We start from the raw sequence: 144,179 nt of genomic DNA on the forward strand, positions 1-144,179 counted from the left end.
AGAGCCACGCTGATCTCAACAGAGAACACTCACTTGAATTAGTTAATTCTAAATGTAAAGAGTGTGTAAAATGATTCTCTAACAAGCAATTAATCAATTTAAGATGATTTTGTACAAAAGATAAACCAAATGAAAACTCTGTTTTAATAAGGAAAGCCTGTTTTCCTCTATCAATTATTTTGAAATATCAGTTTCTACCCTATATTCCACAAAATTTCACTTAGATAAGAACTCTATCTTTTTATTTTTGTTTTCAAAATTCATGACAGCAACCCCTCTAACTTCGTTGTAATTTTCATTAAGTATGATTTTCTAAAATAATAGCTGTCTTCTCTCTAAAACCATAGGCAAGGAGATGAATAGGATATCCATTTCTAAACAAAGCTAGAGTAATTTCATTTTCCAAGCAGTTCTGTAGAAGCTAAAATAAATCATTCCTTCTAACACAAAAAGTTATCACAAATCACATTCTCTAATTACAAGAAAAAAATTAGTAAAAATAACCATAATTTGTTTTAATGTTTTGTTCCAGCTGGATGAAATAAACTTCCGTATGAAATCAGAAGGATCCCTAATATGGATATAAAGTATTATCACAAGAAAAGAAAAGTGCTAAAATATAAAGTAATCATTTCTATTTTGTGCCACACTATGGCATAAGAATATGCCACATATATGTAGTGTTGTATTTAGTTTTTATTCCAATGTGATGATCATCAAAAATGTTGGTTCTCTGCAGAGATCACTGAAGTATAGAAACTGTGGTAATAGGTTCCATAATGACATTAAAGTATCTCTTCTTTAACACAAATATTTATCTTGATTTTACCTTAAAACAGTCATTTCCCCTTAGTAACGATCATTGTAAACTCAACATTATCATATTGCAGATTAATGGACTTACAATGCACAAGTTACTTCATTAAATCCTTAGTTAAATACTTCAGACACTTTGCTAGTGCTAAAATATTTTGAACATATTTTATTTCATCCAAAGATAAGAAACTGAGTCAAACTCATCTTAAACTTCTCATTCTAGTGTTCTACAATTCTATTTCATTTACAATATCAATTTCATTTAAAATATGCCTCCTAAAAGCCAAGTCAGCTTTACTCCTCTCTTGCTATTTTCTTTTGTTGTTGTTTCAGTAGGTTAGTTACACAATCTCTCACAGCTTTATAAAACAATTTGCACTAAATAGAACAACTAACAGAAGTTGTGTAAGGTGAACCAAAAGAAATTAAAAATTATAAGAAAATATTAAGATAAAACAGACAAAGCAGAGTCAAAAATATTCTTTAAGTTCTTCAGAAATTAATTTTTCAAAATAATGAGTTAATAGCTTTCTTACTCATATCTCACTTGTTCATCCAAATAAAAATAATGCTAAGATCTGGAGAGTTCTGCTCCTCTACTGGAAAGAAATTTTGTTACTCAACTGCTCTGCTCAGTGTCAAGTTAAAAATAGATACTGTGCTGAAGACTTTCCATAAGTCTGTACTTGCAAGGCATTGTTCACATGCTTCTCATATCCTCTTCCTATTTTATGATCTTGCAGACACTTTCAGTGTCCTCATAACTTATTTTCCTGCACTGGGACTGATAAAGCCGATTCTGCTTCTGTTCCTAAGTGTACTTGTATCATTAGAGTAACAGAAATGAGGAGTTCATGGGGACTCTTTCAATATTTCACCAAAGGGTCCTTTTTTCAGAAACAGTCTAAGGAACACTATATTTCAGATGAACTCTTACTTGCTTACAGTAAGTAGATTAAAAATATGAATCAAATTAGCAAGTATTAAAAGAATGTACAAATATAAAAAATATGAGCAATATGAACCTTACATGAGAGGGGACACTCAATTTTCAGTGACAGGACTGCTTCTGAGGAAAGACTTTGACCTTCTAAGTTCTTAGTGGTTTTGAATACACCTAACTAAAGAAGTGTTGTCTCTGAAAAACAAATCTTATTATGCTGTTTCAAAGACAGAACCTTTAAGCCATTTATTATTTTCCAAAACTCTGATTTTTCAGTTAACTTTTCATTTAGTGACAGTAGGTTAGGAAATAGCAATGAAATTAGGCGAAAATTCTCAGGTGGCAGAAATGACATATCTGCAGTGATACAGCACAGTGCAAACATTCCCATCTTTGTCTACAATTGTAGCAATGTACCTGCCTAAGAGACACACTAAATGGTGTCACTGTACCTTTTCTTGAGGCTGCCCAGACACAGCACATAACCCAGGTGTAGATTTACTAGGAAGTTTAGATGTGACTTTTATTTCTGAGACTTCAGAGCTACAAGCTAGATATAAAAAAATAAAGCCGTGCTGCTGTGCAGAGACTGAAAATTGTTACTCTCCTACCAAAATTCATCCTGCAAGTCCAACCCCTCATTTGACTCAAAACAGGGACATGACCCTATTTTCACTTGTGTCACAGCTGAAGTCTCCTGCGATGCAGCTGTACCAGCCTGATACAAGCTGCTGCAAGAATTTCTGACATGGAAATACACTGTCAAAAATATATGCCATGAATTTCAATTTCCAGTTTATTCTGGACTATATGAAACTTCAAAAATGACTTTAAGCACATAGCAAAGGATAAAAACTGGAAGAACTGCAAATGCAGTCACTGTATTAAACCTTCAGTTATCTATCACACAAGCAAATCTACAATTCTACACTGGTATAAAGTTCTCTTTACTGCTATAGCTAACCATCCTAATTATAGTGACAGCTCTGCTGGTGTTCGATTCACATTAAAATTAATAGTGAGAGAATAAAGCACACCAAATAAAAGGTAGTGAATAAATAACACCAAACAAAAGTGCACACCCATATTAGTGGAACTACAATTAAGATCAAACTGGATTAAAAAATTTTGTTCTGTAGACTAAGTCCCTGAAAGGAACCTGTGATTAAAGGCTTACAGCAACTGCCAGAACCATTTTGGAGCCTTTGTGTTTAGCACACTGAATTAATTTTTGTTTTGTTTTATTTTCTTTTCTTTCTATGCCTACATTTGAATCTCTGACAGCTAGGCTATTTTCTTTCCTCTTCCATTGGCTGCACTTGGTGCATGTCAAGTTCAGGCACAAATGGAGGTTTCCATTTACAAGACCCACATTAACATACTGATGTAAGGCCAGCAAAGGCTGACTAACATGTTTAGTGCACATGCATGAACCTATGACATGAGAGGAAAGGGCAAGAGGACTGGATTTGTCCAGATTCAATAGGAGAAGATTATGGAAGCATCTCTTGTTATCTACAGATACTGAAGACAGAGATGCACCTCCAGGAAGTGATGAAATTCTCTCACTATTAATTTTAATGTTATTTTAATTCCAGCAGGATAGCTTTTAGTTATAATAATGACTAAAAACTTTAGACCAATAACAACACTTCTAGATTTACTTGTATGATAGAGAACTGCAGATTTAATAGGGTAACTGTATTTTGCAATTCTTTCAGCTTGGCCCTCTGTGGCAGGGGAAAGCCAACAGACACCAACAGACAGTTGCAACAAGGAAAATTCTGTCTAGGTATTAGGAAAGAAATGCATGGAGTGAGGATGGTCAGACACTGAAACAGCTATCCAGAAAGAGGGTGGAAGAGCAAACATGAGTAGAATATGCTTGAAGAACTTCATTGATGGAAGCATCATGCTAAGTCAGGAATTGGTTTGCATGCCTTCTGTAAGTCTTTTCCAACTTTAATTGTCAAGAATTCTAAAAACTTACATTAATCTCCATGTAGTGTGATGCACTAGAAAAATAAAATTAAATGTTGTATTAAAAGTGGTTAGGAATTTCTGAATGTGAGATACAGATCAGTGGGAAAATAATTCTAGGACTAGTTGGAAACAAATCTCAGAAGCATCTACATGTATTGAAAAAGGAGTGAATTACTTTCTTAAAGACCTTAAATAAGGGCTTTAACTAAGATTTTATTTAATTTGTCCTGAAAAGTTTGCCATGATTTTGTCCAGAGAAGATTCACAAATGAACCTCTAGCACGTATACACTTGTAGTACAAATATCCTAATATGGGCTCCATATATTTTCTTTGGGCTGACTCTTTGTAGATGTGAAAAGACAAAATAGAAATATTTATTAACAGAAGTGCCGGAGAAATAAATATCTTTTTCATTGTTACTTTCTTTTCACACTATTTCTTGCAAACATGAAAAAAATCATCTCTTTTGATTATTTTATATATAATTCACTATCCTAACCTTCTGTCCTCTCACTTCCTAAAAGTAGAATTAAGTCATTCCATCTCACTGAATTCACCGATTGCATGTTGAAGAAGTTTAACAAAAACAAACTCTTCCTGCTTCAAAAATTCTTTTGTTTGAGGAGTTTCTTCTGTTTTATTTTTTTTCTACCAGACAAGTACTGAAAAAGCACTAGAAAGTTTTCCTACACATTTGAGGAACCGTGTACTTACAGTTTCATCTATCCTTGTAGTCACTAAGATGTTTTCTGTTTTTCATTGCCAATTGTTGGCCTTCTAAGAGTGTTACAGAGGAAAGAAGGGGGAAGCGCAGTCAGTAAAAAAAGTGTCCATTAAATTATTTGATTTCTTTGTTCATCAAATAATGTTACAGACATTTCTGAGAAGCATCTAGGTTTATTGGCTTACCTTTGAAAAAGAGCTCCTAACCGTCCTGTCTTTTTCTCTAGCTTCTGAATAAATTGGAAAATAATCTAGCTAACTATTATATACAAGATCCCAAAAGATTTCTTTTCCATGAGATCTCCTAGTCTCCTTTACAACGGGATTGCTTTTTTTGGCATCTAGAATGGGAATCTCTTACCCTAATGAATTTTTTTTTTTTTTTGGTACCTGTAGTCATCTCCTAGAACTTAAATTATCAACAAGGACATGTACAAATTCCATCAAGAAGTGTTAAGATATCATACAATTAGGACAGTACAATAAAATTAGACTAAGTCTAGTTTGGCAAGGACAAAAAAAAATTGCTGTGTGATGGCATTACACTGAAATATTTGACAACCTGTATCCAAATTTAACTTCAGATCTCTAGATATTGTTGGCCTAAACTTTTAATCCCTGATTTCATCCATCCTTTCTCCATAAAAAGGCTATTTATCTTGCATGCTTTGTCTGCAAACAGTTTAGGGAGGTATTTACTTTTAACTATCTACTTTATTACAATCTTTTGCAGTGTCTAGGGGTATGGAATTGTATTGGGAAGCTTCTGTGACACAATGCAAAGCCAAGAGTCTAGAAAGATTTCTTGTGAAGACGTAGAGGAGAAAGGAATATTTAGAATCAATGTAGTGTTAACCTTCTTTTACTGTTGTGAGAGTTACCAACTCCTGCTTTTCATAACAGCAATTTAGCTTTCCTTAAACAGAATCAGAGGTAATGATGAAATACAGTAGAAAGTACTCATTTCTTAACTCAGCAGAAATTAAATTTTGCTTGCATAGGACACAGAATTCTATTGTGATAAATTACAATGTTTTTACTAAGCCATTATGTGCTTTTATGGCTGTGGTTTGTGCATAGCAAATCCTGTTGAAAAACAAAATGAAACCAAGCACAGCTCACAATTTTTTATACTTTGAAGAAAAACACATTTTCTTGGATGGGAAGGTTTTCCTAAGTATAAAGCATCTTGACTTATTTTCCAATACAAATCTAAAGAAAGAAACCAGTGAGGAAAAAATACTAAACATTCTGATATAATTAACATGAAAAGATTAATGTGAAATATTATACTAAACAAAAAAGTTATGATATTCAATTAATGAAAAAAATCCTTTAGCTACAGGATAAAAAATTTATCCTAAAATCTAACCCAGATTAGTACACAAAGAAATACTTTAAAGTATACAAACAAATACTTAAAAAAGCTGCTGAATGTGTCTCAAGTATTTAACTTTTATAGTCATGATGACTATAAAATGCTATCACTAACTGCACAATTAACTTAAAACTTCTAAATATCATGGAATGAAGTTCTAATGCAGATTTTAAAATCTAACTTGTTTTTAGAATCTGACTAGTTTCAGCTAATGGTGGTTTTCTTAAAAGCACATGGTTCTGTCTGCATTAGGGTAGGTGAGAATATTTTTAACCGTAGAGTGGATATGACAGAAAATGCCACCTAGTTCTTCCCAAAGCTTAATGGAAGAACTCACAAATGATCCTTAGTGTGTTTTAGAGGTCCTTTTTACATATATCCTGCAGAAGAATGAAGTACACGTAAACAGAAAAATATAAAGTGCACACATAGAATCACTATGTTCATAAATTTCTATCTTGTGTGCAATGATTGAACAATACATAAAATGTTAAGTAATACTCTCTATTGATAACTAATTGTGTGAACCACATTCAATAAAGAATAAAATACCTCAGGGAAATATTTTAATGGCTGGTATCCCTGTAAACTTGATTTTTTTTTTTTCTCTCACTCTTAGAAGACCCCAGGTTCTTCATTTCCCTGTAAAGTATTAATATAGTGATTAAAAATTACACGTTTGAAAAAAGTTAAAAGTGATGAAAGTTTCCCCAGAATATTGATAGGCTTTTTCTCATTTTCTGTTGCTATTCTTTCCTACAGAATTATAATACTTTTCATTATGACTCTTAAAGAAAACTTCTAATCATGTGATTATGCCCTCCTACTCTGTGTTGTTCAGTGGCCAATTTCAAAACAAATTAGAAACAAGCATGAAGTTTCATAAATATTTTTTTTTCTATTAAAAGTCTTCTGTAGTCAAGAAATTACCTTGTGCGATTACTTAGTTCTGCTGTGCATAACAGGTAAAGAACAGGTTTACTACCTTGACTGTCCTACACAGTAACTTTTAGTATTTCATCAAAATGTTTAAATCCTATATAACTGGTATTGATGTCTAAAGAACTTTGCTGAGTCTCCTGAAGAGTTGTGTACCAGTCTCTTTTTAAATGTGGCTAAGACACTATTTTTTATAATGTCATTATGTAAGATTGGATGCTTTTCTTTGGGTGTATAGAAGTTCTCTACCCTTTAACCTCTCCTTCCTGATAATGCCTTATGCAGAGCTCCATTCCACTGGGCAAAGAGCTCCAGTTTGCCAGTCATTCACTCTGGAAGACATATACAAATACTAGCATGCTTAATGCATTCCATAATTAAAATTGAAAAAGATAATTTAATTTTCTAAGGTAAAAAAGTATATACAGAGAAAACAGGCACTATAAAGACAGACAGATATAGTTGCTCCTGTTCATGAGCCAGTCACAGTATTACTGTAGAGTAGTTGGGCATTTCTCCTTAAAAGAAACCCAAATTATGGTAGCAGTCAATGGCTCATGGTCACAATGTACATCAGTAACAAATGGTGGCCCTCAGGCATTCATATTGGTGTTATTTAATATCTGCATTAATGTGGAAGGAATAGAGTGCAACCTCAGCAAACTTGTAGATGATACCAAGCTGAGTGCTGGGGTTGACACACCTGAAGGTCTGAACGTCAGAGGGACCTGGACAATGTCAAGAAGTGGGAGCATGGGAATCTCATGAAGATTAATAAAACAAAGTGCCAGGTGCTGCACCTGAGTTGGGGCAGCCCCTGGTATCAACACAGGCTGGGGTTGAACAGATCAAGAGCAGCCCTGGGGAGAAGGACTTGGGGGTGGTGGTGGGTGAGAGGCTGCACATGACCCAGCAATGTGCACTTAACCCAGAAAGCCAGATGTGTCCTGGGCTGCATCCAAAGCAGCATGGTCAGGAGGGCGTGGGAGGGGATTCTGCCCCTCTACTCTGCTCTGTTGAAACCCCCACCTGCAGTGCTGCATCCAGCTCTGGGTGTGCATCCAGCACAGGAGGGACATCAACCTGTTGGAACAAGTCCAGAGGAGGCCACCAAGATGATTAGAGGGATGGAGCACCTCTTGTAGGAGGAAAGACTGAGAGAATTGGGATTGTTCAGCCTCGAAGAAAGAAGGCTTTGGGGTCACCTAACTGTGACCTTCCAGCACGTGAAGGGGACATACTTGAAAGATGGAGAGAGACTTATTACAGAGGCATTTAGTGACAGGAAAAAGGGGGATGGCTTCAAACTGAGAGTAGGTTTATTTTAGGTTAGGAAGAAATTCTTTACTGTGAGGGTGGTGATGCACTGGAACAGGTTGCTCAGACAAGGTGTGGGTGTCCCTACCCTGAAAGTGTTCAAGGTCAGGCTGGATGGAGCTCTGAGGAATCCAAACCAGGGAAAGGTGTCCCTGCCCATGGCAGGGGGGGTTTGAACTAGATAATCTTTATGGTTCCTTCCAAACCAGGCCATTCTATTATGTTCTGAATATCAGCATGGTGATCAAAGGCTGTTGTCTCAGGAATATTTGCTTGTGTGCCTGACCTATCACAGGTGAGACTTCACAATTGATACTTTTGTATGATGATGGAGTAGTTAAGCTTGCAAGAGAAGCCTGGAAGAGCTGTCTTGAAGCACAATACAGACCTGTCAGTTTAACTAACAAGCCATGTGTATACAAAAGCATGCACACTTCATATGTGTTCCTCATGACTAGAATAATATGCTAAGTATCTGTCAACAAACTTGGGAATATTGCTGCTGTGCATTCCATACTTATTTGTTAAGAATCTGCAAGACAAAGGACTAACTTTCAGTGAACTCTCAGAGGTTGCACAAAACACTCTGGGCCACAGTAAGCTACCAGTTTTGGCTTCCTAGATCAACTTTTTAAAATTCAATTTATTTCCTTTAGCATAAAACCTAAATAAGCCAGAACAGAATTAGGCCTTTCAAATCTAAAGAGGAAGTTGAGATATAGGAAAGGGAAATATCCCCTGAGGATAAATTACTGACTATCTATAATGAAAATCTTTGTCATTGAGTTCTGCAGAAGAAGATTCATTGTCTACAGAAATGCCATTCCTGTTCATTACTCTTGCAACAACATAATCACATTTATAAAATTTTGCTTACATGCTCACTAGTATAGTCCAACCCTCAGCAATTAATACCCTAATTGTTTGATGCAGATAGCTAAAAGTACTCTAATTATACAGATTGTTTGATGAGAAAAGAAAATTATTTCATTCTGCAGCACATGTGAGAAAGATGCTTAAAATTGATGGCTTTGCTTAGTACAGAACATAATAGGAAAATACTGTTCACATTTTGAAAAGCAGGGAAGTAGGAGAGCAATAAAAGCAGATGTTCATACAATTGCATGAGAGTGCTATAAAGTTCACACCACTGTAGCTGCTGTAACCAGTCGGTGTTATCTGTGTTGCAGCCTGCCTGATGCCACTGTTATAACTGATTTTGCAAGAGGTATGTTCAATTTTCACAGGTAAACTTACGAAGTTTCTCAGGTGTTCTTATAATTCAGGAACTCAGCAAAATATGTCTGTGATTTTGTGGGACAGAGTACATACATATAATGTGTCTTGTATAGTTCTTGATATACTGTCCTTCCTTAACCAAGCTGCAGTCAGAACCATTCAGGCTAGAAAAATGTTTCTGGAAATATGACATAAGGAATGTTTAAAAACTTGTCCATGTCTTACAGATGTATTAATTTCCTATAAAAACATATAAAACTCTGGAATTTTGTTGGGGAGGTTGGCTGGGTTTTGTTGTGTTTTGTATTTTTTCTTCTTTTTTCCTTTGAGATGTTGAATATTTTGAAGTCTAACCTTCAAATTAGAGAAGAATATGTAGATAGGTAGATATCATATGAAAACAAACAAAAAAAAATTGCTGGATCTGAAGCAGAATGAAAACTGTAAAGGTTAAGAGAGAATAATAAATTCCCTCTAATGCACACAAAAAAAAGTGCAAGTGAAATACAAGCTTTTGTAAAAATGGAATGTGAAAGCAGAATTTAAATTATATAATTTCTAGAATTTCAAAGACCTATGAGGGAGTCTATGAAAAATATTGTCTTCCAATCTGCCTTGAAATTTTAGCTGGTACCTTTGTTTAAATATTTTAATATACTTACTTAAATATTTGTTCTTATTTGCATATTTTAATAGACAATTGCATGAACGCTTTAGGACTTTTCATTTAATATTGCTTTCTCTATATTCTGTATTTTTAAAGCAAGATCCATAGATTACCAGTTGACATTTTAGAGAATTTTATCTACCACCTTTTCACTGCAGAGGCTGGCTACACTATAAAGGTCATAACCAAGGACATCATGGTCCTTAAAGAAGCTCTGCAACTCATGTGAGAAAATAGAGATGAAAGAGATATTCCTTAGTAAGGTTAGCCTAGGGTTTCTGTGGCTCTGCAGATATCTCTTGTTGAAGCCAAAGGATTGCAATTTGTGCTATCAACTATGGTCCTGAAGGGTTGTGTTAGTTATGCACACAGTCCATTAAATTTTTCTCTCTTATGTTCAATCTCCATAGTCAAAGATAGCACACAGCAAGGCACGATGGAAGTGCAAATTCAGGATGAAAGCTGAGAAGGCAGAAGTAAAAGTGAAAATTTTCATAGGCAAGCCATAAACAGTCTGATAAAGGTATGAGTCTTTTTTACTTCATATGTTGTCCTGGTTCTAGCCCAGATAGGGTTAATTTTTGCAGTAGTCAGGAGGGGCATGACCAGGACCTGGAGATTATTTATACTGATGCCTTATCTGGCCTCCTAGAAACAGAGACTAGACAGGAGTAAGGGAATAAAGGCAGGTATTTATTTGAAAGGCCTTCAAAGGTACCCCTGGGGGCAAGAGGCTATTGCCAAGATGGACCCCAAGATGGATGACAGGTCACGAGTTCTTCACACTTTTATAGGTTTAGTTCATTTGCATAGCAGGGTTAATTTTCCAATTAAAGCTTCCATTTAATGATGTAATTCCCCTCAGCTTCCCCCCCCTTAGAGGCTCTTTGGTTTATACTTTTGGGCCTAGGACAGTCTAGGTGTCCTTGAAGAGCAGGCCCAGAACCTAAGGCATCATTACCACCTCACACCTTACACAAGAGGTCTCGTCTGCTCAGGGGTAATGTCAGATTCCACAGGATGAACAATCATGTGTGAATCATTCTTCTCTTTTCTTGTACACCCCATTATTAATACTGTTGCTGTTTCCATTAATTTTCTTATTTCATTTGCTATTTCCAGTAAATTGTTCTTATCTCAACCTGTGATCTTTATCTTTCATGCCTCCAATTTTCCTCTCCATCTTACCGCAAGGGATGGGAAAGAGGAAGATGGGGCAGTTAACAGAGGGCCCATGGTTTGGAGTATTAAAGTGAGAACACTAAACTGGGAAATACAATTCCTAAACCACAGTGTATGTTTAATAAAACTCCCTGTTCTGAATTGTGTATGGGACTCAATTAATCCCAGTGTAATCCATATATTTTTAATTACATTATTTTTGATTTATTAGCATGTAAATTAAATGTGCTATATCTTAATTGCAATGTTTTCATTGAACATGCCATATGAACACATATTTTAGGTTTTGGACATGAATAATTTCATTACATGTCAACCAGAATAAATATAAAAGTGACCAAATACTTTAAGTGTGAATTTGATTGGCTTTGCAGCAGACAGCTAAACAATCAAGATTTTGTAAGGGGTTATACAGGAGTGTGTGCTTTTTTTCCTTTTGGCAGCCTAATGTGCTAGAAAATAAACCTGATTTACACACCACATTACATGTGAAATTTACAAGAACTAATAATAAAATAGATAGTGACCGTTTAATGCAAATTATCTGAGTGTCATGTTAAGAGGGTCAGATAGATAAGAAGATTAATAAATTGCCAGTTTTTGAAAAAAGGAGATGTATCATGTTCAATATAGCATTATTAGGCTAACTACTCATATGCTTTACCCCAATTCTTTGATTTAAATGTTGTCCACAAAAAGATGCAATCTAGAGCTAAGGTAAAATTTTTCCACTACTAGTGAATCATAGGGAAAAGGCACTTTTAAATCCTTTCAAAATTAATTCTTTTCTGTTTTTCCTGTCTTTCTCTTACTCAGAAATTAATATCCAGAGGGAAGCCAGGTCAAAAATTTGAAAATTAGATTGGATGAAAAATTTCATGTAATTTCCTTCCATTTTTTCTGACCTGAAAATGGCTGACTTCTATGCTCACATGTCCTGTATTTAATTGTAATTATGTACCTGGGGCCATAAAGTACTACAAATGTAAAAAAACCCCTGAAAAATAAAATAATAAAATAATAAATTATTTTACTGTTCACTAGCACCTTCAAAATTTTCTGCTGCCCTAAAATACATTAAAATGCTATGTAGTGCTGTAGCTACTTTAGCAGAAATTAGAAACATCTCCAAAGACTCATTGAAGTATAAAAACTTTTTTAAAGTCCTTTTCTGGCAGTAGTACTGTATAATTGCCTTGACGAACCTTGTTTAACATTGTTAATGTAGCTGGATTTAACCCAGTGGGCTGCAATGACAAAATTTGTAGGTAAGAACACATTGTGGATGGAAGTTACCTCATGACAAATAAAATGCAATTAAGAGAATCTTTCTGTTCTTTATGGCACCCTCAGGAAAATCATCAGCAATTCACAGCCAAAAACCACACAAGCAAGTAAACAAAAAACCCTACCAAACAAACCACCCACCTCATGCCACTCCCAGTTCAAACAGTATTATTACAGATTTTCACTTTGGTCTGTGACTGACAGCAATGAAAATATGCATCAGCATAATTAACACAATAATCTGAAGTAAGAGTCAAATTGTCCATCTCAGAATGCTAAATCATCCTGCACTGATCTTTTAACACCTTTTTGCTATGGAAAGCTTTGCGTTAATACCACTGCAAAATTCAAATTGTAGTAGAAATATTTTATTTTTCATTCATTTTTTGCAAGGTTACAGTGCATGAGACTTGTACAGTTTCTTGAGGATAGTTTGAAATTATTTTTTGGGCCTAGAGTTTGCCTGAATTGCTCACAAATTTTTGCATACTTTAGAGAGAGTAAAACTTAGAATCACAGAAATGGTTTATAGTTTTTTAAGGATAGACACATCAACTAAGTATATACAGCTTCAAAGGACAGAATTTCTTTCATTTATTTAAGGCAACCACTATTCAAACACTATTGAGATGAACATACCATCTTACTTAATTTTCTTATAAACATAAGAGAGTTTTGCTTATTCAAACATTTTTTATTGAAAAAAACCAAGAACTTTTAAAACACTGTTTTGAAACACTGTAGAAGTTAAGCTAATAATTTTGCATTTCACAAGACCCAAGAGTTCTCATAAATGCAAGATTCTTTTTGATGCAATTTAAAATTATCAGCTTCTGAAACATCTGCCAGAGATAGATGCTTTGGACACTGGTAATTACCAAATCATGTGCAGCTGTACACATTTTTGATAGCCCTTATATCTCACAAAACTGCTTCAACAGCAATAAATCTAAACAATTCCCTCTATTATAATCAGTGTTATCATGTTTTTTATACACAAAAACAATGCTTGAAGGTTCGTAAGCAAAAAATTAAAAAACCTTCTGTTTGGATTAGATAGATCATATTTATTTTAAGATACAGTGATTTTTCTTGAGATTATAATAATGAGGAAAATACTGGGAAAAAATAAATCAATCTTGTTTTTCTGTGGAAAATAGTGTCCTCTTTGCAATAATTTCTATAATATGCCAAGAAAGAAACTGTTTTCAAATGAGAAAGAACTTAAATTCTTCATATATTGAGATGAGCTAGTCATGAAATTCATACTGGTTTTGTACTTGGTTGGGACCTCAGCAGCAGAAAAATTATTCAAGTTACCATGAAAGAATAGATTAAACCAATGGGAAAAGAAACAAAGAGCTGTGACTGAAAGAAGAAGAACCCAAAGGTATGGGACCTCAGTTTGACTTACATATTCTACAGAAGCAGATGGACTTCCCTGAACACCAGTCTCAAGGTGTTATCAGGGAAGGTTAATGTGGTATAAAGTGAAATATTTTAGAATAACTGTGAAGACAAAGAAAACAGGAATGTTCAGCCAAGGGTCTACTTGGTCTATATTGACAATAGGCATCCTCTTCACAGTCTACAACTTCCTCAAGAAAGTCTGCAGAAGAGGAGCTGCTGATCTCCTCTCTCTTGTGACCAGTGACAGGACACAAGGAAATGGAATAAAGCTGGATGAGGGGAATTTCAGGTTGGACATTAGGAAAAGGTTCTTCAATGAGAACCTTTGTGGTCAGTCACTAGAACAGGCACCCCAGGGAAGTGGTCATTTCACCAAGCCTGTCAGGCTCCTATTCAAGGAGCATCTGGACAAAGCCATACAATTTAGTTTCAGGTTTTCCTGTGAGAAACAGTGAGTTAGGCTCAATGATTCTTAAAGATCATTCAATTTTTGATATTATTCTATGAAAATGCATGGAAAAATGAGCTGACAATCAAAACAGCTTGACTAGATGGCACATTATCTTCTATACCTTAATATCGTTTGTGCTGTTTCTGTGCACTACCAACAGTAGGAATTTTAAGAAATCAGGTTCCATATGGATACTTTATGCTAGGAAACCAAAACCAGTGACTTTGACACCAGTTTCCTGAATCTCCAGTTTTCTAGCAATGGGTTAGAAATTATATTAATAACAATCTCTATTACATGGAAATTGAAATAAAACAGTCATAAAAGTTTTAAGAACTAAAATTTAAAATTATACCACCAGAGAAAATCCTGGGATAAATTTTTTTTTTATTCAGTGTAAATATTCATTAGTTTGTATTAAATGAAGTTTGATGTGACATGTTGAAGGGAGAGTTAAAAAAATAAAAACATCAAAGCAACACTTATCTGCTGACTCAGGTAAGTGACTCTGCTGAGTCCCTGTTTCCTATGAATAGACTATCTAAAACCTGAGGTTTTTTTACTTTGATGGAAATGTCATTGTTTAGAGTGTGCTTTATTTTGTCCTAGCTTTTAATTTGGTTTCAGTTTTAACTGGACAGAAATAATTTCTCAGTGAACTAGAAACCCCTTGGATACTGTAAGAGCTTGGTGAAATTGAGGATCATGACAGTTCTGATAGCAATAACAGTCATTAAGCTGATGAATATGCACTTGGCCACCGCAGAACTTCAGAAATGTATGAGCAAACACACTCTGGGAAGATCTACCAGATGCACCCACTCTAGGGTCAAGCACCCTGCAGGATCCATTGAGGACGTTTGCCCCAGAGGGAGCAAAGACCTAACCTTATGGGTCCAGAATGCATGGTTCATAGCATTGTCCCTACCCTCAGGAGGGGTCAGTAGAAAGCTGGATAAGATCTGGTCAAAATCTTTCAAATGCATATTTGATAAAAAAGGATTCTTCAGTAAAACATTGCTCCATCCAAAGGAGATGCATTTCAAAGCTCTTTTACCTTATAAAATGTTGTTTTTGCAGACTTTATGGATTTTTAAAACTGCTTTACATGCAGGATGGTAGTTTCTTGGACAATATTTATGGAAAGTGGAAATTCATAAGCTTGTCCCTGAACAGATATAAGATGTGCATGCAAAAAAAAAAAAAAAATTCCTAAGCTTTTTATTACTAAACACACTATAACTGAATCAATCTATACATGTGCATAAATAGATCAAAATCCCATATCGAGTTCTTAAAAGATTAATCTTAACCTGACTGCCTCTATGAAGACTTCCACAATCCCATTTAAACATTAGGAATCTTTGATAGTGAGGAGGACACCACTCAGAGAAAAGAAAAGCAAGAGTTAACAACATTTAGTCATTTTCCAGCTATAGTTGTTTCTGTCATATTTTAAAGCAATATGTTAGGGAAGATAGTTTTTTTTATAATGGTATAACACTGAACTAATAGAAATTCTACCTTCTACCTATTGAAGAAGATCATGTGCTGTGCATATTACACACAGGCAAGGACAGATAGCTTTTCTGTAATGTAACAAAATATTTGCCTCTCCCATTTAGCTCAGAAAGGTATTTTTCAGAAATCAAACTTAGTTTTTTAGACATATATTTTAGCATCCAGATTTGATACCCTTGACCTGAATCTTTAATGTAAAAATCACATTTAAATAAGGTTCTGACATAAGGATACAGCTGGTGCTATTTTTTTTTTCTTTTTTTTTTTTTTTTTTACATTTCAATATAAAAATTGATTTCTTTAGATGCCATACATATGTGGCATAAAATGCCTTAATACAGAGCCATAGAGAGAATGCTGGCTAACTCTAAACAAGACAAATTGATGCTAGAAGGAGCACATCTACATTTCAGCAGTTTTCTACTTCTGCTAATTTAGCCTTGTTCAGCATTTCACAATTGGGTCTATGCACAATGGTAGAGGAAGAAGAACTCTTTAAAATACCTGTGATTAGGTTGCAGTTTACTTCCATTAAGAAAAAAATCAAAAGAGTTTGGTGTTTTGGGAACTCTTTTTGTCCTTTATTTTTCACTCAGTCCTCTGTATTTGCAAAGAATTTAAAGTTCTTTTTCCTTGAACATGTCACAAAGCAAACAGTAAGAAGCAGTTCCTTTGCTCAGAGTTTCAGGAACATTTTCCGTCAACGCATATACACAAAACATTTGCTCTCAAGCACAGCAGTGCTCAGAAAAAAAGAATTAAAGAAGTCATTCATTTTAAAGGAATGATAGGGTCAAGTCTCTGGCTAGATTACTGAAAAGAACAAAAACTCTTTAGCAGTATCAAAAGACACTATAAGACACACAAAAGCAGTATGTTCCCTGAGCTTTTTTGGAAATATTGATTGCTACCTACTATCCTATTCTGAAAAGGACAGCAGTTATCTCCTCTGAACACAAAATACAGAAAAAACTCATGTAAAAAGGGAAACGTTACAACTGAATTTCCTGACAGAAGTCAGATCTCTGCCTTTTCAATGAGAGAATTAGAGCTATGAAAAGAGCTTTCAAGGATAGAATGTAAAGAATTACTTCTGCTTTTATAGCGTATATAATGCTGATCTTTGTTGTGGCAGTACAATCACAATATTGTATCATTACCTCATTTTGTCAATATTTTAACAAAACCATCAATTTTCATTGTTTTCCATTTTAAGGTGTGGATGTATTTAGCAGAATAATAAACTTCCATGTGAAAAGGAAAAATGACTCAATTTCCATGATAAAGATGCAACAGATTTTATAAAAAATTTGCATTTTCTTCCTACAATATTATGATTTCTTCACTTTGCTTACTGGTTAATATATCAGTAAAAAGCACTACTGTTAAGAACAATAGTGGGTTGGTCTTTGGGTCCTTGATATGTTATGAGAAAGCTGAAGATAGAAAAATACTCTTTGACAGGATTTATTCTTCTCAATAGCTCATTACATAATCTTGTCTTAGGCCTTTGTTTAGAATGAAAATCTAAAAAGGTCTTGTACCTTTTAAAAAAGCTGTTAAATTCTGAGCCACTCTTCTGCTCCTGAATTAAACTACTTGCAATATATAATAGAGAAAAAAATTAATCAGGCAAAGAAAATAAATTAGGTAATTGATCATTGATCCTCTTTTTAGGTGTGCCCTTGGGTATAGTTAGCCTAAAACTGGACTTTTCACTTGTTTTTCAGATAAAATATTTTGAAGCAGCAATGCACTTTCAAGAATAAATGTGAGAAACACATCTTGAAGTGTAGAAAGTGATTAGCTTTATATGAATGTATATTGAATCTGTTCATATATCCTGTTTCAAGAATTTATAAAGCGTCTTTGACAATAAAGATGTTTACAGATATTAATGCCAGTTTAGTTTTCCATCTCGAAATGCAGCTTCAGGTTCTTGTGTTTACTCTGAATCATTGCCACACAAATATGTAGGCAAGAAGTAAATAATGGAAGAAATAACTAACAATCAAGAAAAGTTAAATCTGGAATTTTGGCTTATGCTGCTTCTACAAAAGTGGTTAAAACACCATGTCAATATGATTTTATAACAGAAAGTACTTCTTGTATTTCTCCAATACACTAATTTCTTTTATTTGTAACTATCATCATCCCACCATCTTCCTTAATTTCTGCTTTTCTGTAAGCTTGCTTGCTTACTGCCAGCTGAATAAGTACTTTCTTGTGTACAAACTAATCTGTGTGCTCTGATGAATACTGATTGTGCATTGTGTACTGATGAGACATGCCACCTTTTTTTTGTGAGAAAAATAAATAAACAAAGTTTTTACTTGTTACTGAGCTATGGTAGGCTAATGTAGCATTAAAAGAAGCAAAATATATTACACGTTTATCCATACACATTGAAAAATATAACAAATTACCTGAATGCAGTTTTATTTAATTTAAACCTTGATATATAGTCACACAAATATAGTTTGTGATGCTGGTAATGATTTTTACTGCACAGGTTGGAATATACATTCAGAAGAGCCTTTAACAGTGTTGTGAAAGCAGTTGCTTCTACTTTAGACTTCTTAAAAAACATAACCAACTTCTCTATGTTGATATCATAGGTGTTCTTCCAAGAATCTTAAGAGCTCCTATTTACTTACCTCTAAGTTCTCTGTGTTGACACTCTTATAGTCACCTGTGAACTCTATCACAGTACCTGCCCTCTTTCCTGACTTTTGACTCCACAGTGAACGGGGCACTGAGCAGGGGACCATGAGGAATTTCTGTGCCTGATTTAATGATGGCACCTTTGAAGAATTGTGCTTAAATGGAACACTTTTGAGAGATGACTACTATAACAAACTACTACTTTCAAACTAATTTCTTGAAGAGAAGTTTTAATGAGGTGGTGAGAGTGTTCAAAAGTCAGATGCCAGAAACATGAGATGCAATGGAAAGGGCTTCTCACTGATTATTTTGTGAGTATAGATTCTTCTTTCAGCAGAAAAGAAAGTACATATTGAGAAACATGACTGCCTGCTGTCTGACTTTAATTTTTCAAACTATAGGTCTAGTTAAGGAAAAAGTGAATTAGTTGTCCAGGCAAAGAATAAATAAAATAAAAAGATCCATGGTGGAATTCTGGATGATCTGAGAATTTTTTAACTGGACTGAGGAGTACTGTTGAACATGTTTCTAGTGGTAAAAGTAACAATTAAAAAGATCTTTTTTTAAAACAAAAGAACTCTGGCATGCATGTACATTTTCAGACATCCAATAAGTGATTTGTGTGCCAAAGCTCAGTTAGTTGTTGAGAGAAACTTTGACCTGGAGGCCTACAGAAAACCTGACTTGTAATTACCCTGCTTGATTCAAAGCTTAGCACAGTAATGTGAAAATGTTTATTTCTCTTTCATCACTCAAAGATGTTGTGCATGTGTGTGTCTAAAAACATTTCAGTTTATTTTTGGTTCAGTTTGGTTTTATACGTAAGCTCAGCTAAACAGTGCATTTGAATTAATTTGGTGACATCTGACTGTCCTCAATAGAAGTTGCTATTTTAACACTTGAAATCTCATATGTTGTACACCAGGGATCTGATTTCACAAGAAAAATAATTAGACTAGTCTTGCTCACTCACTTTCTCTTCCCCTTATTTGTGTGTGTGGTTAAGCATGAGGTTAGATCTTTGTCAGGCTTTCTTGCTAAGGGTGTCCACAGACACAATTTCTTTACCAGACTCAAATATACTGCAGAAACCAAACCACCGAGTTTGAGGCATTATCTTTAAATTTTGGCTTCAGAAATACTCTTGCTCCACTGACCTGAATGAGGATTTTGCCAGAAAAATATGGAAGTGGGCGAATATTTCAAGCAGAAAGTACACAAAGAGAAAGAAGATGAATTAATGTGAGAAAAAAATTCTATTTCCAAAAGTCTCAAAACAAGCTGCAAATGCATTATCATCTCTGCAAGATTCCTTGTGAAATCTATTTTTACTCTTTTTAAAGAGAGTGAAACAAAAGGACAAGGAAACAAAATGACTTGCAATTATCAGTGAAAAATCTGGAAGCAGAATATATTCAGAAAGCTCTTGTAAATGAGTGAGACACAAGCAAAGTGTCAAACCAAATATCAGCTAAAGGGCTTCTGAAGTGCATTGTGTTCCTTAAATAAAAGAACCTGATTCTCCACAGTGCTACTAGTTGTGTACTTGGTGCCAAGCACACAGTGATTTCCCTAGATCGGACTTTCTTTTTAACTTTCCTCTTTGACAGACTTTGTTGAAGGACAGAGAAAGAAAAGGAAAGACACTGCACTGCAATGGTAGAACAGAAAATACTGTCTCTGTATGAACATATTATTTTTAAAATGTCCATATTAAGTTATTTTCAAATTATAAACCCAACATAAGTCGTTTTCAGAACAAGAATTTGATATAGTTTGGTCATTACTGTGGTTGTATCTGAAACAAAATCTGTTTAGTTAAAAAATATAAGAAATTTCAATGGTGCATTGGCCAACAGGTCATTTTTCACATTTCATTTTTTGATGAATACATGAAACAACAATCAAGTACAATTCTCTCATTACCTATTCAACAGTAGCCAAGCTGTTGCTTACTGCTGGCTAATAAAATCTTACTAATCGTAGATAATCTAATCTCACACGCCTTTGGTGATCAGATACAGAAAAGCATGAGCATTACTGGAGGCTGGAAGTTAAGTCCTTAAGTACCTTTGAGTGCCTGGCCTTAAATGACTTCAGTTGCCTCTGACTTTGACATGAATCGAACCTTCACAGTCCCTCACAGAGTACTAAGGACTTGATTTATCCTGTGACCTCAGAAATTTATTCTATGACCTCAGCAATTCTGGTCATTATTTTCATCTCTCTGGGTCAGACAGGTTAAATTTTGTCATAAACCCAGCTGACACCGGTATCACATTAATTGCTTTCAGTGGGTCAAAGTTGATGACATTGCAGCCCATTTCACTGTACTCTTTGACCCCATACTTAAATCTCTGTCAGATACTGTATTTCAGTTCACTGTCAGAATGTATTTTATTTGTTGGATAAATTGTATTTTTTTGTTCCTTCTATAATGTTTGCAATCGTCGTCCTCATTTTTAAATTACATTCCAGCATATATTTTCTTTCTAAATGCATATCTTTATTTTTTGAAAGAAATACCCATGAATATTTTACTGCCTGTATAATTTGAATGTAGCTAAGCTATGGGCAGCAGAACCTTTCAGAAACAGAAGTGTCTTCTCCTTAGCAGAGGTGCTAGTTTCTGCTCATCACTATGGGAACTGCAGGAATGCACAGAGCTGGAGGTATGCACTGCTGGAAGTAAAGGACAGCGCTTGTTGCAGGTTGCCAAAAGAGGATGCTCAGCTGGCTCTTATGACGTATTCTTTGTATCCTCTTTGCTTAAGAGGGAAGCAGTTTGCTACTTCTGATGGCTGAAATAAAGAATCTTTACCTTTGGGTGATAACAGAGGACGTCACTATCAGTTCATTGCTCTTTTGGGGATCTACGTGTGTTAAGATTGACTGTTCACCTTTTGGGAAGTCTGAAGGGAGCTACATCATCAGCACTCTGCTTGCTGGTCTTTTTTACCAAAATATCCAGATATTGTGCACAAGCTAATAAAGGAATGGAACTCATACATACTGTACTTTTCTGACTAGGCTGAGCAAAACAGTAGGTTTGAGAGAAAAAAATTGCTTGGATTCTGTTTTTATCTCTCTGTGTGTGTGTGTGTGTGATATTTTATGCTGTAATTGTGGAAGCTCTGTAAAAATTGAGACAACACGGTTTCTGATCCTAATTAATTTCTTTTGCCAAGCAGGAGGACAATGCTAATTCTTCCTTTTGAGCTAATGGACAGATTCCAGAGAAAATTATGTTGACAGTGTGTAATTTGTCAATGAACGCAAATTCTAAATTTTTTTCTGAAGGGAAAACAATCCAGAGTCTGGATAAAATTTTTGCTTGAAATGTAAAGCAAATCCTAGATTTATAGAGGGAACAGCATGAAAGATATTGTGTTTGAAATAACTGGTAGACTTTTCATCTGACAGATTACTCAATTAACATTTATGAGTAAAATTAGACATTGTTTACAAATAAATAATTAAGGTTAATATTCCTGTGCTAGATTTCATGATAGAATCATAGAATAAAATTTGTGAGGGGAACTCAAGGATCATCTGATCCAACCTTTCTAGGCAAAATGACATCACTCAGAGTATATTTTTGAAGTGTTTTTCAAGATCCATATTCTACTTTTCTAAAAACAAAATTGAGACAGTCCAATTGTATGAACATAAAAATTTCACATATTCTACTACCTAATGGCTCAGTTTATTTAAAATAGCACAAATATTACAATGAGAGGGAAACAAAATTATCAATGGCCACTTGAGTCATCAGCAGATAATTCTCAGACCAGGTTAACATATCAAAAAAAAAAAAAAAAAACCTGCATAACACTGTCTACGTCATTAATTGTTGTCTTCCCTGATGGGGGAGATGTTCAGATTTTGCCAGGAGAAAAAAGGAGGCAAATGGGACTTCATGCTTCTCAGTCTCCAGACAGGTGTTTGTTAATTCTTATCTAAGGAGTACAAGCCACTGGCGTGGCCTAGACATAGCACAGAGCAGAGAATGCAACAAGAAGACAACTTATCAAGATCTCACAGCCTTTTTAAAGGCAAATTACCCAATGAAAGCTTAAAACACAAGATATTTTCACTTTTTTACCAATGTCCAACAAGTTCCTAAATCACGTAGACAGGAACTGTGGAATTCTGTATCCAATCATCCCAAACCACTCTTGCTGCAAAATATGGAGTTAGCGAAGAAGGAGAAAGAAGCTTTTAACTATAACTTATCCTCCATTTGAGGTTTTCTACTTCTACCTGTTTACTATGCAAATAGACCTAAAAATTCAAAATTTTTCATCCTGTGATAATCTCACATAGTATTCTACCACCTAATTCACACCATTGTAGATTCAAATTCTTCCCAGAGGCTAGGCAAATTTTCCCATGGACAAAGGTCAAAAACAGTACTGTCCAGGGGGGTAAAACCTTTCAAAACAGGCAGAGAAATATTCTCTGCATTCTAAGTTCCCACACTGCAGAGCAGCAAGAGCTAGACAATTGATTAGTATTAAAATAATGGGATTACCTATTATATATTACCTCATCTGTTGTGTGTATATACCTACTTGCATTGAGCTTTTTGAGCGGATTGATATTTATACTGATCATCTGGATAAGGGGATCGAGTCCACCTGTAGTAAATTCATGGATGGCACCAAGCTGGGTGTGGGTGTTGATCTGCTGGAGGGCAGGAAGGATCTGCAGAGGGATCTGGACAGGCTGGATAAATGGGCCAAAGCCAACTGTATGAGGTTCAGCAAGGCCAGGTGCTGGGTCCTGCATTTGGGTCACAGCAACTCCCTGCAGCATACCAGGCTGGGGGCAGAGTGGCTGGAAAGCTGCCCAGCAGAGCAGGACCTGGGGGTGTTGGTCAACAGTGGCTGAACATGACCAAGCTGTGCCCAGGTGGCCAAGAAGGCAAATGGCATCCTGGCCTGTGTCAGGAATTATGTGACTAGCAGGGTATCTGGATGTTCACCTATCCTTTGGCAAGTCTTTTCCCAAAAAGGTGCATGTATAACTGTGGATGCTGCTGTGTAAGAGACCCTTCCTAGTGCTTTATCTCTTCATTCACACACCGGATGACATTGCAGTGCAGGAAGTATTACAGCCTTTCTCTTTTCCTTTATTCTGACTATGTATTATTTGAGGCAGAATAAGTTCCTTTTCTGCCTTTTAGGAGGCAGGAAGTTTTCAAGAAGAAAGGACAAACCTGACACAGTTAGGGCTACTTAAGCTACCATTAAGGTAGTCTTGAAATCATATATGCCCCAGAATTAGACAGCAGCAACTAAGATGAAACTCTTTGGATTCCCTGTCCTTATTTCTCCTCCAGCACAGCCAGCATGAGAACAATAAAAAAAAAACCTCCTTCCTTCTTTAAAAGGATGGGGTCTTATCAGTGCTCACTTGTACTTATTAATGCTTTAGATCTCAGTGATGCTCTCATTTATTTTATCTGACATATTATTATCATATTTTCATGGTGGTTTTTGCTCTCATTTATTGTTTTCTTTTCCTTATGAACACTTCTATTCTCCTATGTCTGCAAGCAAAAAATAGTTACCTGGGCTAGCATTTAACAAAAGTGCCACAGACAGAAAGGTGCAGAGAGAATTTTGTTCCTCTTCTTGTTTGCTTATTAAATAACTTGAAGTAGTTATGGCCTTTCTGTTGACATTAATGAGTTCTGTATACCTGGAAAAAAACATTACAATTCAGGAGTGGTTTTAGTACACCCCAAGAAGAATTTTATGAATTTCAAACATATTCTAAGGGCTTAGAAATAAGTTAAAATATTTTTTTCTTGAAATTTTACTCATGTTTTTCTTTCTACTAATTTGTGTAAAAGAAACAATAGCGTAACAATATAGGGCAGGAAATCTTAAAAGGTGACCTCTTGTAATTTTTCTGAAATCTTGGCAACATTAATGAAGAGTAAAAGGCATTTCAATATGAGTTTCTGCTTAGAAGTATGTGAAAATATAATGATATTTCCACATGTCCTGGCTTGTGTAGGATATTTGTTTAAGAAATTGGCTATGGCCAATGCCAAAGTTATATTATTAGGAACAGACTGCAAACAACCCTCTACCTGTGCTAAGGACTATCCATGAAATATATCCTGGTTTTGGCCAAGGACAGGGTAATTCTCTTCTGTCATTGTGAGGGGGTGGAGCCTGTAGTTGTGTGGGCATTATTTTACTAATGTTAGGCAATACCATCTGACCTCATTGTCATGTGGGGGAAATGGACTCTCTCTCTCTTCTGAGAAAAAGGATGTTCCTTTCCAGTGGAACAAGTGTGGGGATGGAGTGATGGGGTATCGACAGTCCTGACCAGAGGGAGAGGATTGGGTGGTGTGGGGGCGGTCAGGTCAGCCTCTGCATTCCCTCTTTTGTGGACTTTTGTTATTAAAATTGTTGCTGTTACTGTTCATTTTCTTCTCTCATTGCTGTTTCAGGTAAATTGTTCTTACGTCATGGCATGATCTTTGCCTTTTTTGGCTGCAGCTTAAGGAGGAAAGGAAGTGAGTGGTGAAGTGCATTTTTGGTGGGACTGTTGAATTGGAGAATACCATTCCTAAAACATGACACTGTATTAAACCCTAAACAAATATGGCAAGGACAGGACAGAATACAAGCACACAGTACTTAACCCTCTATCATATACACAAATTCCAAACTATACACTGATTGTTATGCATTGGTGGAATTAGTGGGAAAGCTGTTTCAGGTTTCTTTTCTTCTGTCCTAAGACTAAGCTTCCAGATCGTGCCCACCATCTCTTCTCCCTCCAAGTCAATCCTACAGCAAGCACAGGAAGCTGCCACAGGATATATGAAACAAAGCATAAGGTTTCTTCCTAGCTGCCACTCAAACCATAGACTGCCCACTATTGTGGGTCCCACTGCAGAACCATGCTGTCTCTGTCTACTTGCAGGGAAAATGTCACTGTCCAGGGACAGTGTTTCTATATTATGTAATAAGATTTCAGCCAATATCTCTCTTCACAGTACATTCCCTCCCATTCACCCAGAGATAGAGACCTTTGCTTGCTGCTAGCTGTTTACCCTGAAGATAATGAGACAACATGGAATCTGCAAAGTGAAAACAATTTTTCCAAGGCTGCAGACTAAAAGTGAAAATGAGCCCTGAGTAAGAGTTATGTACCATGTAAATCTTGTCAGGATAACTGAGACTTAGGTGGCACATATGTAATGTTTGATTTTCTGGCTCAGGGATAAATTCCATTCTAACTGCAACTTTGTAAAGCAAGTTAAAAAGAAGTATTAGATTATTCTCTGTTCCCTAGTGTATTGTCTTACCTGCATTTCAAGAATTACCTTGTGTTCAAAGTAAAATTAAAAAGTCAGGAAAATAGAAATAAGTCTAAGTCATTGAATGAAAGAATTTTATCAAGAAAGTGCAGAAGTTAGGAAATTTTTTCAGTTGTTATTTTAGTGCTTATTAGACACTCTTGGGATGCTATTATTTATGATCTTAAAGTTTTGCACAGTAATGCCATGCTTAATTGGAATGCAAGCTGTGCACTGATTAAGCAGTCATAGCATTAATATTTTAGCTTTTACAGTCTGATTCTCAGGACTTTTCAGTTGTACATAATAGGAAATTACTTTGTTAGCTGTAAACTAAGTTTACTTTGTATGATTGTACTTAACAACTCTTTGGAAATCTTTTTCCTCCATGATGCTATTAGTGATGCTAATTTTTGCATGCTGTTTAGTAAACTGTAATCTGTATTTTTAAAATGCTTTTGTTTTTTACAATGTCCAACTACATCTGAATAAACCTACTGTTGAAACACTATAATCGAGCTGTGTGACTTGACCCTAGACAAATAGCATCAAAGACTGAATGTGCCATTTGTTAAGAACTGAAACTAGAGATACTAACATGCCCCAAAATACTAGATTCCACATTGTTCTTGTTTCCATCACTCAACAACAATCACTAATGAGCCAAAATCACAGACACATAATATCAATTCATGGAAAAGTTTGTAAAGGTTAAAAAAATAGTGGTGAAATGGACAAACCAATGTAAGGCACTAGACAAACATTAGGATCCGTTTTGGTATTTTGTTGTTAAAGTTCATTGCTTAAATGACAAAAGTGTTTTAGACAACATCATATGGGGAATGATAGATATAACACAGTAGTAACACTCCAGATCTGATTCCAGGGTAGAACAATCATTAAACTGTAGCTCTATGTAATCCTTAAATATTAAGTTGTGGTTTTGATGAGAACATATTTCCAACAAGTCATTGTAACTCCACAATTTATGGAAGAATTTCCCTCCACATTAATATGCCTGGCAATCAGCAAGATAATCCATTCAATTTGCATCATGTTTATCTTTTCTGCTTCCTTTTTTTGCATTTTATATATGCAGAAGCATTTTATTGTATGGCACTTTGTTTTGCTTGGCAACATCACAGCTGTAACAACCAAATATATAGAAACAATGAAGCTTCTTTTGAAAAGAATAAAGGAAACATCAGGAGAGATCTATAGTTCCACCCTAATGAACCAATTCAGCGCATGTTTATTCATCATACTAACAGCTCGCATGGGAAGGCCAGAAGCACTAGCACTGAGAAGAAAATTGAGACTCTGATACTTTATTTTACTTCATGCCATAGCTGGTTTCAAATTCTAGTAGTTAATAGGTACTTAAATCTGATAACTTTGTGCTGCATCAATAAAAAATAAAATTATCAAAAAACTGAAGATACTAGGGAGAGGAGAGGAAAGGAGAGGAGAGGAGAGGAGAGGAGAGGAGAGGAGAGGAGAGGAGAGGAGAGGAGAGGAGAGGAGAGGAGAGGAGAGGAGAGGAGAGGAGAGGAGAGGAGAGGAGAGGAGAGGAGAGGAGATATTAATGTATTTGTCTACTGTAAAAAATGATGCCAATGAGATAGCTATATTTTGGCAAAATTCTTGAATTCCCTTGAGTTAGGCTTATTTTCAGGTTTTTTTGTCTTTTTTTCATACTCACAATAACAAGAACTGTGGAGATATTTATCCAGTGTTTCAATGGGTACACTGCAAAGATTCTCATACCCTCTATCTAGACTCTGAAAAGTGCAGTGAATACCAAACGTCCAAAAGATCCTACAATGCACCCCTGTAATGTATAGTACAGGCGGCTTTAAAGAACTTGAGGCAGGTCAGTTGAAATGAAAGCCTCAAGCTGATGTCAACACATGGATATTTCTCACTCATTTCAGACTCTCTCATGCTTCAGAACATTGTAAATTATCTCATATTATTTGGGACTCCATAGACTTCTTCTCATTCTGCAGCCATTATTCAGGATTGATCATCATCAGTTAAAGCTTGTTATTTCTGTCAACATTAGTTTCAGATTCAGTTCCATGAGGGCACTTTACCTAAACACATTCAACTCAGCTTGGCTGTCAAGCATTGATCTCCCACATCATTCCTCACTATATTCCTCCTCAGAATAGTCTCTGCACCAGCTCCCTCTCCAAAGTCTTGGAAGAGATTCTCTTTGAATGCAAAAGAGTGCTTGTAGATACTCTAAATTTTCCTGATGCTATGCACAGATGACTAGGTGCCATGAAGTCAAAGACATACAGAAGGGAAATATCCACAACTGACACTGTGACTGAAAAGAGGATGAAATCAATAAAGTGTCATCCCTTTCAAAAGAAATTCTCTGATTTCTGTTGCATATTGAAGATGGATGTAATTTTTATTTCAGTGCAACTAAGAAAACTTGTGACTGCTAATACAGATACCAATAACTTTTTGAAATTACCATGTAACACCTCTAGATCAGAGTCTTCAGAAGGATCAGAGGGCTGTGCTTTCTGTATCACTACTATTACAGAGATAAATGTGGCATAACCTTGTCCCTATTATTCCCACCAAGAAGTACAACAAACCCTTCTACTCCTTTTCTTGTACTTCCATCTCCAGATTAAAAAAGTTAGATCTATTCCTCCAAAAGTGGCCTAAGAACAAAGGAAAATCTTGATCTTGTTTTTTTTAGTTTTTTTCAATTAATTTCCAACTGTCTTCTGATGGGTTAAAATTACAAACAACTTTCTTATTATTTAATATTATCCTAAGGAAGCTTCCTAGGATACAGAACAGGGACCTATTTCCTGCACATTTTGAAAGATTCTTTACAGCTTGACTTCCTTTGGTATCCAGTATTCTGAATAACATAATACCAAAACATCTTTTTCTTACTTCACCTTGGATGCAAAGTGAAGGTATTTATGTAAAAAATGTACCACAGACATGAATGTGCTGAGCCACAGAATGGACTCTTCTAGAGTCAGTGTAATTTTGAAATTATGGTACTCACATAGATAGATAAAAGAGATGGAAGAAATGCAGAAAAGTGTCAAAAAAAGTAGCTTCAAATGCTTTATTTTCCCCTCTTATGTTTGGGTACTAGCCATATTTGAAGAGCCCCATGGGAGAAACAGGTTGCTGATCACAGAGTAGTTTAAATGAGATAACCCTTGCAGCAAGTTGTATAAAGTATGTGCTTCACTGTCAGGAAAGATAGCATAAAGCCTTCTCTTGTTCTGATAAAAGATCTATCCAACGGGAAACACAATTTTAGAAACATATCATAGGAGACCATCACATTTAAAGATATTTTTCCTGGCTTTGTCTCCTTTGAGATAGACTGACAGGCAAATTTGAAAGTATGTCTTTTCCTCTGAGTTTTGGAAGATTATCTTTTAGGTTCATTTTATGTTCTGTGAAACATTGATAACAACCTGCCAGAGCTGATCTGTTTACATCGATTTTTCAGAGGTAAGAAACATATATAACTTACGAACTGAGTGGGTCTTAAAATAAAAATCATGGTGGAGTTCAGTAAAAATCACTTTGTTACAAACAATTAGAGCTAAAAAGTCTACTGTGGAGAAGTGGTATTCTGAAAGCTTTATCTGTTTAAAAAATTATTATACTTTTAGATAGCTTATAAACTTTTATGTTTAATTTAAATTAAAAAAAAAAAAAAAGAAAAAAGAAAAGGTCTAAATGTCCTTCATCTTTATAGATATCTTGTCTTCACTTGGTAAAGAAGGCAATGTCCTGATCTGGACTGAAGGGAAAGTGAGTATGAAATGAAGAAGGAAGATGTTACTGTTTTTCATTTGTGCTGAGAAAAAAAAAGAATTTTTATACAATTATATATTATATTCATAATGTTATTAATAGAATCTGCAACTAAAAATTTATGACTCTATGGTATTTATAGGAAAGGCAGTGTCTGACATTGGGTCTTGCAATGCAAGGCCACAGAGATATTCTGTGAATAGTTACCTCAAATGTAATACTGGGTGCATGTTAAATTCCAAATACATGTCAGGAAGGTTCTGTACTAACTTGATTGGAACTGAAGATGCATAAGGAAATAAAAGGTAGCAAAATTTGAAGGCACATTTATACCTTTTAATCAGTTTAGTCTGCTTCTTACTTGACAACATACCTTCAGCAATCTGGAAAGCTCATCCATGCTATGCAGGCTTTTTCAAGGCTCTAAGTAGTGTGAAACATTGCTTGGACTCTCCACTGAGAATCCTTTATGACTGTACATTCCTTCCAAAACCCTTGATACCTCATGTTCGGGTTACTTAGTGGGATTTTAGAAAGCTGATAAGTAATTTTTTTCCCATGCTGCTTGTAGTGTAGAAGTGCAGACAGTTTTAAAGCTCCATTTTGCCTTTCTGTTTTTTGTACTTACATATGCAGCATCAATATTTGATCTAGAAATATTTATTAGAAGCTTTATACACCTATGCATAACTCCCAGTTTTTAAATTAATATTGAACATTAGTGCAAAGATTGTAGCTGACAGACTGAAGAGGGAAAGGTCAGCTCTTCTTCAAGCAGGTTTGCCACATTACCATTAGTTGCTGGACATACCTCTCAGAGTTGTCCTCAGAACGATTTCTATTTAAGGCCCTATTGAAAGATATCAATAAAAGAGAAAGCATGCAAAAGTCTCTTTTTGGGTTTCATAAATCCATAGACAAATCAAAATGGTTAAAAGAAAATCAAGATATGAAAATAAGTATTTGAAAAGGTCGTTGATCTGGGGTACACTAATCCTTTCCTTTACACATGATTGCAACAGCGGCTTTTAGATAAAATTGTTTTTTAAGCATGCAAGTGCAAAGAGTCTCTCAGGGGTGTCTGATCACATTTACACTTTCCCCTTTTAATCTTTTATCCATTTTGTCTGGCCTCCTGCTCATTGACACTTTTGTCTGAACTCCCTTCAAAATGTCATTCTCATATTTTAACAATCCACTACAGTTTTCTTGTTGACTAATGAAAAAAATAACAGCCTTCTTTTACAGAAATCTTCAAATTTGTGCTTCAATTCTGTACGGGATTTCAAAAACTATTCCAACAGCACTAAGACTATTGGTGTTAACAATCTCTATAGATTGTGGCTTAGGGACCACATTCTTTTTAGCATTGTGCTCATGTGTCAACTCTATCATCCTGCTGAAAATATCCACACTTGACTTTCTGTGACAACTGCTCAGTGCCTTCCTTGGCATACAGAAAGCTGAAGTATAGGTTGAAGTTTCCATCAGTATTCCACATCTGTGAAACTCGATACATAGGAACAGCTTTGTCACATTCCTTCAAAGCAACTTTCCTCACAATCAGTCCTTTGCCCAATTTGAGAAGGTCTTTATATCAGAGGACAATGAAAAGACATATATTTTACAACTATTTCCTTTCATTTTCTCTTTAAGTGTATGAAGACTTTTACAGAACTTTCATGACAGTGTAATTTGGATTTTACACATTCTCTACATGTAAATCACATTACTAAAACATCCATGCATTTATCCCATGAAGCAAGCAATCCACTAACATTAGAGCTCCTTATTAAGGTTAATAATTTCCCAGCTTCCTGAGATTCTTACTTAATTTGGTACATGTTAGCAGATCTCTACTGGTTTTCAGTTACTGGTACATCAGGTCTTGGGCTTATCTATTTTCTTCCCCTTTTATTTCCTGCTGGGTTACATGTTTTTTACAATTTAATTTCCATAAGTAAAATTTGTTTTTTTAGTATCATGTTTTGAATGGTTCTTCTGAGCCTGCTCTTCTAAGATTTTTTGCCTCTTTTACATGTCTAGGAGGAAGTATGTTAAGTCTTGGCTAAGGCTTATGAACTTGAACAAAAGCACTGACTTCTGAGGGTGTTGGTCACTTAACAGAGTTCCATGTCTAGCCAACATCTCTGCCTGCTCAACTGTCCTTAAATAAAATAGAACATAACAGAGAAAAATTGAAATCACTTTAAAATGGCAATTTAAGAGCAATTTATATATAGTTACCCTTCAATTTTGACAATACTACAGATTCATCTTTAGATATTCAAAGGAATATTTTGAAAGTGTTCTCAACCCTGAGAAATCTATATACTTCAAGCAAAACAAGTAGAAACAGGCTGCTTCAAATTTACCATTTTGCTTTGTTCCCTGCCATCAGAGTAATGACACTGCAGTTGACATGTTCCCACATTCCTGCAAATGTTCCTGTATTTATTTCATTGAAGTAAGATTTTCCAACAGAAAAACATTTCACAGCAATATTCTACTGGCTCTACCAAATTCTGTTTTTTTCAGATAACCCTGCTATTTCTTCCTTTATATGATTGGGGACATTTCAATAATTGTTCCGGTATAAAAACATATTTTCCTTGGCGGATGGCTTCAGTCCTCACATTCTGAGTAAAAATCTAGTTACCAAAGAGTACAGTGTGGGAGGAAATGCTACAGAAGAGATTCCTTCGCAGTAGCAGTATTGGAAGCCTTGCAAAAGACATTGTACTGAGGAGCCGGTGACGTTGAACAGTCCATGTTTTCTGTCCTGGGGCTCATACTCCAGGCTTCAGGAACCCGCACAGGGAAAAAGCATCTGCAGGGGAGCTGCTGGTGCACCCCGTGCCAGCTTCTGGTGGGTGGTTCAACAGAGGTAACATCCCAGCCTGTCAGGAAACCCTCTATTAGCTGAGCAGCTTCCTAATGGAATCTTGGAATATGTTTGGGAACAGCAAAGTTGGATCAAAGAGTGCAACAAGGTGGTTCTGACCAGGGGCTGTTGTGCCTCAAGGAGTTGGTGATCCACACTGCAGCTGACCTGAGCACAGGCAGACCTGTGCTGGCTGGGCCACCCGTTCAGTGTGGCTTCAGGCTGGGTGGTGCTGCACAAATTCCTGGCCACAGGACAAACTCAGCCAGTTGGTTGTAGCTGAGGAGCCTGCAGGCAGTTCCCACCCACTCAGTATCCACAAGTACAGGACGTGCAGTCTTGCCTCTATCTAAGGTGTGAAGCAAGAAGTTCCTTGGATGCAAACATCCATTCTGTTCAACAGAACCACTGCTGAATAGACATGGTTTCTTTAAGAAAATTTCATATGACAACTTGAATGGCAAAAATGGAAGGCAATTCACCACAGACAGGGTCTGTGCAGCACACTGTGGGAGATGCATCAGATGATGCAAAAATGCAGAGTGCCCAGCATCTGAACTGGTGTAAGATTTTATTGCTGTCTGTATTCCTCTTTTTATCCTCCCTTGTTTAAACAGCTACTTTGTTAAGCCATGTATTGTCCACCCTTGCTTGCTGAGATCCAGACAGAACTCTACACCACATCTCTATCCCTTCAAATACCAAGTGCAGGGGAGAAGAGAATTCAGAGACAAGGATCTTCTTCAAGAAGGGGTTTGAAATATAGGTCAAAGAAAATGTGTTTGTGTTAAACAGTACGTTGGAGAATTTAATTAAAGATCTGTGGCATTATAAAGCAGAAAGTATCATCAAATTTCAACATCATGGAAATATCAGTTTAACTTTGGATAAAAGAGATTTTGCCCTTTGGATTGGTTCCAAAGCTTAAAATTTGCATTATGGAGAGACTCTGTTCAGAGTCAAGCAGGACAAATTTCTTAATCTGGTAAAACACATTTAGTAACTTGCAGTGCAGCCACAGAAATGGCAGCCTGCAAATGGAGACAGAAAGATCAAACTGAGAAGGAAATTACAGTGAATTCAAGAAGGAGCTTATTTCAGTGTAAAGAAGGAAGAGCCTGAGATGACTATTGCACCTGCTATTTGGCTGCAAGTCACAAACCAAGGTATTAAAGTGCATTCCCAATACTTGTTGCTACACAAACAGCAAGTTAATGGTCCTAATACAAGCGCCCTGTGCTTGCAATACCGAATTAATATTGCCTTTAGAGCACATAAACAAGTAACAAAGGCAGCCTTTCAAGGCTTCACAGACTAATGGCAAATTATTGCTAAGTCCTTGGCTTAAGTGTAAGTCAGGAGAAAGTGGAGGCTGTAGATACAGCCTCCCAATCACCAAAAACTGTAAGAATCATGTCTTGGGGATGGGTAGTTATATGGTAACATCAGATGGATTAGGAATTCTGTTACATATGTAAAGCTTCATTATGGATGCTATGATCAGATTTAAAGCTAAAAGTGTCCCATAGCTGCCTGTAACTTATGAATCTATAATGAATGAATGGATTAAATTTTCCTTAAGGATCATATACAGTTACACATCAAGAAAGTTTACTGAGTATGTCCCGATCCTTTTTGTCTCACTGAAATCAACTAGGAACCCGATGATTACCAAATATTCTTTTAAATTTGTAAAAAATGAACTTGTTTCTAAGACTTGCATTTGATAGCCTGAGGTAGGTACAGATACAACGAAAAATTATGAATTTATGTTAAAAATTTCAGTGAAATAAATTATTAAAATATTTTCAGCATATGTAAAATTATTCAGTGCAATCTTTCTCTTAAAGAAAAATACCTTCACTAACCACTTATGACATGGGCATCTATTGCAGTAAGAAATGCCCAGAAATACTATCTGAATTCATTTAGTTCAGTACAGGCAGAAGAATTTTGAATACCTTCTACCCATTAACTTCTTTTGTTCTTGAAAATGCACATATGAAACTTCAAGTGTAGGTTTTCAACTTTATTACCAAATCATTCATTTTAAAATATATATAAATTTAAAAAATTATGTTAGTGAAATTACTTTAGAACAAAATTAAATAAATATGCTTCAGTGTAGATCACTCTGCACAGTAATGACCAGCTGTTTTGAAGTCATGATTAAACCTGAACAGTCTGGGCAGGAAAAAAATCTAATAAATTTCCAATAGTGACCTTTATCACCACTACCAGCAAGCATTCCTTTTAGCTCTAGCTGCGTACACAAACAATTAAGCAGAATTTCCAGACCCACCATAATCACACCATGTGGAAAAATCTATGAGCTTTTTTCACTGTGCATTTATTGCTGGTTCAGTCTCTCTGCTACACTGGACTTGAAAGTCCACTTTTAAGTCCTGAATACTGCCATACAGTTTATTAATAGATCATGTTGGGGTTGCTCTAATTTCCTCCATTTTATTGCAATGCTAAACAACTGTAAATGTTTGAATTAAATGGCCACTGAATTAATATGTACCCAAATTCTCAAAGAAGATATACACATAAATGCAAAATACTGTTTGCATACTTTTAAAATCAATCATAAATTACTTTCTTATGATACTGAAATGCAAAGAAGTGATGAGGCATTAATAACAATGCTTAAAAAAAATTTCTAGGGCTCGATAAAATCATTTTTTACACTCTTTCTGTTAATTTGTCAACTGAAGCATGGCAAGATAACCACATTTCCAGGAGGTAGGACATATGGGTAAAGGAAATGGGCAGCAGCATCAGCAGAGGAGGCAGGAGCTCTTTCAGATGATTCTTTTAGAAAGTTACAGATTTCTTTGCAGCAGATCATACCTGATGCACAAAAGAGCTGTGCTGACCAGAGAAAAGAGGAAAAGCATCCTTGAATCACACTATTTCAGCTCTATCTAATAAAGTAAATAACCCTAAACTGATAAAGCTAATTTCTATAGAAACACTGATATGTAAGATCTTTGACAGAAGAGATGGGTGATTTTTTGCAGTAGTTTCAGACATTGCTGAATCTTTTTAACAAACTATCATCTTATGGAAGAACACAACATATGCTAACTCTGAAGCAACTCCCATTCTCAGCTCAGATCTTGGCCTGAGTCCCCTTGTCAAAAAAAGAAGCTAATTTGCTGAACTAAACTTGAACAGCTGAAACACACACACTCCATTCTGCTGACTCTACTACTACAGCAGTAACATCTGAAAGAGGGAAAATTGCAAATGCCTGGGAACTGCCTTTAAGAGCAGCAGTTGCTTGCTTGGTGAAGGTGATTCAAGCCTTTAAAAGCTTGTGTGTAATTTTCTTTTTTTTTTTTTTTGATTGATCAACCAAATAAGAATATTTATTCTTGCATGTCAATTGTTGCAAAGCAGAGGAAATACTCGAAGTTGCTTGGTTTTATTAGTAAAACATGTACTTTTAATTTTTAGTAAGATTTATTATAAAATATTAAAATAAATAAAGCTCTTGCAGTCTGCCAATTAATTAGTCCAAAATGATAAATTAGCAGCTATGACTCTCTACTAAGGCTCTTTAATTTAAAAAAATTTAGTTCTTTTTACCATGTTGATAGAGAAAGAAAAATTATCTCTAATTTATCAGAAAAGCTCTTATCCACGTCTAATTTTACTTACCAGTAAACAAAGATTTAATCTTATTTTCCTTCCATAGTGACGGCATATTGGAACAAGATAGAGGTCATTTAATGCTATTGTCCTTATTTGTAGACTTTGCTTTTCATCCTAGTAGGTCTCTGGAGAACTTTTCCTGTAGATTGGCAATAGGAAAAGATCCTTTCTCCAGTATGAGCCTGATTCTTTCACCAAGGATTAGATCCATTCCCAATCAGAAAAGCCATATTAATTAAAAAATCTCCAGAATGTCTCACACAGGGAAATTTGAATGGAGCAGGTACAAGAGCAGAACCACCCCACTCTATGACATTTAATCTAAATTACATTTATTAAGCAGAGTAGATTTAAAAGGTGGATAGCAATTTTTATTCAAAGATTTTTATCCTGTAGCATTATACATTTCTAAAAACAAAACCTAGACAAAACAACAAAAAAACCCCAAAACTTCCAGCCTTGTTTAGACCAATTCAGTATTTCCGAGTCCTGTCTGGAAGCTCAGGACAGTTCCACACCAGCCATTACATTCTACCTTCCCTACGAGGCTTCAAGTGTTTATAGTCTTATTTTATTTTTTTTCCACAAAGAGATTGTCAGCATAAGCCATAAACATTATCCACGAAGCCCCAGCACTCTTTCTGTGACGTTCCCCATCTCTAAGGCCAATCAGCAGTTCATACTTGGGTTACTATTGCTCTTTGGCCTCTCAAACCTGTGATGTTGTAAGGAAGGTAAAGATGCTAACAGGCCTTCTCCTTTCCTTCTTTTCCTTTCTTTCTCTCCTCTGCAAACTGGAGTAATCTTTACAGGGGGCAGATGTAGTCTGGGTCTCACGAGAGGATTGCTTTTAGACAAGCTTCACCCCATGGTAATGTCATAAGCACGTAAGTTTCCCCTAATAAGTCTCGTAGCTACATCTGCCTGAAATTAATGAGGAAAGTATGTGAATCCTTCTTAAGAATTTCATAGAATCACACAATCATAGAATGGTTTGAGCTGGGAGGGACCTTCAAGATCATCTGGTTCCACTGCCCCAGGCAGGGATTTCACTAAAAGCCATTGAAAGAAAGAGGAGAAGAGAGGGAAAGGGGGACAGAGAGCTAAATATTTCTGGAAGAGAAACAAAAGAAGTCTTGAAAACAATTTATATTTGGCTTTGCAACACTGCAAAATTTCAGCAGAAATGGGGACGTATCAAACAATAAAACTGAAATCCATTAGCTCTTGAAAAAAAATGTGCTCAGTATAATTCCCTGAGCCTTACGCACTAGAATGCTGTATGAACGCCAGTTCATAAATGTTTATAATGTTTTTAAACTATTACACAGAAATGGATTTTAAATGACTTTGGAAGGAAAGGTGGAATTAGGTTTTCAGGAAAATAACCCCAAAAGTAACAACAAAATATGTAGCCTTCATTTATGAAGGTTTCTAACATTAAGAAAGGTGTAAGTGAAGTTGCAGTTAGTTTTTCTGTATTAATTCAGGCATTATACTTAGCATGACTGATTTCTTAATTTTCTGAATAAATACAATAATGGGAATATACTTAGTTTTCATGTAAAATAATTCATTTAAGATTAATACTAAAAATTGTGCAGTCATTTTTGTATAATCAACTTAAACACTTAGATATATTTAAAGCCACAGAGCACAAATATTTCCTTATTTGAATATCTGTCGAGAAAAAATATATAAAATGTGAATATGAAAATACGCATTAAAGAAAACGAATCAAAAAATTCTCATCAATGAATGTGGATTTGTTTTCAAAGCAGTCATAATCCATACATTTCTCTGGGAGCTAGCAGATTTTAAACAGGACCTAAATAGAGCTCATCAGTGAGATTATAAACCCTTTGCCGAGCTTAAAATGTATTTAAAACACTTAGCTTTACTAACTTTCTGCTTGTTGAAGCCTAATTTATGTTATTGTAAATTTGATGCGACTCTCTTGATGTCATATATTTTATAAGTTTCACACCAATGTAAAGGACAGAAGAATCAATCCATAAGCTTGCTCTAGTTCTGCTTCATCATGATTATGCCGTGGGTGGAACTTACAGATAATTTGCTGTGGAAAAGCAAATTATTTGAATTACAATACATTCATTTTCACAGCACTATTTCCATCTGCTTAGCTTCTCTGGAGGGTTAGTTCTGTTTGACACTTCATTATATTTTTAGTTATAATCTTTTATTAACGACAAACAAATATGTTGACAGTGCAAAACATTTTCTTTCATGAGCAGTAAGAGATAGGCAAACACTACTTAGCAAATAAAAAAAATATATTTGACAGAGTGGAGGTAATACAAATAATAGGTTACATTGAACATAAACACTGTCATAAGCATTAGATCAAAGTCTTGTTTCTAATTAATTCATCCCATTTGAATGTTTCCCTAAGTAATGTTGTTCCATTGCTACATGTTGCTAGCAGTATTTTTATTCCAACTCTCTTGTGTCTTTTATTGCAGTAAGCCATATTCCTTTAGGGCTCAATTCTGCAGTCTCCACTCAATCTAAATTCCCAGTTCAGTCTGGGGGCAGGATTTGCTTGAACAAGGACAAAAGAATTTAGTCTCTAGTGTGTAGTTATAACAGTATTCTCAAAGCCTAAATGCATTATATTTTTGCAGTCTAGAATTTAACATGGAACAGAAGTGTCTTAAATTCTACTTCATTTGCTGCTTCTGAATTTTGTCAGATAAGTTTCCTTGGCTTCCTTTTCCATTAACATTGCCACCAGTAAGATAAGAATAATAACGAGCATTAAGCTCCTCTGACAGATAATTTGATGAAAGGCTCTGCATACCTATTGTAGGTCAGATGCTGTGAGAGAAATCTCTCATATAGAATAAAGCTCAGATCATCCACTTAACATTTTCCTTTTTATGTCGCTAGGTAAGGATTCCAGAGCAAAATTCCTTGGGCAATCTGGAGTCAGTCACAAAGTGTTTAAAGGACTAGCGTTATATTGCAGCTGAAGTGTAAGTTAGTTCCCAGGAACCCATGACTTTTGCAGTGTGGAAAAAGGACACACAACTATGTTTGCTTCTCACTCTCCAGCTGTAGCAGGCAGACAAGAATTACACTCTGGACATGAAGAGTTATTATTAGTTTATTTTCCAAGGTCTTGCACATATTTCAAGCTCTACTGCCTGGCATGTTTTATACAAGTTAAACATTTGCACTGCCTATCAGAAAAGTGTCATAACTCAACTTCTCCAAATCAAATAGGATATAGCACAACTCACATTGTTCTGTTCCAAAATTTAACTGTGGAACAAATTAACCATCTGTAAGAATATATGCAATTATCCTATCCCAGCAGAATTTTGCTGTGTACTTTGAACTCTCATAGAAAATGTCCTCTAAATCAACAGCTTTTTGCTGTTACAAACTTCCAAATAAAATTTGAAGGACTAAAGCAGAAGTTAATTTATGATACACAGTGACTGCAATTACATATAACAGGGTTCAAATACAAAGATTTTAGACTGCTATAGAGCACATTACAGATTCAATGAGATAGCATAGAAGGTTTTCTGAAGGGTTGAAGAATGTGAGCTCATCCCACACTACATTGTGCATGGGTCTGTAATACACATCTCTAGTGTATCTCATAGCAAAAAGTAGCATATGCCCATAGGAAAATGTTCCTTGTATGTGAATCTAATGTACATTTTTGAGAGAAACACAGTAAAGTCAGGCCTGAGCTTTAGATCTTGTATACCATAATCTTAAATCTAGGTCATCAATGACTTTAAAAGCCATTATCTGAATCCCTTTTTGTCCCAACATCAGCTTTTATAGTTGTAGTCTCTTTCCTGTATGACCCAGAACAATTAAAAAAAAAAAAAAATCCCACATTATGTCATATATTCCATTTTTCTAATGTGCTTTTCCTAAATATTTTCCTTTATGTGCAACCAAGGTTTTTTACCACCTTCATTCTGCCATCCTCCAAAATGTTCAATTTGCTTTAATTTCTCTGTTACATGATCCTTCTCATTCTTGTATCTTATTTTCCTTCTTGAAACCCTTCACTTCTATGAAGTTAAATTAACAAGTGAAAACTGAATAAGATCTTTATAATGTAGCTAATGTAAAGTATAGGCATATCTTAAAACATAACTGTGTTCGGGCTTACCATTTTTTTAAGAACACTACTATGATGTTTCTAAAATGATTTTTTTTCCCTAAACCTAAACACAAAATTATCTCTTTAAAAGTGAACAAAAAGCTTTGATCAAGAAAAAGAAACTTGATCCAAATTGACTTACTTAGATAAGGATTAGTATACTCTTTTGAATCTGTAATTTCTGAATTTCAACAATCTTGAAAATAGTAATCAAATTGTGGAAGTGTGCCTGCATTACAGTGGCAAGTATTCAAACACAACATTTACATTTTGGAAGTGAAAAATCACTTTTCTAATATTTTGTTCTTCTTATAAGAACAGCATATTTTGAAATCAGGCTGGATTATCTACATGCAAGTTTTATTTATCATTGGTACTAAAGTGACTGTTTAATTAATGAAATCTTCTTGAAAAATAGTACAGGATGCTAAGTAATAGACAGCAACCCCTCATTTTCTAATGGATACATTTTTTCTAATCTGATCATTCCTAAAGTATCTTTAATAATGATTTATTTTTCAAGATCCCAGTCATGACTTCACTCTCCATATTTGAGAGCCAAGAGAGATGTTTAGAGATGATGAAGTCCTATGTGAACTCCTACTTAAAGCTTAATTATTGTAAACTATCTCTAACCCACATAAAAGCCAATTAAGAGGCAGCATGAATAGCCATATTAAATATAAATAATATCAATGGCTTGTATTCTCTCAGCATGATTCAGTTTAAACACTTAAACTATGAATAACTATGGAAATTTTTTGTAGCACTCCTGAGATAAAGTTGTTTATAGGAGCATTTCTTCGATCCACAAAAATTTGCATTTTTATCTAGACTGTGTTGTTCTAAGCCACAAGTATCATGAACAATTAAAGATCCCTGTCAAACCCTGGGAGATTCTGAAAGACATGAATACGGTATTATTTCATTAAGCACTGTGTGAGATTAAAATGCTTTTCTGCAGAAAAAAAACCAAAACAAAATGTACCAAAAAATTTGAAAAGGACAGTTATTGAAATTAACCATAAAAATTATGTCATTGCTTCTATCAGTTTGAGAATTCCAAGGAAAAATACATCTTTATTACCATAATGTCAGCAAAAGATGTTGATATACATGTTTATCCAACAGTTCCTGTGGAAAGATTTAAAATAATATCTTGTCTATTACTCTGTGAGTTCAGACAATTTTGTTGTGTGACTGAATCTACGGGTACACTGTTGCAGAGGATTCTTTCTGCCATTTAATTTGTGCCCTACATCTCAAATATAACTGTCTTCCAGCATTACTGGATTTCCAGATTACTTCTCAAATAACCTGGCTGTGCAGAATTCCACATTAGATAGGATAGCAGAGAAATGAGCTGGGAATATCCACCTGAACTGCTAGCTCCAGATATTCTGGTCATTTGGAACACAGTAACAGGGTATTTAAATCAATACAGACCCATTTTCAAAAGCCACCATTTCCATAGGTATACTGGTAATTCATAATATAGGTAGGCCAAGGGCTTTGGTTTTGCAAAACTGTTCCTTTCAGTCTCCTGCATATGTACCAATAAACAGCCAAACTCACAGAATAAACAAAACCCTTGGAGACACTGCGCTCTTCCTCAAGGAGCAAGGGAAGTGCTGGATGCACAGTTTTAGCGTGCTCAGTGTGCTTGAGAAGTCCTCCTTAACCCAGGGGATGCGCTCTGCTGTGTTGGCTCCGAGATCCTCACGCACAAAGGGCAGTTCTGCTTCCAGCACAGGGACGCTTTATCCACAAGAGCCTGGCGCTGCTGGGCACAACTGCAGATAAATGATTACATACCACACTTCACTAGAGTCCCTGCTGCAATTGAATAATACCTTTATCCTGTATTGGAAAAGCAGCATTAAACAGCTTCTGGCCTTCTAACCTGTGGGTTTTTTTCCTTGTGAAATTACCATATCTAGATTTATATAGGGGAAAAAAATGCTTATTTAATATCTTTCCCTCAACTATTAAGAGGGTGATAAACAAGCTCCCTAGTCTATGTACATCTTTGTGATTTAAGGAGTGGATTCTAAATACAATGAAGACAAATTTTATATTTTGCTAAAATAGGTTGTTTAATCAAGCATCCTCTGCAGAAATGCTGCAAAGAAAATTCTAATTAAAATGTAACCTGGGGTGGCTTCACCAATTCTAATCTAATGGGAACTAATCCCTGTTTTAGGTAAATTAACTCTCAGGTCTTAATTTGCTCAGATTTCTCTTAGAGTCTTCTTTATTTAAGGAAAGAATAGCTTGCTAGAAACATTCTAATATTTCAGCCTTCTGGGCCAGTGGCTTCATCTCTTAAACATTTTCTGTAAGATGAAGATACATTTAACATCCAGTATCTTCTATATTAAACAAAAATGGGATTTTTGGAGAAGTGAATACCATCAAAAGCCTTATATAGGTGAGTGCATGCACTTCTATGTTTCCCCCTGTGCTCCCATGTCAGCTGTCTTAGATTCAATATCTTTTACTGGTCACATTAGATATGGTTGAAAGATTTGAAAGTAAGTAAGTTAGGACCACTCTGTATCGTAACACACAGTAGAGACAAGAGTCATCTCAAGTAAATTCTGAATCAGTAATAAAAGTCAACAAGACAACTAAATGAGACCTATTTACACTTGAAGCATTGGAAAATGCTACATAAAGTCAGAAAATAACTTGACATTGTTTACGACTTCTGCTTAAAATGCAAAACCTCCTGGGATTTCTAAAGTGATAACTAATCTCAGAGGATGTTTATTATCAAGTGTGCACTATTCCTAGTTTTTAAATTAATTATTCTATTTCTCACTTTTTAATCTGATCCACCTATCATAACTAGTCTGCCATTTAATTACACTTGGCAACGAAGTTATAATTTTTAAATTTCTTTTTAAGAGAAATTTACCAGTGTTATTGACTGGCCCCAGGGAGCAATACATGCATCAAAAGAAATGGAATCAATTTGAAAAAGACTGACACACAAGAAAAAAGAATAAAAGCAAAGCCCAACCAAACCTAAACAAATGACAAAGCCCCAAAGACAGCCTAATCAGATTTACATCCAAAATAAGTGACAGATTACTTTCACTATGGTTTTGCCTACTGCAAAAACCAGTATCTGAACCACAGGAGATAAGGAACCAAAACAAGAATGACTTGATGCTTGATGGATTATACATATATATAATTTATAATAGAACATTTGTCTCCTGATATCATAGTCAACATACAAAATGCTCCTACATGGTTGCGAATATTGTTTTTGTAGTAGTATGGCACCTAAGAACAGTGGGATGTAAAGAGAAAATCACAAAAATTGACACAAGGCTCAGAAAGGGATAGAATCAGAATACGTGAGAGATATTTAACACTATGTTTAGAAAATATAAAATTTTTGCTATTTGGTTAAAAAAAAGCCACACAAAATATGCAAGTCTATTGGTAATCAATTTTAATATTGCTTTAAATCAAGTTCTGTTCTTGAAATGGTCTATGACTTCTCATTTTAGAGAGCTGGTCACAAGAGGGCAACATAGTTACATACATATGGAGTAGTTGTGACATTCCTGCCAATGGAAATTAATAGTATGAAAAATACAACAATAAGGCATGAGACCTGGTTATTGGTCAATGTTTCTAACAGACTAAATTTCAGATTAAAATTACAAAATTTAACCTTAACACTGTCCCTCTATACAGGTACCATAGTACAATCTGATCACAGTGCAACACGGTATTTTCAAATAACATGTCCAAGTTTCATTCAATGTTCACTACATTCTCAAAGGATGGGCTAGCTCTTGGAAATCTGCACAAATTTTCCCAGATGTGTGCAAGTATCTCTCATATCCTACAAGTAAACTAGAGCATAGTCTGAAAATGCCACTAGCATTGGAACTTCATCTCCTACAATATTCTGATGCCCTTTTTTAACTCACTAATTATAAATTGTTTTCATCTGTAGAATGAATAAACTAGGTATCTTAGTGATTAGGGAATATGAGCTGTTTTGGGTAGAGCATTCAACTTTAATTGTCTCATTATTTTCTTAAGTGATCCAGGTCTTAAAGTAATGATTTGTCTGTTTCGAAGACTCTCTTTTTAAAAGCAGAGAAAAATCTTCCAAAAATATTTCAAAATTAGTCTTTATGTAGAACTAGCCTTACAAATATTCTGATAGAGAAACCTTTGTAGATCTGATATTCAGAAAAGACAAAGGCAATTGTCTTAGTGCTGATTGTCATTCTCAAGGTAATTCACTGTGTTTGTACTGGATTTAAGTCATGCAACACACAAAAGAGCCAAGAGAACTTCCACCATAGGTGCAGTGTTGATTGACAATATTGTTGTTATTAGTTACTACAGCAACATCACAAATTGTGTACAGGAAATCAAGTGGAACAAGACTTCTAGGGACTCTCTGACAATGTCAGACAAAAATAAGTTCCCATCACTATAGTAACAGCTGTGAGCAACATTGTGGTTGTGTTGCCGTCAATGGCAAAGCTCCCACAAATATCAGACAGGCCTAGAATTCATTTTCTGACAGTCATCCATGAGCCACACAACTAGAATTGACATTTTAGATATGGAGTAAAAGTAGTGAATTTCTCTACAGCTGGCATGTAGATGACTTCCTTTACATTGTCTAGAATGCTTGAGTACCTAACCCATATACTGAAAATTCTGTAAAGCCAAAGTCCAATCTTCTCTGAGCACAGAGGCTTAAATATGCAATCTCACTTACTGAATAAATTTCTGAGAAAGTTTTGTAGATTGTTTTGTTTTCTTGTCACAATCAGCCTACCAGTCTTCTCCAGTACATTCAAAAGTTTTCAAATTTCTCTTTTATCTGGAGTGAAAAACATGGGAAAAGGAGATAGAGAAGAGAGAAAAAAAAATTTGAGATGAAGTTCCAGAAGAAAATCTGGTCATACTTATTAAAAAATGAAATACTATATTAATATGAGAATAAAAAAAATAGGCCCCACATCAACATTTTATTTTTTCTAAAGTTTTTTAATTTTTAGTTTGAGGAAAAAATGGGGTTTAAATAAGTTTTGGGTTTTTTTTGTTTTTTTTTTTTTTCATTTCTAGCCATCTGAAACAAAATTTGGACCAATGAGCACTTCTCTTACATTACACATTGTATGGAGAACTCATCGAAACTGTAATTTAGTGTGATAATTCTTTTGAAAGTGTGGTCTGTAACACACCAGTCCATTTAATCTTAGACCTTCAAATGTCATGATCATTCTCCATATCAAAATCACAAAACAAGAAGACAAAGATGAGGTGTTAGTAATTTTGTCATCATGCCTTTTTCATCATGGTCTCGCTGCTTTTTTTCATTTCATTTACTTATTCTCAGGTGAACTCCTGAAGACTTACCCTTGGTTTTAAGCAGAACCCAAGCTGCACAGTTACTGACCAGCTACATGAAATAATTACATTAATAGCTGAAAAGCTGTTGGACTACACCCTCTTGATAGATCACCCAAGGTAAGGTAAAAATGCAGCCACATTAGAGCTAATTCAGGTAAAGTAAAAGGCTTGTCCTGCATATGATCAGTCCCACTGATGGCCGTATATCTGTGGAATCTATATGTAAGACTAGTGATTTGTGAGAGAAAGAGCAGGTGATGCACAGAAAACAACCACAACCTAACAAACACACGTGCCCTGATGGCTGCAATCTAAAGGAAGACAAGAATGTGCTGAAGACCTTTTTAAAGCTAAAGTCTCATAGAGCCGTCAGAGAATTAAAACAGAAAACAGTGTAAAATGACATCTGTATAGAATAGTATGAATAGCAAATTACAACATTAATTCCTATGTGGCAATAGAGTAGAAAATTAAGGAGCTGATTTTTTCTTAGTAGTTCTTACTAATACTGATTTAAAATGGCTCCTGAGTGCAATAATTGAACCAGACTTCACTGCTTGGACTGCAATAAACCCTTATCCTACAAGAAAACTGTGGGTAGGTCATTCTAAATAAATAATTTCTAATGTTTTTCCTGTAATTTTACAATTTTACTTTGCTGCACATATCAATAAAAAATAAACTTTATGCCAAAATATACAATAAAGTTCAAGAATAGTACCGGGCTGTGAAAAGTAAATGTATGAAGTATTCCATTTTCCATATACTGCAGAGATATACTTTAATCGTTATGGATTCACTTTCACTACTTCTCAGATAAATCTTTGTGTGCTTCCCTGTGGAACACAAACCATCCTCCAAGGAGAGGTCAGCTACCTCAAAACTCCTTCCACTGCTTTCTTCAAGGAACACAACAGGAGTGAGTAATTACAGAAATTTCAACAAGCAAGCCTCTTCTCTCTCCTACTGGTCAGGTCTTTTAAAGGTACTATTATCCCCTGATGACCTGTTAGCTCTCTGAAAGAAATACAACACATAAAATTCCAGCTGCTTTCTTTTTCTGCCTAGATTCAGCATGATGGAAATCAGGAACCCCTGACTGTGTTATAGCCCTGTGTCAACTTTGCTGCTGCTGCTGTCACCCACAGTAGCTCTCTTTTCATGACAGGTTCCTCCTCATTAACTTTTGCTTTCCTACCACTGGTGAAATCCACGCACCCATTCTCTTGTGCAGCTGTATTTCATGCTGTCACTTACCTAAGACTCAGAACCTCATTCAAAGTCCAGTGACTCTTCCCAAAACTTTAAGATTATTTGTATCTGACCTTTGAACTGAAAAATGTGAAAGGACTTGGTTAATTGCTTTTTTATATTCTTGCTTTCACTATATTATACACAATTTCAACACTCCTTCCAAAGAGCAAAGGAAATACACACTGACATGAACCTTTTTCCCATGAGACACATTCAGAGAAAAAATTAATTCCTTGCAATAGAAAAAAAAAAAGAAAAGATAGAATTTTCACTGTGGGAGTACTGTGAGGGACAAACAGGTGCAACGGTCTGCATATAAGGCCTCTGGGAAGTGTTAAAGCACTATGTGGTTAGAATTTTTCCCTAAAATAAATGAGTCCCACTAATTCAATCTCTAAATAACAAAGCATAAAATACTAATAAGAAAGTTGATAAAGATCTTTTGAAATAGATGGCCAATAATAGCTGCTAATATTTTAGTGACTTTCACAAATAGCTGTTTATTCTACATTTTCACACACAGCTACAAAAGGCAGAGTTCTTTCAACCGAATCTTTCTTTTTCATAAACACACAGCCTCTGCAGCTTCTTATGAAGTCCAGTGGGAGACAGGTGCACTCATTAAAACCAGGACATGTTTTCACATTAGCTACGAAGACACATATTTCTGAGTTGATTACTGATGTCACAAATTGAAACATGGATCTCAAGGAAGTAAGCAAATTTTAGAAAAGCCAGCAGCTTATTGGAACAAAATTTAAACAAGTGTCTTTATTATACAATTTAAAAATTAGTATATATGTAGGACCAGAAGATGTCTCCCATGAAATATGTTCAAACTATTGATAGGGCTGTTCCTTTATAAAAATACTTTGTGGTACATGCAGTACAGTAATATTACTAATGAGGAGGTTCAGTTAATGGCATGCATGAAAAATTAGAAACTGGATTCCACTTAGATTTTTTAGTGATTAGTTTTGTGGTTTTCTCTTATAAATTCTGAAATGTCAGCAAAATACATGTGCAGGCTGGAAGCTTTTCTTATAACGGATATAGCAAGGCAGGATCTCCCACTCAGAATTCACTTACCCAAACACCTGACAAATACTAACCAGGTGTTCCTTCTACAAGACTTTTTATTCTACACAGGCTTAAAAACTACTATTTCCTTAATTTCATTTCTTACACAAATTCAATAACAGGAGCAACTCAATAATCTAGGAGAAATATTTTAAGATTAGCAACCATTGCATCTTACAAACAGGGACCTACACTTACCTGAGGAATCACAATCTTCAGAAACATCTGAATCAGTAAAGTTCCACTCCATCCTGGAGTTCAAAATTTTCACATGGTTACAAATAATCCTTCATCATTTGATTTACTATATTCTGCATGAGAAGCTCAGGATTTAATCCAAATGACTTCAATAAGTTCCATATTTAATCGTCTTGAACGTGTGCTTTGGACAAGTTGGGGCAACAGGCAAGAAAAAGCTTTTTTTCTTTAAATAGCTGTAAAATGGATGGATAGCCAGCAGATATCACTTCAAGCTATACTATTCTCTGTTGCTGCAATTTTGTAAAGATGACAGAACTCAAGCACAAAATCTGCTTGAGTTCAGAAAAAGACAGCAATAGTTCAAGTCTTCCTCATAAGAAGTGGAGATGAGCAACACTCATCTGTAACTTCTCTGTCTCCATAATATTTTAAATATATTCATTTTCAGACTGAAAACATTCTGCATATTGTCAACAAAAATAATACTACACATTTTCAGATGCACTGCATTTCCACAGCTCTGCTTTTTTGACAGAAAAGACAAGTAAATAACCCCCAATCTCCTTCTACTTTGCTTAATTTGTTTCTGTTATCTCAAAGCAGACTATTTTGTGTTTATAAACCAAAGCGTAATTCTTCTTAACTGCATGACAATCTCAATTGGGCTGAACAATCTGGGAGTCTACAAGCTTCACGCACATCTGCCAGTGAGGCATAAAGATCTGCAAATACACAAAACTGGCAATCTGGACCATCTCCCATGCTTCTCTACCATAAACACTGTAGCCAGTGCTATATTGAGAAAATGATTTTAAAAAAAAGACAAAACTAAGAAAATACATCAAAGTTGAGAAGCAATTTAACCCCCAAAACCTAAGGCTTTCCTAAATAAGATTAAATTATGCAACTTCAACAATAGGGCTGCAATATCAAGGAGACCCTTTAGTGAGTTAAGCGGAGGGAAAGATGGCTCACCTAGGATAGTGTCAATTAAGAAGTTCATAAAACTAGACTGTACCCCTCAGAAAACTGTCACAGTTCATGGAGCAGTCTAAAGTACCCCAGTAGAGGGTAAACACACATATACCTAGGAAAATCTTCAGCAAGTGTTTGCTCATTTCTCATTGAGCTCTGGAATACCTGGTGGAAAGCCTAGGTTTTTCTCCAATTCATGCTAGCTAGGCTGTGAACGACTCCAATGGAATAATCCTCTACAACTGTTCTATCTCCATGAATTAGGTATCTGAATATCAGTTTAACTCCTTTAAATGGTTGTAGATGGGTGTAATTAGGACTGCAGAAGCCGTTTTTGTCTTTAGTGGAAGACTTCATTAAGGAATAACCACGAGGCAAAAACGTTTTCTGGTTACGCATTGAAATCCAGAATTTAGATAGATACCTTGTCCTCTTTTTCTGGGGATGTGTTCCCTGACTCATGTGTTTAGCCTCAAAGTCATATTCTCTAGTCCTTCAAATCTTGCATTTAAGATTTTTCTGACAAAATTTCATTGTTTTAGTTTATCTGACAAAAAATAGCAGATTAAAGCAGAAATAAGAACTTGAAGCAGTGATGGAGGCAGTTGCTGACATCAAGTAGAGGGTATCAAGTTTGTTGGGTTTTTGCCAGGGTAAGCAAGAACTATTTACAGCACAAAATTCATTCTGGCCTTCCAAATTTTCTTCAAGAAGAGCAGATTTTGGATACAGCCAGCAAAAATCGCAAGCACATTTTCAGAAAATTGAAGAATGAAGATGCTTGACTAAAAGTGCAAAACTGAATATATTTCCATATGATATTACTTCACAAATTGAAAACAGTTGTTTGAAAACATTTTTCTTCTTTAGAAAAGTGGTGCTTCCTTTGCATTTCACTTGCACAGCAAAGCTACACTTCCCCTCTTCCTCTTCTCACCCCTTCTCAAAATAAAAGAAAATAAACGTAATATTAGCAAGACAAAGACTGGCATCAAGATATCAAAGACTACATTCTAATTTTAAAATGTCTGGAAAGACATCTGCATGATGTTTCTGTTAAAGATTTATGTCCTTGATAATACTGTTAGTTCTGTATTCCATGGCAAACTATAGAAATACTTTCAAAAAACGATTTTTTTTTCTTTGCTAATGGGAAAAACTAACTTCTCCAACATGATATAGTTTAAATGCTTACTTACTTGAACACATTGATTGACTAAAAAGGTTAACCTATTTAGTATTGGATTTCTTTTAATTAAATTTGATATGTGGTGTTGTTAAAACTACTTAGGAACTGTTTGGACAAAAATATGTGTACCGAATAATACAAGAACTTCAATCCATTTACTAATACTTGACCTTCTAAAACTAGGAAAGACTTACTCTTTGAGATTTCCATTTCCACTAAGTAAGAACACAGAGAGGGGTTATCTTTGTCACACATTCCCACAGAATTATTGAAGGAGATGAACAATGAGCACTATTATAATAATTAAAATTTCCATCAAAACACTTCATATCTTGGGAAAATGTTTTCTTACTTTGAAAAAGAGCTGTAACGAAATAATAATCCAGTAACTTGAAAAGTGTGTGTGGACATTTTGAGAAGATGATTGATGTTAAACAAAATAAATTAATCTCAGCTCTAGACAAATTACTCATAATTTTTATTTACTGAAAAAAGCACATGTATTTCATTATAATTTATTGTGTCACAGGAACTTTAATTTGAGTTCTGGTAACTAGAAATTAGGGGATATAATACATTCATTAAAAATTTGACTTCATAGTGCTATAGACATATAATTGGTATAGATACAGAGAGAAAATACTTTATTAATGCAGTTGGTGTGTCTAGTAAAAATAAATCTAAAACCAGTGACCAGATCTAGCATACCAGGAAATTATGGAAGGCTTCTTATTAATTTTAATGGTTACCAAAAGATTATAGACTTCAGTGAGGTTTCACTGTAGTTTCAGTCTGTTGAGTACCTGTTAAAATCTTCACTGCTAAATCTGTGATTTCACGGAGATAAACTGAAATTTAGTGTGATTTAGTAAAGTTGGGTAATAATTCTTTATAGCTCAAAGACTTTCATCATTTACTCCCAACCATTCTGCATTTGTCAAATACAAGATGCTTGAAGAGCAGTGGGGAAGATGATCTAGCTTTGATCATATTTTGTGTTATCTTTGTTACAGAGCACTTCTGTTTGCATTCCTCATGACTCAGAGCCCTGAAAAGGGATTCAGACTTCTCTCTATTCTCTATTCAGTGCTGTGGGAATTCAGCAAACATGCTCAGCTCAGTTGGGAGAGTTTTCCTTGGCTTTGTTGATTTTGCAGTTTGCTCTCACATATAGCAGGAAATCTTGGCTGATGTTTTCAGGGTTGCATAAGGGATTTTGATGACCAGTTCCTATTAAAATTAATGAGAATTGAGCATACAAATCCCACTGGTAATCTCACCCTTTATGGTATTAAAACAATAAAAGTTGGAGAGGAGTGACATGTAAAATTAAATTTATGTTGCATTAAAAAAGAAAATCTAGCTATCTATAAAACCATTCAGCAGTCCCTTTCCCTCAGTCTTCACTGAAATCATTTATGGAAACTCCATGAAAGCACTTTTATTACAGCTCTAGAGGCTCATACTTGGACCTTGCTTTACGTGGGTTATTTGACTGATATTTATTTTATATTACAGTGTATTTCTGAAACTTTGACCTCTAATTTATTACAGGAAGGAGCCATAGTAATAATAAAAAATGGTAGCAAGAGCTTCAGGTTTTAAAAATTTTGCTGATGCTTTATATCTTTCACATTGCACTTTCATTGACTCATTAAGAGTTTCTGAGCACTAGACATATCTTTGTTCTAGCTGTTTAGGAATCCATCCTGCATGATGTAATCCTAGAAACGAAAAGTAGGAAGAACATACTTGAAGCATTTAGTTCTGCCATTAAAAACTGCATTCTGCAGGACACAACCACTGGTGATATCACAAAAGACTGAGAATAGAAGAGATACACTGATATATCACAAATGCATTCAAAAGGTTTCTTAGTGTTAGGAGAGAACCGAAAGTTTTTTAGTGTCCAGCTCAATAAAGCAGTGACAGATCTCAAGCTTATATGACACATGAAATGGCTAGAAAAATAAATTTATTCTCATGATACAAAATGAAGCAAAACAATAACAAACCAAAGTATTTTTGAAAAATATTTATCTAAAACTTAGACAAAAAGTGGAAAAAAATTCAAAAAACTATCAGTGGAGTTTCTTTTTGTCTGTCATTTATTTGATGGAAAGGATCTTTAAATGTCGCTTTCTGCTGTAGGAAGCAAAATGGACATAACTCTTCAGGAATAGCAGTCAAAAAGTTATCATTTAATCTTCTTGATGAAATTTTAAATTTTTGAGAAAATATTTTCTTAGTTGGAAAAATGATAATATGGAAAGTATTTTACAGTAAAAGTACTTCTCTCAAAAATACAGAACACTTCATACAATTTATTCCATACTTTTATAAATCATTAGTAAATACACTTCCAAATAATTATATGCTGACTCTTACTCATGTTTTTTAATTATTCACACATGTATTTCCTTATTATCTTTCTCACTTAAGCTAAATCTTTATAAAACTTTAGGTTCTGTGTCTATACTTTTTCCTGTTCCCACTTATTTCAAGAGTAGATGTATGCTTTGCTTTGCAAAAAAAGGACTTGAAATTCCTGGTGGAAAAGCTAAACATGATTCAGCAGTGTGTCGTTGCATTACAGAAATCCAAACACACATGCAGAGATGGAATCATAAAGGCAGACTGGAAGGGACGTCAAGAATCGTTTAGTTCATCCTGTTGCTCAAAGCAGGGTCATCTGTGCAGTCAGATTAGGTTACTCAGGGCTTTATTCAGCCAGGTATTGAAAACATCCTAAGACAGGAAATGCATGGCCATTCTGGCCAGCCTGCTCTACTGCCTGCCTCTTCTCAGAGTGAAAAAGTGTTTCTTAAAAGCAAGGCTGAATTCATCATACACTCACCGTCTCTTATCTCACTGTCTCTTATCCCTGCACCAGTGGGAAGAGACCCCTTTCTGTAGGTTATGGGGGTTCGGGGGTCCAGTCGGGACGGCCGGACGTAGACGGTGACGGATGGAGACGAGAGATCTCTATAGGCAGGTCTTGGGACACAGTCGGTTTATTGTAAAGGGCGTGGGTATTGGGGCACTGCTCAGAGCTGGTAGACTCAGCTCTGAGCAGGCCCAAGAGAGCAAGAGAGTGAACGGGTGAGAGAGAGAGAGAGAGAGAGTAGGAGCAAGAGTAGAAGTGGAAGAGAGGAATGAGAATGAGAATGAGAATGAGAATGAGAATGAGAATGAGAATGTCTGAAGTCCTGGTTACAATACAATAAATCATCTTCTGCACTGAATATTCTAATTGTCACTAACCAATCTAATACAAGATACAAATCCTATAGCATTTACATACAGCCTATAAGAGTTCTTATATTACCATAGAGTGTTACATCTTAACTTCTAAAAACTACTCTTTGGACCCCTTCTGCTGAGCTAGTAGGGTCTGCTCTGACCCTTGGACCTGTTTGCAAGCAGAGGGTATTGTTCCATCAAGAGGGGATTACTTCAGTCGGCCATACCATTGTTTTCTAGTTGTTCAGTAACTAAGACCTGGTATTTCAAAAGTGGTTTTCATTTCGATGTTGCCTGTAGTTTTCATATTCCCAAAATCTTTTGTCAGGCAATCATATTTCCAAGGCTTTCCTGTTTCATCTTCCCCAACATCTCCCCCTTTTCGACGGACAATTAAGATATTAGACATAGTCCTACTCGTTATTTTTTGCACACACTGAAGTATACAAGGTACTGCTACTAAAACTATAATTATTACTACTAGAATAATCAAGCCTATTTTACAGAGTTCCCTTAGCCAAGGTGCAAAGCTCCAACCATCAAACAAACTGTCTAGCCAAGACGGGTTATCTGTTGTAATTTGGTTAGCTAGGTCCCTTAGGTTTTGTAACTGTTTGTGAATGGAAACAGAATGATCGGATAAATTCATACAGCATAATCCTTCAAAATCTTCACAGCCATGCCCATGTGCTAATAAAAGATAATCAATGTAAGTTTGGTGTCTATGGCTGGGAGTTGGAGAAATGTGATGATTATCACATGGCTAATACTTATCAAAAGTAACATTACTAAAACCTTCTGGAAAAGGCATTTCAACTAAACAGGTTGAAAAAGGTTTGTCAGGGCTTGTGTCAGATAGACAGATGGTATCGGAGCCTGCAGATTTGGCTAAAGCAACCCAGACATTTGTCTTTGGTTGATTTACAGGTAAAGCTTCACTATAAAAACTAAAACATAAGAATAAAAGCAACATGCACGCGCGCAGATGAGAAAGCTCCATTATTTTCTTGAGCTGTTTTTGGCAGATCGCTTTCTTCTGGTGATTCTGCGCACTTTAGGTTTGGGTGCTTGCTTCCTGGCTTCCACTTGCAGGGTCACTGGCTGGTGTGGAGGCGTCGGCAGGTTTTGATGTGTGGTATGGCTTCACGTTTTTTGCTGGAACCCACTTGAGCTCTCCACCTGTGGAAACACATGCAAACCCCTTCCCCCACATTATAAGATCATAAGGTCTTTCTATTTTTCCTGATGCTAAATTCTTAATTAAAACTGGAGGGTGCTCTTTCAGTTTTGCTTTTTTGTTGTTTAGGAAATGTCTATAGATGGGTGGTTCAGGCTCTTCTGCAGAGCTGTTCAAGAAATTAAAAACATACAAGGCTTTATTCAACCTTCTTTGAGGTGTAGCCTGGGCTTTTCCCCTTTTCTGTTGATTTAAAATGCGTTTTAAAGTTTGATGTGTTCCTTTTAGGGTACTTTTTGGCAGTTGTTTAAGATACGGTGAGCAAATGCCACTGTATCTTACAGCACTTTTTAGTTCTTTAATTTGGAGAGTGGAGATGGGAGCCCACATTTTAGGACTGTCAGGCTGTTTGCTAGCTATCACAGGCTTAGTTAATAGACTAAGACTTTCATCTTTATAGATTTGGGGTCTTATTTCATGGCAATCTGTTAATTTAGAATAATCTGAGCACTTTGGAGGATTTTTTGATTCAGAAGGTAGCGCTGACAAACTTTCAGAACTCGTTTTCTCTTTCTGGGTTGCAAGATCCCCGCCGCTTGCCGGCGGGACTCTGGGGCTTATTGCAAACAAATCTGGCTGCTTTTCAGAGTTTACTTGTGTTAGATTTAAAGCATCAGCTCCGGCAGAGGGGCTCTCCATCTCCCCTGCCACTGGAGCTGCATTATTGCTCTCGGTTCCCCCCTTGCTCGCGTCTTCTGAGGTGAGGCTGCGCTGTGCGGAGGGATACGGCTGTACGGTGTCGGGGGACCCCGGCGGGGGCGGCTGCGGCGCGGGGATGGGACCCGGCGGGGGTGATGATGGCATGGCAGAGTTCGGGAGTGGTGCAGCCGATCTCGGTGGCGGCGGGCGAGGAGGCGGGGTGGAGCTGCGCGGCGGAGTCGCGGGAGGATGCGCGGCTGGTCCCGGGAGCGGTGCTGAGGTTGGAGAAGTCTGAGCGGACTGATACCACTGGTCCGGGAGTTGCAGCAATGGCGCATGCGCGTGTTGCGTCATCAGGTCCGCGCGGTAGGCTGTAAGGGCAGCAGTCCCTGTGGCGGGCAGTTTGGGCAGAGCGGGAGATGGCAGGACTGCAGAACCAGGGGCTGGGGCTGCGGTCGCGGGAGGCAGGAGGGCTGGTGGCTGGATCGCGGCGTGCTGCTGCTGGAAGCTTGTAGGCTGGGCTGGGGTGGGTGGTGGCGGGGCGGCGGGCGTCAGCCGGACCGCGGGTATCGGAGCCACGGGGTCTGGCGGAGGGGCGGGGGCCATGCTCCGCTGCGGGCTCGCGACGGCAAGGGGCGGACTAGCAGCTGGAACCGGGCTCGGCGGGGTGACTGCTGCGGGCGGCGCCACCGCAGCAAACAGCTCTACCAGCGCTCTGCAAGCTAGGATCAGCTGTGCGGCTGCCATATCCCGGTAGGAGATATTATTAAAGAGCTTAACTCCAACTGTGTCCCAAAAGTCTCTTGTAAAGACGGCTGAACGGTCAGCATTTGGGAAATTAAGTCGGGTCCATTCTAAAAGATTTTTTAGCTCATGTTTAGGCAACTGACCTGGACCAGAGCTTATAAGTAAATGCTTAAGTTGCTTATAGAGATCTCTGTCATGGGCAGAGTGGGTTTGTCCCATTTTTTAGACCAGTATGATACTCACTTAGGTGATGTCGCAGGAGCAGCGTCCTTACTCAGATGTCTGTCGTGGGGGGCTGGCCAGGCACTCCACTCAGCACTCAGGACGCCGCTTTTCGGTCCTTTCCCAGAGCTCCGGTTTCAGGCGTCGCTTGGCAACGGCTTTCCGTGCTCAGGACCTCACGGGTGGGTCCGCACTGAGCTCCAGTGCGGGCGGTGCTCAGCACTACTCGCCTGTGCTCGGGGCGTGCGGCAGATTTCCCTCCGCAGAGCTCCGGTCAGTACTGCTTAGCAGCGTGTCCGTGCTCGAGGGGTGATACGGCAGACCTCCTCAAAGAGCTCCAGGGGGCCGCTGCGCAGCAGTGGCGGCCCGTGCTCGAGGACTGCCAGGCAATTGCCTCCAAGAGCTCCAGGTAAACCCCGTGCTCGAAGGCTGCCTCAGCAGAATTACAGAGCTCCAGCTATTACGATGCGCAGCATCGGTATGCCGTGCTCACGACACGTTCTAGGTGGCTATAACTGGTCTTTTAGTTACCGTCCATGGAGAAAAGTCCTACAGATGGAGAAAGCTGAACCGGGCGTTCAATCACGTTGTGCGCCAGGCTGCAGGTGCTGGGTGTGGGTTCGGCAATCACGGTGGGCGCCAGACTGTAGGTTATGGGTGTGGGCTCGGCAATCACGGTGGGCGCCAGACTGTAGGTTACGGGTGTGGGTTCGGCAATCACGGTGGGCGCCAGACTGTAGGTTACGGGGGTTCTGGGGTCCTGTCGGGACGGCCGGACGTAGACGGTGACGGATGGAGACGAGAGATCTCTATAGGCAGGTCTTGGGACACAGCCGGTTTATTGTAAAGGGCGTGGGTATTGGGGCACTGCTCAGAGCTGGTAGACTCAGCTTTGAGCAGGCCCAAGAGAGCAAGAGAGTGAACGGGTGAGAGAGAGAGTGTAAGAGCAAGAGTGGAAGAGAGAGCAGGAGAATAGAATGGAAGAGAGAATGAGAATGAGAATGAGAATGAGAATGAGAATGAGAATGAGGATGTCTGAAGTCCTGGTTACAATACAATAAATCATCTTCTGCACTGAATATTCTAATTGTCACTAACCAATCTAATACAAGATACAAATCCTATAGCATTTACATACAGCCTATAAGAGTTCTTATATTACCATAGAGTGTTACATCTTAACTTCTAAAAACTACTCTTTGGACCCCTTCTGCTGAGCTCGTAGGGTCTGCTCTGACCCTTGGACCTGTTTGCAAGCAGAGGGTATTGTTCCATCAAGAGGGGATTACTTCAGTCGGCCATACCATTGTTTTCTAGTTGTTCAGTAACTAAGACCTGGTATTTCAAAAGTGGCTTTCATTTCGATGTTGCCTGTAGTTTTCATATTCCCAAAATCTTTTGTCAGGCAATCATATTTCCAAGGCTTTCCTGTTTCATCTTCCCCAACACCTTTCAGCTTCTTGATAACCCTTGCAGAGGTGCTGAGACATTCTTGTTAAGCACTCTTGAGATGATCTCTCCTCCAGTCTAACAAGCCCAAATTCCTCAGTCTCTTCCCACAGGGCAAGGGCTACAGCCCCCAGACAGTATCCTCTGCTGTACTCACTCATCAATTTCTTTCTAATATTCAGGGACTGAAAACTGGATCTAGTACTTCAGATGGGATGTCATGTATTCCAAATAGCAAGAAGTAACACCTCCCCTCAATGTTGTGGCAATGTCCCTGTAAATGCCTCCCAGGGCACCACTGTCCGTTGCTATACTTTCTAAGCCTTATTTGTTGCAATTTAGTTTATGTTTCTATTTCCTAATTCTCTTTTCACAGTTGTATTGTTCTTTGGTGCTCAGCCTCAATAATTTGACTTAATCACTTCCTGTGACATTCTTTCTTCCATTTTCTTGTTTTTGAATATAGATTGGTGAAAATGACACATCTTTAAGCTGACTTTTCCTTCATTTACGATCTTGATATTACCTCTGTCACTCTTGAACTCCTTCTTCCTTTAGGAATGAAGCCCAGTTAATCCCACCTAATACCATTCTTGGCTAAGTGCAAACTGATTTTTCATCACCTGGTTTCATGTGGAATTTCTCTTACCCATTCCATGCTACACATCCTATGCATTTGTATATGTCTCAAGCACAGGAAATGTTTACCTTCAGACTGGTTCTTTTAAAAACAAAAACAATTTCCCAGTTTTCAAGGGACAATCTATATTGTCAGGTTTGCCCTACCTGAACTTTGAGATGGGTTTATCATAGTGTTAAATACAATCCAGTAGTGCCAAGTCTCTATTAACATATTCTGAATCTCAGCACGGTTTATAAAACTCAGATGCGCCTTCTGAGCAATAAATAAATTAAAAAAAAAAAATTGTTCAAACCAAAGGTTCCTCATATTGGAAACTTTCCTATTGAATGGAAATATTTTTCTTATTTTTGTCTTTTCCAATTCCTTATTTTATTGACCACCAAAGCAAATAGAAAAATGGGCCAGTCTTAAATTTTACAAATTGTGCATAGCACAGACTATGATATTTTATAGAATGTGAGTACCAGCATGTATTGATTATAGCTGAAAATCTAAGAGAAAAGTTTAGGAAACAATAAGCAACCATTTTTGTTCCAGTGAAATAAGCCATAAGTATTATGGCTGAAGGTCAGAATGTTTTTGTGTTCTCAGAACCATTACAATCAAACCATTAACTGTTGCTCTTCTGGAAAAGAGTTATAAAATATTCAAAAAAAAACCCCAAACAAACTACAGTAAGAAACTTGCCAGGTAACATACTATTGTCATAATCATAGTGGCTTCATATAATTCCTTAAGGCACCAGTCACGGATTGTGACTTTTTTCTTGAATTAGGAAAAGAACACATATGAACAAAAAATATTGCTTTCCACAAAAAGCTGAGAATTTTAAAACAATAAACATAGAAAAAATAAGTTGGAAAGGATTTTTGAAGATCAACAATGTCTGGTTCAAAGCAGGATGAACTTCAAAGTCAAAGAGCATAGCTTAATGCCATGTCCTCTTGAGTTTGAAAATCTCCAAGGATGAAGATTTTGCAGCCTCTCTGGGTACCTGTGCCAGTGTTTGACCACCTTCATGGTGAAATCTTTTGCTTTTGTGTTGTATAGGTGATGAGGGCACATTGCTTGTTAATAGATGGGGGAAAAAAAGAGGGTAGAATATTGCCATAAAGGGAACATTTGCATGTGAAATCAGATTTTTTGAACAGGATGGCCAGTTATTAGTCAAATGGCAATGGGAGTCCCTGTTACAAAGGTCCTTCCAGCTACATCTTCACCTGGCTGAAACAAGACTATTTTGTGCTCAATTCTAATAATCCAGCTGTCCCACAGTTCTGCTGATGACTCAGGCCTGTGGAATACTCACAGCTTTTTACTGACTAGCGCTCAGTCTCAGTGCCTCAGGAAGCCTGAGAGGGACGGCACAAGCAACATGGCACTTCAGCAAGAACGGCAAAGGGTAGCTGCAAAGCTAATACCACCACTAGAAGCAAAGAGGGAGAAATACAGCTCTTGGCTTATGCTATAGTCCTGCTTTCAATAAGAGACAGAGATACACAGACATTGCTCGCAGAAGGGGTGCAGAGCCAAAGAAGGCGGGCCCCCGCTGAGGTCCTCTTTTATTCAGGAGAAAGGAAAGGGGCGGACTGGGGGCGGACCCGGGTTAACTGGCCAATCAGACACTGCTACAGAGTTTGAGTTACTTTCAGGTTTGCCTGTGCTTGGAACAAAGGAGTTCAGAGCAAATGGCAGGGGCGAGTCCTGGCTTGTTTGACCAGGGAGGGGGAAGGGCAGCTCGGAGCAGGCTGCAACACAGGTCCATGCATAATTAGCCACTACTTGTTTCTTAAGTATGTTATCTACCTATAAAAGGCTGTTTTACCTGACTGTCTGTGTAGGAAGTTTCTACTGACTATCTACCACTATCCAAACAGGATTGTTTCTGAAGCAGCATCAGGGAGTCTGTGGAGGGAAGGAACAGATTGTCCCCATAGGAAGTTAACCAACACAGTAACCACATACAAATTGGACTAAACACAGTGGGAGATGATTGGGGCAGTTTCTAGAGCCCCTCTATGTCAGCTAAATTCTTAATTGTGAAGGTGACTTGAACTTCAGTCACTCATCCAATTTCAAGTCCAATTCCTTCTCTCAAATCAGTTCCTTATCTCATCTACATAGATGAATAGTGAGACAATCCAGAAGTTTATTGGTCAAGGTGCACTGGCTGTCCACAGAGACCCTAATATCAAGCTAGTCCACTCTTACAAAAAACTTGATATTCATGTCTGTAACTACATGGCTTATGTCCCATAGCACTTGCTACATATATAATTTATCAGAATTCTTAGCTCCCTGCCCTTTCACTGAACTTTAAAAATAGGCTGAGTCCATCATGTCCACCATCTTTAAAAACCCCCTTTAGGAAGAGTGTAACTAGGTCTCCTCTTAGCATCACTATCTCTTCTCCAGACTAAGCAAACCCTGTTTCTTCAGATTCTCATCATATGTCCAGTGCTCCAGTCTCCTCCTCAGCTATGACTCTCTCCTTGTAATCAATGTTTGCCCTGCACGAGGCATACCAGAGCTGACTGTGTACTTCAGACATGGTCACACAGACCCAGCTCACTGAGGAGCCACACAGTTTCATCCTTCATTGAGGTATTTGATATCAGGAGATTGTCACACCAGCCACTGAAAGGGAACCTGTCCTCTAGTGTTTCACAAACAGCACTGCATTGATTCCAGCAGTCCTGTTGATATCAAGCCCCTCAAGATTTTTGTCCCTCAAGATTTTAATCAAACTTTGCAATTTTGTCTTAGTTGTTAATTGTAGCCAGATGGTTATAATTAATCAATTGTACTGTGATCACTGTATGTTTGGCTAATCTTTTAAGGAAAAGGAAAAGACAGTTCCAAGATTAACGGGCAGTTTAGAAAATAGCCATCAGTAGTGAACTCAGTAGAACTGAGCAGCAGCTGGGGAAAAAGCAATTCAGTGGTGGGAGATTCTGAACACCCTCATTGACCACTCACTCAAAATGGACCCCAGACTCAAATGAAGGGAAAAACTGCACACACAGACTAATTAACATGAAAAGTGAAAGATATAGCAAGCGAATAGGGGTTTGATCACTAATTAATGAAAAAGTTATGTAACAAATGAATGCTGATGCCTTCGTTTGCTAAAATGCATGAATAGCTTAAAAGTTTGGATGATGGAGGAGCCAGCCTTCTGTGGCTCACAGCCCAGCTTCCCAATCTGTGCAAACTAGAATAAAAAAGAGAAATACCTTTCTCCAGGTAAGGAGCCTGCATTCAGAACAACATTGTAGTCTTAAGCAGCAACTCAAGGCATCCTGAGCACCCAATTCACATCAGTTACCACATGAACTCTTTTCACACACCATGATCACAGTGCTTCTGGTTACTGGCCTCTACAGACTTCAGTCTTTTAAAACCACTGAGACTTTCTAACTTGGCAGGCAACTGCTCCCACTGCCTTTGGTTACCAAATGTGTGTCACTGTCCTCATGAAAACTATATCAGGTGCACACTTCTTTCTGTGCTCCAGAAAGGAAGCAGACACTAAGCAAAGGACACTTTTAGTTGGAACGTCACACTTCTGTACTAGTCATCAGGGGCCAGAGTGCAAACCACACCTCCACACCCAGCTCTAGGAGTTCAGCTGCCTGGGCTTAGGGCCAGCAGTTGGTGCTGCTGTGTGGCTGTAAGTCAGAAAGAAGAGACATTTGAGAAGGAACTACAAGAAGTAGGCACATGGCCAAATACAGGCTATGACAAGCAGCCTTGGTCTTTTGATGAGCAGACTCAGGAGTATCCCTGTTCCTGGTCACATATCTCTCTGCTCCTGCCCTGGCACTTGTCTTATCAGCACAGCTTGTCCAGCCAATTGCCAGCACATGACTGCCAGGACCCTGGGCTCAGCCTGTTGAAGTCCAGTGGTACTACATCCTGGCAGGGAGGGAGAGGAAGGGGTCTGCTGGTGTGTGGCTCCACATGCAGACTCCAGACACTCAGGTGTAAAACACAACTGACAACTCATCTCAGTGTAGAACATCTCTCTCCCCTCACACCGACCCCACAGCATTTATTTCGGTTCCATTTTCTTGAGATTATTCAGCTGTGCTTTGGATACATGGTTAAGAGGGTTTTTTTTTTTTCCAGAAGCCTTTAATGAATATAAAAAGATAAAAACTTCATTGCACTCCAAATATACGGTGGTAAAAACTGAAATTGGTCCTAACTGCCCTTCCTTTTTAAGACAATAAGACTTACTGCTTCCAAATAATTTATTTTGTAATCTTTCACACACACCCTGCCAGAAAGAAGATACATAAAAAATTCCTTCATTTTTCATGAAAGAAAATATATTAATTTTTTTAAGCAAGATTTTCATGTTATAACTATTCAACGTTTCACCAGTACATTGTTCTTTGAGTTGTGCTAAAGCATTGAGTTATATCAGGACCTTGAATATTTTATTATGTGTATCACAAAACCACAGGAAATAGTGCAGATTTCTAAAGTGTTTAATGAATTGTATCTCTGTTATCTCTTTTCATCCCAGTTAAGAGAAACTCCTAAGTTTCCTAGTAATCATAAGATTCTTGCTAATTTTATTTCTCATGCATGGATAAGCTGATCAGCTCTCTTAACTGGTGTCATGGAAAAGAAGAAGTGCAAAGAACCTGCAAGCAGTAGGTGCAGTCCTACTGAGTGGCTCCCCGCTGGAACCAATTAATTCCCAGCACAAATAGACTCTAATACACTCATCATATTGGAAAAAATCCTGCTTCTTCCAAAGTAAGGCAAGGGCCACTTTGGTGCAGACCTATTGGTAGAGAGTGATTTTGTGAATGCCAATATAATTGTATTTAAATATACCCCAAGCACTAAATCTCTCTTATGAGACAATTTTCATAAAATTACCAGGATCACACTGAGCAGCCAAAGATGAAGATAGCAAAAATTTTATTAATAGTTTCTCCCCAAAATTAATATTTCTCACTTTCCTTAAAAAAAAAAAAGTAGAAGAAAAAAAAAATCTACATCTTAAAAATTATAAATCATTACATTAAATTTGAATTAAAAAATAAACAAGAAGGAAAGAGAGCCATGAATGTTCTGTATTCATTTGATGTAGTCAAATCAACTACTCATCAACTACTTCACACCGAACAATGGTCACATAAATCCTTCCTATAATCACTTCACATTTTTCATGTAAAAAAGTTGACTGATAGTGAGTTGAATAAATTGTATATAAATAAATGCAGTCTTAGGAACAAGCACATTGAAAAAACTGCCTGGACACCATTGTAAAGTAAATCAAGTTATATTCATCTAGTGCCATACACTTGCATTAAACACAGTAAAATTATTTAGTTTTGTGCTTCCCACTATTTTAAGTAAAATATATTGGCAATTTATTAATCACAGTACCAGATAAAGAAATAAAAAGCCCAATTGTACAGATTTTGTGGAAAAAAAAAATTAATTTGCTTGACACCCTACGGCATATTACATTTACTTTTCTTGTTGTGGTTAGCTATGAAGTAAAAATTTTCAACGGCATATAATCTGTAACATTCAAGTCCTTTCAAATCAATGTTTCTTTTTTACCCTTACTTTTAATTGAAAAAAATCCTCCTTCTTTTTGCTTTCAAAGCTCATTGCTCTGTATGTGAAGAAGAGAAACTTTATTCAGTCTTCTCTTTTTAACATTGAAGATAGCATTATTTTTAGACCTTTTGATTTCTTTTTTTCTTAAATCATAGCATTGTCAATGTCACTCTTAGAAGTTTACTAGTTGATTAATGTCTTCTGGTGGTTTCAAGCATGAGAAAACCCAAAACTCCTATTACTGTACAAAGTCTGCTCCTTGTGTGCCTGACTTGTCAGTGTGTCTGACTTGTACTTACAACTCTATGCCACAGTTTTGAAAAACAAGACTACCCTGAACAAATACAGTGCTGATTTGTTCTTCTGTACTGAAGGTATAAGCAGACTAACTGTTCCACCTTTTGCCTACATATTTCTCTTATTTCAGTCCAGAGGAGATGGATGATTTATTACATAATTCTTGGAATTCCAGAGCTTGATTTTTCTTCCTTTACAGATCAAAAATGGAATTCAGGAGCTGTGAGACTATACAAACCACAAACAGTAATATCCATTGCATCACCTGATGTCTGAGTAGACATCAGTTAGAGCTTCACTTTTTTTCAGAAAAGAAGTCATATGAGGATCTCAAAGAACACAGTGGTTTTCAATGGTTTAACATTACAGTGGGTAATGTAGTAGAGGACATAAAATCAAATTTTTCTGACAGATTCTATTGTCGCCTGAATGAAATTTAGTATTGCATTTTTCTAGTGGGATATTTAGAATGTGAAGACCAGTTTTAAAATGAATTATTCAAAACTGGCTAAGTTTTATATCGCATTGCAGAGCTCCTTTTCCCCCTTTTACTTCAACAAAGAATAGTGAGGTAAAAGTGTCATAGAAATTGGCAAAGACTTTTCAAGAATAATTAATTTATCATCATTATAAAAATAAAAGGGAAATATGCTGCAATAAAATCATTAAAATTCATATGGTAGTGTGATATAGTGTTTACATAGACATGGTGTTATTTGATTTGGCATTAAGAAGTCTGATATATATTCCGGAAATTCTCATGTGAACACAGGGTACTAAATAAAGACTCTTCCTTCAGAGATACAAATGTTTAGTTAAATAGATTGTTCATGCTTGCCTCACAGGTTACACTTAGTAGTAAAATCATATGGGAGCAATAGTATTTAATCTATCTGAATGCTGTTACCATCTCTTCATTTTCACTGACGGTTTTTCATAATGCCCCTAAAAGTGTTTAGAAAAATAATACACCATCCAAGATTTCTACACAACCCAGAAGATTACAATCTGATCTCTGGATCCTTTCCTGATGTTCTTTTATTTTTTTTCCTCTTCTTCTTTAAGTTGCAAGGGTTCTTTCACAATGCCAAAGAACAAATCACCTTTGAATGGTGTTTTCTGGCAGATTTATAATGAGAATATAGGTTGGAGAAAATTTTTACTTAAAAAAAAAAAAAAAAAGAAAAATTCCTATCTAGGACCTTATCCTTGCATTTAGTGGATACAAGAGTACCAGAGAGTCAGAACAGATAAAGAAATTATTCTTCCACTTTATCCCTTCCTTTCGAATGCTAGGCATTACTCCTTTATAAAAAAAACCCGAACAGAACTGAAGGGGTTTTGGACTGATTGGATGTCCTTTTAAAAATTAACTTACAACTGTGACCAAATTTTTAATAATGTGGTTAACTTTAGAAATAACATATTTTCTTCCTTAAAAGAAAGCAAGCCACATCTCCAAAGTGCATATACAACTATTCACTCCTATAGCCCACCTAATCTTCATCTGCTATATATATATATGTATGAATATCTATATACAACAACAGGAATATAAGTCACATTGCAGTGTTCAGAGAATGCAGAATATAGAGGATGATACTTTCTCCAGTATTCTCACAAAATAAACAAGAGCACTTTTGAGTGGAGTTGAAATGTTACTACTTTCCTTCAGAAATAGCAGAGGGACAAAAATCCCCAAAACTAAAGCCAAAGTACCCTTGAGCTGTATGGTCTCTGTTAAAATGGATGGAGCTAGCAATTTAACCTAGTTACTTCAATCCCAGTTTATCTCTTTGACCATGACACAAGTTCTTCTATTGAGAAGGAAACCAGGAGGAGTTTCTCAAGAGGTGAAATCATCAAGTGATGGATTGAGTAAAGAAACACATTAAAACAAATTTACAAAAAGCAGTTTGGGGAGCCATCTCCCTCTGACACAATATCAAATAGACATGACTATGAACAGGCCACTCACTAGTGGCCTTAGTGTAATGCTAATGTGTTTGAATTATTTGTCTTTTGGTGAAAAAACCTGTTTGTTTCTCTGTGTCTCATATTAAAACTGACTAAGAGAAAAATAATTCAATCAAAAAACTTTTACTTGATGACCATAATTCATTAGTTGCTGAACAAAAATTTGTCAAGAAAATAAAAAAGAGACATGATCTCCTAATGGATATGGAGCTCTGAGCAACCTGGTCTAGTGAAAGCTGTCTCCATCCACAGCAGCAGGAGCTGGAACTAGGTTACCTTTAAGGTCCCTTCCAACCCAGGCCATTTTATGGGACTCTATGAAAATGTATCCTTTATTCTCACTCAAAGCCTATTTTCTATTTTGAAACAGTTACTGTCATTTGCAATGCATTGATTTTCTGAAGGATAGTTCTATCTAATGCCATTTAAATCAAATCTTTAATACATCCCAAACTAACTTCTTCCTCATCCTCACTGACTCTTTAATAAGTAGAGCTTTTCAGATAAAGTATTTATAGCTGCATGACACAATATTTAAAGAACACCTAGAGCCAGTCCCATCAGTTCCTTGGTTGAACAACCTTTGTAATACTTAAATAGACTATAAAACCACAAAATTTAAATGGCCTTTAGTGGAATCCACTTTTCACAAAAAGTGTCCTGTAGTAGTAGCATAAAACTGGCATGTCGGAAAGTATTAAAATGTTTTAATTCCTGGGCCATCACCAGGCAAGGAAATTTTGATGAAATATTATCTGCAAACAAGACACAATGAGACACCAGGGGAGACAATGTACCTTTTCCCATCAGCTGTTTATGTGTCTCTTTAAAGAATTTCAGGAAGAAAGTAAGCAGACTGAGGCAAAGCCTCTTAAACTGATGCTCTCTACTTTGACAGTTATTTCAGGGAGATGATTAAGTAGTAACATTTCACAGACCATCACATGCATCAAAAGTTTGGACAAGATTTGTTTGTGAAAGTTGCACTGGTTCTGGAAATCCTGACAACTGAATACTAGTTCTAAAAGAGCCGGTTTGCGTGGGGTTTTTTCTATTTCACTGTTTAAAAACTGGCAGTTATACAGTTCTTCCAAATAGTCAAATGATCAAAAAACAAACATCAGATGAATTCAATTACACACTACAAATAATGGATAAAATATAGTTAAGTGGACAACTCACACATACCCCCTAGACTGCAAACTGCTATCTAAACTGTTCAGATTGCATTTATGCATCAAATTCACACTTAAGGAATGAAGCTCATTTGATAAATGATTCTCTAACAGAATAAAGAAGGTGTAATTGCTTAGATAATTTATTTTCATGGAAAAACAATTCAACCATTTCTGGAAACTATATCATCAACCTCCTAGAGCTTGACAGCCCACTAACTCCCTTGATAGCAATTCTGAAATCAAATGTCTTTCCTACTAGTACAAGCATATATGAATAAAAGCAGTATGTTTTATAAAATTAGCAAAAGTTTTCTACCTGCTTTATTTTGGAATAATAGACTTTCTTCTTGATCTTGTTACAGAAAACAAAATCTGCCAACAATCAGAAAAGGCAATTAAGGAAAATGTTCCTGAACTTGTGCTATTATGTCAACAGTATATAACACTTACGAATGAGTTTTTCAGGGGCCATTACACTCCTAAATCAGCAATATGCTTCCCTGAAGTAAACTCTCTACTTTTGTCTCTATCACAGCATCTGCAATGACAACATGTTCTAAACTCTCTACATGTATACAGCACAGTCCAGTGCTCAAGTAATTAATTGAATATAACCATATGTCCATTCAATGAATCCATGTTGCTATTACAGCCGCTGGAACACTTGGACAGTTTGTAGACCAATTATTATTATAAAGTGTTTAGTTGGCTTTTTTTTTTTTTTTAATGGGATAATAATTTCTTAACACAAGCATCCTGGGGAATCATAATGAGTCTTACAGATAGCAGTCCTGAAAATATATAAGGCTTGTATGTATATACCTGCAGAAATGCTGGTGAATACATCTGTGAACGCTTACTATGATCAGATATTTTGAGAAATATTTTTACATTGCTTTGGAAAAGATCCACAAAGCATAAATATATGCTCTTTTGTGACAATAAAAATAATTTTAGCTCTTTTAAACAGCCCATATTAGTTCTAGATACTCTTTAAAGAGTTGTAAATCAATGCAAAAAACTTACTGTGAAAAATTACTGGCAGCAGAGGTGAAATCCAAAACCAATTACTGTTATATTCCTGAAACTTTTAGAATATTGTTGAAGCAAGCACACACCCCTCAATGGTGTCTGTTTGTGACTTTTTTACATGCTTTCACAACTGTGCTGGTTTCATCTGCGGTAGAGTTAATATTCTTCACAGTGCTGATGTGGGGCTGTGTTTTGGATTTGTGCTGAACACAGGGTTGATAAAACAGAGATGTTTTTGTTATTCCTGAGCAGGGCTTGCACAGAGCCAAGGCCTTTTCTGCTTTTCGCATGGCCACACTGGTGAGGAAGTTGGGGCTGCATGGGAGGATGGGAGGAGACACAGCTGGGACAAGTGACCCAAACTGACCAAAGTGATATTCCAGATCATGTGACATCATGCTCTGTATATAATGTGGGGGGAAGAAGGAGAAAAAGGGGGGACATTTGCAGTGGGGTGTTTGTCTTCCCAAGTCACTGTTATGTGGGATGGGGCCCTGCTCTCCTGCAGATGGTTGAACACCAGGCTACCCATGGGAAGCAGTGAATTAATTCCTTGTTTTGCTTTGCTTCTGGATGAAGCTTTTGCTCTCCCTATTAAACTGTCTTTATGTCAACCCACGAGTTTTCTACCTTTTACCCTTCCAGTTCTCTCCCTGATCTCACTGGTGGGGGAGTGAGCAAGTGGCTACCTGTGCCTTGGTTGCTGACTGGGGTTAAAACACAACAACAACAGAAAAACCCCAGTCTTGCTAACACTCGTTCAGTCCTAAGCCTGCTTGATGAGTGTAAAGGGAAAGGTAATTATATTCACTCTGATGATGCATGGGCAAAAGAACTAAATTCATGGAAGATTTAATAATTTTTTACTTGAAAACTTAAAAAAATTAAGGTAGAATGAGGTACTTGGCAAATTTTAAAACAACATCCAGTCAAAGTAAGGCACTTCACAAAACATTGACTTAGTAAACTATTGCATCCAGAAAAAGTAGGGCACTTGACTGGATTTTTTAGTCTGAATTACAATATATTTCAAGAAGATAAGGTTAGGAGAAAAAGAAAGAGAAAGAAAAGGAGAGAGAAAGATATAGATATAATCACCACCTAAGATCCAGCATAGACTCAACTCCTTGCAAATCCAAGGCAGTGGGGTGTCTGCTGCACACACTTGCCACAGCTTATTATATTCTCTGCTGTCCCAGGGCCCTCCCTCAAGTGTGCACCTGTGCTTTATTGTTCCCCAGGGGACCTATGCAACTGGCCAGCAGTATTTTGGGGTTTTCAGTGCTCCACATAGCTTGGCAGAAGCGGAACAGAGGGTCCAGGGGGCAGGTTGTGGAGCAGTGCACCTCTCTCCCTGCCCTCCCCCTTCCGTACACGCACGCTTTCTCCCTAGCTGTTTTGAGCCAGTAACCATTCCTCTCTCCTTCTCCTGAAAGGTAGTAAAACCAGGTCTTCCCAAGCCATGGAGTTAGATTAGTTTAAACATTTTTACCAGTGCTCTGTGTAAACCTTTTTCTGTTTATAGCAAAGTAGATTTATTACAAGCATCACAAATCCTTTCATCTTCTACAGAGTGGAAAAAGGAGGTCTAGTGTTCTACTTTTCTGCCATAGACGTATATCTCTTCCATGCTGGTTTTCATCTTCTCAAAACAAAGCTATTAGTATTGAAAGATAGTCTAAATATCACAGAAACTTTCCTTTCTGATAGAAAAAAAATAATTCAAACTCAAAATATAACTTGATTCTGAGAAGTTTTGGGAAAGTTTTATGATAAGGGAAAAGACTGTGTTACAGCAAAGGATCTGGACTACAACACCAATTAAAGGTCCATTAGCTGGCCCAGCTTTAGCAGCTTTAGCAAGTTCAATTCTTCTGGGAGAAAAATCTTAGCAGGAAAAGTAGTCACTATGCTGGGAGACAGACCTTTCTTTCAAGTCACCCTTTGCATTGCTTGCACCTTTCTTTCCCTGATTACTCCCTAGTTAATCAAGAGCAAGAGTCATGTCGACACCCCAGCACTTAACAGTGAATGTCTGCTGTGACAGCTGCTAGAAGCAATTCCCACATAGCAGTATATTAACTGCACTGCTCTTGCTGGCTGCAAAAGCAATCATTAGGCCAGAATCCACTTTTTTTTTAACTCCTTCAGAAAGGAGATATGAGCTCATTAGGTTCTCAACACTCATGAGGTACTAAGAAGAAAACACACTGCACTCAGCTATAGGCTCTGTACCATGCAGGAAGAAATGCCTTTTTTTCTACACCATTGATCTATTTAATATTGGATTAGCAAGATAACTCACACATGAAAAAAGAAAGAAGAGTAGAAGACAAGCTTTTATTCACTTTTAGATATGCCCAGGGTCAAATCTTTCCCACATATGAAAAGTCTTTATCCTATTGGACTTTCTTGGCTCAGGAGTTATAAATTTGGTAACAATCAAACACATATTATAGAATATTAAAGCTAAAAGATTATAATAAGATTTATAATCTCAATAAAAACACTAATTTAGCAGAATTTAATTCCTCCATCCCAGTAGTTTCCAGATTAAACTGGTCTAATAAAAGGAGTTTGTAGTAACTGAGAATATCTTGTGTCTGTTATCTCTTTGTCTACCATCAAGTTATTATTACTCAGAAAGTTCCTTTTAAACTGTGTTTAGAGAAACAAAAGTCTGTTCTTTCAAGAAAGTTAATAAAAATTTTAAGAGCTGTTGAGACACAGGGATCCACTTTGGTTTTATTTTACTGTTTCTTCTTTGGTTGAAAGATATAAATTTGGCAAAGACCTCTCCCTCAGCAGAAAACCTGATCAAATTCAAAGTAAGCATGAATTGTGATTTAAAAAGTACTGCCTGGTCAAATAAAATGCTTGTTTTCATCGGGCCACTCATACATCTGAGCAGATAACCAGCAGTAAAGCTCTGACTGCAGTTTACTCATCTGAAAAACACCTCTTTTCTGCTTTGTCAATTCACTTTCCCATACACAAAAGTTTTTTTACTTGACTTCTTATCATTTTTCCATGCATTCAGTTTTCTATTTACTGTCAAGAAGAATATATAGACAGAAAAAAACAGAACTATGCAATAAATATTACAGCCATTAAAACATTTTCTTCCAAATTTTAACATTACAACTCTGGTGCTTAGTAGAAAATCTTTCTATGAGAAGACTGTTGAATAACAATTTTATTTATTAATACTTGAGATATATATTTCCACTTTCTCCAAATAAATTACAGGAAAGGAGTAGGAAAAAAATGAGAAATTCAAAATGTTCTGTAAAGCACACTACCAAGAAAACTATAAATATTATTTCAGGAAAGTAAGTTCCTGTAGCTGTAATGCTGCATGCAGCATATGTCTCAAAAAATTATGTTTCCAAGTTACTATTCTTCACTTCCAGGGGTAGTGGTAAAGAGTCAAACCAAAAAGTCAAAACCAAACATGAACAAAATTATTTTGTCAACCCAATATCAAATGTTGTTTATTTTGTTTAATTAAGTTTTAATTCAGGAAAAAAAAAATCTCAAAGTATCTTTCTTTTAAAATCTCTGTTAAAATTTTGTGTCAAAAGCGGCTTGAAAAGTTTCTGGAATAGGTCAAAACAAGTTTTAAACATTTTTTGAAAAAAGAAAAGTCAATTAATTCTTTTGCTGAGGTCTATGACATGGTTGTAACAACTGAGGTGAGTGTAGGATTTACTATATTAGCCCATCCTTCTGGGTCTAACAAAAAATAAGTTCCAGCAGATGACCTATTCAATATGAATGCAAGAAGAAATACTGGAGAAAGAGGATTGCTCATGGTGGTATAAGAGAAACAAATCTTAAACTCAAGAATGAAAAAGATTTTTCTCTGTATTTTCAAATTCTGTCATCATTTGTTACTTCCCCTCAACCCTGGTCTTCCTGTTTCCAGATGAACTGAAACAAGGTATGTTGGAACAGCCAGAAGGGAGGCTCTTCACATATTCTATGCTGCTTAAGAAGATAGAGGGGAGTCTATAGAGAAAAAAAATCCTTTATGCTATAGTATATGTTCTAGAAATTTTTGTCAGATTGAATAATGTACAGTTTGCTATTGAAGATTTTGTCTGCTGTGACAGTTTTACAAGCTAAATTATAGTATGCCCATGCAATCAGAAACATTCAGGATTTCAAGGAGAATAAAATTAGATACAGTGGGAAGAAAGTTTCCAAAACTTAGTGAAATTTGCAATATTATTACAATTTCTTTTTTCAGCTCAAATTCTCACAGAAAAGACCTAATAGCTCCGCAGGAACTGACAGTCCGTACTGATTCTGCCCAGCCTCCCCACAACCATCCCCATGGCCCTGCTTATCCATTCCAGGGCTGTGTTTGACCCTGTTTTCCCTCACCAGGCCTGATGCTGTTGCCCACTAGCAAGATCACATTCCAGTCCACGCTTGGCCCATCCCCATCACCATGCCTGGCATCCTATGCTGTGCCCTGACACTGAGCAGCAAAATTTCTTGCTGAAAGGCATAGAGTCCTGTCACAGATTCTCTCTTGCTTTCTTCCATTTAAAATTTTCTGGTTTGTTTTATTACATTCTTCAGGGTTGTCTTTACTACAGGAAATTACCACAACAAACAACAGCTCATTTAATCAGATTTGAACCTATGGACAAAAAAAATAGGTTAGGCATGACTTCCAGTGAAGTAGTCATCTCAAGACATAATTCATAGTTGGGAAAAAGACTTTGCATCTAGAATGAGAATAACCATAAATATATTTATTTTAAAAACCAAGCAAACCAAAAGCATACATGTTAAATTAAAAAAAAAAAAATTAAAAAAAATCCAGAATAAAAATCTTTACATTTTATCTAAAAGTAATGTACCTTCTACTGAGAATCTACCTAATATTAACTAAAACTGATATTGCTTGAAATCACTTTATTTATATAACATATTACCTAATCAGATTGCTGATTTCTTGACAGGTATCAGAACCTCACAAAAATACTGAACAGAATGTTTTGAAATGTGAAATATTTCATGGAGGTATCTCAATTTTGAATAAATTTGACAGCAAAGGCAAGTTTGTTTTGATTGAAGTCAGATGGTTCTTATCTAGTAGTGTTCCATTTCCCTTAGTATTACTTAAAATGTAAAATAGCTTCAGAGTTATAAGCATAGTAGTACATAAATGTCAGATGATCAAAAGAAGAAATGTACAAACAAGACCAAAAAAAATGGACTGTTCTGATGACAAGAATTCTCATTGCTTTTTGATGGTAGCTTTGGCCTTCTGCTCTATTTCATAAGGAAAAATAGGCACAATTTTTTTTTTATTATTTTTAGAATGTAAATTCTCATTCCTTATGGTTAATATCATAAACATGTAGGTATTTCCAAATGCACTCTTGAATAAAAGTAAATTTTCTTTATCTATGTATGTATATAGATATGCAAATACTTTATCTCTCTACAAATATACATATCTAAAAAATGTGTCTATGCATACAAAAGCATAAGAGGTTTATAGACTTGGTATAGGTTTACAGAAACCTATATAGATTTATAGTTACTGAGAAACAAGGTAGATATTCTGTGGTCCAAAGAAAAGAGACGGACTCTACCAACAAATTTTTCTTTGCTGGTGTGGAATATCAGAAACAGCCTAAACACAGCAATCAAAAATAATGCATAGACTAATTTACTGTTTGGGTTTTCAGCACAAAATAAACTACTTTTAGTGCTTGAGGTAGCATTTTAAAGAACTGCAGACATAAAATAAGACACAGTACCAGTTTAGTCTTCTTTTCAAACCTACATTTTGTCTTTAGTGACTCTTAAGTCATTTTTGTATGGGTATCTTCACATCAGCAGATTGAAAGGACAGGCTCAAGCTGCCTTAGCTTATAAAGCACACAGTGTAGTCCAGTAGAAACCATGGGCACTGCAGAAATAAAGCCTTTTCCAGCTAGTGGTTCCTTATAAGTCAATATTCTCAAACTGAGGACAACAATAAAAACCAGCATGAATGAATTGCAATGAAGCCCAAACCAGAGAAAAATACAAATTTTGACATAGGTGTTTTTCTCATGTGAGAGTGGACCAAAATGTATCTTTTTTTTTCTTGAAGGTCAATTGTGTACTTGATTAAAATTTTATTTATTTTAAATTCTGAACTGCCTTTAAAAGCAAACTAACCTGAAAGATCGTGCTTGTCTCTAATCAAGCATTGAAATGAATTAATATCCCTCCTGGAGTTTCAACAGTACTTGTCTGGTAGAAAACTGAAAGACATGGGATTGGTACTCGTCTCCCGTGTAGTCACGGGTGGAATCTCCCTTGCCCTGTATGAGTAGTTTTACACATGCATCCAACCACCACACATGCATAAGAATTAACAGAATGCAAGAAAACATCTCTGATCAAAACTCAGCACACACTTTGCAGAGTGAGGACCCCTAGAAAGTGTCTCTGCCACTTACAAAGGAATTGAAGGTTTCAGAGGGATTTAACAGCTTATATGGGGATGACACTAGAGCTGCAGTCTCAGTGGAATTAAATCTGACTTGATCCAATTAAAAACACAGAATAGGAAATATAAAAGTCTAGGTTAAAAGGAAGGAAGGAAGGAAGGAAGGAAGGAAGGAAGGAAGGAAGGAAGGAAGGAAGGAAGGAAGGAAGGAAGGAAATCAAGAGAAAAGAACAAGAAAAAGCTTTCAGAAGAACTACGGAATTTTCCCATTATCTGATATGATAACTGATCTGATACGCTGCCATTGATATTTAGACTTATCAGGGAATCAAGGTGATGACACCCTGCTGTAAGTACTTTCTTCCCCTTTAAGATCCAGTCTTTGTCTCTGGTCACCAATACAGTTTGGCTACATTTGTTACATGGACAGGGTATAAAATTACAAAACTAAAATCAAAGAAGAAAAATAATTCTGCTTTCATGGTGTTTAAAATAATTACATATTTCTTCCACAGTTTCACCATTTTTTATTTTTAAACACATTTAAGTAGCTTTAATCAACACATTGTAATTGATCTTGTAATGTAAATGAAACTTTCCTGGCATCTATTAATATCTCTTATCAGGTATTTTAATCCCTCCTAGTCTTGTATAAGACAGTTTACATACAAACAACCAAAATAGAATTTCTGTATATAATTTTTGGACATTCTATCTCACCTTAAAATTTCAATTTGTTCAGTGCTTGACACATATTGAATTTCAGTTCTGAAAACCACTGTGGATTTTTCATGTTTCTATAGTAGAAATGTAGACCTTTTAAAGAGGTGGAAGCAAATAACCATTTCACATGTGTCCTCGCCCTGGCATCCTTTCCCATCATTGCACATAAGCTTGTAATCCCTCTCATCCCCTAAACAGGTAACTTATTATTACACTAGACAGTTTTTGGTCTTTTATCTCTCACATTCAGGCTGTTACTAAATCCTGTCATTTTCCCTTTAGAACATCTGCAAAATCTAGCCTTTTCATTTAATTTGTGTTTTCAGGAAGGAGTAATCATTCAGGAAATAACTGAGGCATAACAAGGGCACTGACATGTCTATCATGTACTTCACCCCTTTCTTCTTAATACTTCAACTACTGCTTCTTCTGGCTCTAGTTCATGTTCTTTCCCTCTTTGTAATTCCTTATCCTCTGCCCTGAAGGCTTTCTCATTCTGTGTCCAATATAAGTCAGTTATGACTTAAATATTCAAATCCTTTTACAAGCACTTTGGTGTCATGTTCTAGGCTTCTCCCTATACACAAGAGTTAGATCCTGATCCTTTACATAACAACACCTTCTACTCTTTCAGACAGGACTCCTTATTTTCACAGTCCTGTAAACAGTGAAAACAAAGCACAATTTTTTAAGCATGCATAGCATTCTTTTTTTATTTCTTCACATTTTATCTGTGAATTTTTCACATCTCTTTAGATTTTTGTTGTTGTTTTGATTCTAATAGTTATTAGACACTGGAAGTATTGACTTTTAGCACTGAAACTAGAAGTACAACAATACAATAGATAGGCCTAATAGTTATGACATGTTCGACAGTTTCCACTTCTAATCATCCATCTGGCATAATGTATTTAGTGGAATCCTTGTTTTTCAGTCTATTTAGGATGTCCTTGGGGTATAAGATCCCATTATTGAGCATTATAAAAAAATCATAAAATGAGTCCAGATAATGAGCCAAATTGTATTCTTTACTATGTGCACATCAATTTAGAGTACCTGAAGTTTTGCATTGATTGAAAGAGGAAAATATTGGCATGATTGCCTCTGGAATGAAAATAATTCTGTATCCTATATTTTGCAGAACTGCAGGAGACTGTAAAGACAGGAAAAGTGTAGGTGAAATCCTGCTGCTTTATCAGTATCCTTACTCTTTAGATGAACCAGATTAAAGAGGATAAAGAAAGAAGATAAAATGATGAAGGCTTTTTTTGTGTTTGGAATTCATGATAAACCCTGTAAATGAGAATTTAGCTTGCATTTTTTGGTTTAAAAACTTTCTTGCATTGTGAGTCCCTTTTTAATGTTCAAAAAGTAATTTAGTTACCTTTGGTACAGTATTGGGTGTGAGGAACTGATGAGGCTGGGATAGAACTAATTAAACAAAATTAGATTGCAGTCTTCCCATGAAGAGAAGACAAAAAGTTAACCCGTTATGCATTTAGAAGCATGTGAATATGACTATAGTCTGCTTTTTTTCCTTCCCTTATACACTACCTGCACATTTATCAGTAAGACTAGAATACTTAAACAACTGCTTCTGCATTGCTTAGACCCTTGTTTATATTTATTTTCCTCCAAGGTGAAAAAAACCAAAAAAGGAAATACAGTTACCACTGAACTTTGTTAGAGAATAAATAACAGCACTGAGTTTGGTTTTGGGTGTTTGAATTGCTCTCACGAGGTAGCAAATTGACAGTGCCATAATCTGAAGTTGTTATCCTTGTAGTACAAACTTGTTTCATCCTTTAGGCAAATGTTTCAGCCATAATTAGCAGGGGACACTTCAAGATCTGAAGGATTTAGATTCAGTAATATTTGGATTTTAATCTCTTGAAAAGGTTTGCGAAAATGAACTTTCTGTTACTGAGAGCTTTTAGCATTCCTTATGATCTTTTTGGGAAAATTTTAGAGAGTGACAACCCATTTTAAGTCCAGAAACACTTTGATCACTTTTTCAGACCAGGTTAGAAAGGTAATCCAGTTTTAGACTGTTACAAAAGTGAAGTATCAAATGTATTTCTAAACTTCTTTCAATTATTTTAGCTTTAGATTTCATCACTGGGACTTTCATACTTTTCAAAGGTTAGACTTTTTTTTACATAAGTTCAATAGCAATCTAGTACATTAAAGCAAATGCTAGCTTTGATTAGTGTGGTATCCGTGAAAGGCAAACAAAAATAAAAATAAGAATCAGCATCTTGCGCAGCCCAAATTCTTCCTGTGAAATGATCTAAACAGTACATTTTATTGCTTTACTTCACATGATAATACAGCTAACACTAATGCCAGGAGGATAAATAATGTGCTTAGCATGCTCTGCAGAGGACGGAGGGTGAATTTTTTGTATGAAGAAAATTGAATCACACCTAAATTTCCTTAGCCTGACAAATTACCTCTGCTACATTCTATGTCTCTATTCAATTAAACAAATATTCTGTCGGTCCAGCATTATTTAACCGTGATTAAAATCACTTAAAATAAAATTATGATTTCTTCCTTATCAAAGGTTCTTTTGTAAAGAGCAGCACTTTGCAGCTTTCTGCCTTAATTTATTCTTCATTTGTGCCAAAGGAGCCAAGTTGGATTCTAACCTTGACCAAATTAGTAACTGAGACTCATTCAGAAGAAAAAGTTTAATCTCAGGGGTAAAAGGTTGACATTAAGATGCTGTCAGAATGTAATGTGATAAAAAAGAAAATAAATTCCATGCTGCTTGAAATTAACAACATACTTGAAACTCTTTGAAAAATGTTCTTTATATTTTTGAAATTAAATAATCACAACATAGTGGACTTATGCCAGAGCTTTTGCCAACAATAAAATTTTCAGTCGCATTTTTATGTGCTAATTAAATGCATTGGTGCAATAAGATAAGGGTATTTATGACTAGCCCTTCTGGTTGCATTCAAGGACTTCCACATTTTTCTTAAATGGTGGGGCTCAGAACTGCACACAGTGGTGAAGGTCAGGTTACACCAAAGCTGAATACAGCAGGATAATCACCTCTTTGGCTGGCTGTTGATGCCGTATTTGATGCACCAGTTCTTTCCTTTGGCTGCCAGGACACATTCCTGGTTCACACTGAGCTGCTGCTGACCAGCACCCCCAAATCCCTTATTGCAGGGCTGCTCTCCAGACACTTCTCTTCAGATTTATACTTGTGTCCAACATAAATCTGTCCCAGATGCAGAATCTGGCATTTCTTGTTAAATTTCATGCCACACCAGCACTAACTGCTGCTGCTCCTTTGTGTATTGCATAGAGTAATATAACTGGTGTATTTAAACCAAAATATGTATTAGTAGAAGTACATGCTTAGAAATATTATCATTCTGTTTCCAATATAATACTAAAAAAATTCATAGAATGCTGTTCATTTATTTGCAAATAAGCCAGTTGCTATATGGATTGTTCAGCCTTTCTAACATAATGTTGTCTGTACCTATATCTTTATGGCCAGTGTCTACAGAACAGCTAGCATTTCTACTTTACAAATCATCTCAGACAAAGACTTGCATGCATACATCATACACTTGGTTGTAAAAATTCTCTTCTACACCTGCTTTCAAACCTCATGTAATGGTATATGAATAAAGAACAAAACACTTCCACACCCCAGGTTGACATTTACAAAGCTGTTCACAATTTTTGCTGCTTTGCCAAGGGGCAGTGAGGGTTGAACAGCTTTCTCTGTTGTTTTCTTTTTTTATTTCCTTTTTACTTTCTTTCCAGGCAGCAGATGCTTCATGCACTTGAACATTCTAGCAGACCTAGCTAATCATAGCAATCATGCCCCAGGGAGGAGTAAAATACTGTTCCTCCACTTAAAATCATTTCTTCATCTGATTCTTGAGAAGGTACTAGTTGCCATTAGAGACTGGAGATTATGGGAAAAGGCTCATAGACAGAAACTACTGCCTGAGCATGCTCTGCAATGGCTCTGGGAGGAAGGGCAACAATCCCAGACGTGTAAAGATCAGAGCAATCAAACAAAGAAAGCCTACATATTATTCTACCCCAGTGAGGGGGTGAGGGAAGGAGAGCATCTTGAAAGAAAGAAGATCTAGTAAAAAGAAAAAGAAGGCAAGATACAGAAAACATACTGAGAAACAAAACTATGCATTTGTGCTTGTATTTATAGCTGTATTTGCATACAGTAGTTCCCACAGGAAGAGAAGAATGATACTATTTGGGGGGGTGGTGTTTTTTGGTTTTTTGCTGGGTGATTTATTCTTTCTTTTAAAATTCTGTAGTAATTTTATACCTAGAGTTATGACTAATCTTATTTTGCAGCTGGCCTTTGGGTTTTATTCAGAATTCCTAAAGCTAAACAAACACAGGCATAGGGAATATGTCTTTCTTCGAACATGTCCTTGTTGACGCAACAAGAAATGAAAGATGGGATGACTCTGTGTCTCCAACATACAAAGGACATGGAACTGTTGAAGCAAGTCTAGAGGAGGTCCACAGATTTGATAAGAAGACTGGTGCACCTCCCGTCTGTACGTAGGGTGAGAAAGTTGGGGCTGTTCAGCCTGGAGAACAGAAGACCTCATAGCAGCCTTCCAGTATCTGAATGGGGCTTACCAGGAAGCTGGAGAGGGACTCTTCATCAGGAGGTATAGAGATAGGATGGGGGGAATGGCTTATAACTGAGAGTAGGTTTAGATTATATATTAGGAAGACATTTTTTATTCTAAAGGTGATGAGGCAGTGGAACAGGTTGCCCAGATTAGTTGTGAATGCCCCAACCCAGCCATTGTTCAAAGCCAGGTTGGATAAGGCCTTGAGAACCTGGTCTACTGGGAGGTGTTCCTGCCCATGGCAGGAGGACTTGGGGCTAGATGATCTTTAAGATCCATTTCAACCCCTTAAGATTCCATGATTCAATGACAAAACATTTTGCCTACAATTTCTAACCTATGAGGCCCAATAATAATAATAAGTCATAAACTAAATAAAATATACTGGAGGAGGTATGAGGAAAACTAATTAGAAAAAGGTATTTATGAGATATTTGTGAGATATTTATGAGTCTTGGTCTTGAACACAGTTCAGAGAGATTTGTAATGAAACAAGACAAACATGACGAACAGGTAGATGAGATGAGAAATAGATTCTTTCTTTATCTGCCCTCTGATAAGAGAGTGTCCACGCTATTAGTGCTGCCAATTTTCAGCTTCTAGATGCCCAGTTAAGGAGTAGTTAATCCCCATGTGGGCAGTAGTAAAGATAAAGGCTTTTAAAAGACAATGGATGGACGTCCATTAATAATTATTTTCTCCATTCCTTACACTCTTTCCTGCATCTTCCCAAACACTGTTACTTAAAATTCACTCTTGGCAACCTGAAGACCAGCAATTGGCTTAATGGAAAAAAAGCTGCGCAACAGAAATTGAGTGCAGTTTTTGGGTTTAGTTTTCTAACATATGTGGAGTTTAAAATGCAAAAAAGAAAGATTGTGAGAGAACCTTATTTTTCCAAAATATTTCTCTTTTTTTACTATCAGTATTTAAATGGGAATCACTAGGTATACCCAAAGCTACTTGCCATTCAAAATGGTTTCTGAAAAGAAAACCAAAAAACCCTTAAGCTTTTGGCTGAGAGTTGATGATTATAATATTTTGCCTTATTTTATAGAAATAGTTTTTTATCATTCAATGGCTATATTACTAAGTTGCAAAAAGTAAATTTCAAGCAAGACTCATCTATTGCATACATTCAATTTGGTGTATTTACATAAACTTCAGCAATTTTCTTATTCACCAACACTTCTGGGGTTTTTTGTTTGTTTGTTTGTTTTTTTCAGGAACCAGAAGTTATTTTTAAGAACCAGAAAATGCACTCTCTAATAAAACAGAAATTTGCTGAGATTTGCATGCAATTGCAGCTTCGTGATTGTTTTATCTTACAGCAAAAAAAAAAAAAAAAAAAGCAATCTGGAGGCCAATACCAATGGACCAAGCCACTCCAAAATCTGACCATTTTGCTGTATTGTCTTGCTGTAATGAAGTGGAACTGGTTGACTTAGGGCATAGAGAAATGGATAAAAAGAAAATTAAGGCAAACCATGGCCTGACATCCACACCAGGCACACATACTGATAAGGTAATGGATATTGATAGACTCTTGCTGAGGAACATTTTGGGACTTTCAGACTCCAAAATATTGTATTTATTTATTTATGCTGCAAAGACAGGAAGACAGAAGGGTTTTGTTTCTGTCTGTTAAATCTGAATGAGAACAGGATAGCCACTAAGCACTTGGAAGTATCTATTTGATTTTTGTAAGAGTTTTGGGTGAGGCCAATTATGATGGAACTAATAGTGGATGGTAGCATTTTGAATTTTAATTGCTACTACTAATGCAGTTTATGTAAACTTCCTGGAATCCTGGAAAGTATTTTGATCTGAATTACTGTAATCATTGTTCTCATTCCTTATCTCATTATAAAGAAGCCCTCAGAGAAATATTTGGCCCTATGCCCTTAGATTGTAGCTCTTTCGAACACAGCCACAAATGCATCTTCTTGCTCAGTTGTCATTCATGAATATTTGTTTCAGTTTACTGAGATGGTATTTTACCATTTTAACTTAAGTAATGAACATTGTTGTATTTGGTTTTTTGAAGCAAAAAAAGGTTTAACATCAGCAAGGATTCCTGTGAAAAGGAAAAAATATATCTTATAATGGAAAATTAGAATAAAAGTAAATTTCAAAAGTGATTTTACTGACAATAGAGCAGAGGAACTGAAGGCAAATGAGTGTGAGCAGAAGAGCCGAAGGTAAATGAGTGTAACCATCATGTTAGCAATGATCTATTGGAAGACATGATTAAAGGAGTCTCCAGAGAGAGATAGCTTACATATATAATTTTATAGTCCTAATGATAAAAATAGAATAATTCTGGGCGGTCTTTGTTCTTTTTATCTTCTGTATATATTTCATGGTTGCATGGTTTATGCTGAAGCTGAAGCATCACATACTACCTAAGAGCATGATTTTATGTTTTACAGGTTTTTGTCCCTTATAATGTGTTTTAAATTCCTTGGCTAATTCTTTTGTTTTGTTGTTGGCTGTTCTTTTGTATTTATGCATTGGCACAAAAATATTCATCGGTATCAGGACAACAGCTATCCATGAACAAAACTAAATCACTTTCTCTCTATATTCCCACACCACCTTCTTCCCAGACTCAGCTTCACTCTTTCATTCCCAACTATTACACCTCTCACCCTGACCCCTCCACCCTCAGTAGCTCACATGGATGTGAAATGGGACCTGTGATCAGTCCCTACCTGTTCATCTCTGCTGCTCCATCCTCCTCACACTTTTCCCCTGCTCCAGTGTGAGTTCTTTCCAAAGCCTGCAGTTTCCTTTAAAGCAAATCTACCTTTTCATGTGTGGGGTCCTCCACAGGTTGCACTGTGGATATCTGCTCAAACATGGTCCCCTCCATGAGCTGCAGGGAAATACCTGCTTTGCAGGTAAAAAGGCTGAAAATTATAAGACAGAAAACAAGATTCTCAGATGTTATGGAACAGTATATCTCCATCATCTTAATCAAATCTATGAAAACTTAGGCTGGCTTATGTTCTGGCTTGAGGTGTTCTAAGTTTTGGATTGTAAGAGTTGGTGCTGCCCTGTCAGAGGTATTTAACCAGGTAAAACTTTCTGCAGTGAAGTGTTAGATCAGTCTTAGCACAGAAACAAGGAGGATGCTTCAGGGAATAACAGGATACTGTGCTTTTCTAGTTTTACTGTGAGACTACACGTGCTCATTTCATGTTAAAACAGGTAGGCATCATATGGTTTACAATAATTTAGAAATCTGACACATGTAAATTCTTACTAAACTATATGAGGATGATGAGTATGATGGAACTTTGAATTCTGTCATGTACTGTTGCCTAACCACTCCCAGAGCAACACAAGAATGTATTTGCTGCTCTCAAAAGGCAAGTGAGGAGCCACTAATGATAAATTTATACTCTCTCTTTGCCTTTGTGTGAGGGGAACAAAACAAAAGAAACACATAAGCACAAGGATTCAGTCTTGCTTTACACATCCACAGCCCCGAAAGCCTTGCATTGCATCATTTTGCTATGAAGCAGATGCCATAAACAACCGTAAGTCTTGCTCAACATCAGACAGCATGGAGCAATGGGAAATTATGGAATGGTGATACAGTCATTTTTACACTTGTCTTCACAATATATGTTGATAACTCAGTTCAGTTATTAAGACTTAAACCCATAATGAGGAAGCACACCAGCATAGCCTTTCACGTTATTTAAAGGTAACTGTTACACAACAACAACAAAAAAACTATTTTAATATCTCAACCAACAAATTGTGGGTGATCATTCTCTAGGTTGTAGTTATATAAAGTATTTGTCTTCTCTGATTCATGATTTTAGGGAGCCTAGGACCAAAACAACTTTTTACACATTGTTTCTGTTTCAAATTGTTGCTTTCCAAACTTAATTAAAAAGAAAAAAAAGTTACTAAGTTGTTATTTTCTTCCAGAGGAAACATTTGAGAAAGACAGGCACATTAACCTACCAAATGTTACTACAGTTCCCTATTGAGCTACTTGTGGGAGATATTATCAGTTGTACCTTGGGTATTATTGAGCAAACAAAACCTCTTTTGCATGCACATTACCATTTGGCATTTCCTCTGTTATGTAATTAATTTTTAGATTAAAAAATATTTTACCTAGCATACTTATCGCTGTCTAACACAGAAAAAATAAGGAGCTGGCATCTGAGTTTAGTTAATGTAGTCATGTTTCTTGGGAAATACATTTTGTGAAATTTGTTCTCTGAGACCATATTTATCACCTTCTGCCTGAGAGTTGAGGAATGATAGAAAGAAAATATTAAGAGTATTTCACGTGAATATGTGAACAAGTCTAGTTCTACTTTTTTCTCACTGAACCTCTTTTCAAAAGAAAGAGAACACTTACTGAAATAACTGTGTCACTACAAACATATCTGAATCCTTTATACCTGTCCTTTGTAGTAGGTAGACAGTGTGGAGGTAAGACGAAGGGAACAAATCTACAAACCTATAAAAGCCAACAACAAATTTAAAAGCTTACAACATTAAAGGACAAGAATTAAGGATCACATTCCCCAGGCATTTTTTGTTCATTGTACATTACAATGCCTTTATAAGCTAAAACCTGTGCCCTTTAAAAGAGAGGCTGCTAAAATCAGTAACATAATGGATTTGTAGTTTGCCTTTCAATCAGTTATACATGGTGGCTTCAAGAAAGGTTCTCCTTCATTTAAGTAGTCATCTATGTTCTTTGTGAAATGTGTTTACTCATAAATATGTAATCCACTGGTGTATTGTGCTATGTATCTCACTCAAGCACCTGGTCCACTGAGATAACCACTTATTTCTGTTACCATCTGTGATAATTGTGACAGTAGAGCTTTAGTGGAAGAGATTTATGCTGTAAAGCTGAAGGTCCAGTGTTCAGATGCAGACAGTGATGACTGAGAAGAGGCATAAATCTATTTGTATAAGGCCCAAACCAACAAAAAAGGAGGTATGCATTTAAATCTGAGGCAGTGCATGTAAAAAAAAACAGCTTTTAAAAATATGTAATTAAGAGTATGAAAATATAATATAATATCACAAATATTAGAAGCAGGGTTATGCTCATTAAATTAATTCTGTCCCATTCTATTATGATGCCATGTTTTACTTCACAAAAGCTAATAATGCTCTTTTTCTAAAACATCAGTGTCTAATGTAGATTACACTCATACCACAAAAAAAAAAAAAAATAAAAGCCACTGACATTTTTTTTTTTTTTAAGAAATATAGTCCCAAAGATAATCTTTGCATTCATTTGGGACTCTGTGGGTTCTTAATTATTCTGTTTAGCAAACATCCAAGTGCTCTTGCAGCCTATTTATGCTACTCTGTGCATGTGTAAGCTTCTCTGACAAATAAACAAATGTACCAACTAGTTCTTTTCATACACAGCATACTAATAAGCTATGAATCAACAGATCTCACCTAAATCAAATTGCAAATGATCTGTGGCACCAACATTGTTTTACATCAGCATTCAACACAATCAATGTAGTTTTCAGTCATTTTTAATATTCCATAATTGTATATGAGCAATAGTTTTGTTGGGTTTCTTTTCTTTTCAACCATTGCACTTATTTTTAGCTACATTAAATGCTGCAGCTTCTTACATGTCTATAACCCAGTTAGCTAGCAGGTGACTGCTTACCACAAGGAAGTAGAAGAGTTTGAAGTAGCTTGATAAATATACAAAAATATAGCTCTTTTTCCTTTTGTGGTATTTACTAAATAATTTCAAAATTGCAGGAAAGTCCATGTAAAAATATGAAATTTATTAAGATATAGACTATACTAGCTAATTCAAACACCATTTTGTGGTGTTAGTCAGGACAGACACAAGCAGCTCTGATGAATTGTTTGGTACATGTGATAAATTTTAGATTAATATCATGCTTTCTTTTTTAAGCATTATCTCCTTTCCTTGAGATAGCTAAGCAATTGTTTTGTTTATCACCTCAGTTAATGCTGATAATTCTGAGGATTTGTAGCCAAAGTAACAGATGATAAAATGAAAACTAATTTCTTTGAACTAACAGTTCTATAACCAGCAGATATGTATGAGTGAACCTAAAGCTTTCCAAAATCTGCTTGCAAATTTTCTAAGCCATTACAACCGAAACTTCTGAAGGCTCCTAAAGATTGGAAAAGTCTGCTTCCTGAGGGACTGGCACAGAGTTTAAAAAAATACTCCAGTTAAACCTTCATTCCTCACTGTAGAGTTTTTGTGGGAGGAAATGTATAAACACACAAAAAAAACCCGCAAAAAAAACCGCAAAAAAACCCCACTGAAACCAGAATCAACACTAACCAACCAAAAAAAAAAAAAAAACCCAACAAACAAACAAACAAACAAAAAAAAACAAACACCAAGCTAGAAGAAAAGAAAAAAAAAAAAAACAACAACAAAAAACCAAAAAAATCCCCCCTCAACCTGGCAGGACTATCCCTTACTGTCCCTTAGTATATGTCATCTCTACTGGGAAAGTATATGAATCAGGAAAAAGAAGAGAACATGTAATATTGAAGCTGAAACCCTAAGAGTGAAAAAATAGCAGAAAATGATCTGAAAAATACTCACAACAGTAGCTGCGTTCTAAAAGACTCCCCGGTGGATGCTGGTCCCAAAGGAAAGAGTGAATGCATCCTGGTCTAGTGGAAGGTGCCCCTGCCCATGGTCAGATCTTCTGTGAGGTCCCTTCTAAGCCAAACTGCTCAAGAATTGTACAATTCTCTGATTCTGTGAAAGAGATTTTACATGAAGAAGTGAATGCAGATCTACAGCCCCTGACAGAGAGAGTCTTGTTTGTGAGAAACTAGTGTAAAATTTGAAAGGTACTACAAAATCAGAAGTGATCAAACATATTATTTCCAGTAGGATCATATTTGGGATATTCCAATACAGCAAACAATTTGCACCCATGTACGTGGAGAAGCGAGGTGTCATACCTTCAGAGGCCACAGGGAGCACAGCTCCACTCTTCCAATAGGGGAGGGCTGTATGCTGAGCACACAGGATGCACAAATATATTGAAGCTGTTGGGTCCTGGATCTCCCCCCTCCTGGTTGCTGGGCTCCCTGGGCACAGGACCAATTTAGATTTTTTAATTCTTTTTTTTCTAACAAATAATGACATGGACAATTTTTCATAATTTCCTTGGCTCATTGATCTACTTATTTATGGAAGTGTAACTTACTTAGAAAGGATCGTTAGGACTATGACACATTCACAGAGGAAGAAAAGATAATTGGCCATAATGACTGTAACATTTGGTTGCTAGTCGGCAAAGCATAGGCAGTGCTGTCTTCAGACAACTGGCCCCAGATGGACAGCTTTTTGGAGAAGGAAAACACAGTGGTGGGTGGACAAAGCAACACCTGTTGGATAATTGTCTTTCTGGGTAAGGCATTCCCTTTTCAGTGGAGGGAGGGCTGTGCTTCAATTCTCTCCTCTGAACTACAGAGGTCAGATATTTAAATATGTCCCGTGGTCTATGTGATTTCCCTAACCATTGGTTTGGGGGAAGTAAGGAGGAAGGAGAGCTGCCTCCTGTTAGTTTCTGGTTGACAAGTGAGTATTCCTTTAAAACACTGGTTTTGTTTCTACATTTCCCCGTAATTTAAAAAAAATCACCCAAAACTAGAACTGGTTTAATTTTTAAGCAAATTAAGTATGTCTTGATTCAAACCAAGTGCTTGACTTCAGTGAAAATGATTGCAAAACATGATTTGAGATGACGGAAACCTAGTAATTTATCAGTTTTTCAATTTCCTTGTCTTGCCATTGAATTGAGAAAACACAGACACATGCACACATATATACACTTCTTTGAGAAGACATGAACTAGAATCTAGCAGTGCTCAACAATAGATAAGAGTTTCTAAAGACTATGGCATGCCAGCTGCATATGTTCCATTTCTATACCTTTCAGTGCAAACAAAGCAAAGCACAGTAATTTTCTTTCCTAAACATGCCTGTGTATTTAAGTAAAACTTGAGCAGATAACACTTATTATTGACTCTAGGAATCACTGATTACAGCAAAAATCAGAAAAAGGAAATAGGAAAAAAACCAGCAGCCATTATTAATGGTATAGTTTTTATGTTTAAAAACATACAAAAATTTTAAGAACCTTATATTTCCTTTTTTTATCTGCTTAGATGAAAGGCACCCTGTGTTTCCAAGCTTGAACTCTTTTGAAGTACAAAGAAGGCATAAATCTTGGACAGATTACATATCTGCAGCTCACAAATCCCTTGAGTGTATGAGTCCAGCTACTGTCTGAAACTAGAATTCTCCTTTACTTTTGTAATTATCTTCTGAAACAGATTATGCACCACCAAGAGTTAGTTCATTTTTTTCTTTCTTTCTTTCTTTTACTTTCTTTCTTTCTTTCTTTCTTTTACTTTCTTTCTTTCTTTCTTTCTTTCTTTCTCTTTCTTTCTTTCTTTCTTTCTTTCTCTCTTTCTCTCTTTCTCTCTTTCTTTCTCTCTTTCTCTCTTTCTCTCTTTCTCTCTTTTTCTTTTTCTTTCTGCCTGCCTGCCTTCTTCCCTTTTTAATGGCACAGTGAAAAAAAACTAATATAACAAATTAATGACCAACTTCAACACTGAAATATTTTTTATCAGAGATTATTGGCAGCAAGAAGTAATGAAAGAAAAGGAAAAGTGAAGATAATACTAGCAAGAGACTAGTTTTCAGAATCCTGCCCTTTCAGAAAGTACTTCATTATTACTGGTGGAGTGTGTTTTTCAGAAGATATGCCAACATACTAAGGACTACCTTCAATGGCTTTTACTATTGTTGGTATCTAAGACAGTGAAGATCTTTATTTATCCTTTGTACAGGCTTTGTTAGCACATTGCAGGTGACAGCAAAGAAAATTGTCTGGGAAACATTCACTCTTTACATCATAACTGAAATCTCACAGAAGAATGGAAGGTCAGTCATGGAAGATACTGATCTTGAGGTAGAATTCTGTAAGTGGCATGGACTCCAGCATGAGAGCTGCATTGTGTTCATAGTGATTCTATTTTTATCTTTCACAGAAGTATAGATAATTCCATAATTTCACCTGAACTTAATGAAATAGATATATGAACTTATATTGCATATGGCTGATTGGCTCAGGAGGTAAGACTTGTAAGAAGTACAATTTTTCACATTTGGCCTTATTTTGGAGTGGCAATCATACTCAAATTAAGACAAAAGGTGCATGGTCAATGCTTCTCAGAAGCAGCATTAATACCAGCAGGTTCTGGTATAAGTGCTCCTTTATACATTATTTAATCAAAGATTTATGCTACAACATTTTCTCTTGCAGGATTACCAGTAGTTGGTTTTCTTTAATTACAGAATAATTATGATCTGAATATCCCCAGTCATATGTCTCTCTTCAACCCTTTTAAACTACCATAGAATATGGGTTTGGCTTCCTTTCTTTTTCTTTTTAAATCACAACAGGTGCTTTTTGATAAGTCAAAATTACTTTTCTCATATCTGGAGCCAGAATCATAAAATCCATGAACTAGCTTTGGAGTTTTAAAAATTAGTTATTATAGACTTGAAGAATAAGGGAGAGAAAAAAGAAACATACACACACATACCAAAAAGTACACTCACAGCCCTGGTTAATATGAAAAGTTATGATAATTCAGATAGCCATATTTAGTCAGGATTCATAAAAGAACTCAGAAACCCAAGTATCATCAAACTGTCTTTGTAGATTCTCCTGTAAAATAAACAGAATTTTTAAATCACCTACAACCTATAGGAAATACCACTACTTATCAAATAGTTCACAGGAATCTCTACCTTTCAAGGCATGACCAGAACTGTCTAGGCTGATTGCTGCACACAAACTGGGCATTCCTCTTATACTAAAGAGCCAGAAGATTTTTAAGAGAAAAATTCATAATCGCACATGTACAATGTTTTCCCATGGAATGGGAGGTGGCAGTGAAAATTGCAGTGCTTTGAAATTGCCTCACCATGGATTCAGATAGCTCCTCCAACTCGTGCATTTGGCAAGAATTAAACCATGAAATGTGAACCTTCAAATTATTCTTTGACCTACTGAATATTTATTATCCTAGAAAACAGAATAATTTAAAGGGATAATTCTGTTCCACCAAAACCTTTGCATTCTGACAGAGCATTTACCTTGGAGAAAAAATAAATCTAAAATTCCCTCAGAAAATTTAATCCAGTTCTGTCCCACTTGGGTGACTACTCTTACAGCTGTATTACAGCATCAAAGGAGACAGGAGCATTGCCTTTCATTTCTGTATGATTCTAATAAAAATTCTGTCGCTTACTTGTCGAACTGCCAGAGCAGATAACCCATGGGGAGCTGCACAACAAAAAGCTAAACACCTATGTCAGGAAAAGGGATGGTTCTCTAAGTTTACTCCCCTTCTTCTCATTTCTTATTTGGCTACACATATGGGCAGGATCCATATTTCTTTTATAAAGACAACCTTCTACAAGGAATAGGTCAGATAAAACACAAGGAGAAGAAAGTGATTCTTCCTTTGGGATACAGACATTAATGATAACACTTGATGAAGTAGACACAGAAGGGATTGTCATAGTGAGACAGTGAGGAGCAGGGAATAGGCAGCTAGGTCTCAAAGGAGACTAAAGCTGTGTAGGAATTAAAAGGAGCAGCATAAGGCTTATTGTAACCTTGAAAGCTACTGAGCATACTGAAACCCGCCTGCAAGGTTTTCAGGAGAAAGGATAGATTTTCTCACATAAATTGCTTGTATTTCTAGTCTCTCTGACCAGTGAGTGGATTTTCTAGTCTTAAAAACATGACTTTTTTTTTTTTACAGTCTGCTGAAAACTGATTTTTGCCTAACTCTTTTTTTTTCTCTTTTAATCTGCTCTGAGGAATATATAAATGTAGACAAAGCCAGCTCCCTGCTCTGAATGATATGGGCTTCTATCAGACATACCTATGATAGCTCTTCACCTAGGATACTGTGGTTTCCCATTTCATTCTAATTTTCACGTATTTTTTAGCAGGTCTTGACACTTCATTTGATGTTTGTATTTCTTCAGGCAAGAAAGAGAAAATGTGGGATGAATACACTACTAATACATAGGTGAATCACCTTACAACTACTGTGGTTTAAGTTAAATGAAGTTTTACTCATAGAGAGAGCAGACATTGGTAAGGAAGCCATCATTTATGGTAGAAAGCTCCACAAATGGTGTTGGGTACTGGTTTTGCCCTGAGTGCTTTAGTTAATTGATATAATATGCCACTTTTGTTTCTCTTACGTAGTCTCTGATACCACAAAAATTCCTGTTGGCTTTGGGGTCATTTTTTGCATTAAATGTTGCTCAACATGATACTGTAAAATGAATGTCCAACTTTCTGAATACAATTAATATTTAATAAAATGGATGCAAATTCTGTCTGATTGTTATTCAGATGTACAATGGTCAAAATCCTTCGACACTTACAATATCTATACAAAATCCACTGAAAGCTTCAACACCTGGCACATAAAATTAAAAAAACAATTTTAAAAAAGGGGGAGAAACTAATCTTTTTACTAGTAATTTATCTTTGTGTTGCCACAGTTACAGTACCATCAGCGACCTGATACTGCTATAATATTTACACAGAGATTATATTGTGCACCTGCTTTAACCATGCAAAACTACAATGTAGCTACACAGATGTTGCTGCGGGGATACTGCAAAACGATGTATCAAACCAGGAGGCCGTGGAAAAGAAATATATATGGACAGATTCTTGGTAGATGTTTCAGAGCGATGTTTATTTCCCCAGCCGCATGGCCAGGGCTCTGCCGAGGAACTGCTTAATCACGGGACCCGAGGGTCCTTGCCTGCGCAGGGAAACACAAAACAACCAATGGGGAACGAGGCTGACCAGGGGCAGGGAAGCACCATCTCTGTCCCTTCAGGGCCCCTCTCCCAGGGCTACATGGCAGGAGGAGGAGACCCCGACACACAGAGACATTCTGACATTTTTTTTCATAGGATCATAAATGGCTTGGGTTGGAAGAGACCTTAAAGATCATTTAGTTCCAATCCCCCAGCAATGGCCAGGCATGCCACTCACTAGATCAGGTTGCTCAGGGCCCCATCCAATCTGGTCTTGAATTCTCCCAGGTATGGAGCATTCACAGCTTCTCTGGACAACCTGTTCCGGTGCCTCACTACCCGTCTAAGTAAAGAATTTCTTCCTGAGATCTAATCTAAATCTCTCCTCTTAGTTTAAAGCCATTCCCCCTTGTCCCATTGGTGTCTGCCCCTGTAAAAAGTTCCTCTCCTTCTTTTTATAAGCCCCATTTAAGTACTGAAAGGCCACAAAGAGGTCTCACTGGAGCCTTCTCTTCTCCAGGCTGAACAATCCCAACTGTCTTTGTAGAAGAAGTGCTCCAGACCTCAGATCATCTTCATAGGCCTTCTTTGGATCTGTTCTAACAGGCCTACATCTTTCTGGTGCTGAGCACCCCAGGGCTGGATGGAGCACTACAGGTCGGATCTCACATGGGAAGAGCAGAGGGGCAGAATCACCTCCCTTGACCTTCTGGCCACTCCTCTTTTCATGCAGCCCGGGATGTGGTTGACTTTTTGGGCTGCAAGTGCACATTGTTTGCTCATATCCAGTTTTTCGTCCACAAGAACCCCCAAGTTCTTATCTGCAAGGGCGCTCTCGATGACTTCTTCTCCTAGTCTGTATTCATGTTTGGGATTGCCCTGACCCAGGCACAGCACCTTGCACTTGGATTTCTTGAATCTTATGAGGTTCTTGTGGCTCCACTTCTCAAGTTTGTCCAGGTCCTTGTGGATCACATCCCTTCCTTTTGGTGTGTCACCCACACCACTCAGCTTGGTGTCATCTGCAAACTTTCTGAGGGTGTACTTGATCTCACTGTCTGTGTCACTGATAAAGACATGAAAGAGCACTGGCCTCAAGACAGGTGCCCTAAGGGACTTCATTCATCACCAGTCTCCACCTGGACAAGGAACTATTGACCACAACTCTCTGGGTCTCCATCCAATTCCTTATCCATTGAATAGTCCATGTCTCTCAAATCTCAATATAAGGATGTTGTTTGGGACTGTGTCAAAGGCCTTTCAGAAGTCTAGGCAGATGACATGGGTTGGTCTTCATTTGACCACTGTGATGACTACATCACAGCAGGGCACCAGAATGATCAGGCATGATTGGCCCTTAGTGAAGCCATGCTGGATGTCTTGGATCATCTCCTTGTCTTGCATATGTCTTAACACTTCCATGACTATCTGTTCCATGATTTTCCTAGACAGAGAGGTGAAGCTCCCCCGTCTATAGTTCTCTGGGTCTTTTCTCTCCTCTATAAAATAGGAGTGATATTTCCCTTCTTCTAATCACCAGGGACTTTGCCTGACTGAAATGACTTTTCAAAGAGCATGGAAAGTGGCATGGCAACAGCATCAGCAAGTTCTATCAGGGCCCTGGGATGCATGTCATAAGCCCCACAGACATTTCATTGGCTAGGCTAGAAATTTAGGTCAAAATCACAAATCTGTAACATTAGCAGATAATTTTTAAGCTGAAACAGTTCCTATTGCTGTATCTCAACCAGAAAAAAAAAAAAAAAAGAAAAAAAAAAGGTCCCCAAATCCCACCTAGTTAATTTTAAGATCCAGTTCAATGACTCATAAAAAGGTCAGTATAATGTTGTTGCCTGTAATAGCACAATACTGAATTTGATGACCCTGGTGGGCTTTTGCAGTCCTGTAATCTGACAGAATGAAAAGAGCTGATAAGGAATCAAAAATGTATACATCAGGGAGACCTGGCTTCTAAATGTTATATGTTTTTCAGACAAAGAATTATAAGTGTATACTTAATGGAAATGACTGAAAATCCTCTTTGAGGTTTTTTCCATAAATGTCAGAAAAAGAGAGATTTGTTTATATAAGTTTTAATGTTTTTTCAGGCTCAAAATTCAGAGGAAAAGAAAAGGGAGAAAGCAGTGGGAGTGGAGAGAGGGATAGAGAAAGAAAATAATAGTGAATTTCAAAAATGAACTCCTTTGATTACAGAAGTTCAGTGATTTCTAAAAAAATCTTTTTGATTATTTTTTAACTAAGTCTGCACTACAGAAAAAAATTGGAAGGCATAAGTCTCACTTTCATGATAGAATCCTTGTTCAACTGAGAGAAAAAATTTTTGTTTTAAAATAAAATAATAGTCCCCTTGGAGACATAGCTGAAATTTTACACTTCTCATATTCATACTATGGGAATGCCAACTACTTACTCTAAAATGGTCTAATGTCTGATATTTTAATATCTTGCACCTTTTGGTTAATCTACACATTGCAAACTGATTTAAAAACTAACAAATGAGAATAACAATCATAGAGAGGTTGTATATTGCATTCAGCTTGGCCAGATAAAAATGGCCTTACAGGAGTAATTCCAGCTATTCCAAAACTTCTAAGTATGTAATATCTTATAGGTATATTTTGGTAGTCACCCTCAGGCCTTTGTCCCAGACATTTATACTTCATGAAAACTATGACCAAATAAAAATTACAGCATTTTGCAGCCAGTTCATATTCAATGGCCCATGCAATTAATTATTGGAATCAAGCAAGCTGACTTAAGGAGGAAGCAAATCTGCATTTGGACACATAATCAATCATTTTCATGTTCAGTTATTGGAACAGCAATTGTAACTGCAATTACAATGGGAACATAGCATATATGCATCCTGAGTTTTGGATGTCAGGATTTAAGAAAATTTAGCAGAAGCTATCCATTAAAATCAGAGAATGTTTGCTTATCCTTTTCCCTCGCTCTCAGCACACAGTCCTGTAACATAAATTTTATGCTGCTAACTGCAGAAAGATGTATTTAGGGAGAATTAATCATATAAAAATACTGTCTGATAGCATTAGAAATGCTGTCTTTATTATATGTTTAAAATACATCCTTGTGATACGGACATGTATGTGCACGTATGTGTTTCTCTTTAGCCACAGCTTCTGTCTCTTCTACTATGTCAAAACAGCCTTCATTAAAAGTAGACCCGAACTGTATATTATTATATATGGGCCATATAAGCCTTTAGCTTCTACTGCATGAATTTTGTCTTATGGTGAGCTTTGCTAAGGTCTTCTGAAATTCATTCAATTTTTCCTAGAGAGCAGAAGGGGTAACTGTTAAGGGAAACATTGCTATCACCAAGGCTTACATTTGCCTGAAGTTGTATGATAAAGAAGAGAATGGGCAGGAACAACTAATTTTTTATTCTGTCTAAGGCTGATATTTTTATGGTCGCACATAAATTCAAAGAATGCTCAAAAACACCATCCAGACTAAAAAAAATATGAGATACCAGAACAATATGAAAGAGGATATCTCAACACTTATTCTCACATTTAGAAGATTATAAGAAGTACAGATCAGAATTAAGGATTTCATTTTGTTTCTCAGATTTTTTACAATACAAAAAAAAGTCAGTAGAAATGGGACTGATGTGAATTTCTTTATTTGTGATGCTACTACACTTTGCTTTCAGTTATTTTTTTTTTCATCAGGAACCTGAAATCTCAACATATAAAATGTTACATTGAGTAAGTGGAAGACTGTCCCTGTAGTACCAAGATGGCACAAAGAACGACATGGATTCAGGATTGGGTTCAAAGGCCAGAAAATAGCTATATTTAATTATATAATTCAGCTTATATAGTTTTGTTCGCAAAAATGGCATAAAATCATTGGGTGCTTGACTATCCACCTCTCAGAGAGATTGGATGAACAGCATAACATCCCTTTCCAAAATATTTTTCCAGTGTGGAAAACTAAGATACAAACAGCCCGCACCTGTGAGATAGTTTACAGAAATTCAAACTGTTTTCCCAGCTGGCTAGCGTGAGAAAGGAGACTTTCACAGGCAGCTGTAAAATAGGAAAATTTCTTTGTCACCTTCTCTTAGCATCTACAGAGGAAAATGGAAAGGACCAGCAATAACAGGAGAGACTTGCAGACAAGACGAAAACAGGGTGAGTATAGGGAGAAATATGACAAAATGCCAGCATCTCTCTGTGGTCACAAGCAGAAAGTATCAGAAAAACAGTGAGCCATTAGTTGGAGAGGGAAAAACTGAAAGACGCCTAAAGTATAAGTACCCTGGAAGAAATATTACCAAAATTTTGAATCTTCTTTCAAGATAAATCTGTTCTTGAATTCAGTCATTTTGGAAAGAAACTGATCTCACACACAGATTTGGACTTCAAATCCAAAATTATTCATTAACCAACTAAAAAGCCTTAACAAAAAAAATAAGATTTTTAAACTAAATTAAGAAGTCAACATATTTATGTTTCTCAGCAAAAAGTTCTAGACAAAGATCCAAGACTGTATCTCAGATCTCTCTTCATGGTAGCTCTCCTACATCAGTGAAATTGTTTGAAAAGTGAGTGCTGGACCCAGAGGGTGGTGATCAATGACACAGAATCCAGCTGGAGGCCAGTAGCTAGCAGTGTACCCCTGGGCTTTATACTGGGTCTAGTCCTGCTTATAATCTTCATCAGTGACCTGCATGATGGCATAGAGTGTAGTGTCAGCCAGTTTGCACACGCAAAACTGGGGTAGTTACTGATATGCCAGAGGGTCATGCTGCCATCCAGGGGGACCACAGCAAGCTGGAGAAATGGTCCGACAGGAAGCTCATGAAGTTCAACAAGAGGAAGTCCAAGTTTTTGCACCTACAGAGGAACAACTCCATGCACCAGTATATGCTGGGGGTGCACACATGGAAAACAGCTTTGCAGAACAGGGCTCATTCAATGTAAAACAAGGTTCATTTCAGTAGAGGTTAGTGATGTGCTGTGTAAGAAGATTGAGGAACAAAACAATTAAAATTAAACATCAGGATCTAGTACTTTCATTTCAGTCCCTTACACTGGCCAACATTTAAATGGTGTTTTAGAAAGAAACAGCACAGAAATAGAGTGCAACTTTATTCCAATGTAATATAGCATGTAAAAGAGCAGCCCCATATGGATTGATACCAGCAAGTCTAAATAGCAATAAAAACACAAGTCTAAATAGCAATAACACTGTTAATGACTGTTTGTTATAAATAGAAAGTTACAATAATCCTGATTTGTGACAGTGAAGTTGGGTAGTCTCTTTTTATGTAAAGGCCCCTCATACAGTAATGAATAAGGAGGTTTATGGTTAGCTATGAATGAGAAAAGATAAGCTGTATCAAAGCAATTATATTATGACAGAAAGTTTTTTCTTACTCTGTGTTTCTTGGCTTAAGACCACTCAACCAAACAGCTCAGTTTATAAAACAGCACTTTCAACAAGAGTTATATAGTGAAATACTACTGAAAACAAGACACCTGTTCTCCATTGCTTTAAAGTAAGTTTTTAAGTTTTTAAGTAAATGCCTGCCAATAATTGCAAATATGTATTTTAAATTTATATAAATACTACAAAAAATTGCACAGGGTGCTTTTGGAGCACTGTAATTCTCATGTCTGCGCTGTAAAAAATGACATCGTTAGGGTAGAGACAAAAGCAGTGAAAGTGCTGAAAAGCTTAGGAAACATGACCTATGAAGAGAGGTTGAGGGTAAGGAATTTATACAGTCTAAAGAAGAGATAAGTAAGAGGTGATTAAAATATAAGTGCCTTCCAGGAATCATCAAAAAAGGAAAAAAAAAAAAAACCAAAACAGTTTTAGCTTAATTTGTCCTTGTAAGTAAAAGAATTAATAAAGGTCTAAAATTAAGAAAATGGAAACCAAAAGGTAAAAAAGCACTGTATAACAGTTAGATCAATTAGATAGTGGAATAACCTGCCAACACAGCTATTATCACCAAAAGCATTCAAGGCATAGCACAGAATGAACCTATTAAAAAAAAAAAAAATTGTAAGTACAATTGCAAGTGCAGATGACCAAATCAGTAATTTCTAATTCAAATATCTATTATTTAAGATAATACAAGATGATAAAACAGCAGTAGTAGAAATAGCAATGCACACAAGTAGAGTTGCCCTTCAAAAGGAATATTTTCATATGTAATTTATATGTTTTTTAAGGAACATAGTTGCCATCAATTTCTCCCATATCAATACCCTCAGGTTTAGTATACTCTGTAGGACTACTTTTTTGTTTTAATTCTAAATAAATATCTCAAAAATACATTTGTAGTGATTAGTTAGTAACATAGATTAATAACTTGTTTCAGCTGATGTTGTTTCAAAGTGCCATTGCATCAAATATTCTTGCAAGTTTTAAAAGGTTTAATGTTGAACAAAATTATCTACTAGCTCTGTGTTCAAGCCTATATTTTCAGCTCAATGTAAAATTCCAGTACTTGAAAATACTAATTTAACAAGGTTTCCATATAAATATTCTGAGAAAAATGTCTTCATAGAGCACAAGGACTCTGCCATTAATTTAACCTTCCTATTTTTTTATTTTATTTTATTTTATTTTATTTTATTTTATTTTATTTCATTTTATTTCATTTCATTTCATTTCTCATTTTGTCAACCTTTCTTGGACAGTCAAATCAAGAAATCTCACTCTATTTTCAGAAAATCCTTGCAAGATGTCTTGAGGGGTTATAGGCAACTTCTTTCAAAGTAATGGACAGCATGGATTCTGTTAAAGGGAGATCTATGCTCCATCAGTGCCCAATTTCCATGCAAACCACAAAGAATTAGTGGCATGTTCCTTCACTATTCTGTGCCTCAAATTAGTTAGTGGTTAAGAAAACCAGTGTCACCACCACCACCAAAATCCCCACATTCCCTCATTTATTTAAATTCACACAAAATGCAGAACAGGACATGCAAAAAGGGCCCTTTGACACAACAAATCATAATTCAGCATTATGGTTTCCCTGTCTGCACAGAACAAAACTTGGTATTTTTAAAAGGCCTATTATAAGTTTGGGGTTTTTTTCTTAAAAGTTTCAGCATTTTATAGGTAAGTTTTAAGCATTTTTTTGCAGTCCTGAGAAGTTCAACATTTTTTAAAAGAAATATGGAAGTTAAGTAATTTCTGTACAACAAATGAATACAAAACTATGGGCAATTTTCAGCTGACATTTTCCTATGAAATTGCTAATCTCACTTCTTCAATGCTAGTATGATGTCTGATAATCTCATTCCTTTGAGATTGCCTAAGAAGCTAATTTTAATTTTTAAGAAAATATCTTTTAAACAGAAGATATTAAGAAAAATACCCTAATTAAATACAATAATGAAGCAACAGGCATAATACATAGTCCTTGGAGTTAATCAGTAAATTCATTTCCTTTAAGTAATAGCACAAGAGAACCAGAATGTTTTATTTATGTGACTTAATAAGAATTTTGGTTGCAGTTGTGATATTTCACAGAACATTTTTGAAAATTTTACCCTTCTCCCAACTCATGAAGAAAAAAAATGCTAGTTGCATAATAAATCTAGATCCAATTATGTTCCTATCATACGTTTTTGTGAAATAAATTGAAATTCATAGATGTATACTTAAAAAACATCACACACTCATCATTTTAGATACACAGAAATGCTTGATGTTGGGAGCTGACAGAGAATGTGCAATAGTTTTTCCTCACACAGTATATAAATTTATTTTGTACTGGTGAGTATTCTAGATAGCTCAATCATTTTGAAGATGAATGTGTTAGAAAAGGGATGCTTTATAAAGGTCCCTGGCCAGGGACCCTCCCTCTCCCCCCCAGGCATGTGCACATGAAGGGAACTCTAAAATTGCCGTATCATGCTCCTCCGTCAGACCGATCAAAAGTTTTAATTTCGGGTCCAGCAAAAATTCCCGTTCCACCTCCGGAATGGCCGCACTTTCCCCCCTGCTGCCTGCGGTGCCTGAAGGAAGGGATAATCCCTTTTGCTAAAAACCTCGGGGACTTTCACATGAACATCGCGTTTTCCACCTGTCTCTAAGGGGCACATAGACGTGAATCAGTGTCAACGCTACTGTCGATGCCACAGACATCAGCTGTCTTTCTGTGCAAGAACTGTGGACAGAATCTTATGTAAAAAGTGGGCAAGTTAAGGGTGTAAATTTTGTATGTAAGAGTGTGTTAGAAGTTGTGTTACAGATCAGAGACTCCTATGTGGAATAATAAAGCTTTTGAGAATGAAGCTCAATCAGGTATTACACTTGTGCCTTATCATCTCACTGACTGCCTTAAGCAATGCAGCTTTCCCAGTAAAACAACCAAAAGAAAATGTCTGGGAGACTTTGGCCAATGCATCAGGCTTAGATACGATCTGTCTAACTCGTTCAAGGCCAATGAAACCATTTTCAACATGTTTGGTCGTCTACCAGCAGACAAATGGCCACCTTCCAAACATGCTAATCTAAAACTTTCATGGTTCGGTTCAAATCCAGTGGAAAGTTGGGATGTTTGGACCAAATCCCTTCCGAAGGCTCCTTATGAACCTCAGGAATTAGAAATTCTTGGTTCAATAAAATGGAGTTTTGTGTAGTATTCAGTTCTCCAGGGTTGAAACAAAATAAAGACAAGGTAACAGATGTTATCCCAAATTACTTTTACTGCAGAACATGGAGTAGTAGAAGAAGGAGAAGAAGGTTTAGAGAACAACAATCCTCCATTTTGATATTTTTTATCCATTTTTTATCCATTTTGATATTTTTTACTCCTATCTATTTACTAAAAAGAGAAGCCCAAAACCTCTAAATTTTTCACCCTGTGACAATCTTACATAATAGTCTCTCACCTAATTCACACCACTGTATTTTCTAGTTCTTGTCTGATAGTTGGTAATTTTTTCCAAGGTTGGAGGTTAAAACAGTGTTGTTTGGGGGGGTAAGAACCCTTAAAAACAGGCAGAGAAATATTCTCAGCACTCTGGGTTCCTACAGTCCCCACAGTATTTTTCTAAAAGTGTCTCTTGCAATCCAAAGCAAAAACAGAGAAGGAAGTAAAACAAACCAATCAAAAAAAACCAACCAAAAAACCCAAAAAACCCCTAAACCAAAACAAAAAAACCAACCAAAAACCCAAACAAACAAACAAAAAGAACCCACACCAAAAAAACTCCCAAAACCCAAATAAACTACAGCCACCAATAAAACCAAACCCAACATCTCACAAAGGCAGAATATGGTAAATTGAGCCAGGAAAAGAGGTTAAAGAATTTATGTCAACAATTCTAGGAGAAAGCATGGTGTAACAATAATGAAGGATATGAATGGAAGACTTACCTTGTGACTGAATCTCAAAATTTCCAGTTCTAGCAATACCTGTCTTGATTTTAGTGCTATTGTTGAGGATTTAATCTTGTGCCAGAGACCAAAACTTAGCCCACATAAAATTTCATATTTGGGAAAATTCAAACGATTTACAGAAATTCTCATTTTGTGTGGCAGAGCTGACAAGTAGGATTGACTTTTTCTTGAAGGTGCTAGGAAACAATCTAGCTTCTCTAGAATTAACATGGCAATTCAGTCTGTATGAGAATGTCTTTAACTTTGCTCCAAGATTTCGTGTACTTTGGAATCCCAGCTTCTGCATAATTTTCTAAATATGCTTTACTGTTGCATTGAGTAATAATATTGATTCACATAATAAAAAAATTAAATCTGTATTCCAGAGTGCATTTTGCATCTGAGAATTTGTCCACAGTGCTCAGATGTTTGGATCAATTGGTTTAATTATAGAGTTCTTATTGCATTTATACAGTGGCAGAATTTAATCCTTTTTTTAATTCACTGCCCTAACAGCTTTTATAAACAGAAAGTTCAGGAAGGAAAAGGATTTCCTGAAAAAGTAATTTATATTGCTACTTCATATTAGTTTTAATAGATTCAGTTCTTATACATATAAGAAAAATGAGGTCTCGAGATGAAGTAACATACTTAAATTAACGAAGCTGCAAACTAGATCAGTATTGACTTATTTACTTGTAAGTATGTGACTTTGTTCCCCTTCACTTTCATTGCTTAAGCGAGAGCATGATGGTCTATTTTGCCTTGCAGATTTGAGAAAGCATCCATTTCTTTAAAATGCAATTTCTGCCACTACATTATTGCTGTCATTTCTGGTTCATGCACTGATTGCTTTATCTCACTAAGAGCCGATAAAAGGCACCATAGATACCTCTTTCTGGGAAAAAAAAAAAAAGGTACTTTCATCATTGCTGTGAAGAAGGGAATACAAAATATGTTTGAACGTGTGACTCAAAACATGTACACACCTGTGTATTTTAGTCATCTGCTCCTGCATTCCTTAGTATTTTATCCTGCACTACTTCTAGGAGTTAAATGAAATTAACTTTCTGGTAGGAATACAATTTTAAATTAAATAAATACTGACCAGATTCCTTAGGAAGCAACAGTAATATTTCTGGTTTGGTATATCACTAGCTGCCTCCAACTAGTCAGTGGAAGAACACCTGGAGTGCTTATTGGCCAGTGCTGATAATGAACTTATTAAAAGACTCATGGATAAGAACAAACTAGCTGGTTTCCTTTAATGTAGATATTGGTACAGACACAGCGAAATTATGCTGAGGTAAGGAAATACGTAGCAAGATGTGTGGTTGTGCTAACTGACTTTCCTTGATAATGGATTGTTTTGGTCTCTCTCTCACACACATGCAGAGCCCAGAGAATCAACCTATTTGGTGGAGAGTCTTTTACCTAGAGAAGTGTTGTTTGTAGGTCTTTTATTTTAGCAAAAGATGTTATATAGCATTCATCCGCTAAACAGGCTCTTTATAGCAATAAAAATACACTAAACACAATTAAAAATTAAAGTTGAGGTTTCCCTTCATGAAAAGAAATTGAAGCAAGATAATATAAAATAACAATGCTAAAGAATAATCCCTGCTATGCTTTCATACTTTTTTTGTCTATACTACTACATATTTATGAGTAGCATCATGAAATGGAAGACAGGAGCGGGAACTGACAATTATTCTTCAGTTGCTCGCAAATTATAAGCCTCCAGGAACTATATGAAGCTATTGAAGCTGTTCACACAAACTAACAGAGACTTTTTCTACCCAACAGCTTTCTTACCTGACTAATTGTAATTTCTGAATTGTGGAAGGCAAAAAAGTCAAAATCTGTCTTTGCTCACAGAAAGTTAATTTCAGTGAACCCCATTAAATGAACAGAGATGTTTCATATTCAATGGAATAAATAAGGGGACAATTTGCCCTTTTGCATTTTGTGTTCCCCTGTAGAAATCAAGTGAAAGATTAAATTACCTGGAAAGCATTATTTGTATAGAATTCTTTGGCATAAATGTGATGAGTATTATTTGAAATAAGAGGAAGCATTTGATTGTGCCAGTTCTAAACACTAGTGTTTAATAATTTAATTTTATTGATCTCATGTTCTTAACAGTCTTTGCAAATACAACTGCTGTCAAAGGAATCAAGTCTATTAGACCCCTGCCTCCAATAGCAGTGCATTAGAGGACTAGAATGTTTGTAAATTCTATCTACACTGTATATGGAGTGCTCACAGAACAGTCTCAAATCAACAGTTTTCAGAATTTAAATTTATGTCTAGTAAATGTAAGTAATTTTGAAACATTTTTAATAATTAAGAAAATAACTCCCAGAAATGCAAACACTTCTTGTAGGGAAATTGTAAATATCTGAAGCCCAGAAGCCAGTTCTTTATTTGTATATCCACCTCTGACCCCCCAGTCCCAAAACAAGAATGGATATAAGTTGAACCTAAAAACCACAAAGAAAGAATACTAAAGATGCATCAGGACTCTCTCACTACTGCAATTACATGGGTAAAGTCTCTGCATTATTTCACAAATACTGGCAAAAACTGCACTAAGTTTTTTCCTTCTAACAATGTTTTATATTCTGAAAATACAAATTAGGTATTTCAAAATTATTAGTTACATTTAAGAAGTGGCTACAAGGCACATGCAGGCTGTCAGTTACTATTTCTTTGTACACATGCTCTTATTACATATAAGTATAGTGATAGTCTTCATTTATCAAAGTCATTGAAAATATGGGTATCATAACCCTGAAATGAGGTATAATTGTGATTTTTTTCCCTTTCTTTCTTTTAAAACCAGGTACCACTTCTGTGAAGAAAAATCTTGGTAGGAGAAGATTGTGAAGTTCATATCACATATGAACCACTGTATAAATTACATTATTCACAAAGTGAAATCACCCAAGATTGTACTTATAAAATCAGGCATCTGTCTGAGTATTATTACAATGTTCTTAAAGCACGGACTTATTACTGGGATGAGGAAGTAAAGAACTGCCTTTATTTTCACTTATTTTCTCATCTGAAAATAGAAAATTGTTACCACTAGGGTATTTTTGCCCCTACATTTTAAAGGCCATTAAAGAATTATGCTTTTCATAAAAAAATGAAACAAAACAAAACCTTAAAATGAAACATTCACAAATCTCATATTACAGAGAAAACAAAAATTTACTTATCTTGTTTAATACTGATTTAAATAAAGGTTCATAAGTAGTAAGGGAGGTAAGGGTAGCCTTATAAGTAACATGCGCAAATTCAGATCTTTGTCAACCTCTCTTTTTGCCTCAATGGAGCACAGATTCAGTCTCTTCATTGTTTTTACATCTTACAATTTTGTGGTCAACCTCCTACATTTTTAAGATCATCTCACTTCTGATACTTCTATCTGGCAATATTTATGCCACTGCTTTAAAATGCAAGGCCATCATGCTTTCTCTTAACATTCACTAAATTTGACAATCAGAATGAAAAATGAATGAATGTGCTTAAAATATATAAATCATTATTGAACCCTTTATGTTCCTATATCACCAGTTACACCTTTGACATGAAAGTAGGTCTTGGATGTGAAGTGCTGTTAGGACACTTTGCTTAGCTAATAACAGTTTAGTTGAAGTTTAAGTGGAAGAATTCTATTGGCTCTAATAAGCCAGGAACTAATGACTGGCACCATTTATATTAAAATATCACGTGTCTTTGTAACTGTGGATTTCCTTATTCTTTCAGAAGCAGTTTCTCCTCTGAAGCATATTGAAGAGTATCACATATCTAACCTGAATAAATGCATATGATGGACTTTTATGAGGGCTTTTTTATTATTATGAGGTCTCTTTTATTGCTTTCCTCCTCTCTCCTCTTTTAACCACAGTCTATTTGCCTGCTTCAGGTAAAGAATTTTATGCAACAGTTAGACATTGCTGAGTTACTATGAATTCTGATTAACCAAAGAGGTCAACTTTCATTAGAAAGTGCATAAAACTCAGTCCATTAAATTGTCCATTTCAAGCTTGCAGTAATGGCTTATGGTTTTGATTATATTAATTCGTGCACCCTCTGCATTGCCAAAAGAAATGGTAATTTTAAGGAACACAGAGGCTTCATCTTCTAGCATAGAACTAGTTTATAGGGAAGAAATGGTAGAGGAGAGGGGAGATTTAAAATTTATTAGGTTAACTGAAATATAATAGATTTAAAAAATAAAGTCATTGCAATAGATAAACTATTTTGTCAAAGAAGTTAGCATATCATATCAGCTACAGTTTAGAAAAAATAATCCCAAGTCATTATTTTTTATTACTTTACTTTGAAATTAGGGGCACATGATTTTATTGCCTTTGGTCAGAGAAATCCTTTTAACTGTTCATAACACAAGGTTATGAACTCATATGCTCATATCTTCCACAATTCCTCTAAATACATAGAAATTTACTGGTTTTCTAAACGCTACTCTACTCTAAAACAGCATTCATTTCTGCTTCAGGAGTTGATAGAATGAAGCCTACTCAGCCCTTGTTCTATCCAGCTTAATATTCTACACAAAACAACAAATCTTTGCATTCTGGAGAACATATAAATATAGATTCTCCATATGTCTCAGCTAGTCAAGGATCACATCAGATCAAGAGAAGGGTAGAAATAGCAGATCTTCACAGACAGATAGTCCTCTGCATGGGACCACTCAGTGAGTGCCGAGTCAGCTCCAGTGAGAAACAGAACTCTAATTCATTACCAGCAAGCTATTTCAATGATTAATGTGGACTTAAAAAGTGAACTGCATCTCAGAAGCCTTACACTAGGAGCCACATTTCTCAAAAGGAACAAAAACTGGTGGTTTTTTTTGTGCTAACAGCACCAATCCAGACGTGTGCTAGACTTCCATTAGTCAGAGGCACAAATTCAGCCTCACGTCTCTTCTAGGAAGATGCAAGAATCAAACACCCAAAAAGCTGAATGAACCAATGGTACTAATATTGGCAGTAATAGATCTGATACCAATCTACCCTTATTCCCCCTGTGCCTCCCATCTCTCCTCAGCTAAGCAACATCAGCTTGTCATATTAAGGATCTGCAACTTTTAGTTATCCACAGAGCCCCTCCTTCCTTCCCTGACCTTCTCATGTCTAAGGCATACACATAATGTGATAGAACAAGGGAACTTGAAATGGCATCATCTAAATTTTAATTTGTTCTCCCTATCTTTTTGAAAGGAGTTGAAAGCCTGTACATAGATGATAAAGAGGAATGCCAAAGAAGACATTGTGTGTGCCCCTCACATGTTCCCTTTTCATCCTCAACACCTTTTCTACCTGGGAAGAGTGTGTCCCCTTCCTCCATCAGAAATACAGTGAATATCACTGCTTGGATCAGGTGGCTAGCTTCAAGAAATCCTACATAATCCATAGGGACTGAAACTCTTTGAGAAGATGGATCAGAGATGTTAGCTGGAGTACTCAGGTGTCTCATACCAGAAAGCTAACCTCTGAATATGTGGCAACATGGCCTTCTACATCACTACTTATTTTCCCCCTGTCTTTCCCTTCATTCTTTAGTTGACCCAACCACTAAGTCATGTCTTTGTGTGGCAGTGGGTGGTGGAGGGTGGAGGGTGACAATGCTGAGGTTTTTGCATTACCCCTCTCACAGAAAAAAAACCAAAACAAAACCAAAAAAAAAATAATAAGCTTGGAAACAGAACTTTCTTTTTAGAAAGAGTATAAATTTGTCCATTGTTTTGCATTACCGCCTACTATAATGGCAAAGTTCATAGCAAAAATTTTCTTTTTTTCTGTTCTACTGATTTCTGATTATATCTGCCCCTGGCAAAATGTTGCCAAGTGATCAGCACAGGACTGATACAGACAGGAGTAGTGCAAACCTGCTATGCAGTGTCTCAAAGCAGCAGCAGCACTTGTAATGTTTAAAAGATTCAGGGCTTGAAAATGGAATGAGAAAAAAGGGAAGTTACACAGCTGCACACAGCTGGACTGCCATTACCTGGCCACACGACACTGAACAGTGGTCATAAGTGCTCCAATGTACTCAAGGGTGTTTAGCCCCCAGCATGTCCTAGCTATTCCTACTCTACCTCTGATAATAAATTCATGTAGTATGTGGGGATTTTAAATGTCTTCAGTATTTGCCTCTATGTTCAAAGCAGTCATAAAGATACTGAGAGGCAGAATGTCCATGTCTAAAAATGTGCACCATCTTTTGAAACACTGTTCTCATCATACACATTATTGCTATAAACTTGTTCTGACTACAGGAGTTCATCAGAAATAATGTAGCTGTTTCCTTTTTTTTGCTCAGATTAGAAATAATTATAGAAATCAAACATTTTTGATATAACTCAATAAACTACCTTGATTTTGTAAAGTTTTAAGAGGAGTTTAATTTAGAGCTTATCATAGTGACTGTTTCTGTGAATAATTTCAGTTTTAATACTCTTTAAAAAAAAAATCAATAAATTTGGTTTAGGTGACTAAAACGGTTTTCAAAAATTTGAACAGGGTTTCAAAGTCCTAAAGAACATTTTGTATGCAGAGAACAAGTATCTGTAATTACATCCTGAGAAAAACATCTTGAGTTCTGGATTGTTGAAAAGGCAACAGCTCTTGATAGAAAAAATTAAAAGCAGGTGCGAAATTCTCAGCGTGACAGTTTTAAAAATACAATTTTGTATTAACAGCTTTTCATCAATTTTGACAAAATTTTCATAAATTCTGAGAGAACATTTCACTTCAACACGATAGAATTAAAGAAAAGAAGAAATTAATGCCTCATTTTAAATTTACTTATTAGGAAGGTTTACTGAATTAACATACTAATACACCAAAGGTCCATATTTAATATATATTACCAAGATATATGGGAAAAAAACCCCACAAAAGTAACATTACATCAGAATGATGCAAACCAAAATGGTGTTTAACTTTATTGTAACAAATAATTGTACATTATCAAAATGCCTAAATACAATGTAATTAATTTCCTTGTTCTTCACAAAAATTATTTCAAGCAAGGTATGTATTTCTTTTTAAGATTAAATAAAATCAACTGTTAGAATTTGCTAGAGAAAGAGGATTTTTTTAGGTGATTTTAAGTTAGACATTATCAAATATTACGGAAAGCAAGTGTACTTTTCTCTGAACTACAGAAATACAGGTAGTCCCTATTTGATTTATTACCAGAAGGCTTACCACAAGGTTGAATCTGATGTTCTTTTTCATGAAATTCTGAGAGGGAAAATCTCTGCCCCTGTAAAGTGATGAAACTCCAGTAAAATGAAACTATTTTTGCTCATCTGTCTTTGCACTAACAAAAACCAGAATATCCAGACTTTTTGTATGTTGGTGCAATATGGGTACTTGGAAAGATTTACAGCCATATAGAAAGTAAAGCTAGAAAGAGTATTTGTCCTTGTTAAAGCTGGAGTTGTTACTGTAGTAGAACACACTTGTGTAGTCATTAGCAGAGGTGACACAAGCATAACAATTACATCTAAAACATTCTTTGATATAGTTCCTCAAAGGCAATTTTGTGTTGATATCAAGAATTTGTGGAGGTCTGTTTGTTTCAAACATGTTAGTATTTGGTACTAATAGTAATATAATAGGCCAGTTGCTTTTACTCAAATTCAGACATACACTGTCTTTCCAAGGTCTGTTTCATGGACCATTTCAAAGATTTCATGTGTGGATAGATCATAAAACACAGGATGCATGTCCTATCCAGGTGACATCCCATTATTTTATTCTAGAAGAAAACCTCTATTCTGATCAATAAAAATATTCCTTATTTATTACTCCTGTGGTATGAAAGAAAGAAAAGGCTACCTTTACAGTAGTGGTGATACCAAGCACTATATAAGGTTTATCACATCATGATAGTAAATCAAGTGGGAATAGAAGTTTGGATTTAAAAGAAACGGGTTTTCCCTATTCACTCACAGGGACAAGAACACAAACAATATTGTTGCATTTTGCCTCTGATTTTACATGCTCATCACTTGATCACTTATAGCTTCAATAAACTATCATTCTTGTGTATTTCCAGTAGAACCAAACTCAGTGTTTGCTTCTATCAGATCTGGATGTGAAATGAATAACCACATTTACTAGATTTTTTTCTAGCTCTCATTCTAAAAGGACTTTAATATCTTCTGAGTTAAGTGGGTATGTATATACATAAATAAATTAGATGGAACAAAATATTACATCTCTGAATCAGGTCAGAATTCATCTAAACAATACAACAAAAAGAGCAAATGCTCAAAATGTCTTACATACTTTTATATCTAAAAAAAGCCCTATGCTGATCTGCAGCAGTCTGCCTTACTCTGACAGTGAAAATAAGTTACCAAACTGCAAGAGGAAAAAACAGATGTATTTAAAAGACAAATAGCCATTCTCTCTGAAATTCAAAGTAGTGTGAAATGGAGAAGTCACAGCAGATTTAAAAACAAATGGGAAGCAGAAATTCAGATTGCCATCAAAGATAAGAAAGTTCTAAGAGAATGGTTCTTCTGTGCTCTTTCAAACTCTTTACACCCTTTGCCTCACAACAGATGAAAGAATGGCAAAGGTTGACTTTTGGAACACTGCAGCAAGGGAAAGAGAAAATGGGATTGTGGTTGTCCCTGAAGAACAGGGATTGATGACAGCTGGCATAGTTAGTAATGCTTAAAGACAGTGCCATAAATTGGAAGACTGGGATCTTGGGCAAATGCCCTAGCTTCCCTCTACTCCACTATTGAACAATAAAGACAACTTTCAAAATACTGGTGCATCTAAATGTAATCAGCTCACTCTAGCTATAAGACGTTCTTTTCCATCTTTGGCCTCAAAACTGGCTGGCTGTACATCCTAGCCTCTGGATCCATGCTATACTTCCAAAAATATTCCAGTCAGTGGATTGGATACTGAACAGAGATCACATAAGCATTCGTTCAAATGATATTTGAGGGGATGCAGAATGATAGCAAGTTAAAAAAAGGTCTTGCTTTTAAACAGAATAGCTGAATCCTCAGCTGACCACCTTTCAGAGTTAGCTGACAGGAGCCAGCTCACTAGCACATTGTGGGGTGACAATATAATGCTGAGTCAAGAAGCCCTGTAACAGTACCAAGAGAAAAACAAAGCAGGAAACAAACATGTGGATCAAGGTGCCACAGACTTTCTCCAAAGCACTCCTGGAAATATGTTCACAGTTTGAAAGCCTATTATAAATTCTGTGTAACATTTTCATCACAGATTTCCTAAATTTTTTTTCTCAGAGATAACTAAGAGAACGACAGCAGTGGATTGTCATAATAGTCTTGGAGAATTAATCACATCACTGCAAATTAGCCTCCTTCAGCTACTTATTCAGAACTGACCTTTAACCAACAGACTGACATTCCTAACATGCCTAGCTCTGAATATTTCATTATCTGGTGAATTCCACTAAACCAGTAATACACTCTAAGTGCACCAAACTCAACCTTCCCTTTAGTATTCCTTGAAGTGTAGCTCCTGGAACTTTTTGCTTCATAATGAGTGCTCCCAAAATTTGTCATAAAAAATAATTGTTATTATCCAAACATAATAATTCACTTTTTTATTTTGACATGCTATACTTTTATTTTTGACATTTGTTTCTAGCATCCTGGTCAGCCCCTTCATCTGCCTTGATAATGTCGGGCTAAATAAGACCATTTGGAATGTCTCTCTCTATTTTGTGTGTCTGAACAGTTTCCAAACAGAAGATTTAATTTAACAGCAGAGAAGGAGATGTGGATGCCAGTTTATGTGATTAAAATCTCCTACACACACACACACATATATGCATGAAGGAGCAGAGAGGCACAGTGCCAGGCAGGGGAGCCCTAATAACCCCTTTGAGAAATTAACTCCAGAATTTCCCACAGCAATCCCAGGAGGGTCTCAGCCCTCACCCATGTCAAGATGGGACTAGCCACCACCATGAGCCAACACAGCAGCTCTGGAGGTCACCTTTCTAACTGAGGGGGATCACTGCCCAAAAGTATGAGGAGTATTATGGGATCACATAGGACATTCTAGGATGGTTAGGGGGAGGGACCAAAGGTGGAAAATGGGAGAGAACAAGGTGGATTGGGGAGGAACAAGCATGGACAAAAAAGGGGGAATAAGACAATAAAGGAACATGTATACAGGTGGCTGGCTGTTCAGTTCACATCTGGTCATATCATGTTGCCAACACAGTCTTCTCTGCTCTCTTATTAAATTCCATTTTCAGCTCAGGTGTGTTTAGTGGGGTTTGAAGGTCAGCAACTGGAATGAGTGTGGGTGTGAAATTGTGAGAGGTCTGTACCAGCAGCTGAAGGGGCCCTGGGGCCTCAGTGGCTCATTTGTCCAGGTGTGACAACTGGGAAGATTTGGATCCAGGGGAAGCCAATAGATAAAGTGCCTGAGTCCAGCTTCAGGAGGGATCCACATTGTGCATGTGCAGATACATGTGGGTGTGCATGGGTCTTTCCCACTATTGAACCTTCCTCATAATCAAGCATTGGGTGGAATGGGATGAGGCCATGGGTGCTATTGAACAAGTGTGACTATTGAGGGTATCTGGGACACACACACACACACACACACACATATATATGTATATATATGTACTCTGTGTGTCCAGATGTGCATAGGTGTGTATATGTGGCATATGACTATTGTATTTGAATATATGACTATTATGAATCCTTGCATTGCAGGAAGGGTGTTGCAGCAATATCAACTCTTTCAGGTTATGAGATTCAGTAATCACCTAAACTTGGGGACCACAGTATGTGCTAGCAGATGTGAAAAGCTCATTAAAATCATTAGAATAGATGCATATATGAATTTAGATAGATGTCCAACAACACAAACTGAAAAGCAAAACACTTCTAAAACGAAATACCCAAATGTTTTGTGTCACGCATGACATACTTAAAGGTCTTACTCTTCCAGTATTTAATTTCCTCATGCCAGCAATGCAAAGAGGTGTAAATATAAACCAAGTGGCCTAAGACTTCTGAGAAAACAGTAGGTAATCCTGGAACACTGTAGGAAACACAAACTCTTCTAATTGGTGCAAAGAAAGGGTTTTGAGTGAAAGAGAGCTAGTGGCAAGCTTTCATTCTAATCAAGTATGTCAGCCTTCAAATTTAGGACACTGACGTCTCAGGTGAAGAAAATACCACTTGTGAAATCTGTAGATAGTAGACTCTATGTGGTGAAGTATTCTGTGTTATTCTTTAAGGAGCAGAAAGGTCACTAAAGTTCCCTGCTTCTGACCAGCAAGAAGGAATGGGGATGTCGGTGGGGGACTGGGTGAAGTCTGGCTCCTGCACAGAGGACAGGAGAGGCAGGAGGTGCCCAGGGTTGCCACCAGCTGGCAGGGAGTCAAACACTGCTACAGGACAAACATACTACAAACCACTACAATTCCAAGCACTTAACAGTTTCTTCACAATAAAAGAAGAAAGAATACATTACATTCATGTCAATTGGTAAAACAGATCTTATTACAGCCTACATTTCTCCTTTCCTCTCTTCTTTTCAATTCCTCCCTCAACAACATGGATTTGATTCACTGTTTGTGAGGAGACAGCAAAGGTCACTGAGCAACCAGTTTGGTCTAGTTTTCCCTGAGTTTGGTATGGAACTCAGACCAGTGTTTAATTATGGCTCTTTGAAACTGAAGCTGGCTCCCACTGCTAATCAGAGCATGGCAAATGTACTGTGCATATACATTAATGTCATTTGTGTATGTTCACATATATATCTATTTCAAGACAGAGAACTACTCTTAGGAAGAAAGACACATTACACAGATACTCTGTGTATATACAGATATATAGGTATATAAAAAATAAATGGCTTCTGTTTAAATTCTCAGTTTGAAAATAATGCATTAATTCAGAAAGACAGTTACTTATCAAAGACTGAAGACAATACTTCAAATTCTGTTGTCAGAGCATACAATATTTGCTTGTGTCTCATATATCCCTGACCACCTAAATAAGTTAATATTTCCTTTTTCTCAGTATGGCAATCTTTCTATCAGAAGTGAAGAGATATTCTCTCTCTAAATCAACTGATCAAGCAATAAGTGAATATAACACACATTTATTACTAACTGGACTTTAAAAATGTCTTTCTCAGACAGTAAAGCTGTGTATATTATGAAATGAACAAATAGTAATTAAAGTATGGAATTTTAAAATATTTTCGTTTGCAAGAAAAACTGTTAGTGACAGAATTCCTTGTTGAATAAATATTTGTTTCAGAGGGAAAAAAACCCATATGCATTCTGATTTAGAATTCTTTTCAAAGAATTCAACAAACCCTGACCCAGCTGGGACCCAGTAGTCTGCCTCTAGCTGTGGTAAAAGCTTAGCAAAGTATTGAAGAAGAAACATAAGAATGTTCATATTCTTAAGAACATTGTTTCATGATATTACAACTGAGATTTCTTTGTACAGGATCATACTACAGTGACATCAGTTTTAATATGCAACTTCTAACAGCTGGCATCTGCTGCTTTAGAGAAAGAGGAGCAAAAATAATTGTCCTAATTATCTGTATCATTATTCTTCTTACTTCATAAACTACGTCTGCCTCCTGGGTCTGTTTTATACTGATCTCAGTTTCTACCAGTTGTCTGCAAAGCATTACCAAATTCTTGTCCTATTCTTCAGCCCTTGTTCCTTTATTTGAGAACCAAACATAACAGGTGAGCATATTTAATGCTGCAGCCATGCCAGGTTTTTATATATTCATCACAAACACATCCTTTTGGATGTCTGCCAGCAACACCTAGATATTCCTTTAAAACTCTGCCTTTCACATCTTTCAGAAGTCTCATGCTTTTTCTCCTTATTGCTTCATTTGCTTACAAGCTCAGACTTCTAAGGATCAACTCTCTCTGTTGCATTGTAAAATTTTACTTATAGAGCATAATACCCTTGTTAAAACGAAAAAAAGGAAACACCTATTTTTCTGTCCATAGACTTAGGTTTTTAATTTTCTTTTAAGGTAAGTGCTTGTAAGCATCAAATTCTTACTTCTGTATTGTCACCGCCACAGCTGCAGCATTACTTGCCTAATCACTCCCCAAGACTACACAGCTTCTGCGTAGCATTCTGCGCTCTCGGTGGAGTGAAGCAAGGCCTGGTACACTTAGGAGTGTCGTAAAATCATTCATGATCACTTGCAACAGTGTGTTATGTCCTAAGACTGTACTTAGAGTTGGTCATGAGAAACTTCCAAGAAAAACAGATATCAAATGGAAGATTTTGGAGCAAAGACTGTCTCCGAGTTTGTACGGTGTCTGGCATAATATAACTTTGCTCTTGACAGTCCTTCTGTACTCAATATGACTAATAGCAATTAAAATACTTTTAAAAAATAAAAAACAACAACCACAACAATTAAAATGTTTCTTCTACATTCTGTTGATTAACCTGTTACCAAGCAGATAGACACTACATTATTCTCTTTATCTACGCCTTTAATCATCTGTCGCACACTCTGAAAAGTGATATAGGTTAGTAGTAACTTCTGAATGAAAAACAGGTCATTAGACAACTCTAATGCAAATGAACTAAAAGGTATTTTTTAATCAATATCACAACATCTCAGATGCATTGAAGGAACTGGTGGGGGGTTAGTAGAAAAAGTTATTAATACCACTACTGATTTTTCAACAACACTATTGAGATTATAAAGAGGAAAATAAAAAACTTTACAAAACCTACAGAAAGACATCAGCAAAGCAAAAAGGATTTGGCCAAATTAGAAGAGCAGAAATACTGACTAAAATTCTAAAATTTGGAAGCTAAACACTGAATGCTAATAAGAGTGCATGCTGGTCCTAGTTTGAATTGACAGAGTTTCAAACTGTTTTGTAGATTAGCAATTTTTCTCTGAAATGGGTATAAAACTTTAGGTGTTAAACCTATATGATTAATACAGTGTGAGAAGAATCCCTCAGCTTGAATATGAAACTATCATAAATTGCAGTGGTTTTGAATTACACTGCCGGTATTGTAATTGATGAAAAAATATAGTACTTACAATGGCTGCACATGTGGTTGTTCTAATAATTAGAGTGAATTCTTCTAATGATGTTGTTACTGGTAGCAATAGAAGCAGTAGTTTAGACCCTACATATACTTTCATTGAGTCCTGGATAAAGTTAAAAGAAATCCTTCATATGTTATCAGACTGTCTCTCAGAGGGCAAATTTAGTAAAAAATTCAAAATTTCTCACCAGAATGAAAAATCTTACCCATTTGTCAAGTATCCCTGGTAAAAAAAAAATCAAAAACAAAAACAAAAACAAGCCCCAAACCAAGCAACAAATACAAAATAAAGAAGTACGTTTCATTCTTTCCAATAAGATTGAACAGAGCACTCAGTGGAAGGTCCTCAACCCAGTCCTGCCTATTGCTCGACACAGACATACCAGGCAGAGAACCCTGGGTTGCCTCACCACCTTTCTTTCCCAACAGGACAGAGTAAACACGGTGCGTGTCCACATGGGAATCTGCAGTAATCACACAGCCTCCTCCCAGCTGTATCTGACTTGTGTACTTTACAAATTATACAAGATTCAGAAATATTTGAGGTAATTTTAATATTTTTAATATTTTTAATATTCACCAAGAGTTCAATTCTGCATTCAGTTTACTTAATTAGACTAGTTTTTAAAGTGTTTCAGACCCTTTCTTCTCCTTCAATCAGGTAGTTGTGCCCTTGAGATATCAGTATAGCTGGTACTTACAGCAGACCAGACAAGAAATTTTTAGCACCTATTCTGGCTGTTTTATGTAAACAGACTTATCTACCTCGAACAGAAATGTGTCTGAATTCATGTTTTTTACATTTTAGTATCTGTGAAAAAAATGGCTCTGTTGGATAACATCAAAAACGAGATTTTAGATAGATTTAAGCGTTTAAGATTTGACAAAGATAGGTGCTGAAATCACCAGAAAGTACAAAAAAAAATTATATATTTAGCTCTTATTAGTTTAATTGGGAGCCGAGTTGTGAAATCTTCTGGAAAGCCTATTGAAGAAATAAATATGTTAATGAAAATTCTGCAACAGTTTCCCTACAAATGTCTTTTGGAAATCTTTTATCTTAACGTCTGTGCATGGTTTCCAACAGATATAAAGGTCATTTTCGCCCCATCATCTTTTTAAACTAACAATAACAACTCAGAGGATCGTTTTCGGTTGTTATCTCTGTATTTGGTACTGATGCCATTCCTGTTGCTTGCAGTCACAATAAAAGTTTGTTCCTTAAGTTAACTGTGGAAATGTTAATACCATCTGAGGAGGTTCAGATCACAAAATGATAGATCCATTATTCTTCATTCCAATCTGTTTTACTGGTGTGTGCTACTTCCAACATGGCTTAAAATGTTACTGCAATCATTCCAGGACCCAGCTTTATTCTGCTCTGGATAACAGAGAATAGGATACAATATGTAAGAGCTTTGACAAAGACTTATCTTGCAATCAGCATCACTGAAAGTGGGTCCTCGTGTTGGTCGTACCATCCTGAACCTCACATTTTTTAAATTATTTAGATATTTTCATAAATAATGTATTAAGACCACAAATTTCACCATATAACTGTGCTGGAAACATTGGGTGAAACATGCAAAATTGATTTCCAAAGTATAGCAAAGAATTTGCTCGTGAGTGCATTTGCTTCTTGGAGGATGAAAAGAAAGGAGAGAAAAAGCTGGTTCATTAAGTTGTCTTGCAACCAAAAGCAGAAACATCTGCTAAAATCATGAGTAACCTGATGGCTACGTGAAGCAAGAGAGATGGGAGAATTAGATGTGCATTTCACTTGAAGTTTCACAGACACCCTTAAGAAGAATATTGTATAAGATGGTATGATTAATGCATGGTTTTGATCTGAAATATGGGTGAAGTATTGTATAGGATCAGTCATAATATACTGTTAAATGACTATTTCTTCATCCATCTTTCTGTTTCTGTTTGATTGTTTGCATATTTTTACCTATTTTCTATGTAACTCTCTTTTTTTCTGGTCCATATTTTTGCTTGTTCTTGAAGATTGAGACTTCATCTTACACATTCACTATTCCACTGAAAAATGCCTTTTAGGTGTTCAAGATAGATTATCATAATCGTGGCTGAAATGTTACACAGTACTTTAGATGAAAATGCAGCAACCAAATTTATGACTCTGCATGAGCCCATTTGATCCTGTAACTAGAACTTAGTGGGTTTTACTCTTTTACTTTTGTTGCTCCTGGATTACAGCAAGACAGCAGTGTGATTACTTAATGACTGCAGATTCTGTTCAAATGAATCTGATTTCCCATAGATTCCTCAATGACTTGAGGAATTATCTAGTGAAACAGAGCCTCACATGAACAAACTGGACTGGAAATAACTAGGAGAAAGAAAACTGCAAAATATTTTAAAGGCTTGTTTTCTTTCTAGTTTTTTTCTTTTTTTTTAAGTATTTACTACTTTTTGATATTTTTAAGTATGGTTTTTTAACAGCCCTTTACCATATCATTGAACTAGATTTAACTCAGCCATTACCTTATAAAGGTTCGATTATGTGAAAGACTGATTAGCTTTTAATAAATCTCTAAATAGTTAAGTCAGAACAGAAATAAGACTTTGTAGATATTTTTTTCTACTGCAACTCTGCAGAGCAGGCTCCTGCTTTTAGGCTCTTAGGCTTAGTTAGTTTAGCGTCTCACTAAATTACAGCAAACTCTTATTCTTGCTTATGATGTTTTACTTTCTGCCATCTCTGCAACTCGATGGCCAGAGCCTCATTTCAAACAACTGCCAACTCTACCCTTCAACTGTTTGTTTCACACCCTCCAAAATATATTCTATTCCTCCCCAGCAGGCTCACTGGATGAAAAAGAAGACATCAATATGCTACAGAAATAATGATAATCAAACTAATTCTTTTTTAGAGAAATGTAAAGAAAGTGCACCCAAAAAAATCACCTATGCAGTTCATCAGTTCATCTCGTCATTGTATTAATATTCGAGAATTCTTTCCCACCCCTACGTAACTCTAATACTATACAAGTTTCTTCTGTGACCATGGTTAAAATTTCACTACGGCACTATGTTAATTCCAGTAAAGTTTTGTAAAACATGGTGATTCATTGTATCCCATGAGATAGTTTAAGGATTATTCCAATTTACACTGACATAAGTGATGACCTGCAATGAAATGCAGCTATGGCTCAGCCTATACAGAAAACATTAGGGCTATACACATTTCTTCAGACAACTCTCTTTACCTCTGCTGAACTAGGATTGGCAAGTTTAGAGGAATTAAAATCTTGGTATAAATTTTAATTTGAATTTTTGCTTCCTTTTCTTCATGATGTTTTTTCCTGAGGCAATTAAAACTATGTGGTAGCCAGACTGTGCTACCAATGTGCTTCCAGCACTTTGTGCTATTCCAGAGGCATAACCAAGACAGGACTGGGCTTTGAAAGAATGATTTAGCCAGGTAGCACTTTAAGAAGAAAAGAATAAAAAGTTGAAAAAGTAATATAAATGTATTTTTGTCATAAATATATGAAAAGCATCTCAAACATAAAATAAGAGTCACCAAGGAAAAGAATTTAGCATAATAATGAAAGAGCTTTTAAAAAGCTGCATGTAAACATAAGACAAAATGGCAAATTTATCTTGAGGGACAGGGTCAAAAATGAGCAGAAATTTTCTATTACAGATGCAAACTTTGAAAGTTTCAGTTTAAACAATTTTCCCATGTCAAGAGTAGGCCATATGAGAATATAAAAATTATGTGTATTTATATTTATTTTTATTTTTATTTATATATTTGTACTCCAGGGATCCGGACAAAGAAAACTGCTAGCTTTACAAAAACTAAAAGGGGTTCTCAAATTAGGAGTGAGATAGTACTGCTACACACCACCAAGTGCTGCAGTACTTACAGACACAAGAGGAGCAAGTCTTCACAGCTTGCCCCTGGGACTGGAGTTTTGATGTGTCTTCTTGCATTGGGCCCAGGTGTCCACCAGGGCTAGAGGTAAGGATGGAGCAGCTACCACATGACGAAAATCTGCAGGAATATATGAAGTGCTGTGCACCAGCAGCCAGAAGAATGAGATACAGAGACAACCAAGAAATAACCCAGCTACAGGCCCATAAGGTGGCATTGCATCAAACCTTCACTGAGGATCTGTTCTGACCCAGAACATTTTTCTTCTCACGGCTCAGTGGTATGAACAAACCCAAATTACTTGACACAGCCATACAGGCAATTTTCCTTCCATTTGCTGTTCTGTTATAGCAGCCAGCATGTGGTGGGAGGGAGAGAAGCCATGAATTTGTAGCTTCTCTTTGTCTTGCTGACTCGTTCTCCAACTTAAGTGGGTGAGAAAAAAGTGGCCTGAGAGTCACAGCTCATCCATTGTTCATGAACTGTGATAGCAAAAGCCTATGCAAATAGTTAGGTGTATTCCACTTAGCTCCAGGTGCACATATAAGAATGAAAATCAGTTTTCTTGGGAAGGAAAAGGAAAATAAAAAAGAAAACTAGAAAGAAGAACAAAAAGAGGCTGAGTCATCAAATAAAAAGGGAGATAAAAAAGATTGTGAAAATGCTGTCCTCTGAAGGATGTAGGTGCTTAATATCTGGATATTTTCTTCTTAAATAAGAGAACAATGGCAGTACTTATGTGACTAGCTCAGTAATAGGAATGGGAAGAGTTTGTTGCTTGAGTTATAAGGAACAGTGGACTGTGCTGATAAATTCTTCAAATTACAAGGTGGAACTAATAATTTCAGAACACATTATTGGTCATATTTGATGCTGCTCTAGAAGTGAAAATGAAACCTTTCAGTGAAAAAAGTGAGCATAAACAAAAAACTCAAAAAAACCCTAATTACCATCAAGGCTGTGTGTGGTTTTCTTGGAGGTTTTTGAAACACCTTTCTTCCAAATGTCATATCTGAAGTCTGATCTCTCCTTGACTCTTTGCTCCCTTGTTCTGACACTCTCTGTGCTATCCTGACCCACAGAGCTGCTCACTTTTGTTACTTTCTGAGATCCCCCTTGTCAAGGTGAAAGTTTTTGGAAGAGCCTCAAGGAACACTCTTTCTCTTTTTCTGTGAACTTTGTTTTACAATAAGGTCGACTGCAGAGAAAAGAGTTCATTCTTCCATACATCCTGTGCAAAGCACTAACCTTGACAGAACAAGGATGTTTTTTCAAATATAGAATCTTTTTGTCTGTTCAAATTCTTTTGTGTACTACATATAAATAGTCTTCTTTCACAGCAGGCATACACAGTATGTTTTGGAAGTAATTTTGTTATTATTTTCCATAGTTTTGGAAGTAATTTTGTTATTATTTTATTTCTTAAACATATTAATTTATTGAAATAAATATAAAAGAAATGCTTCCATTTCCTTCATTTTATTTAATAGAAACTTAGAATCATAGAATGATTTGGGTTGGAAGGGACCTTCAACGATCTTCTAGGCCAAACATCCTGATAAAGGCAGGAACACCTTCCATTAGATCGGGTTGCTAAAAGCACTGTCCAACCTGGCCTTGAACATTTCCTGTGATCCACAACTTCTCTGGACAACTTGTTCCAGTATCTCACCACACTTATCATAACAATTTTTTTACTTATGTCCGATCTAAACCTATGCTCTTTCAGTTTAAAAAAGCTGCCCCTTTGTCCTGTTGCTACAGATCTTGATAGTCATTCCTGTCTTTTTGATAAACCCCCTTTATGTATTGAAAGGCCACAACAGTGTGTTCCTGAAGCCTTTTCCTCTCCAGGAAAGGCTTTTCCTCTCCAGACTGAACTCCAACACTCTAAACCTTTCTGTATAAAAGGCGTGTTACAGCCCTCTGACTATTTTCAAGATGAGAGCATATTGCCAGCTCATATCCAATTTTTTGTACAGCAGACTCTCCAAGTCCTTCTCCATAGGGAAGCTCTCAATCCATTCATCCCGCTGTCAGCATTTATACTGAGGATTGCTTCAACTCAGGCGCAGGTACTTGCACTTGGCCTTGATTCGAGCAACACTTCATGATGCTCAAATGAACTGACTCTTCAAGCCAGTCAAGGCCCGTCTGGATAGCATCCCGTCCCTCAGCTTGCTGTCATGCACAAATTTACTGGGGGTGTGCTCACTCCTACTAAGTATATGATAAATTAATATATTAAAGGGTCCCAGTATGGACCCTTGGGGGACACCAAATGTTACCAGTTTTCATTTGGACATTTCCCCATTCTTTTCTGTATTATGAGAAATACAGATTCTGTCTCTATTGACACAGTTTTTGCATATAGCCCTTCTAATTCCTCAATGTAATGTTGATCTTTCTAGGTTATTGTATTGTACCAGTACGAGTTTTCCAGTTTGGGAATCATCATTCAATGTCAAGATTTAGTAGCCTAAGATATAGAAAACAAATGTTTTCCTTATTAAAAATAAAAGGTAAGGGAGTACATGAAGTTCAGATTTGTAACAGTTTTGGGAAAGGCCTCTGGGTCACTAGAAGATCAATAGTGATCAAAATATTTTTCAGTTGGAATATAATTTGCTTCCTTGGACTGTTGAGAAGTTAACAGGAAGCATCAGTTTACCCTGCAACGCAAAATGAAGACAGGAGCACAGGGAAGGTAATGTACTGATTTAAAAAAGTAAAAATAAATTTCCAGTGCTTTTATCTTGGACAAATATGATGAGTTTAAGTTAAGAACCACTGTGTTGTAAAGTCAGCTGTCCTCATGCATGTCAAGCATGGCACCTGAGGTGAAGGACATATCTGTCCCTAATTTTTAATCAAAAGTTCTATCTGGGGTTGCCATTCAACACCAATTTTTTCATAACCCTGTACTTAAAGCTGATCAGGATTCATCTTGATTTTGGAATGAGTTTGGCAATAGTGTAACATTAATTATAATCTTAGTAATGTTCATTTACCTGAAACTGATAGTCCAAACCTTTGCTTCATTGAACATACAAGTAAGTGCCAGTGTGGTATTTAGAGAAAATAATGAATCTGATTATTTTTCAAGAGAGGATGTTTGCAGAACATGCAAATTCAACACTGGTGAAAATGGCTGAATCAGACTGGTTTGGATACCCAGGAGTTTTAAATTCTACACGAAACCTTTCCTGGACATTGTGAAGAAAAAACTTATTTTCACTCATGAATTCTTGATCAGAAAACTCAATATGGGTAGCTGACAGATTGGCAAGCCGAACCTCAAAAAGAGAAGGCCTTTTTTAATGTAATGGGAATTCAGTTTTCCATCAAGTCCAAGAAATAACTCACAGTGCATAAAGCTAAACCTGTGCATGTCCCTGCAGAATTTGGACCTAACATTATGAGAGAAGGATGAAATAGTAGAATATTACAGAGCTCTGTTTGCTCTCCTGACATGCTGTAAAGTTTCTGTTTTGCTCAAAAAACAGGGAAATGACTGGAGAATGTGATTCTGTGTTTTAGTAATGTAAAATCTGAGCACACAGAAATTTAGGAGAAGGTAGAAAATAGCATAATTCTCAACATTTTGACAGGACTTGTTTAGTTCATTTCTTCACATTTTGAAAAGGAAAATTATGCTTTCATTTGAAACTGCCTTTGACACAGTTTCCATGACTGACATCTACAGTCAATACTTCTGTATATGTTTAGCATTCCTGTAGGAGAACTATTTTTGTATGGTTTAATTTCCAGGGTTATCCTGAAAACTATCTAAATGAGGCTATCCCAGGTCTGAGTATAGCTGAATTAGCAACATACATTTTTTTTAAATTTCTATAATTCACTGTTATAATTTAACCACCTTAATTTTAGCATCTGAAATATGCTTCCAATACACAGTCATGCAAATAATTTAGCAAGAAAAGATCATGGCATCAGTCAAGCACAGGCACCTGGTAAGCAACTGAGCTCAGCAGAAAGAGGCACGACTCAGCACAAACAACCTAGGTTTTGGGGGGTATGTTTGTCATTGTTTCTGGTTATTTCAGGCTGGAGCTGGGAAATGCTAGTCCCCATCTTGCCTTTGTTCCCAGTGGCCATCTGGGCAGTGTGTAGGAACTGTCACCATATTACCTTTGTCTGGGAAGGCCATGTGGGTACGAGTTTTGGAGGGGGCTCATCACCTTGGTTATTTTGTTCCTGACGGTGAACACCTTTTTTTGGGTAAAACACCTTCTCTTTTCATATATTTTTGCTATTAATACTGTGTCTTATTCCATTGCTTTGTGCTTTCAGTAAACTGTTACCTCAAGCCATAATCTTGGCTTTTGTCCTTCCCTTACCAGAAGAGATGTGGGTTAGCAAAGTGGTTTATTTGGAGTTTAATTTCCAGGTGGTGTTAAAACCAGGGGAACAATAATTCATGTTATATTTAACTAATCACATTATCCTTTAAAAGGACTTGAAAATTCCAGGAGCTAATCAGGGAAAAATGCCAATTCTTTGCTTGCTGAGATCCAGTTCATGCTCTTGAGTTGCGTATTTAGATTTCTTCATAATGGAAAGGCTGGTTAACATAGTCAGAAGAAGCATTTCAAAAAATTCTGATTTCAAGTGATAGGGAGCTGGGATTTCTGATCCATGGGAAAGTTTAACTCATCATTGTCTTCGATCTGGCATTTTTTTTCCCATTAATCTGATAACAACAAAGATAGACATAAATTACCTACCTTTAAAATTTGCTTTATCTTGACCAACTGTATTATGCATGTATGTGACAAGTTGGTACTTTTGCACAAACGATGAGAAGGACCAAATGATGAAAAAGAACAGAAAAGAAATATAATGTCTTAGGAAACAGAAAAGTAGTATGTTGGGTCAGAAAAGAAGCAATTGAAAATGAAATAAAAATGTCTAAGTGCCTCACAGAAACTTATAGCCATCTAGTCATACAGCTACTGCAGTCAGTTAAATTTTGTTATTTTTGACTGAGACGACAAATGTTGATAAAAGTCAAAGAAATAAAACATGCAGGATACACAGCCCAGCACCTGTGGAATATTAAGGAAATAACTGGTTTAGAATAATAGATGTCATTCCCCAGGACATCTCTCTAAATAGTGGAGATGGGGAAAAATATGATTGCTGTTCAAAGTAAAAAATCATGAAATAAAATGTTTTGAAAACTGGCTGACATAATTACTAGCCCAGTGGTCAGTGCAGTATTCAGTGACAAGAAGCTAAGGTTCATCAGGCAAGCTAATCTGGTGTTTGTTGTTTGTTTGTCTTGGGGTTTTTTAACAAATAGCAGGCAGAAGTAGTGTTGTAACAGTCACATAAGAAATTAAATAACTCAACCTGATATGCCTTGCATATGTAAAGATTTTCTTCACGTGAAATTCAAGAAAATTGTGTGGGATAGAATAACTGGTTTACATTTATTGCCATAAAAATTATAGACAAAATGCTAAGTTGTTTCACCTTAACATTATCTCAACTATTATTTAGAAATGTATCTCAACAAATGCATTGGAAACCTCTTAAGGAATAGCTTTATAAGACTTACAAGCCTCTCTTTGCAGGATGTCAGGTAGACATCTCCTGTTAGGAGAGAAAACAAAATAGTTTAAACCATCCATCTTCATTTGAAAGGTAGCAAAACCAGATCTTTCTTGTAAGACAGTAGTTGCTGGATTTGTCAAATGTGTAAATATAAATGAGAAATCATTAACCAAGCCTACAATATTTCCTTTTTATTCTATAGCATGCACCTGAAATCTGTCAGTCCTAATATCCCTGTCAGTAATTATGAAGCCCCTCAAGGCTATTTGTTAGATGCTACATGATAGGTTTTACAAAATAGCAGATTCTTAGGATATTCATATTTTTCTTCAGAAAAGTAATAATTAGTTTTGCATAGTCTCATAACAGATCCTGTACAGGAGTCCCCCATTTATGCAAGGAGATAAAGAATGAAACCAAGAAACTAAAGAATTTCTTCTTTCCACTGCTGCACTTGAAGAAAAGGGCTAGGTTGAACTTTGAAGTCTCTTCTGAGTCTGCTTAATTCTTAGAATGTCATTAAAATTTTATTGAACACTTTCTTACGCTTTAAATTTCATCTAGGAAATTTATAGTGCATTAGTTTATTTTATGCATGGCCTATCCTGTGCATAAGGGGCAATACTGTCCAGCTTTAGGGTTAATACAAAAAGAAAAAGCAGCCTTCTTTCATTACACATCCTGGGCAAAGGCCAAGGAAAAGTTCTGTTGGTATTGCAATCAAGAGTAGCAAAACTATAGGTGTAGGCACATCACACATCTGGGCTCTACCCTTGAGCTTCTGTTTTCTGGGCAAGTTCTATTATCAAAATCTTCATTTCTTCACTCTGTCTTCCATTAACCATTTTGAAGCTATATCAACCAGTAAGGGGGACAAGGAAAGAACAAACAGAATTTGATGAAGATGAATTATAGAGGATGCTTTAGATCAGTGATTGTGTCCCTGCAAAGAACCAAAAATCACAGTCTAATGATTAATTCATTCCTTTTCACAATCTCCCATTCCTCCCTAGACAGAAGCCTAATGCTGAACAGCAATATACATACAAACAGGGGCAGCTCTGTGTCATTATTTTCTTTCTGTGTGGTAGCGACATGGATTTATAGCTTTGCTTATTGTAGGAGTTCTTGAGGTTCTGGAACAAACCCACAAATTCATTAAATTGCTGTTTTCTGGAACCATATCTGACACAATGACTATGATAAATAAAGTGTATTTTCAGCCTTGGACTCTTACAGTGAATTGTGGGTGGTATTTTCTGCACCCATCCCCTACATATCTTCTTTCCACCATTTTCTTTCAGAAAATTAAAACGAATTACACATTTCATTTATTTTATGGACAACAGGTCTTCCAACTCAGACAGTTTTCTTCCCCATCCCCAGAAATGCTGCCAAAACCAAGGACTATGATCAGGCACTCCCCTTAATTTAAACTAACTTATGTTGTGGCCAAGAGCTCATTGCACTGAAGTAAGATAAAACACTCTCTCTGATGTTGGTAGGAGGCAGTGGAGTGAAAGAAATCTTAACCCTTTTGACTACTAAAACTAATTCTCCAAAATCTACCTGGGTATCATTAGACTAAATGAAAGGAAATTTTCATTTGATGCACTAATTTAAAAAGTTAAAAAAAAAAATAGGCAGTGCATTGTTCTAGTTTTGAAAGAGAGATGTTTTACTGACTTCAGAGATCCTGAGGTCATGTCAGGAATTAAGGTAAAAAATATTAACAAGAAAAACATGCTTGGGTTTAATTTTCCACAGCAAAAACTTCACAGTTGGTCTTAGATCACAGTCTTATGTACTTCAGGTAAGAGTACTCTTGTAAGAGTATCCTTAACTCATAGAAATATTATGGAGAAACCCATTAACAATTCTACTACAACGGACATACTACAATATATATACTGTATATACTATATATAAGTTTGTATGGAAATGGAAATAAGAGTGGAAATCGAGATGGGATATTACAGCTATTGTGTGATATCTACCCATATGGATACTTTTATGCTGGATTAAATGAGGACTTTGTCAAAAAATAAAAATATAAGTTATTTTACTGTGAAATAGATTTATCTATACCAGTAAAGGTATTTTATATAACCATGTCTTAAAAAACCTAAACAAACTGGCTTATGATTTCTTTAGTAGGAGAAATATTGTCTGTGCTCATGGTGTCAAACAAATCTCTTACAGTGACAAAAAAGCAAGATATTGTAAAAGCTGTATTTGGGACAAAATTATATCTCTCTAAAATGATCATCTTGAAATTATCAGAGAGAAAATTCAGTCCCTTAAGTATTCCAAAGCTAGGAAAGAAGGATAAGTTATGGTATGCAGATGAAAAATAATATACTTTTTCTACAAAGCAAAGAAAAACACAAGCACCATTTAAATAAACTAATCCTAATCACATTACATGACAATCAAAATAAAATCTTAATTTTCTAGAATATGTACTGAGCATAATAGCAGCAGTTTGCTGCTGCTGTTTGCAGTTTTATAAATCTACAGTAACATGTTACATTAATTTTTATTAAAGGAGCAGGGGATCATCAGAAAAAGCCTTTCAATTTCATTTATGATCGTCTATCAAATTGCATTACTCTTTCGCAAAGTCACCTTTCTATGTGTGCACTCAAAGTGTAACTGTGAAAGCTAGTTCACTGGGCAGGATATGAGAGGGAAAGAAAAAGGAAAAGAGTAAGAGAGAGAAGGAAGTATATATATATATATTTATATAGATATAGAAGCATAAAGGGGTAAGGGAGAGAGACAATGAATTCCATTAACTAAACATGCTAAAAAATACTTAGCAACAGTTTAATAAAACCACATATTATTAATAGCTTCAGACCTGAAATGTGATTATGTATTCCTACAAAATCCCATATGAAATTTCACAGGAGATATTACTAGAACTTCTTTGCCACTATAAACTCTTTTTGAAAAACCAACGTCTTCCTAAAAAGAATACTGTTAAATAGTTATGCATTTCTTATCTTCCTATATGTTTAAGGGATTGTACTCCAGTGTTAAAATTAGCATGGCAAAAAGCTAAAAAGGCTTGACATTTGTGTAGTATATGCCTGTAGGAATAATTTCAAATGTTAAGTAAACTTTTTACAGTGGAGTTTGAGGCATTCTGGAATACTGATTGTAAAATAAAATGTATATTCTTTATCTGTCATAAAAGGACAAAGATTTTTTTAAGGTAATCAGAAATGCTGAATCACTCTCAGCCTCATTTTCCAATGTAATCACTAGTGTTTTCTTTCTATTCTCCTGTATATAAACACTTGTTTACCTATGGGACCCTTTTTATGAAATCTGCTATTGTTAACGCATCATGATGTTTTTCAATACCAGCCTGAATTTATAACATTTAAGCTTCTATAATGTTCACCTGAATTTAATATCTATGACTTGGAAATTAGTTCATGTTCATGTTTTCTTTCATTAGTTCATTAGTTCATGTTTTCTTTCAGAAAACATACAAAAATTTTAGTCCTTTATAAAATCATTCTTCAGAATTGTTTAATACAGATCTAAGAAGTAAATTTTTCACGAGTCTAGCATGTACATTTGTTGACATTTTCAATGAGAAGTTTTTTTCCACAATCAGTGTCTTTTCTTTGGGTATCAAGAATATATATTCAGGAAATTCAGGTCAATAGTAGAACACTTTTATCATTTGTAACCATGACACTACATATTCCAAATTTGGAAGTTTTACAGGTACTACAGTACTACCATATGTATCAACCCATTTGCTGAAAAAAATAGATTCACTGAGGTCAGGAGTCTGCAGAAGTGTATTATTTTGTTCATCTCATTAATTGCTCATAGTTTATCAATGTCAATCTCTTTCATCAAGTGATCTTATGAGTCATTTAAAAGCATCTAAGTTCCTAAATCTAAGAGACTCTCAAACTGTGTCCTGTTTCTACAGAGCCAACATCTACCTTTGCACCATCCTCCCACAATCTTAGAAATTATACCACTGAGCTCATGGTCTGTTCCAGTCACCCCCCTGATCTGAATGATTGACTGTCCACAGTGACCAGGGTAGACTGTGGTATGTGCCTGTCCCATGATTCAGATGCAATCTGAAAGTGTCAGAATGCATAAGGCCATTACAAATTATTATTTCTGTATTTTATAATAGGAGATGATCATTAGAAATAACAGCTATAAAACGAGAATGTTAAAAACTCAGTGATGTACTCCTGACACGCAGAAACAACTGATTTTAATTCGCTATCTGGATAATTACCTGCAATGCACAATCTTGTAATTTCTTAAAATTATTGTGCTTAGTGTATCAAACAATAAAATATCATGTTTGGGGGGGTGGAAATAGCATGTTCAAAAGAGAAACTTTTTAAAGAACTTAATATTGGCCGATAAGAAAGTGAAAAAAAAAAAAATTGTGAGTTCTAGTTGAACTGTTTGACTTACATTTGCAGCAAACCGATGTTAGCTGAAAATAAAATTATTAGCACACTAATTAGGAGACAATAGATAAAGAATAGAAGAAAAACAAAAATTCTAGTAAATGTTTGAAACATGCTGACTAAAATCTAACATGATTAAAATTCATCAGAATCTTAATACTATATTGAATTAGTTTGTACATATAGACAATAAAGCAAAAATGAATGCTGTTCCTATAGAAGTTTGCACTACAAATAATAAAGATATATAACTAACTAGATATAATGTGGTTAACAGTCACTTTTATATAAGCACATAATTTGCATGCAAAAACATAAGATTAGCTCAGCTGGTTAAAGCATGCTGCTAATAACGCCAAGGCCACAGGTTCAACCCCCTATGGGCCATTCAATTAAGAGTTGAACTTGATGATTCTTCTGGGTCCCTTCCAACTCGAACTGTTCTGTGATCCTGTGATTAATTATGTTCTAAATGCTTTTTACTTTATTTGCCTGACATTTCAGTTCTTAACTGCACAATCTTAATGTTAGTTTAGGATATTTAAAAATAAAATAGTTCACTGCAGTGAGAAAGAGATATTAGGCAAGTAAGACCAGTAAATTTTTTTCAAAGTAGAAGTTTGGCCCCTTCTCAGTCAAAATTACACTGATGTGATTTCAATATTTGCTATCTATTTTATATTACCTAGAAATTGCTTACAGTGTTTGTAATAAGGACTATACAATTTTAATCTTTTATTCACTCCTGGGTTTGATTTAATATCTGCTTGGCAATTAATGAAATGAATTTAGTAAGAGAGACTGAGAGGATGGAGCTCTTTTGGAGAAGGCACCTGGCATACATCAGTTGCTATGGTGATTACCCAGATATGCAAACAAGTAGAGGAAAAAATAATTATTGAATATTCTCATGGTAAAATAAAAAAAAATCTAATTGATAAACAGCAAAGTAATAGGAGTCAAAGTCTGGATTTTGAAACCACAAAGAAAAATGTAATATATATCCTACCTAAGAAGCACCAGGAGGGAACTGCAGGAGTTTCAGTTTCTCTTGGGAGAGTGAGTAACCTGCAACATCGAGCACACTGGATTAATGATGATGTCCTGCTGTCCAAGTGTCATTTCTGCTCAGACTTTTAAAGGAGGCCCCCTGAGAACATATTGGGAAAAAAAAAAAAAAAAAAAACCCATGAAAATTGTCTCACTTCATCTATCCCAAATTCTCAGCCTTGTTTTCATCATGTCTGGGATAGAACAAGGAAAGCAGAAAGGGAAAGGGGAGAGTTTTACTATTTCCCTTGGTCTACAAAGATTGTCACATTTATGATTTCACATATAGCCAGATTTTAATATATGTGTTCCAGCAGCAGACTGAACAAAAATAAATATCCCACTGCCCAATATTAAATTGCACTACTGCCTCTGTTCATGGTTCTCAGAGGCCTGTTTTGCTGCTTCTGTGCTCAAATCTACAACTGTCTCATGAACTGCTAACATCACTTACACAAACACACGGAGAAGAAGAAGAAGAAGAAGAAGAAGAAGAAGAAGAAGAAGAAGAAGAAAAGGTCTTCAATATGAAATGAGACTGGTGAATCTTACTGCTTATTTCACAGTGCATCAGGGCCTATTCCAACTGCATACTTATTGGGATTAATCTAGATTTGTCACATTGGAAGGCAACATTTTGCAAAGTGGGCATTGAAGCTGATTGGAACCTAATGATGTATAGTGACAATAATTGCTTACAAAATAAATTCTGTGAAGAAGAATGTTGTTTTAAATGACACAGAAATAATAGCTTTAGCATTCCTTCTCCCTAGTGATTTTGAGACAAAGAAGGTGTGCATGCAGAACAACACTAACTGTACCACAGAGAAGAGTGCAGAGCCAGATGGGTATCCCTATATTAAGCAATGCCAGAAGCCACCAGGGAAGGGAAGAATGAGAAATTGAATGACTATAGTTGAAAGTCTGTAGCTCCAAAACATCAAAATACCTCATTAACATTCCTTCCCCTAAACTCTCTATAGCATTTTTAGTCCCCTCTCTTTTTTCCCACAGCAGCTGACAGATCCATCCTTGGTTCCCACATTTACTTTTAATAATACAACCTGGGGAGACCCAACAAAAATATGTTGCAATACTGCAATACTGCAAAGACAAAATAATATAATATAATATAATATAATATAATACAATATAATATAATACAATATAATATATTTATTTTTAAATTCGTTGTAATGGCTAATAAATTCTTCAAGAGAGAAGGAACTATCTATTAACTGCATGAACACAAGGACAATAGATTTTTAATTTTCCATTCTTTTGAAGGTATGACAAACATGTTTCTCTGTCGTGGTTCCAGCCTACAATATTAAGCAATCTAAAGGTAAAAAATAAAATAAAATAAAATAAATTAAATTAAAATAAAATAAAATAAAATAAATCCTCTCTGGAGTGGAAAATGAGGCAACTTACAAGTTGGTTGATTGAATGAGTTTAAAAGTCATGACCCATAACCAGATGAGGACACCTACCTGCAAATAAATAAAGTTAAGCAAAGAGAGACATCAAATGCACTTTGTTCATCCAAGTTCTAGCTTTATTCCTCTACGTATTTTAGTTTTTTCAGATTATTAAAGAAAGGGAGGAAGAAACTAAACACAGGGAAGATAAGGAAGATGGATGGATGGATGGATGGATGGATGGATGGATGGATGGATGGATGGATGGATGGGGTTCTGGTAAACTCTAATGTATATGTGAGCCTTTTCTGAACACCTTCCCTTGAAAACTTCCCTTTGGAAATCCCACTTCCAACAGCCAAAACAAGAGGAGTTCAGACTAAAGAGGTTTCTGACCTGTAGTTTCTGTTCCATATACAAACATTAAATATGTTTTTCAAAAACAAGAACTAGGGCAAATGCTAAGTTGCAGTTAAAGTACAAGGTAGCCAATTTTTTTAAGCTAGCAACATGACTGAATATTTAATGTTTTCCTGCCATACAGGTAATGGTTGCTAAAGGTTCTTAGAGCAATTTACTGGAATGATGGTGGGAGCTGTTTATGCTCAACTCAGAAAAGTAGGAATTTAGGGTGAAATGAAGAGTTAATTTCACGGACATTGCAGTGACATTGAAAAATTATTTTATGCTTGTCACCATGGTGGCAGTTGAAGAAGTGCCTCCATTTTTTTAAAACTGTAAATTATAGATAAAGAAAGACCACGACTTCTATCTTAATCCTCAATTATTGCATACATAAAAAGGCCACCATTGAGTGGCTATATTCTGTTAAACCTGATCTGGATCTTATCCCCTCAATGTATGCAGTTGGTTTCCATGCCCATTTTAAAAGACTCCTACTCTGTGACTATTCTCCCACAAGAATAGCAATTATGCATTTGATTTTAATAACTGGTATAAACCCACAAGTCTTCAGGTACTTACAAACAGTTATATAGGATTTTTAACTTCTTGTATGTGGGCTGAATAGAAGTATTTGAAAATCATTACTGCTCAGGAACACAAGCTCATGCATTTTCTGTCCTCAAAGGAGTAAGAAACAGCCAGGAGCAAACCTCACTTCTGTGATAGGATAAAGTTCATTGGCAGCAGAGTTAGCATGTAGATAAGCTACCAGGTGTATAGTGAGGACATGAACTCCCCAGTGTGATGTCGAGAGTCATTCTTCAAGAGCTGTCTGCTTGCAAAGACCTAGTTTGTGGCAGTGGCTAAGGCAATGCTAAGAACAGTGCTGCAGGAATCCTCAAATCCTTCTTCCCCCGCAGGTATTTGGAATGTTACTTCAATCAGAGATATCAGTAGCAAATGCAGCTCTACCACTTAAGCCAGAGAATATGTTATTTCCTGTTTCTCCTGCTTTGTGCTGAAATAGTAACACACTGGAGGGACTATCTCACATTCAGCTTCAGGAAAGACAGTTTCACAGAATAAGATAGCACTGACCAAAGCAGAAGCAGCCTTACTTTTCACTATCAGAGAAGGTTTGTGTTCATTTCAATCTTAAAAACTGCTATCCAGGATCTAATTTATGGTATTTTATTCTCAAGAAAGGCTCAGCACCAGTATTGAAGTAGCAGTTGGCATGCTATTCCACTGTATAACTACTTCAAAGGGAAATATTTTGTCTTTAGTGAAGACTTTTCACGTGACATATAGCAAGGGTTAACAATTTTTTTTCTGCACAGTGGACTATATTAATATGTCAGTCTTATACTTGTGAGATGAGCAAATAAATAAATAAATAAATAAAGTGCTGCATCTTGTGCAGTTTGGTTGCCTTCATTGTGATAGGTCATGGAAAGAGAAGATAAGGGTGGAAGCAACTGAAGAGGTCACATAAAGGAGGGAGATGGAATTTTCTGTAAGAAATGTAGGGGAAAACAGAAAAATGAAAAATGTAAGGAAAATAAAGCAGAAGAGAATCACGCAGCAGGAGAAGAACAAATGAAAGGAAAAGCAGAGAAAATAACTTGACCACCTAGGAAAAAAGAAAAGGCAGACTGTCTAGGATAAAGTAATGGAGAAGCAATTCCTGAATGTTTTACTTTTTCAGATATTTGACTTCTTAGAAGAAATCCTTACTTTGGTTGTCTTAATAGAACAAAAAAGCACCAAAACCTACACTCTTCTTCATACAGCACATCTGTAAGATAATCCAAGACTGCTTTCCTCCACATCCTCCAAACTGGAAGAAAATAACTTGGATATTTTCCCTGACTAATAAACAGTATTCACAAAAAATCCGGAACGCAAGTACTTTAGCAATGTTTTAGCTTGTGCTCTGGAATTCTTGCCTATCCTCCTATAAAGCATCTGAAGACTATTCTCATTCCTATGCCATCAGTAACCATTTTGCTTTTAGCTTTCCTTTTCTTTTCTTTTTTTCTTAAGTTAAAATCTGAACTGAGAGGCTTTTAATACTTCCTACTTAGTTTCTTTAAATAAAAAATAATGTTAAAAGTGGTGCATCAGTGACATGCATTAATCATGACTAAAAGCTGTGACCATGGCTACATGAATAAAACAAATACATTAAGGGTTTCTCTGATGCCCTGTCTTCTTCCTACAGTCTGGATGACTGACTTTTTTTCTTCTTTACTCTAAAGAGGTCACTTAGGTTTCAATTGTGTTAAAGACTTCAGTATTTCTTACAAGCTTGTACCACAACTCATTGTTTCTTTGGCTCAATTTCTACTAAAAGAAGGTATTTTCCTCCCCTTTTTCAGTTACATCAGTTGTAATAGAAGATCCTTGAACAAGTGACAAAAAGAAGGCAGGAGAGGGATGTAAACAGTAGTGTATCACAACACTCCCCCATGATACAGGTATAAGTAGTGGAATTCTATTCCAGTACATACTGTTAACTGCAACACAACTATGAGAATCTGAGTTTCTTTCTATATTCCTGGAAATTAGAATAAGTCTAATCCCTCCCTATGCTTCAACTCAATCATCTGCCTATGCAGAAGCAAATAAAATTTAGTCATTTTAATATTGTGGCAAAAAGGACTGTTGCTTATATTTATTACAGAAATAATTAAAATTTTCCAGAACCAGAAATGTAATATTGAAAAAACATTGGAAAATTTTGACATGTAGCTTTGTTTCTCAACAGCCAAATTTGGTCACCTCAAAAGGATGTGGCGCACACAGGCATATACTGTCTTACCTCAAAACAATGAAAACATGGGTAAAGAATGTATTTCCCAGACCTCTGAATTATATTGAAATTAAGTATTCAGTACAAAGAATAGTAGAAAAATGAATCTGAATTTCCCCATATCTGGGGAATATTATTAGTTTTTTAGTGGAAAACACTAAGGTTTCAGTCACCATACTGATAAAGGGAAGAATGATCCTCAAAAGGGACTGCCTTTCCAGCTCAGTCTTACGACACTTTCTTGGGACCTGTAAGTTTTTGACTTTACCTAACCGGACAGCCAGTACAATTGAGTATGCTTCTCATCCAAGTGATGGAGCAACAAGAAATTCCCAAATTTATGGTCAATACAATGGCATGTTTGCAAAAAAGTATAATTGTAGTGAATTGCCATTATCTGAAGAAAAAACATTTCCAGAATATTCTGTCTGACCAGATCTGCACAGATCCTCCCTGTAGTACTGTATACATAGTTATTAATCTTGACAATAAATTCAGGCCTGATTGGAAAGTATAAACAAGTTCACTGGGTTGACTGAAGCAATACCACCTCACTATTCCTTTAAAATCCACTGGACTACCTAGGAGTGCATAATTACTAATTGATGGGGCAATAAAGCCAATTTCAGTTTTCCTGGGTGTATGTGTTAATTTACTGCTTACATGTGTGCATTTACAGAACTGGAAACTGAAGTCTCCCACTAAGATACAAAATGTTATTAAATAGGCTCTAAATTCAGAGTCATAGAATCATTTAGCTTGGAAAAGACCTTTAAGATCATTAAGCCCAATGGTTAATCCAGCGCTGCAAAGTCCACTAAACCAAGTACCAAGTACCACTAAACCATGTAACCAATTTACCAAAATATGAATATCTATCTAATATCGATATCCAACTGAGACGGACAAAACTCTCTAACAGTTTAGAGTTAGAAAGTGCATGTTTTATTTGGCGCCAGGCACTGCGTGGGATTGCTCCCTAAGATGCAGGGCCCCGATACAAGCAAACATGACACTTTTTATTTCCAGATATTATGAATATCCAAAATACAAATGTATATTCATAGCATTAACACCTCCCATTCTCTATTTCATATGGAAATGAGCTTACATGTCATTAAGCATGCGTAGTGTGTGTTCTGAATTGAGTCGGTGGTCTTGAATTGGGCCAGTGGTCTTAAAAAGATGAAGTAACTCATCTTCCTCATTTTGACCTTTTCACCTCTCTGAGCTTCAACAATCCTAATTACTTTAGTGACCTCTAAGTTTCCTCTTGCATGACTTTTGGACGGGTTCCCACAAAGGGAGGAAATTGGTGATTGTCCTTGTTCCCTACACCAACTTATCAATGTTTCTATTCCTCGTTCTAAGCACAGCTAAGCAAACATACAAATGACAGATCATCAGTTATTTGGTAATCAGTTACTAAGGTCTTAAAACCCATTTCAGGTCCAGCTCTCTTAACTATTTAAATTAACTCTAGCTGGGCCCAAATTCCTTCCTATTCTAACTAATTTCAACACAGCTAGCCTATAACTAAAATCTTTATGTTTCTTCTAAATCTATGTTTCATAACCAAGAACCACATATATACATTTATTCAGAATCTGCAGGAATGGTGACTCAACCGTACCCTGGCCAGCCCATTCCAGAGCCTGACTACTCTTTCTGTGAACACTTTTTTCCCAATATCCAAATCAATCTTCCCTGGAGCAACTTGAGGCCATTTACTCTTGTCCTATTCCTTGTTACTTAGGGAAGAGACTGACCCTCAGCGGGATACAACCTCCTTTCAGGTAGTTGTAGAGAGCAGTAAGATCCCCCTCTGAGCCTCCTTTTCTCTAGTCTAAACACTCCCAGGTCCCTCAGCTGCTCCTTGCAAGACTTATGCTCCAGATGCTTTCCCAGCTTCTTTGACCTTCTCTGGACACACTTCAGCACCTCAATGTCCTTCCTGATTTTAGGGCCCAGAACTGGACACAGGATTTGAGGTGCAGCCTCATGCAGTGCCAAGTACAGGGGGACAATCCAGGTCCTTCTGGTCACATTGTTGCTGATACAGGCCAGGAGGCCATTGGCCTTCTTGGCCACCTGGGCACACACTGGCTCATGTTCAGCTGAGGGACCCCAGATCCTTTTCCAATGGGCAGCTTTCCAGTCACTTAATTGGGTATTAGGCTAGATAGGCTAGCCAAAAGAAGGAAATGTAGTACACTTACATTTGCACCCATCCTTGGTGCAAACCCTGTTCTATAAAGGTTTGCCAGTATGAGTGCTGAGTAGTTCAAATTCTTTGTATGAGGTTTGCTATGTGGACCCTTGCTCACTATTATCTTGAATCAGACTGTGAAAAAAGCAACTTTTTGCTCTCAGCAAAGAGCTTGATGGAATTATACATCTCCATCAAATTTGACAGATTTGAATTACTGACCTAGAAATGAAAACATTCATATTCCTTTACCCATTCCCAAAGCAATCCCTTTTTTTATTATTACAATTTTAATTAAATGCGATGGGAAAGGATTTCAAGATTGGGTTCACAGCACACCATTATGTACATTTTTGCCTCCTTAAGCATGGATGATTTTTAGACTTAAGGTGTAGCAAAAACTGCCTGTTTTTATAAGAGCAGAAACCACATATGAAAGACATAGGAATAATTACTTTTAGCTTAAAAACAACAACAACAAAAACAGAAAGAAGGAGATCTAGAATATAGCAGAATACAAAAGAATTTAAGTATCAGTACAGAAAATTTAGAATGAAAGCATAATCTGAATGTCCCAAGGTCAAGCCTACTGACGAAGAGAACTGATGCCTATTTCTTAAGTTCCTCACAGGTGATGTCCATTTTCCTAGTGGACAGTGAGGCTAATTAATTCTTCATAACTGTATTTAACTTTGCAATATTAAATATTGTAATGGGTTGACCCTGGCTGGGTGCCAAACACCCACCAAGGCCTCTCTATCATTTCCCTCCACCACTAGATGGGGAGAGAAAATGTAACAAAGGATTCTTTAGCTGAGATAAGTACTGGGAGAGAGCACTCACCAAATACCACCACAGGCAAAACAGAATAGAATTAGAGGTATTAATTTAATTTATTACTAACAAAACCAGAGCAGGATAATGAGAAGTAAAATAAGACCTTAAAATTACCTTTCCCCCACCCTTCCCTTCTTCCCAGCTCTACCTTCTCCACCAGTGGTGCAGGGAGACAGAGAATGGGGTATAGTTCATCACATATTTTTTCTGCCACTGCTCAGGCAGAGAAATCATTCCCCTGCTCCAACATGGGGTCCCTCCCATAGCAGACAGTTCTCCATTAACTTCTCCAACACAAATCCATCCCATGGGGAACAGTTCTTCACAGGCTGCTGCAACATGGGTCATTCTTCTACAGGTGCGGTCCTTCAAGGACAGGCTGGTCCAGTGTGGGTCCCCCATGGGGTCACAAGTTCTGTCAGTAAACCTGCTCCAGTGTGGGCTCCTCTCTCCATGGGTCTGCAGGTCCCTGACAGGAGCCTGCTCCAGCACAGGCCTCCCATGGGTTCACAGCCCCCTCTCAGGCATTCACCTCCGGGAGGAGCATGCCATGCCCTGCTCTGGCAGGGGTCTCCTCCATGGACTGCGGGTGGATCTCTGCATCTGCATTGACCTCCAAGGGCTGCAGGGGCACAGCTGCTTCACCATGGTCTGCACCACAGGCTGCAGGGGAATCTCAGCTCTGGTGCCTGGAGCACCTCCTGCCCTTCCTTCTGCACTGACCTTGGTGTGTGCAGTTGTTTCTTTCACATGTTCTCACACCACTCTTCTCTGGATGAAATTTCAAATGCACAATAACTTCTTTTCCCCTCTTCTTAAATATGTTATCATATTACTTGGTGGCATTACAACCATTTCTAATTGGCCCAGCCTTGGCCAGCAGCACGTCCATTTTGGAGCCAGCTGGCACTGCCTCTGCTGGACATGGAGGTTGCTCCTGGCAGCTTCTTAGAGAAAGCCACCCCTGCAACCCCTCCACTACCAAAACCTGGCCTGTTCTTCAAACAACTAAAAAATCAACTAAACTTTTGGAAAATGGGTAAAATTTTGGCAACGTTTCCTTGGAATTTTTTAAGGTTGATATTTTAATATTTTAAAGTAAATATCACATTAAGGTTTTTTTAAAAGAAAATGCTTGAATTAGGCAATTTCTTGATTAATGGGTTCTAAAATGGGCAAAATGTCTTGAAAATGCCTCATTAGGACATGAGGAAAAACAGAGAAAAAAGTGAATAAGAAAAACAAAATAGCTGTGGTCTTAGATAATGTATAACCTTATTAATTAGCTAGAGCTAACTAAATGATCAGCTTTTTCTTGATATTCAAACTTTAGCAGTAGGCCAAAAAAGAAAAAAAAACCCCACTTGATTTAGTAATATTGCAATTATAGGGCCAATATGTCAACTAGAATAGTTTTCTCATTCACCAAAGATGTTAAGAATCACCTTACTAAGGACTGTACATGTAGGAATTAGTTATCCCCAAGCACAAAGAGACCCCATCATCACTGCTGTGTTTCATGTGGGTAATGATGTTACTGATTTGTAAGAAAATACTTAAGTTTTATCCAGCTTCCCTTTTTCATCTCCAGCTGTATTGAAAACATAGTTTTTCTGATTACGATCAGAAAAAACAAATCCAATATGTACATGCTTTGTGAATAAATACATAAAATACAAGAGCTGTTCCCACTGTACTATGTATATAAAATACACTCCCATTGTACTTTTCAACTATATATACATATATTCCAAATACAGATGCAGGTGTGTTACCCCTCAATACTGGATATTCTGCAAGTCATACTTAGAATTCTTCTACCACATTGTTTTTCTGTTGTTGCTGAGTGCGGACAGTTGGTGGAAAATGCTTTGTCTTTGGGAACCTTCAGCCTTAATTTTTTTGCCATTGAAGCTTGGCAAGTAAGGGATTTCTGTGTTCTAGGAAATTCTACTGATGGAAAACATTTCCATATTTAACCAGACATTTCTTTTACTGGAAATACTTTTTTTCACCTTAAAACATGACAGATTGTCCTGGTTTGTTTCCTTGGTTTGTCATATTTGATAATTTAAAAATAAAACCAAACTGATTTTGAAATGAAGTCTTTAAATTGCTCATTTTTAAAACTTCATATCCAAACCTTAGTATTCTCAAGAAGTTTAAACTGAACAGTGCGACAAACCCTAAGCCCCAAGGATGGCCTTCTGAAAGTTAGGTGCCTCAACTGTCTTTTTTCTTTGATCAGGGAAATGAGAGATGCACCTCTGAAGCAGGAGCAATTACCTCAGGATGGATTGAATCAGGCTTCGTTCATTGTAGGCAGATCCACAATACTTGCCTGGATAATTGCTGAACTTGAAAACAATTAAAAAAGAAGGTCTTGAATCTGGCTTTTTCTGCTAAATATGAGTTTAATGCAGCCTCACCTTAGATATCAATAAAGTGATTTGATTTTTGTCCCCAAAGTAATTTTAGTTCTCCAAAACAGTCCAAGATAGTCAACTAAATGCGCAATAGTTGGTATGGCACTTTCAGCTTGTATGTTATGATGTTTGTGTATGTTACGTCTGTATTCCTCTGAAAAGGTGTGTGCTGGATGGAGTGATTGCTCCTTCTGTAGGAACAGCCAAGCATCAGTCACAGTAAAGGCATCCACATCCTGGGAAAGGCAGCTGGGAACAAACAGTCTCAGGACACCTGTCACTTCTTATCTTGTATATCAGTGGTACGACTGACTCCCATCTCTAGGGCAGGCCACAGAGATGTCAGAAAGAGAACTCTTCAGAGGCCAAAAGGGACCTGGTAGAGTTTGTTCCAACTCAAAGCCACTGACGTGATAAACAAACTAACATGGAAGTAGGAATCTGCCTGCAAGGCCACATTGGGAGAACATATGATGAATTCTTACAATTTCTGTCCTATCCGACCAATCCCTTGCAGTTTTTTTTGTTTAAAAGTTCTGAAAAAAATTTTTCACTTACATCTTTTTCACCTTTAAGGTTTTGGAAAACTTTCTACACAGAAAAGCTCTGGAAAAACCCAAAGTTTTGACTGGCTTGGGATTCTATCACAATGTACCTCCACAGAACAATTTAATCACATTTCCTTGAAGAATTAAAGTTCTATCTACCCTGATCAAACCCTCCTCTGTTAGAAGTCCTGTGGTTTTCATGAACAAGAATAAAAATAAACCCCCACAATACAGTACAGTGAAAGTATCTTATTGACTTCATTTTTTTCATTGTCATTTTGGGAACAGGAAAAACAAAGTTAGGGGAAAAGGCTTAGATATAAGTTAATGCTTATTGGAGTGGATTGATTTTGGCTGGATGCCAGATACCCACCAAGCCACTCTGTAACTCTCCTCCCTCAGCAAGATGGGGAAAGAAAATAAGACAGAATGAAAGTCATAAGTTGAGAAAAGGAAACAAAACCAAAACAAAACTAAAAACAAAAACCAAAATATCATGTGTTCGCATGCAAAGAGATAAAGATTTTATTCTCCACTTCCCATCAACAAGCAATGTCCAGCCTCTTCCTGGGAAGCAGGACTTCAGGAAGTGTAGCAGTTGCTCTGGAAGGCTAACATTTTAAGTAATGAATGTCCTCATTTCCTCCTCCTTTTTCTTTACTTTTGTACCTGAGTTGACATCATATAGTATGGAATATTGCTTTGGTCAGTTTGAGTCAGCTGGCCTGGTTATGTTCCTTCCCAAGATTTTGCCTACCCCCAGCCTTCTGATGGGGAGTAGAATGTTGAGAGACAGCTCTGATGCTGTGCCAGTGCTGCTCAGCAGTACCCAAAACACCGGTGCATTACCAACACCTTTCCAGCCACCAATGCAGAGCACAGCACTGTGAGAGCTGCTGTGGGGAAATGAACTCCAGCTCAGCCAGACCCAATACACCTACTCAGCAGAGTTGAAAGGATACTTCAACGGTTTCTTAAATTGATCCTAACGTTAGCAAAACTGACTTGTAGAGGGAAATGAAGCAAGTCTGACTAGATGTCTGATGAGATTTTACAATGATGGTTGAACTGAATTATTGGAAAGACACAGGAGAAAACCTGGAAAGAAGTAAAATTAAAAATGTTGAAGGACAATAATGCTCAGTAAATGAGTTCAGGGTGACTATAACAGCAATATCCTGCAATGACTTCAGAGGAGCAAGGCTGCTGTAAGGAAGTCTAGGGAACAGATGTTGTCATAGTTAATGTAGGCAATAATAAAAGCTTGCACAAATGTTTTGACTGCGTGCACAGTTGGACTGACAAGGTTTGAGAGAAACCCAGTGAAAGCATCCCCCTGGAGACAGCAGGAGTTTAAGCTTGACATTAGTAAAGTAATTTGGAGAACCATGATGTTTCTGCCTAAGATGGAAAATGAATTAGTGAAATGTTTTGAAAGAGGAGATCAAGAGATTAATTTTGGCCATAATGAATTTAAAATAACAACTGGATGCAGTAATTTGTGAAAAGCAGACCAAGATCCTTGGCTGGATGAAAGGTAATAGATCTTCCAAAGAAAAACATATTTTCAAGTAATTTAAATATCATTCCGATACATACTTGAAAACTAGTGAGCTGTATTTTTACTATAGCTTGGAGGTCAGAATAGCAGTCAAGATGGCATGAACAACATAAAAAGAATTAATTGCAAGGTGTTGATAAAATAAGGAAGTCAATGTTATCAGTACAAGTAAATATATCACTTCTGGAACATTTATTTACATCCAGTTGGAATTATATTCAAGAGATTCACTAATTAATTCCCCCAACCCTCTCAAATGTCCAGCTGTAGCCTGCAATACATCTAATATCATGCTTTAAATTTATACAAGTTTACAGGTCTAAAAGGTCTGCATCTCTTCTATAAAAGATATTAATTGTATTTTTCTTCTTCTCCCTCCCACTTCCATGCTTTACTGGGAGGCAGTTTATCTGTTGAAATACATTGAAAGTTTATATCTAAAATAAATATTCATAATGCAAGATTTTAATAAACTGCAACAGACATTTTTATGGTGCCACTAAAAAAACAAGTGAATTTAATTAAAAAAGGAGATGAAAGAATGTGAATTGACATAAGCTTGCTTCATACAGAGTGCCATAATAGATTCAAGAGCCACCAGAGATCAAGGAAAGGAAGGGATGAGAATGGAAAGCAATTTTGCTGGAGGGAATTTCTCCTGCTGGAATTATAGTGAACAGGGGGGAAAACAGAAATAATAATAAGAAAAGGTTCAAGAGCCTCTGTAGTAGATAAACTGCATAGATAAACCAGGAATTTTTATATTTTAAGGAATGCTGGCCTCCATATATTTGAAACCATCTCCAGTCTCTCAAATTTTATGATTGCTTTAAACTCCAGATCATAAAAACAGAATCTTCCCATGGTTCATCAGTTTTCAGTCTTTCTCTTCTCCATCTCTCTCATATAGAGAAAAAAGCAGAGCATCTGGTTTTGCAGTTTGGAGTTGTGCCCTTGGCTCTCGATAAATTAACATATGATCAAACCCATTTGCACCTGT

This window comes from Corvus hawaiiensis, chromosome 1, assembly GCF_020740725.1.
Source record: "Corvus hawaiiensis isolate bCorHaw1 chromosome 1, bCorHaw1.pri.cur, whole genome shotgun sequence".
NCBI classification, from domain to species: domain Eukaryota; kingdom Metazoa; phylum Chordata; class Aves; order Passeriformes; family Corvidae; genus Corvus; species Corvus hawaiiensis.